We start from the raw sequence: 143,238 nt of genomic DNA, 5'->3' as shown, positions 1-143,238 counted from the left end.
CGACTCCGAACTCACTGTTCCTGGAGCCCTAAGCTCCCCAGTGAGCAACCAAAAACACTGCAATAAACTCCTCTTTTTCCTTTGTTTTTATTCAGTTTGCAGAGTTTGGTTTTGGACACCCCAGGGCAGGGGCAGGGGCAGGGGGCAGGGGCAGGGGCAGGGGCAGGGGCAGGGGCAGGGGCAGGGGCAGGGGCAGTTAAGGGTCCGACTTCCGCTCAGGTCATGATCTCACGGTTAGTGGGTTCGAGCCCTGCGTCAGGCTCTGTGCTGACAGCTCGGAGCCTGGAGCCTGCTTCGGATTCTGTGTCTCTCTCTCTCTCTCTGCCCTTCCCCCACTCATGCACTCTTGCTCTCTCTCTCAAAAACAAATAAACATTTAAAAAATTAAAAAAAAAAGTAAGAGAAATGTTCTGGGGCTAGAAGAGAGAGGGAAGAGGGAAGCAGGCACATCTTTCCCCCAGCCAAGCCCCTCCCCCTCCCATGTACTGAGAGGCCCAACCCCAAGTCCCCGAGAAAACTGGGGGGGCTTCATTTGCAAAAGAAGCAGGGAGGGCCGGAAAGAGAAAGAGGAGGAGAGAAGAAAAGAGGGGCTTCAGAGAAACTAAGTACAATGTATGAGGCAGAAATTGACGTGCATCTTTTTGCTGGTCTTGGCCCGTGGGCGGAGAAAGAACTTTCTGCCTCATTCCCTCCTGCCCCTGGAGACAGCAGGGAAGTCCAATAAGACTGCCCTCTGGGGAGTAAATAACAACAAAATATCCACCAAGGAGCCCAGGGGAAATAGACAAAGTCACATGAAAGAGAAGTTCTCTCCTCCAGCTTGAGGGCTGCAATTAACATACCCAAAGCTGGATTGCCTTTGGATTCCTGCTTTTCTCACCTCAAAGGCCAGCCAAACAGACCTTGAGTTCTTTCCCCAACAGCATGGCTGAAGCTAAAGTTTTTTCATCCCTAAGTTTTGTCCCTCTTATCAAAGTGTGAAAATAGTTCTGGAATGTTCCTTCTGAGTAGCTCAGGTTGACCCAGATCCCCGGAGACTCTTGAGCTTTGCCAGAAGCCACCCGGGTTGAGCACGATATGCTGGCCAAGGAAGACTGTTAGGACGGGAGCGTTTCCTTCTCAGAACAAAACCCCGCCACGACTCTCCGTTCTTTTGAAGACTAAAAATAAATTCGGAATTAATCACAACAGAAAAGGAACAGTCTCTTCGATGACTATAATTAGTTCTCCGTTTATTAATGAAGACTCCAATTATTAGGCTCGTCCGAGTCCCAAATTTTTGCTTACTAATTACATGCCTAGAGCAAGTGCCTTCACCTCTGGAAACTTCTCTGCAGAGCTCTGTCGTCTGCAAAGCAAGAGGCCGTGATACCTGATTCAGGAGGCCGTGGGAAGGAGCGGTCGCAGGGGGCTGCCTGGGGAATGTTTGTGGTCGAGGCCCCAGCTCTACCCATCTGCGCAGGGCTGGGTTCAGACCAGAAGAGATTTCGCTTCTAGAAGGTTTGAGAACGCAGAAGAGTGGTTTGTGAAAACCTCCAGGCCTGGTATCCTAAGGAGGTGAAAGTAATGCTTATTTGCTCTCTAGGCTAATAAAAAAACTCCTGCCAGAACCTTCCAGAACAACCACAGTGGGGAAATAGAATGCTGGTTTTACGTTCCTCTCGACTTCCCAGTAGGATCTCCCAGTCAGGCAAAGGAGGCTTTCCAGAGCCCTTCTGAAGGTCACCTGAAGGTCATGCCTTCTACGCAGACCCATGGGGCATTCTGGAGACAGGGTAGCACGTGTTTCACCAGAACCTTCCAGCAAACTGCCCTTCAAAGCTGTCTCTGCCAGCGAACACCTTGATGACCCCCCCCAGGAAATGAAAGGGCACGTGACGGGGGTCCTCTCTGGTTATTCAAGGTTGATGCCAAGGATATAGGAAAGCTGTGATTTCCTGGAGCCCAAGATCCAGTCCCTTCAGGAACCCAGAATTCAGCGACAACTAGGCAAAAGGAATTTGGAAGACGCAAGGCATGTTCGATGCTAACTGTCAAAGTTGGGCTACCTCAACGATGGGGGGTTCATTCTTCTATTTTCCCCACTTTCTGTAGGCTTGGCATATACACCTGTGCCTACTTGGTATGCCCGACTCTTTTTTTTAATGTTTATTTATTTTTGAGAGAGCGAGAGAGGGAGACAGAGCATGAGAGGGGGAAGGACAGAGAGAGAGGGAAACACAGAATCCGAAACAGGCTCCAGGCTCTGAGCTGTCAGCACAGAGCCCGACACGGGGCTCGAACTTACTGGCCATGAGATCATGACCTGAGCGGAAGTCGGACGCTTAACCGACTGAGCCACCCAGGTGCCCCTTGGTATGCCCGACTCTTTACGAAAGTCCTTCAGAGGGGCAGGGAGAGAGGGAGACACAGAATCCAAAGCAGGCTCCAGGCTCCAGTCCTTCAGAGCCTCAGAAGAACCTACTCACTCGAGGTTTTCAAATAATTCTAACAAACGAGTTTTTTTCGTCTAGTTTTTAAGTTTACAGTATATAGAACAAGGTATCTTGACAGCAAAGCAGGAGGAGGTGCCTGCGGACAGTTTGAAAATGGGAGCACAGAGATCCGGAAGAATCATTAAAAAAGACTCCAGAAAGTAAAATGTATCTTAGCTCCGGGCCCGTTGTCGGTATTAGACTGAAACATACAAAAATTACACCAGATCATTTTTGGTCTCTACAAATACCAGTATTTTGGTTTGTTTTGTTTTTAAATGTTTGTTTGTTTGTTTAGGTACAGGGACGCCTGGGTGGCTCAGTAGGTTAAGCGTCCGACTTCAGCCAGGTCACGATCTCGCGGTCCGTGAGTTCGAGCCCCGCGTCGGGCTCTGGGCCGATGGCTCAGAGCCTGGAGCCTGCTTCCGATTCTGTGTCTCCCTCTCTCTCTGCCCCTCCCCCCACTTGTGCTCTGTCTCTCTCAGTCTCTCAAAATAAGTAAACATTAAAAAAATTTTTTTTTAAATCTCCAGGTGCAGGGGTGTCCGGGTACATGGGTGTCTGGCTGGTTCAGTCAGTGGAGCGTGCGACTCTTGATCTCCAGGTTGTAAGTTCGAGTCCCACGTTGGGTGTAGAGATTAGTTTTTAAAAAATTAGATCTTAAAAGATAATGGGGCTCCTGGGTGGCTCATTCGGTTAAGCATCCAGCTCTTGGTGTCTTTTCTTTTTTTTTTTTTTAATTTTTTTAATGTTTATTTATTTATTTATTTATTTATTTTAATTTTTTTTTTCAACGTTTATTTATTTTTGGGACAGAGAGAGAGCATGAACGGGGGAGGCACAGAGAGAGAGGGAGACACAGAATCGGAAGCAGGCTCCAGGCTCTGAGCCATCAGCCCAGAGCCCGACGCGGGGCTCGAACTCACGGTCCGCGAGATCGTGACCTGGCTGAAGTCGGACGCTTAACCGACTGCGCCACCCAGGCGCCCCAATGTTTATTTATTTTTGAGACAGAGAGAGGCAGAGCATGAACGGGGGAGGGGCAGAGAGAGAGGGAGACACAGAATCGGAAGCAGGCTCCAGGCTCTGAGCCATCAGCCCAGAGCCCGACGCGGGGCTCGAACTCACGGTCCGCGAGATCGTGACCTGGCTGAAGTCGGACGCTTAACCGACTGCGCCACCCAGGCGCCCCAATGTTTATTTATTTTTGAGACAGAGAGAGGCAGAGCATGAACGGGGGAGGGGCAGAGAGAGAGGGAGACACAGAATCGGAAGCAGGCTCCAGGCTCTGACACGTCCGCACGGAGCCCAACGCGGGGGCTCGAACTCACGAACCGCGAGATCATGACCTGAGCCGAAGTCAGACGCTTAATCAACTGAGCCACCCAGTCGCCCCCAACTCTTGGTTTCGACTCAGGTCATGATCTCACAGTCTGTGGGTTCGAGCTGACAGCTCAGAGCCTGCTTGGGATTTTCTCTCCCTCTCTCTCTGCTCCTCTTCCATTTGCACTATCTCTCTCTCTCTCTCTCTCAAAATAAGTAATAATAACAATAGTAATAAATAGAAATAAACATCTCTGGGTATCACCGAGTTTGGGGAACACGGAAACACAGATGCCGTGAAGGATGATGGAATTTGCTGACCTTCTTTTCCAAGGGCAGGAGTCACCTGTGGCCCCAAACCGACCACATCGCCAGGGAGTAGAACGAGCCCAGTAAGGGCAAAGAGCTGCCCACTCGGGTGGCTCTGGTCAGGGCCTGGGTCCAGCTCACCCCATTCCTGAGTGCCGGGCTCACTGGCTTTGCCCACCTGGCTCTCTGCCTCTGGAGATAGGACACCTGCTAACAGCCCCGTCTGTTTCCCGGCACTCTTGCTTTCTGATGCCCACTCCATGAGGGACGCACACTTGGGATCCACTTCCCCTGCCTGGGAGTGCAGCCCAGGACCCACCAGGGAGCGTGTTGCCATGACGATCGTGGCATACTGCTCCCCAGCCCCCTTCTGCCACTGCAAAAGCCCCGTGAAAAATCAGCATTCACGGGGCTTTCTAGGCTGCCTGGACTTCTCCACAGGAGGGGGATGTGAGCGATTTTCCCCCTCTGTGCTTTGGGAAGATGGGGGGGGGTGGGGCGGAGAGAGAAGCTTAGCAGCCTCAAACAAAACCAAAATTTTCCTCATCTACACTAAAGAAATCTACTCCCTTACAGCAAGGATTATCAACTGTAATTGTCATGATGCTCGTCAAGAGGGAAGGAGAGGGAGCCATTTCTTTAAAAATCGTTTAATGTTTAGTTATTTTTGAGAGAGAGAGAGACAGAGTGCGAGCGGGGGAGGGGCAGAGAGAGAGGGGGAGACACAGAATCCGAAGCAGGTTCGGGGCTCCAAGCTGTCGGCACAGAGCCCGAGGCGGGGCTCGAACTCATGAGCTGTGAGATCGTGACCTGAGCCGAAGTCAGACGCTTAACCGACTGAGCCACCCAGGCGCCCCTACAGAACACTTAAAGAAAAAAAAAAGAGAAGAAGAAGAAGAAGAAGAAGAAGAAGAGAAGAAGAAAGGAAGGAAACAATAATGTATTGATTCAGATAAATGAAGGGTGCAGGGTGTGAAGCTTCAGGTAAGGCTGGATCCAGGGTCTCAAACAATATTGTGACCTCTCTCTCTGTCTTAACTCTTTCTTCTGATTTGGTGTAACTCTGGGGGAGCTTTACTCTCATAAAGCTCTCTGGTTACCCTGGCATGCAGAAGCACCAGTCTTACTGACTACCGGGCACAGCCTGGGTGCAGATAATCATTTTTCCAGCATTTGATCTAAAAGTTCAGAGCCTGACTCTCTCTCTGACCCCTCCCTTCAACATTTACTGTGGCCAAGGAGATATGCTGACTTGCTTCACCCATGATGTATGGCTACCCCTAGGAAAGATGGGAGGTGGCTGGCTCAACTCCGTGCAGCAATTCTGAACAAGTTTTACCAAAGGGATACCGGAGCCAGAAAAAGAAAGATGACGCTGGGCAGGTAAAAAACCACAGCAGTCCACCAGCCCCAGGCCAGCATTCCACTGACCGCAGGGACAGCGGTCCTCTTGGGGCCTTGCGGTGCCACCACCAATTAGATCAATGCCGAGGGACAGAGGTAAAGGGGGTCCATGTGACCGCTCACTTAGGTGCGGTCAGAGGCTTGGTTTGCCCCCAGGCGTGGCTGGTGGACCCTCGGATCATAGGCTGGCGATCTAAGCTTAGAGCTTTGGAATGAAAATAAAAAGTGGGATTTCGCTTTCAGATTACTTTTCTCAGTAGCAGAAACAACGTATGTACTAAAAGAGAGAATCTATTCATCCTAGCAGGGATTTTCCATCAGATAGGTTTGACGCGCTGCCCATAGGCGTGATGGCTTGTGACAAAACGATGTTTAAACAGGCGGGGGCGGGGCGGGGGGAGGGGGAAAGAAGCCCAAATCCAGGACTGGCTTCTTCTAGAACTTTCTCGTCAGTACCCGCTGTTTGGCAGAATCTACTCCCAGGCTTACGTGGGACTAGCCTGACTCCCCTTTTCGGAGCTGGACACCTTCCTCTACCCCCCGCCCAGCTGTGTCCATTTTATGAGATCTAACTTTTGAGATGGAGGTCTGAGGCTTTGTCCATCCCCCTGCCTGAGTCATGGGAAACCAGTTAATAATGGGCATCGTCTCCTCCGGGTGGGGGACTTACCAACTCTATCACCTCCCATCTCTCAGCCTCCAAAAATCCCCCTCTGGCACAGCAATGCCTGCTCGACCTCCGCGGTCCTCTGTCCAGAGGCAGAGGCGAGAGAACAAACAGAAAAACACGGAGAGCTGCCATTCTGGTTGGGGCTGTTACCTAAGCTTCTGCTCCTGGATCCCGCACCCTGTGAGCACATGCCATGGTTCCCTCCTTCTTCCCCTGTGAGGGTCCTTATCTAGATGTCAGTAACTCTACCAAGAACGATTTAAGATTCTGCTAAATTCTGCATTTTAAAATCTGGCTCTGTGAAAATTTGCAGGAGGAACAGCTTCTATTTTTAAAGGGGCTGATTCTTTCCTTTTTTTTTTTTTCTGATCGTTTTCGAGTGGAATCTGAACTTAACAAAGCGGTTTTGAAAGCCCAGCTGCACGATGGATGCTTCCCGAGCCGTGTGTGGAACTGGGTCAGTGTTTCACAAAGTGAGGGGCACTCCCACCGGTGGTCCTGGTGGCTCATTTGATAACTGTAGAGCACGCAGGGATGAGCAGTTCACGTGACGTGAAGTTAAACATTTGGGTAGGCACCAGACTTGTGATTTCTTGAATATCGTGGCTGATACAAAGTGGAAGTAAATAGCCATGTTAGCTCAGAACTGATTGATTTTTTTAAGTTTATTTATTTTGAGAGAGAGAGTGTGTGTGTGTGTGTGTGAACAGGGGAGGGGAAAAGACAGAGAGAAAGGGAGAGAGAGAGAATCCCAAGCAGCTCCCAGCTGTCAGTGCAGAGCCCAGTTCAGGGTTCAGTCCCATGAACCACGAGATCGCGACCTGAGCAGAAATCAACAGTCACCAGCTCAACCGACTGAAGCACCCAGACACCCCAGCTCAGAATCAATTTAAAGAAAAGTGTTAGCGGGGCGCCTGGGTGGCTCAGTCTGTGAAGCGTCCCACTTTGGCTCAGGTCATGATCTCGCAGTTCGTGGGTTCGAGCCCCATATCGGGCTCTGTGCTTACAGCTCAGAGCCTGGGGCCTGCTTCGGGTTCTGTGTTTCCCTCTCTCTCTGCCCCTCCCTTGCTCGTGCTCTGCCTCTCTCTGTCTTTCAAAGATAAATATGTGTTAAAACATTTTTAAAAATAGGAAAATGTTAACAAACAATTACGGTATCAATACGCAAACTGGCAAGAGTCACGAAGGGGACTCTGTTAGTTTCCTGTGGCTGCTGGGGGCAATTATGAGCAAGCCTGACTTACAGCAACGCACATTTATCCTCTTAGAGCTGTGGAGGCCAGAAGTCCACGATCAGCTTTACGGGGCTGCAAAGTGTTGGCAAGGCCCTGCTTCCTCCTAGGGCTGTGCGGGACAATCTGTTTCTTGCTTCTTCCCCTCTCTCGTGGCCGTTGATAGTCGTTGGCTGGTGCTCACATCACCCCCATCCGAGCATCGCTGGTCACATGGCTTCTCCTTCCTCTTTTGTGTCCAGTAAAATCTCCCTCTGCCTCCCTTTTAAGAGCATACTTGTGACAGATAGCATTCCGGGCCCACCCAGACAATCCGGGATGGTCCCTTTGTCTCAAAATCCTTAGTTGAATCACATCGGCAATTGTCCTTTTGTTTTGGCCAAACAAGGTAACATATTCACAAGTATTGGGGATGATGAGGATGTGGCCATCTTTGGGGGAAGGGGGGGTATTATTCAGCCTATCACCAGGGGGCACGAGAAGTTTGGGAAGCACAGAGCAGGTTAGGAAGTACGACTCATACTGGCAGAGTTCATACACCTGAGGGCATCCCCGTCCTCTTGTGGAGTGGATTTTGCCCTCTGCTCCCACCATCTCCTCACCAAAGATACCGGAGGAGTGAGATCCAGGGGGAAGGACAGGGGTCTCCGGGCCTGTGGGGAAGACAGACTTGTGGAGTGACCCTGGACCCCATTCGTTCACCGTACCCTGAGACTCTTGGACACGGTTTGATTCTCTGGTGTCTAAATTGGTGATAGACAGCCACCTTAGAAAAAGCGAAATTTAAAATTGCACAGGTTCAAATGAGCGTTGTTTTACTCCGTCCGTCCATACAGATTACTACCTTGGGGCCCCAGCTCAGATTTGCACCGTATTTATTTAAACTGCTTTTGAAACGTTCATCACTGGACGTTAATAAACAAAGTAATTATTCCTGATTTTCTTATGGGTTCCGTTTATTAAAGGGAACCGAGATTTTCTGTGATTTCACAAGGAGGCATGAGATCTGGAAGTAGGCTAAGGCGCTTTGCCTATGAAATTAACGAAGACATTTTCTTATCGCATAATCAGTAAATTGGAAACGGGATTCTCGCGCGTTTCAGGGAAAGGTGCCTGGAACAACTTCTCGCTCAATCTGATTAGTGCATTCACAGCAACCGCTTTCTCCGGGGGAGCCTTTCTGCAAGGAGGGTTTATCAGCTGAACTCATGTAATTCAGCAAGTGGGGGCGGGTGGAGAAGCGGGACATCTCCCCAGCAGCTTTGATCAGGCCTCCTGCTCTCCACCCCCCTGCCCACCGCCCACCCGCACATCTGCACTGGCCTGTGGCTGCTCTCACTCCAGTGGCACCAGCGTGTGATGTCTCCTTTGCCCCAAGCAGACAAGAGCAGACCAGAGGAGCCAGCAAGCTCTCCGGGAGAGGCACGGCGGTCTGCAGCCCCCACAGGAAGAGGAAGCCAGAGGGAGAGGTCGGCTCCTTCTCAGAGCGAAGTCCCCGGAGCCTTGTCAGGGCCCCTAAACGTGTGACCTGACCACCTTTCTTGGACACCCCTCTCCTGGGGGCTCACCAGGGTGAAGCAGAAATGCTGGCTGGGATCCACCACAACAAAACCTCATCACTTCCATGCTTTGGCTCCTGCTTCCTAGGGAGCCGGGTTCAGATCCCAGTGTGGGGTCTTCTCCCTAAATGGGGTCCTTTTATATAAAAAGGCACATTGTTAGAGAAGAGAGGAGGGCTTCAGCCAAACACAGAGAGGACCTTCTCGAGGAAAGAGGATGAAGTCATACAGAGGCTGGGGTCGTAAGTTACAAAGTACTAATCAGAGCCAGTCAGAGACACAAGGGGAGGGACACCTTGCTGGTTTTATTCACAGGACCTTTCCCTAGTGACTAACAATTAAAATCAATATAGAAGGTCTCAAAAAACTAAATCAAGGGGAAAAAAAAGAAGCTTAAAATGAATATGATATACATTGTCTTATGATAAATGGTGATTGATCTTCCTATAAATGATGCATGAGGCATATAGAATTTGCCTCAAAATTTTCATAGGTGTTCCCCAAACTGGCCATCGTGTGTACAATAAGCAACAATTAAATAGATTTATTTTCTGTCTTAGCATATTTGAAAACAAACCAAAAAACAAGGAAGTCTCTCAAATCCAATGAATGGGGTGACGTACCCAGCACTCAGAGATTGTGAAGGTCCCTTCTGGTCCTACAAGGCTGATGCGTTTCTGATTCACTTACGCCCTCCTTGAGGGCAGAGCTGTGGGGAGGGGGGCTGGGGGGGGGACCGAACATGGGCTCTGGCATTAGCCATGACTTTGAATCAAATCCCACTACTCAACAGCTGTGCAGTCTTGGGTTTGTGACGGTGACAGGCAGGAATCCGACCAGAGGAGCCAGAAAGATTTCCGTACAGGAAGGGCTCGAGAGAATTGCCAGGAGAAATCCAGAGAGCCCGGTCACACGGACCCAAGAGCCATGGACCTCTCTGCTTGTCACAGCAGGGCTACCTCTCTTTGGCACCTCCAGCCACAGGTGCCCGTGGCTTTGGCTTCATCAGTGTGTTTCCTGCCCAGGGGTGGAGAAGGACCAGGTGTGATAGGAGGGGAAGAGGCCGTGAGCTCCCCCTAGCGGCCACTGCCAAGCACCAGACGAGGGCCAAGCGGGGCTGTTGAGACCCTCCACCCCCCCTTCATCAGGCCCTTGTCCTCTCTTGAGCCTGCTTTCCAAACCTGGCCACTGCTCCCCACACAAGGCCAGAGACCATAAAGTAGAGATCCGTGGCTCTAACCATCAACACAACGTGAAAGAAAAGGTTCCTGGTTACAGTTAAGTCTAAGCCGTCATCCCCAGGAGTTGATGGGTCTCATTCCCCTTTTCCACGGAGGGGTTAACCACCCCCCAATCTTTGTAGGTAGCTCGTGTTTCTGCAGGGGAGGTCACAGAAGCATACGGGTTCTGCAGGGCAGCAGCTGGAAGGCGCAAGCAAATGCCAGACCCCAGTGTGACTGGGGAGCTGCTACCCTTCACTCAGTCCTGCTGACGAACCAGCCAGGCTCTCTTCCTCTCCAGGGTGTCCTCCGTCCTATTCTCTTTATTCTCTTAGACAACGTCTTCCCTCCTCCTGGCCAGCCCTTTCGCGGCGCAGGGATGGCTCTCTCCAGAGCTTCCTTGACGGAGAGGCCTTTATGGGGTGCCTCTCCCAATGGAAAAGCCACCCGACACGGGACTGGGACTGGGGTGTAAGTTTTCAGGAGGCACATTACTCCCACGGCCTTGCAAGTGTAGTTGAGGCTTAGGGGGTGTGCCTCCTTAAATTCTGCACCCTGAGAGCCCGCCTGGCCGCCTCCGGCACCGGCCCTGACCGCGGACCCATACATGGGACCGCAGGGCAAGGGGGCGTCCACGGCCTGGCACATCATGTCTGCGAATCCCTGCGGGTGTGGCTCTGGGTTGGACTGAGCCCACAGGCCACGCTCATCCACAGCAACACCCCTCACTCCCGAGGTACCTTCCAGAGCTCATCCGCCGCAGGGCTGCGGCCGCTGGGGACCACAGGGAGACCCCCCCCCCCCACGCTGGGCTGTTTCTTAAAGCGACCTCCCTGGCCTCCCCTGCCCCCCACATTTCCATTTCTTTCTGAGAAACGGCCCCCTAACTGCCTCTAGTGGCTTCTACTTCCCAGGTGGAACCCCTCACTGACACACTGTCCCGCCAGGAAGACAGTGAGATCCGCAAGAGCCACGTGAAGGAGCACCAGCTCGGGGGGGGGGGGGGGGGGGGCACCTGGGTGGCTCAGTCGGTTAAGCCTCCGACTCTTGATCTCACGGGCGGTGGGTTCGAGCCCTGCGTTGGGCTCTGTGCTGACGGTGGGGAGTCTGCTTGGGATTCTCCCTCCTCCCTCTCTCTCTCAGAAATAAATAAACTTAAAAAAAAAAAAAAAAGGAGCATCGGCCTGTGCTCGGTCCACCTGCCCCCAGGCCTGCCGCCTGCCCTAAGTGCCCCCACCTGCACAGACTCCTCTCGCCCTCCTCAAGCAGAGTCCCCAGGGAAGCCTCCGCTGGCCCTGCTAGCCCTTCAACGCACACTACCCTCCACCCCGCTAAACAGTCAACTCCTGACTCCACGGTTTGTTTCTGGCCATTGGGTTCCTGCCAGGGCATCTGTCTGGTCATCCAGTAGCCGCTGGCCTCTCTGAGGAGACGGTAGGAGCCACGAGGCAGGCGCTCCGGCATCTGGCGCCCGAAACACAGCCTGGTGCTGGTGGCTCGCAAGGAGCGATTTGCAAAACGAGTGCATAGTAGGTACTGGAAAAATCCTCTGTTGCTTGGGATTGAGTCAAAGGGTCAGCACCACAGAAGACTTACGGCAGCACCAGCCCAGCAGCAGCTCTGGGGGGGGGGGGGAGAGGTTAAACAAGAGGGGCGCCTGGGTGGCTCAGCGGGTTGAGCATCTGCCTTTGGCTCCGGTCATGACCGCACAGTTTGTGGGTTCAAGCCCCACGACAGCTTGGAGCCTGAAGCCTGCTTCGAACTCTGTCTCCCTCGCTCCCTGCCCCTCCCCCATTTGCGCGCGCACTCTCTCTCTCTCTCTCAAAAATAAACACACATTAAAAAACCATTTAAAGGGGCGCCTGGGTGGCGCAGTCGGTTAAGCGTCCGACTTCAGCCAGGTCACGATCTCTCGGTCCGTGAGTTCGAGCCCCGCGTCGGGCTCTGGGCTGATGGCTCAGAGCCTGGAGCCTGTTTCCGATTCTGTGTCTCCCTCTCTCTCTGCCCCTCCCCCGTTCATGCTGTGTCTCTCTCTGTCCCACAAAAAATAAATAAATAAACGTTGAAAAAAAAAATTAAAAAAAAAAAAAAAAACCATTTAAAGACAAAGTTACCCAACCAGCCCCCAGCGGTTCTGTCACAGTTGTTTTTTTTTTTTTTAAGATTTTATTTAAAATAAATAAATAAATAAAATAAAATTAAAAAAATAATAAAGATTTTATTGAAAAAAAACTTTTTTTTCAACGTTTATTTATTTTTGGGACAGAGAGAGACAGAGCATGAATGGGGGAGGGGCAGAGAGAGAGGGAGACACAGAATCGGAAACAGGCTCCAGGCTCTGAGCCATCAGCCCAGAGCCTGACACAGGGCTTGAACTCACGGACCGCGAGATCGTGACCTGGCTGAAGTCGGACGCTTAACCGACTGCGACTGCGCCACCCAGGCGCCCCTAAAGATTTTATTTTTAAGCCATCTCTACACCCAACGGTGGGGCTCGAACTCACAATCCCCGAGATGAAGTGTCCCGTGCTCCACCCACTAGTCTCTGTGTTGATGCAAGTGCCCGAGCCCCAGGCCAGACCTGCCTAGCCAAGACCTTCCTGAACTCCTGGCTCCCAGAAAATATGAGTGATAAGTAAAATGACTACCGTTACTTTAAGCCGACGAAAATCGGGGTGATTTGTTACATAGCAAGAGAGCCCTAGAATAGCTCTCCACCTCAAGGAACTGAAAATAAGTTGGAAAGCCAAGAAATGAGTGAATTTAGCCAAGTTTATTAGAGGCGGGTAAGTTCCCACCTAGGTGAATAAAGTAAATCCCCCCACCCAAGTACTCCATCCTCCTTGTCCTACCTGTGTTCCTCTCCACGCCCCCTCCCCTGGCCCCTAATTTTGATTGGCCCCCCCATCCTTGATTCTACGCCCCCTTCCCCGGCCCCTAATTTTCATTTGGACCCCCAAATCCTTGATTCTATGCCCCCTTCTCCGGCCCCTAATTTTGATTGGCCCCCCCCAATCCTTGATTCTACGCCCCCTCCCCCGGCCCCTAATTTTCATTTGGACCCCCAAATCCTTGATTCTGGGCCCCCTTCTCCGGTCCCTAATTTTCATTTGGACCTCCAAATCCTTAATTCTATGCCCCCTTCTCCGGCCCCTAATTTTGATTGGTGCCCCCAATCCTTGATTCTATGCCCCCTTCCCCCTGCTCCTAATTTTGATTGGCCCCCCCAATCCTTGATTCTGGGCCCCCTTCCCCAGCCCCTAATTTTCATTTGGACCCCCAAATCCTTGATTCTGGGCCCCCTTCTCCGGCCCCTAATTTTGATTGGCCCCCCCAATCCTTGATTCTACGCCCCCTTCTCCAGCCCCTAATTTTCATTTGAACCCCCAAATCCTTGATTCTATGTCCCCTTCCCCTGCTCCTAGTTTTTTTTATATTCAATACAATTTATTGTCAAATTGGTTTCCATACAACACCCAGTGCTCATCTCAACAGGTGCCCTCTCAATGCCCATCACCCACTTTTCCCTCCCTCCCACCCCCCAATCAACCCTCAGTTTGTTCTCAGTATTTAAGAGTCTCTTATGGTTTGCCTCCTTCCCTCTCTGTAAACTCCTGCTCCTAATTTTGAATTGTCCCCCAATCCTTGATTCCACACCCCCTTCCCTCCTCCTCCTAATTTTGATTGCCCCCCCAAATCCTTGAGTCTATGCCCCCTTCCTCTGCCCCTAATTTTGATCAGTTCCTCAATCCTTGATTCCACATCCCTTTCTCTGTCCCTAATTTTGATCGGTCCCCCCAAATCCTTGATTCCACGACCCCTTCCTTCCTGCCCCTAATTTTGATTGGTTCTCCAGATCCTTGATTCCTGTTGTGTGTCTTCAGTTTAGTGCAAGGATGACATTTGCCCAGACTCTCAACCTGCTGGCGCCCTAAATTAGCAACTGGCCCAGTCTCCCCGTCTTCACTTTGGCTATACTGCAGGGAGTGGAGTCAAGGCTGTTTAGACCACAAATCCCTAGTCCCGGCTCCGGGTTCCTGGCAACAGGCATCACATAAATTTTCTACCAAGAGACACATCCGCATAATTAGACCAAAGATATTGCAGACACAGACACAGGCAAAGAGAGCAGGGCTGGGAGAAGGGTACCATTCATCAAAACCTCATCATAAATTCAAGTTGAAGGGCTGAAAAGAAACAAAATATGGACACTTCCCAAACCCAGCAGCTGGACCTCTCGCTGAAATCCCGAAATCATTGCCGCTCAACTCAACATCTGGGAGAGAATGAAAAAATAATAAAGATTTAAAAAGAACAGACGCAGGGCAATTATCAATTGAAGTGCGGATCGGGAATATAAATTCTCTGAGAGCCTAAAGACAGAAATACACATCAGCACATGGGTCTTAGGACTGTGAATTTCACCCAGCTGTCACCACTATTCTTTTTTATTGTGGCTAATACTTCTTTCTCAAATGCACTTTCTAAGCGATGAACATAATTACGTTCAGGTTGACACGACCTGAATTAGGGTTACCGCACTTTTACTGACTCAACAGCGGCGGGGTAGGGACATTTCCAAGAGGATTCTGGTGCTGGAAGAATGCTGTGTCTAGATTTGAGAGACCCGGGTTCAAGTCCCGCCTCCCCCATTTAATTGTGTGAAACTGGCTATTTAATCTTCTAAACTTGTGAAGAAATCTAAAAATAGAAAGCCTGCCTCAGTGAGTTTTTACTGGGATTAAAATAGGTAATGTATCTTCAGAGTTCCTGCCACGGTGTTGCTTTGGGCTTCTTCCCCTGTGAAATAGGGTTTGTTATTTTGTAAGGATTCTCCCCTCCCTCCCTCCCTCCCTCCCTTCCTTCCTTCCTTCTTTCCAGTAAATTAATCTCTGTGTCCAATGTGGGGCTTGAACTCACAACCCTGAGACTGAGAGTCACATGCTCCCCTCAACTGAGGCAGCCAGGCACCCCTGTAAGGATTTTTTAGTTTATGATATTATTTAAGCTACTTTAAACAATTTTTTAAATGTTTTTATATATTTTTGAGAGAGACAGAGTGCCAATGGGGGGGAGGGGCAGAGAGAGAGGGAGACACAGACTCTGAAGCAGGCTCCAGGCTCTGAGCTGTCAGCACAGAGCCCGACACGGGGCTCGAACCCACTAGCCGTGAGATCATGACCTGAGCCGAAGTCGGACGCTTAACTGAATGAACCACGTAGGCCCCCCCTAAGCGACTTTTAAGGCACTTAAGATACTTGTGGTTGTAAGTAACTGAAAGCAGGACTTATAGTAGCTTTAAAGGAAATGAATTGAATTGTTCCAGTCAATGAGAAAGCAGTGATTGGCTACAGGGTAGGATCAACGTGTCGGGGATCACTAACATCCCAGGCGTTGAGTGCCAGTCCCCGCAGCCCATGTGGCTCTTCCCTCATGGTGGCAAGATGGCTGCTTCAGCTCCAAGCGTCTCGTCTTCACACCAGAGCAACCAAAGCATGAAAGCAGAGGAATCTTTTCAAACCTCTCTCTTACCAAGGAGGAAACATTTCTCAGACACCTCCCACAGATTTCCTTTTATATCTCATTGGCCGGATCTGGGCCATGGCTATCTCTTGCCGGGAGGCAGCCTGGGGAAAGGAATATCCAAAAAGCAAACACGAGAAGCTACTTCTAACAGGATGGGAGAACGGAGAGAAGAATGACACTGACCTGCCGCTGTAATGTACGTAGAATGCCCACCGCGACGGGACCCATCAGTCAATGGAAGTAACATTTATTGAGCACTTACTGTATGCCAGTCACCATTCTGAGGGGGTTGTATGCGCCACCTCATCCCGTCCCCTCAGGAACCTTAGGAGGAGGTGTGACTATTAGCCTCGTTTCCCTGATGTGGAACTCGGGGCTCAGAGATGTTAATAAACTCGCCCACGGCTGCGTACCCAGTGCCTGCTGGGGCCACGGGACATTTGATCTGAGTTGGAGGAGACCGAGGCCCCACGTTGGCACACAAGAGGATGCTCGGCTCACCTCTGAGGTCTTGCTGGCCACCCATCCCTTTACATGCCCACGCATCCAGAGAAGGAAGCAGCAAGCTGGGCTTTGGCTGCCACAGGAAGGAAGACCCTTAACACACACCACGGGGAGAGAATCTAGCCTGGTGTGAGGTTCTGGGTGCGGCCACAGAGCCTGAAGGTTCAGGGCCTACCGCGGGATCTGACTCTGCATGACCCCCCCGCCAGGGAACAGAACCACAAGGGGGGAAACCTCTTTCCCAAACCGATCTGGAGAAGAAAAGCAACCCTGGAAACCCCAGGACAGAGCAGAGCCCAGGAGTGTTCAGCAGCACCCTTTAAGCAGGTGCTGGCAGGTTAAGGCACTGTGAAGGTGCGCACGGACAGCCGTGGGTCTAGAAGTTACCTATCGCTCCATAACCATTACTCTGAAACTTAGCGACTTAAGCCTCACATTATATTTCAGTTTTTGTGGGTGAGGAATCCCGGCAAAGCTAAGCTGTGTCATCCTCTGGCTCAGGCGTCCAACAGGCTTCAACCAAGATGTTGGCCAGGGATGAGGCCATCTGAGGCTCCAAACTCGTTCCCTGATCATTGGCAGGAGTCAGTTCCTTATGGGTTTTGGACCAAGGACCTCAGTTCCTTGGTGGCTGCTATAGGGAGGCCCCTCAGGGTTCTTTGCTTCACGGGCCTTTCCACTTGCTTGTAACAGGGGAACTTGCCTCATCAGAGAGGGAGGGAGACAGAGAAAGGGCGGGAGGGAGTGAGGGAGAGGTACCGAGTGAGCAGGACAGAAGTCATAGTCTTCTGTGGCCTAATCTCAGGAGTGATTTCCAATTACCTTGGTTTTTTTTTTAATGTTTCTTTCTTTCTTTATTTTTATTTTTTTATTTAATTTGTTTTTTTTTAATTTACATCCAAATTAGTTAGCATATAATGCAACAGTGATTCCAGGAGTAGATTCCTTAATGCCCCTCCCCCATTTAACCCATTCCCCCCTCCCACAACCCCTCCAGCAACCCTCAGTTTGTTCTCCATATTTATGAGTCTCTGATGTTTCATCCACCTCCCTGTTTTTATATTATTTTTGCTTCCCTTCCTTTATGTTCACCTGTTTTGTATCTTAAATCCTCATAGGAGTGAAGTCATATGATTTTTGTCTTTCTCTGACTGACTAATTTCGCTTAGCATAATACCCTCCGGTTCCATCCACGTAGTTGCAAATGACAAGATTTCATTCTTTTTGATTGCCAACTAATACTCTATTGTGTGTGTGTGTATGTGTGTGTGTATGTGTGTGTGTATATATATGTATATATATATATATATATACATATATATATACATACATATATGTGTGTGTGTGTATATATATATGTATACATACATATATATATACACACACATATACATATACACATGTATATATACATATATATACATATACACATGTATATATATATATATACACACACACACAAATACATATATATATATATACATACACACACACATATATACCACATCTTCTTTATCCATTCATCCATTGATGGACATCTGGGCTCTTTCCATACTTTGGCTATTGTTGATAGTGCTGCTTAAACATGGGGGTGCATATGTCCCTTCAAAACAGCACCCCTGTACCCCGTGGATAAATGCCTAGTAGTGCAGTTGCTGGGTTGTAGGGTAGTTCTATTTTTAGTTTTTTGAGGAACCTCCAGACTGTTTTCCAGAGTGGCTGCACCGGTTTGCATTCCCACCAGCAGAGCAAGAGGGTTCCTTTTTCTCCGCATCCTTGCCAACATCTGTTGTTGCCGGAGTTGTTAACGTGACCATTCTGACAGGTGTGAGGTGGTGCCTCATTGTGGTTTTGATCTGTATTTCCCTGGTGATGAGTGATGTTGAGCATTGTTTTCATGTGTCTGTTAGCCATATGAATGTCTTCTTTGGAAACAATTATTTATTTTTGAAAGAGAGAGAGAGAGAAAACAGGAGCAAAACAGGGGCAAAGAGAGAGGAGGACAAAGGATCCAAACTGGGCTCTGAGCTGTCAGCACAGAGCCCGATGCGGGGCTCGAACTCACCAACCGTGAGATCACGACCTGAGCTGAAGTCGGACACAACGGACTGAGCCACTGTGGTGCCCCAACTTCCTGTTACCTTTGTAGTACTCCATTCCTTAGAGTCCCTGGGTGGGTACCAGGAGGCAGGATCTTTGGGAGTCATTTTGGAAACTGCCTACTGCAGTGGTCAAGCTTGAATCAGCGAACAGTTCACAACGGTCAGGCCATGGGGAGGTCTAGGTAGGGTGGCCCCTTGACCATCAGGCCAGCAGCTGGGGACCTGTCATTAAGGCAACGCCATGGGCCAGGCCCAGGAGGACACTGCAGAATCAGGCAGCTGTGCGACTCAGAATTCCAACAAGGTGTTGCATCGAGTAAAGGAGGATGGTCCAGACCCTGAGAGCCCAGGCTGCAGAGGTGAGTCAGGAGAGTGGGAGAATTTTAAAACTTGGTAATGACTCTTGGAGCCAGGAGGCTTCTTAGGCACTGTCTCCCTGACAAAGATTGATCCTAGACCCTGATGAGCCCGGACCTTGTAGGTGGGACCAGAGACCCTCTTTAGGAAGGAGGGAAGCAGCACAGAGAAGGTTCCGGAACCAGGCAGGTGGGCTTAGCATCCTGGCCCAACCATTTGCTAGTTGTGGGAACCTGGGCGAATAAATTGACCTCAAACCTGAGTTTTCTCTTCTCTAAGATGATACCTAACCCACAGTGAGGCCGAGAAAAATGAGGCGAGATGCTAAAAGGCCCCCCATGCAATGTTCTGCTGAATAGCATTCAGTAAAGGTTTATTATGTTATCAAGATGGTTATATAAAAGTAGCACATTTAGAAAGGAGAATGAGTCCATTCCTTAAAATCGAAACAACACCCATGTATTTATTTATTTTTTTAAGTTTTGTTCATTTAAGTAATCTCTACACCCAACGTGGGGTTTGAACTCACATCCCCGAGATCAAGAGTTTTATATTCTTCCAAATGAGCCAGCCAGGCATCCCAAAACAACACCAATTTAAGGAAGCTGACGTTCTCTGGTTGAGAAGATAAGATCTGACCCAGGTTCACATTTACTAATAAAGGGTGATTGGCTGTTTCAGGTCAGGCATTGAATTAGATGCCTAATGTGTTGTTGTTGTTGTTGTTAAGTTTATTTATTTATTTTGAGTGGGGAGGAGCATAGAGAGAGGAAGAGAGAGTCTCAAGCAGGCTCATCGCTGTCAGTGCACAGAGCCCTATGCAGGGCTCGAACCCACGAACTATGAGATCATGACCTGAGCCGAAACCAAGAGTCAGAAGCTTAACCGACTGAGCCACCCAGGTGCCCCTAGGCATCTGTTCAATAGCGTTGGGGTCTCCCTTGGGAAGGAATATCTCCTCCTGCAATCCTTCTTCACCTAGAACAGATTTAAATTCACACATGGTCTCCAGAAGGCTTCTGAGCCTCCCGGGAGGTTTTCATTAAGGATGAGAGATTTTCTAACACTGGTTTTCAGATACCCCACAGCTCCACCAGAACTCCTTCTGTGGATAAGGATGCGCGAAAGGTCAGTGTCAACTGTGGATTCAATAGTCGAGGTTCTTAGCTGCAGCAAAGTTTAAGCAGAAAGGGATTCACCCCCACAGTATCGTACCATTCGACGTGTCCAACAAGGCTGGAGAACCCAGTGTGGGCATCACACGGCCACGAACCACGCAGCTGGTAACCGCACCACAGGACTTTTCTGTTTTCAATTCTGCAATAACGGTGTCTGGGATCTGCTTCAACATAACATGAGGAGGGGAGAGCCCTGGGCCGGGGGGAGGGGTTGGTGGTATAGATGAAAAGAAACTGGCCTCAAGTTAACAATTGTTGAAGTTGGAGCAGGCGAATGAGAGTTCTTTTTACTAGTCTATTTTTTAAAAACAGATTTTGTTTAAAAGATTTTATTTTTTAAGTAATCTCTATACACCCAACCTGGGGCTCGAACTCACGACCCCGAGCTTAAGAGTCGCCTGCTCTACCCACTGAGCCAGCCAGGCGCCCCTAAAGACAGATTTATTGAGATACGATTTACATACCGTCATATTCATACAATCCGATGAATTTTAGTCTATTTACAGATTTGAGTCACCATCACCACCAGTTAAATTTAGAATTTAAAAAAAAATTTTTTTTAACGTTTATTTATTTTTGAGATAGAGAGAGAGACAGAGCATGAATGGGGGAGGGTCAGAGAGAGGGAGACACAGAATCCGAAACAAGCTCCAGGCTCCGAGCTGTCAGCACAGAGCCCGACGCGGGGCTCGAACTCACGGACCGCGAGATCATGACCTGAGCCGAAGTCGGCCACCCAACCGACTGAGCCACCCAGGCGCCCCAAATTTAGAATGTTTTTATCAACCCCCAAAGAAACCCTGTCCGCATCAGCAGTCACTTACTCCCCATTCGTACTCTGTCTGAGCCCCAGCAACAAGTAATCTCTGCTCTGTCCCCACCAATTTGCCTATTCTGGACACGTCACATAAAGACGCAATTACACCGGGTGTGATCTTTCATGACTGGCTTCTTTCACTTATAGCATAATGTTTTCCAGGTTCCTCCACATTGTGGCTCGTATCGGTGCTTCCTTCTTATTGTGGATGTCATTCCATTGTGTGGATGGATCCTGTTTTGTTTATCCAGTCCTCCGTGGATGGACCCTTGGGTTGTTTTGCCTTTTGGCTTTTTGGTGAATAATGCTGCTATGAACTTGGTATAAGAGTATCTGTTTGAGCCCCTGCTTCCAGCTCTTTTGGGTATATACCTAGCAGTGGAATTGCTGAATCATATGGTAATTCTATGTATAGCTTTTTGAGGACCTGCCAAACTGGTTCCCACAGCAGCTGCACCATTTTTCATTCCCACCGGCAGGGTACAAGGGTTCCAATTTCTCCACACCCTTGCCAACTCTTGTTATTTCTGATTCTAGCCATCCTAGTGGGTGTGAAGTGATATCTTCTTGTGGTTGAGACTTGCATTTCCCTGAGGGCTAATGATGTTGAGCATCTTTTCGTGTGCGTATTGGCCATTTGTCTATTTTCCTTGGGGAAATGTCCACTCAAGTCTTTCTCACATTTAAAAAAATATCTATTTGAGAGAGAGAGAGAGAGAGAAGACCCCAAGCAGGCTGTGCACTGACAGCAGAAAGCCTGACGCGGGGCTCGAACTCACGAACGGTGAGATCACGACCCGAGCCGAAGTCAGACGCTTAACCAGCTGAACCATTAAGGCGCCCCACTTTGCACATTTTTTAAATGGCCCTTTAAAACATACTTTTAATTGAGTTGTGATACTTCTGTATATATTCCGGGTTGCAAGTCCCTTACCAGGCAAATGATTTGCCAATATTCACCCCCATTTTGTGGATTGTCTTTTCACTTTCTGGAGGGTGTTGTTTGAAGGACAAAAGTTTTCAATTCCAATGACATGTAATTTATTTTTCCTCCTATTGCTTATGTTTTTTTGTGTGATATCTAAGAAATCATGGCCTGAGCCAACTTCGTGAAGACTTTCTCGCATGTTTTCTTCTAAGGGTTTTATAGTTTTAGTTTGTATATTCAGGTGTATAATCTATTTTGAGTTAATTTTGGGATGCGATGTGAGGTAAGGGATCTCCATTAAATTTTGCATGTGGATATTAGTCTATGTTTGTATATGTTGAAAGTTTTCCACAATAAAAACTTAAGAAAAGGCAATAACAAAAAAATATATACAGCAGATGGGAACTGCCTGTAGTTGCTAATAACCACTACCAAAGAGTGGCTTCCACAAGATATGTTTGCGTTTCTACTTATTTAGTTTGGAGGCAGGTACAGCTGATGTGGCTTGAACCAACATCTTGCCATCTGTTTGTTTCAACATTCCTATACGTTGCCCCCATCCTCAAGGTTGCCTCATGGTCAGGAAGTAGTTGCTGGAACACCAGCCATCACTTCTCCATTATGAGCAGGAAGAAGAAAAAAATGGGGGTAGGGGTGGGAAAGGAGCCATACGTCTTTAAATAACCTTTCCTGGAACCAATTTAAAAACCTGGGTTTACAGCCCATGGGCTACTTCCATGGCGGGGAGGGGCACATTAACATCCTTGTCAATATAAGGTCTCTGACGGTAAGTCACCTGCACAGGCACGGGTGTCATGTAACCAAAGCCGCAGGCTGTGATGCACAGTGACAGTGGCCCAGTCCATATCCATTCTTTAGCATCTTAGTGGCAAGTAGCATTGTGCAATTATGAGCCCAGTCTTGCCAGAACTTTCAAGTTTTAGAGGCTTCGGTTCTACATTTTGTATGAACCCTCCAGATATTTCAGCGTTGGCAACAACCAAAATAATAATAATAATAATAATAATAATAATAATTAACCTTGCCTGGGCCAAACGCAGTACATCTGTGGCCCATATCCCGTCTCTGTGCTGCTGGTTGACAACCTCTACCTTCAGGTGAACGTGGGGGCCCTCTAGATGCCCAAGGGCACAGGGCTGGTATTACGATTCTGGCGTGGCTCTGAGCCAGCAGGGGGGGTGCGGGGAGTCACGAGGAAGGAGGTTTTGGCTCAACTCTAGGAAGAACTCCATCCGCAGAGCTGTCAAAAACAGAAGGAGCTGGCCGGGGAGGTAGGAAGTTCTCCATTGCTGGAGGTGTTTGCGCAGATCCTGGAGAACTGCTCGCCGATGACTTCAGAGTCTCCCCCCGCCCCCGGAAGTCTCTGAGGCTGTTTGAAAACTGCCACGATGACTACTTCTGCAGCATTGACTTCCTGCAAGGAGATCCCACAGGGGAAGGGAAGGCGGGACGCTGTGTCCCCGCCTTCCAGGGGACAAGGTAGTGGAACCTGGGAAATTCCCTCACCATCCCCGTGGCCTCTATTAAACTTAGCCTGTCTGGATGGCAAAGGTGGACTTTCTAGTTGCTCACAAGCATGATCCGACTCATCTCCAGACTCACCGCTTGAGGTTGCACAACACACATGTGGCTTTTCTTATGGGGGAGGGTGCAGGCTATTTGATGCAATTGAGTTATTTGTTCAGGCCTCAGGGCCGGTGACATGGGGACACGATTTGTGCAGGTGCACAGGGACCTGCCTCTGGTGTAATCACTCTTCTGTCATCTTAGAATTCCTAGTCACTTTTGGGGCACCTGGGTGGCTCAGGCGGCTAAGCGCCCGACTTCGGCTCAGGTCACGATCTGGAGGTTTGTGGGTTCGAGCCCCGCGTTGGGCTCCGGAAAATCAGTGCGGACCTTGCTTGGGGTCCTCTCTCTCTGCCTCTCCTCTACTTGGGCTTTCTCTCTCTCTTTCAAAAATAAATAAGTAAATCTCAAAAAAACACAATTCTTAGTCGCTTTTGGACAAGGGGCCCCACGCTTCCATTTTGTACTGGGCCCTGCAAGTTAAGTAGCCAGTCCTCCATACTTTTACTCAAAATGTCCGGAAAGTGCAAGGCATTGAGTTTGCAGACAGCCTCACACAACATGCTCATAATCTAGCCAGGGAAACGGACGAAGGGGAGAGGTAGGCACAATGGAAATATTTGCTATGTAAAGCCCTAGGTGTTTGCAAGAGGGACCTCTGACTTAGACAGGGAGGTCAGGACGGAGCAGGCCATTCAGGAGTCCAGGTCTGAACTTCAATTGCTTGTGGAAATTCATTTTTCCATTACAGGAGAACTCTAGGCAGGCACATGGCTGTTTACCTAAGGACTACATTTCCCAGAATCCCTGGCAGTTAGCTGTGATCATGTGACTAGTTATCACCAATCGACTGAGTGGAAATGGCAGGGGTCACTTCTGAGTCTGGACTTCAGAGCATCCCTGTGTGCCTTCTTCCTGCAGGTGGAATCGGCCTGGGGAGGGGACCCAGCTTCAATCATGCAGGGGACCGAGAGGGCCTGGAGGCGGGCAGAGCAATGACTGGAAGGAACCTGGGTCTCTGAATGACCACTAGGAACAGAGCTTCCCGCTCATCTGGACAAGCTTATCTCCGAACCACTACTGGAGCAAAAAGAAAGTTATATTCTTTTTTTCCAAATTAAAATATTAAAAAAATTTTTTGACATTTATTCACCTTTGAGAGACAGAGCACAAGTGGAGGAGGGGCAGGGAGAGAGAGAGAGAGAGAGAGAGAGAGAGAGACCGAAGCCAAAGTAGGCTCCAAGCTCTGAGCTGTCAGCACAGAGCCTGATGTGGGGCTTGAACTCAGGAACCATGAGATCATGACCTGAGCTGAAGTTGGCTGCTTGACCAACTGAGCCACCCAGGCGCCCCTAAGATGTGTATATATTTTTTAATTTTAAGTAGGCTCCATGCCCAACGTGCGGCTTGAACTCGCAGCCCTGCAATCAAGAGTTGCGTGCTCTACCAACTGAGCCAGCCAGCCATCTGAGAGACTTAATGCTTTTTAAGCTACTGCATTCTGGGACCTCTTTGTTAGCCTCCTCAAACAAATGCAATGAGTAAATAGGAGGTATCTATGTGGGAAAAGGGAGAGAAGGCAGACTCCAAAACACCCAGTTGAGAGAGAACATAGTCCATTCAGGCAGGGAACTGGGAACGATTCAAGACGCCTGAAACCACAGCTGAGGGTGGGGAGGGGGTCTTTGTCGGCTGGGGATGTTCTACTCAAATACCTTGGACTGCGTGTTTAAACAATAGATACTTATTTCCCACGGGAGGCTGGGAAGTCTAAGATCGAGGTGCCTGCAGATTCAGGGTCTGGTGAGAGCTTCCCCCCCGTCTTGTAGACAGCCACCTTCTCACTGTCCCCGCTTTGGTGTCCCTTCATCTTCTCACAGGGACACGAATCCCATCACGGGGACTCCATTTGACTGACCCCATTTAACCGTATTGATGAGGGAGCATAAGGCAAGCTGACAGGCCGGAAACACCCCCCGGCCCCCAAGTGGGATGTGTGTGCTATAAGGAAAAAGGAAAAGGGAAAAAACACATGGTTAACTGATAGGGATCACAGTCCTGAGGGACATGGGTGGGTCTCCATCAGTTTACAAACATCTTAGTAAATCGCAAGAAAAAGCCAGTCTTATCAATAGCCTCATCTCCAGAAAACTGTAGACTCAGTTTCCTTGGAGCCTCAACATCACCCTCCATAGTGATGTGGGAACAAAGGCAGAAGGAAACGGCAGGTAAAATTAAATGTCCTTATAACCTGCAGCCCATTGACAAATACTTGAGGCCGGCAGAGTAAAACGTTTCTCCAGGAACTCCCTGTGGTCTTAATGCTAACGCTCTACCTTAGCTTGACCATAGCCAGGCCTCCAGGATCCTGAGAGTCGTTAGCATATGAAAATCTCACTGGAAACTTCCCTTGGACTTGACCTCCCCCAATTCCCAAATGTATAACCCTTCTCTCCACAGGGTCTGGGACAGCTCTTCCTGCCCACGGGTCCTGTCTCCATGCTTTAATAAAATCACTTTTTTTGCACCAAAAGATGTCTTCAAGGATTCTTTTTTGGCTGTCGGCTCCAGACCCCACGAACCCCACCATCACCTCAAAAATCCTCATCACTATCACCTTCAAAAACAATCTTCTTGGGGTGCCTGGGTGGTTCAGTTGGGTAAGCATCCAACTTTGGCTCAGGTCATTATCTCAGGGCTCTTGAGTTCAAGCCCCACGTTGGGCTCTGTGCTGACAGCTCGGAGCCTGGAGCCCGCTTCAGATTTTGTGTCTCCCTCTGTCTCTGTCCTTCCCCTGCTCGTTTTCTCTCTCTCTCTCTCTCTCTGTCTCTCTCTCTGTCTCTCTCTCTCAAGAATAAAGAAACATTAAAAAAATCTCATTAGGACTTAGAGCTTCAACATAGTAACATTTTGGTGGCAGAGTAGGGTCGGGACACAAACGTTCATCTTTAATAAATAAGGAAAAGGAAGATAGGACCACATCTTGGACCTCACATGCCAACAACGTCTGTTGTCTTCCTGTGAGCTGTGGGGAGCCACGCGGGTTGTGACATGATCGGATTAGCTTTTCGGTTGGTCAGCTTGAGTTGCAACCTGCAAACTTTTAAATGTATGAAACATTTCAGAAGACTCGTCGATAATACAATAAGCAGTCACATACCCCACCGCCTCGCTTGAAAAATACATTACAGATGAAGTCCCAGGATCTCTTTCCTGATTCCAAATTCAGCTTAGTTTATTTTGTTTGGTCTGTTTGGAGTTTTTTTGAGGGCCCTTGGATAGGGCAAGAAGGAAAACAGGGCATGAATCCTTGAATATATGGCATGTCCTCAGCACCATGCCAGGTACTGTAGGATTACACATATCAGAGAAGCAGACATGGCCGGGTGAAAAACAAACAAACTTGTGCATCCCCAGAATAAGCAGATTCCCTTCTGAGACCAGGTGCAGCACGCTGGCGGGGGCATATGTTTCTGGAGCACAAGTATGGGCCAGGATGGAATATTTGCACAGAATGTGCAGGCAGGACTCCTTCTGATGCACGTGTAGAGGAACGGTGAGGCCAAAGGAACCCTGAACGACGTCTCGGGAAGGTTTGCAGTTCCGAACGGACTCCGAAGGATGGGTGGAGGGGCGGGGATACAGGTGGTATTCTATCTTTTCACTCAGCGGATGGCTGGGACTTTGGAAGACAAAGAAGAGGACATGGGAAGCGAGCAGCTGGTGATGTCAATGGTGTTGAAGAAGATTTCATTTCCTGGGCAAGAGGCGAATACAGGACCACTGGCCATAAAGTTAGAGAAGAATGCGTTTGGCAGGAGATATCCCAATGGCATCAAAGGGCATCGAAAAAAGGTTGTTATGGGATGTGGAGCGGACACTTGTTGCTTTGGTCTGTTCGCATCCACTTACCGTCTTCTTTCAACAGCCTCTTTATCTTGGAAGGGAAACCATCCGTCTTTTTCTCATGGTCTATGTGGCCAAAGAGGTTTCATCCCATCTTTTAGCACCAAAAAAAGTCACCAGAATTTCAATGATTGATTCAGAGGTGGCCCCACGACCCTATCTGGACCAATGAGAGTTGTCACTGGCACTTTGCTCAAATGGCTGGCAGTGACGTGTTCTTTCTTTGTCTATTAGAGAGGTAAGGTGATCAATTATATGTTTGGAGCTGCTGGATGACACCTTGCTTTAAGGAGACTGAGAATGAGGTCAACATAGCAGAAAGCTGAGCCTGATGATGGAGAGAGAGAGAAACACCTTAAAACATTACAGCACCTGGATTTAACCGTGCCTGAAGCTAACCCTATTGCTTGGACTTTTCAACTATACAAGCCAATATTCTCCCTCCCAGCCCTCTGGTTTAGTGTGGTTTCAGTCGACTTACTGCCACGGATACTTGAGGAGAAAATGGAAAACAGTCTTGGTGCAAGAGTCCAGAACAGATAACAGAGACAGTGTCATTATTCCTGAGCAAAAATAGAGACTAGAACTTTATGGTTTTACAGGTGTATCTCCCAATGCAAAGGGTATAGGGAATGGATAAGGCAAGATTTTCATGTTACTGAAAGAAGCGAAACGTAATTTCATAAACATCACTGCCACTTGGAGGGGATTCATGACTAGCAGGGCCAACAGAAGGATACATGTTGTTTAAAAGATGCAAATCTAATGGAAAGGGCAAAGTGTGTAACAGCTCCTGCAAAGAAAGTCTGTCAGGGGCGCCTGGCTGGCTCCATTGGGAGAGCATGTGGCTCTTGATCTCGGGGTCATGAGTTCAACCCCGCCATGTTGGGTGTAGAGTTTACTTAAACAGATAGGGGTGCCTGGGTGGCTCAGCCAGTTAAGCATCCGACTCTTGGTTTCGGCTCAGGTCGTGATCTCACGGTTCGTGAGTTCCAGCTTGGGATTCTCTCTCGCCCTCTCTCTCTGCCCCTCCCCGACTTGTGCTCTCTCTCGAAAAATAAATTAATTAAAAAACTTAAAAATAAATAAATAAATAAATAAATAAATAAATAAAAAGAAGAAGGTCTATCCATCAGTGTGGAAGGCTTTTGGGTCAGGACTAACACAGACACAAGACCCCGCTCCACCTGCCCCACCTCCCTCCCCACCGGGCCCGAGGAAGCTTCTAGACGATGCTTTCCTAACACATGTCCCAAAGGCCACGATACAGGGTCACTTATAAATCCATGTCCCAGATATAAGGGATAGGACTTTCATGCCAGATGCTGGCCAAGTGTTTCATAAATAGGTTCACGTACTCTTCACTGCAATTTTAAGAGGGACATTCCAGAATGATCCTCATTCCATAGATAAGGAGATGGAGATTGAGCAAAGCTAAAAAAATTCCCGAAATGAGGTCAGTGTTCTAGCCAGGATTTGAACTCAGCCATCTGGATCCTAACCACTACATTATGTTGCGTATTTCCTTTCATTTGTGTAAATTCCTCATTTTATTGTGTGCTTAGGCTTCTGTGGCTTGCATATTACCCTTCTTTTCTTTTTCTTTTCTTTTTCTTAGTAGTTTGTTTGTTTGTTTGTTTTAGTAGGCTCCACACCCAACATGAGGCTTGAACTCACAACCCTGAGATGAAGAGTTGCACCCTCCACCACCTGAGCCAGCCAGGCGCCCCTCTTTTTCCCCTTCTACTTGATATCATAATAGAGGCACTTTCCCATTTTGTTTAAAGCTCTTAACTTTTTTAATTAAAAAAAGTACACACATGTCAAATGAGAGAGACTAATCTAAGGGAAGCTATGAACCCATCACAAGGCTTCAACAATTATCAACCAATCTTATTTCCTCTGTCCACGCCTCACTCCATTATCTAAAGCAAATCGCAGACAGCACATTATTTTATCTGTAAATATGGCAGCGTGCAATTTTAGTAATTTGTTTCTTTTTTATCTTCCACCTCCTCCGGAAACCACAGCCCTGTTGGTCGAGTAACGATTACATCCAATGGAAAACTTCAATATTTGGTCACAGAGTGAAGAGCTCTTGGTTTCAGTCCCTGAATCCCTCTTTGAAATGACCTAAGTAATTTCTTAATGTTGTCGGAATCCAGTCTGTGCTCAGATTTTCCCCCTGTAAACATTACTGTGAATGCTCTCCTTAATTTGATTCTGAGGACACATCGGGAAGAATTTGGTGGGTGGTATGGAAGTGTCAGAACTCTTGAGCCAATGTGTCCCTGTCTCTGCGGAATCAGAGATTGCAAACCAACAAAGATGCTCCCCAGATGTCGGAAACCAGATTTCCAAAAGTTCAGTAGAAAGAAATATGTCTGACTCCCTTTCTCACTGTTCTGTCCAATATGGTAGCACTAACCACATCTGGCTGTGTACATTTATATTAGTGAAAATACAGTTTTAGGGGCAGCTGGGTGGCTTAGTCGGTTATGCTAATACGACTCTTGATTTTGGCTTAGGTCATGATCTCACGTTCGTGAAATCAAGCCCCATATTGGATTCTGTGCCAGTGTGGAGCTTGCTTGGGATTCTCTCTCTCTCTCACTCTGTCTCTGTCCCTATCCTTCTCTCTCTCTCTCTCAAATAAATAAATAAAAACTTTAAAAGAGTCTTTTAAAAAATACAATTTTAAAGTCAGTCCCTTGTTTGGCATCAGCACTGAGTAGGGACGTGCGGTGAGCGGTTGCCATATTGGACAGGGCAGACCCAAGACATTCCCACACCATCACAAAAGTTTCCGTTGGACAGTTGGTGTAGAGTCGGAGAAGGAATGGTATTCACAAGGGGCAAGAGACTCTAAACATTTTTTTTTTTAATCTGCATTTATAATTGCGGAAGTTCTTGGAAGAATGCAGCGTGCCCACATAGGGAACTTGACCAACTTAACATTCAAGAGGAAGTCGGATATATGCCTCAGGTCTCACTGCTCATTTAATAGCTTTAATTGAATGGTCTCCATCTAGCCCTGTGCCAACAAAAGGTTTGTTTTATTTTTAAACGTACTTCCTTTTCTCTAAAAAAAAACCCAAAAAACAAAAAACAAAAACCGATTCCTGCTCAGCAGTGGAAAACATGAAGTTAGCCCGGTCTTATAAATATCAGCTATGTCCAGCCACTTCCGGTTTTAAATAGTTTCATTTCAAGAAAACATTCTGTCACATTCAGATATTGGTATTTTCTATTGCAGTCTGGTTCAGACCCCCTGCCCGGGGCTCGGGAAGCAGAAGACAGCCTTGTCCCTTGGTGCCCTTTCCCTTCCTCCTAACAGCCCCTCCTGTCTGCTCCAAGGGTCCCCTTGTGGGAAGTGACAAGGATCTCTCCTCTCTCTGCGAGGCCAGCCTTCTCTGTTTGACCAGTCCCTCCCTCAGTGTCCGGCTCACTTGTCTGGATCAACCTGTGTGGGGAATCCAGGTAGGATTCAGCTGTGATGCCATACTTGGTGTAGGCAATGACCCTGACAGTACGTCTGTCCAAAGTCCCAGGCTGGGTGGACCTTCAAAGACTGGTGGTCAAGCTTGCAGACCCTCAGCCACTCTGACTGTCAGCGGGGAGACTCCCTCCTTGGTCACCAAGGCTGGCTTTCCTGACTCAGTCCACCTTTACCCAAGATGGCAGAACTTCTCCTAAGGGTCTTCTTGTATGAAATGCCAGGCATGAGGCTCCATCCTCTTTCTGCCAAGTGCAGTACCCCACAACTGCATATACACCAGTGGGGTGCCAACTGCCAATAAGTGACTCCAGAAAAAAAGGGGTTACGTGTCCCCATTCCAGACTCTCCTACCTCACAGACATATTTCCTTTGGAGCTCACCAGTTTGAGAAGACAGGTCAAGAGTCCCCATACTTCATGGCATGGGAGCGATGGTTGAAGATATAATTACTTCCTCAAGAACTCTGCTCCCTCTCAAAGACATCCCCCTCATCCTCCTTTGTCTCCCTTCCCGTTATCTTACCTCTTCCTGGTGTTGTTTTTTTTTTAATTTTTTTTTTCAACGTTTATTTATTTTTGGGACAGAGAGAGACAGAGCATGAACGGGCGAGGGACAGAGAGAGAGGGAGACACAGAATCGGAAACAGGCTCCAGGCTCTGAGCCATCAGCCCAGAGCCCGACGCGGGGCTCGAACTCATGGACCGCGAGATCGTGACCTGGCTGAAGTCGGACGCTTAACCGACTGCGCCACCCAGGCGCCCCACCTCTTCCTGGTGTTTTAAAGCTCATGGTCCAGGTTGAAAGGGTATATTGGTTATCTATTGCTGTGGATCCAATTACTCCCAAACTTAGCAGCTTAAAGCAACAAACTATTATTATCTCACATCGTTTCTGAGGGTCTGGAACCAACTGGGTGGTTCTGGCTCAAGGTTTCTCATGTGGTTTCAGTCAGGATGTCAGCTGGACACGCATCATATGAAGGCTTGACTGGGGCTGGAGGAACCACGTCCAAGATGGTGTGCTCACATGCCCATTGGCCAGAGCTTTAATTCCTTGCTGCATGGGCCTCTCCAGAGGATTGCTCATGACACGGCAGCTGACTTCTCCCAGAGCAACTGACCTGAAAGAAAGAGAATAACCAAGATGAAGTTGTCTTTTATAACTTAATCTCAGAAGTGACATACATTATCTTCTGCCGTATCTGTTGGTCTCACAGACCAACCCTCTTACAGTGTGGGAGGAGAGCTATCTCACAGCAAGAACACCAGGAGGCAGGGATATTGGGGGTTGATGGAGGCCGGCCACCATGATGAGGCTCATTGATTGTGAGGGTCTGGCTGGGAGTCAAGCTCTCTTTTAACTTAGCCCTTCAGAATTAAGCAAGTTGTTTTCACCATGGACGAGGTTTTCCAGAAAAGACCCAGTAATGGTTTGGCTGCAATTACCTTCCATACACCTGCTTATTAAATTACATTTTGTGGGGCACCTGGGTGGCTCAGTCGGTTAAGCGACCGACTTCGGCTCAGGTCATGATTTCGCGGTCCGTGAGTTCGAGCCCCGCGTTGGGCTCTGTGCTGACAGCTCAGAGCCTGGAGCCTGTTTCGGATTCTGTGTCTCCCTCTCTCTGACCCTCCCCCATCCATGCTCTGTCTCTTTCTGTCTCAAAAATAAATAAACGTTAAAAAAAAATTTAAATTACATTTTGTTATTATGATACAAGTAACACGTATTAAGTGTTAAAAAAGGAAAAAAGACACAGACAAGTAAAAAAGCAGACAAAAGTCATGTCTTAGTTCACTATTCAAAATCAAACCTTGACATAACGGTTTTATAGAATTTTCTTCTGTATGAATGTTTACTTTTGCAGATTCTTCCTTGTTGGCTCATGCTTCTAACAGCATCTTGTGAATATCTGTATTTGTTGGTGATCCTATTCCTAAGGATTTGCTTCAGGAAATATTCAAGCCCATGAGCAAAACAAAACTTCAACCAATTTAACCCAATATATTCATCTGATAACCTTGATGTTTTATATTTGTTTGCATTTCATATTTAGAAATATTTCTTCATGGTTTCTGATTCCAGAAGTTTCTCATGCTCGTCTGAGTTTACTTAAATTAATTTTAAGTGGCACGATTTTTTTTTAAGTTTCTACTGTCTTTGCACCATAATAATAAAAAAAAAAGGTATAGTTATGGCCATTTGGTGCCCTCCATGACTATGCTTTTCTTTCATCATGTTTTGGTTTCTTTGTTCTTTTCCTCTAAAGTTTGAAAGAATTTTTCAAGTCGGTCCGTACATGTGAATATTCACCTTTAAAAAAATTTTTTTGTTCTTAACCTTTGTTTTGAGAGAGGGAGAGAGAGCGTGCGCTCAGGTGAAAACGTGTGCACATGTGAGTCGGGGAGGGGCAGAGAGAGAATCCCAAGCAGGCTCTGGGCTGTCAGCACAGAGCCCCACGCGGGGCTCGATCCCATGCACCCATCGCGAGATCGTGACCTGAGCTGAAGTCTGACCCTTAACCGACTCAGCCACCCAGGTGCCCCAACAAAGTTTCTTTGTGGCACCAGTTATGAGCTGAGAGGAGTAATCTGCTTGCAGTTTCCTTATGCTCCTCCTTTATCGCCCGTTTGATGTGACTTCGACAAGGCTACACGTTACCCAGCGCTCACAAGTATACCTACCACCTGTCACCGCATGACACGGTTACAGTACCATTGGCTATATTCCTGATGTCGTACTTTTCATCCCTGAGACTTATTTGTTGCACATCTGGAAGCCTGGACCCCTCTCTCCCCCCCACCCATTTTGCCCATGCTTACCTTCTGGCAACCACCAATTTGTTCCCTGTATTTATGGGTGTATTTCTGCTTGTTTGTTTGTCTGATATTTTTTTAAGTTTAATTAGTTAGTTAATAATTTCTTCAAATTTACATCTGAGTTAGTTAGCATATAGTGCAATAATGACTTCAGGAGTAGGTTCCAGTGATTCATCGCCTACGTATAACACCCAGTGCTCATCACAACAAGTGCCCTCCTTAATGCCCCTCCCCCGTTTAGCCCATCCCCCCACCCCATGCCCCACCAGCAACCCTCAGTTTGTTCTCATATTTAATAATCTCCTATGTTTTGTCCCCCTCCCTGTTTTGATGTTATTTTTGCTTCCCTTCCCTTATGTTCATCTGTTTTGTCTCTTAAAGTTCTCATATGAGTGAAGCCATATGATTTTTGTCTTTCTCTGACTGACTAATTTTGCTTAGCATAATACCCTCCAGTTCCATCCACGTTCTTGCAAACAGCAAGATTTCATTCTTTTTGATTGCCGAGTAATACTCCATTCTATATATATATACCACATTCACCCATGGATGGACATTTGGGTTCTTTCCGTACTTTGGCTATTGTTGATAGCACTGCTATAAACATTGGGGCGCATGTGCCCCTTGGAAACAGCACACCTGTATCCCGTGGATAAATTCCTAGTAGTGCAATTGCTGGGTTGTAGGGTAGTTCCATTTTTAATTTTCTGAAGAAGCTCCACACTGTTTTCCAGAGTGGCTGCACAGTTTCCATTCGCATATTTATTTATTTTTGAGAGCGAGAGAATCTCAAGACACGGGGTTCAATCCCACAGACCTCGAGATCATGACCTGAGCCAAGATCAAGAGTCGGGGACTCCACTGACTGAGCCACCCAGGTGCCCCTGTTTGACCTCTTAATTTGCTCTTCAACAAAATATGATCTAATGTTTGTCAACGAGCAGAAGACAAATTGCCTGTATTCTCATGGGGAGCATGGTTCCATGTCCTTCCTCGTCAAGGATCTTCCAAGTAGATCTTTGTCTCCTTCGTTGATGAAAAGAGGCTCTCACTTGGGACTCCCCACCTTTACCAGGTGACATCTTCCTCTTGCTCCTCTCATAGGCTTTGGAGAGAAGTCAGATTCAACTGATTCAGCACCAAATCTGCCTGCATTAATGGCGGGGCAGGAGAGAGCAAAAATGCCAGTGACCTTCTCCCAGAAATGGGGCTGATAATAGCGTCTGTGGATGAACAGCTCACAAAGGTCATGATGTCCTGCAGACGGCAAGCATTTAATAAGCGGTTGCTGCCGCCATTATTATTCTATTGTTGGTATTTTATTACTGTAATGTATCTTTGTGTGTCCGTTTTGTTCATTTTTTTTTTTTATCCTTACCAACCAGAACAGTGCAGGAGCCATTCGAGACACTCCAGAAATATTTATTGCATGAATGAAGTTTTGAGAATTTGGAGAGGCGATCATCGAAATGGGTCACCATGTGCCATGTTGAATCAGACGTTGGTAGTGTTGCTTACAATAGTGAAGAATTTTGAATCAACCTACGTGTCAAATACCAGGGGTCAGTTGAATCAATGATGGCGCTTGACATGCTGGAATCCTATGTCCTTTCTTGCAGAGCACATCGTGCAATACTTTGGATGGGGGAAATGTTTACTTATATTGTTGGAATGAAAAAAAAAGGGAGTTACACAACAGTACGTACAATATGATCTCAAATACATAAGAAGTGTGTATGCATAGAGAAAAACTGAAAATAAGGTTTGGAAAGCGTGGATCCAGGGGCACTTGGGTGGCTCAGTCGGTTAAGCCTCTGACTTCCGCTCTGGTCATGATCTCGCGGTCTGTGAGTTCGAGCCCCGCGTCGGGCTCTGTGCTGACAGCTTAGATCTTGGACCCGCTTCAGATTCTGTGTCTCCCTCTCTCTCTCTCTCTTTGCCCCTCCCCTGCTCACGCTCTGTCTCTCTCCCCAAAATAAATAAACATTAAAAATTTAAAAATAAATGTGAGACTATAAAGGAGTTAAAACGAATGAATTAGATCTATATGTATCAATATAGATACAGTTCAAAGCACAATATCTAGTCCTGGGAAGATACACGCATGCAATGTTACTCATGCAACATTTTCAAATTAAAAACATCCATAATGTACATGGATACATGGATACAATGTTCATGGATACATATAAGCGTACTAAAAACACAAAAGCCACAGCAATAACTACTCCTCCTTTAGGAGGTGGGAAGGGGTTGAGAGCTTTTAACTGCGTTTCCTCAAAACAAAAAAATAAAACCCACAAACAACCAAGATCTCTAAGACAATGTGGCAAACTACTAACATGTCTCATCTGGGTAGTCGGTCCATGGATACAAGCATGATATTAATAATACTTAACCACTGACGTCCCCTAGGTATCGACCAGCCAGAGCAGACACTGATCATAATGTTGGAGCCCCATCCTGAGGTGCCAGCCACCAAATTAGTTGCTGGATCGTGGGTGGGTCCTTGAGAAAGAGCTGATGCCATGTAAACTGCGACCAGGGTTGTTAGGTAGGCTCATAGGTAATTATCTCTCAGGCTGAAGGCGTGCTTCGTAGATTGCCAGGGGACCCGCTTCTTAGCTGCCTTCTCTCTCTCTCTCTTTTAATATTTTTTATTTATTTTGAGAGAGAGAGAAACAGAGCATGAGCAAGGGAGGGACAGAAAGAGAGGGAGACGCAGAATCCGAAGCAGGCTCCAGGCTCTGAGCTGTCAGCACAGAGCCCGACGCGGGGCTCGAACCCACGAACCATGAGATCATGACCTGAGCCGAAGTCGGATGCTTAGCCAACTGAGCCGCCCAGGCACCACGGCCACCTTCTCTTCAACAGTGTCCTCTGTGACTTGGATGAAAACCACGGAGATATTAAGTAAGATTTGCAGGTGATGCAAAACCAGAATGGCTCAGCATTCCCATGCTTGACTGAATCTTAAGACTCTTCAAACTCCTACTTGACTCTCAAGAGGTAAGACTGAATCTCTAACGTAATAATAATCCCAACAGGTGGCAAAGAGACACAAGAGCCAAGTAAACAAAATTAAAGAAGTGTAAATACAGTATTTCATCTAGCTTAAAATCACTTACTCCTTACAGACACCCGGCATGGCAGGCTGTCATGTGAAAATTCCAGGAGTCTTAAAGCCTTTTATAATCTGCTGGTGGGAGTATAAATTGGTTTCTGGAGGGTAATTTGGTGACAGATAATTAAAAGCCTCCCAAGAAAACACATATCTTTTGAACTAGCAATTCAACCTCTAGGGATTTTTAAGAAATCAGGGTGCCCCTGGTGGCTCAGTCAGTTGAGCAACCGACGTTCGATTCTGGCTCAGGTCATGATCTCGGGGTTCGTGGCGGGGTTCGTGGGTTTGAGCCCCGCACCAGACTCCGTGCTAGCAGAGAGGAGCCTGTGTGGGATTCTCTCTCTCCCTCTCCCTCTCTCTCTCTCTCCCTCATGGTAAGGCACTGTGGGTTGGGGGAATGGGGAGATGTTGGCAAAAGGGTGCAAACTTCCAGTTATAGGATTAACAAGTTCTGGAGATGTCATGTACAGCAAGGTTGTAGCAGGATTCTCGCACAGAGAGTTGTGACACTGAGGTTTTTCTTTCCAGGAAGCAACTTTATTTCTTCCGGAACATCTCAGTTGGGTTCACACCGGAAGAACTGAGTCCTGAATGCCACATGACGTAGCTTTCTATATATTTTTTACTTCTTTGTCTCCCATGTATGGTAACATACAAACCTGTAGTCTGACTAAGTGGTCTCATGTTACAAGGTGGTGAGGGACGTTGTCACGTACCCATATAGCCAAGTTGCCTTGAGGGTTTTTTGATTCCTTCCGTAGGGAGGGGACCCTACCACAAGGTGGCTATAGCTAATAATACTCTATTATTTCAAAGTTGCTGAGAGAGTAGATCTTAAATGTTCTCACCGCAAAAAAGAAATGGTAATGGGGCGTCTGGTCTGGCTTAGTCGGTAGAGCATGCAACTTGTGATCTTAGGGTTGTGAGTTCAAATCCCGCGTTGGGAGTAGAGAGTACGTTTATAAATAGTAATTATGTCATGAGCTGGAGGTGTTAGCTAATGCCATAGTGGCAATCATTTCGCAATATATAAATGTGTCAAATGAACACGTGGTACACCTTGAACCTATACAATGTTAAATGTCAATTGTATCCCAATAAAGCTGGGAAAAATTGTCAGAGAAACACTCAGAGACGGTTATTTAAGGATGTCAATCCAAGCATTGTTTGCAATTGTGATACAAAACACAAGTATAAGGAACCTATCAAGAGGGTACTAGTTAAATACGTAGTATACATTGGGGGTAGTGTATGACCAATAGAAAATCCAAGATAATAAACATAGGGAATAATCTGGAAGATTTTACATGAATGTATTTATAGTGATTATCACTAGGTGGTGGGTTGTGAGAGTTTTTAAAGTTTATCTTTTCTTTATTTGTATTTTCTAATTTTCAAAGATTATGTGTTGCCTATGTGATGAAGCAATGAGCTTTAAAAATTAGTTTTAGCTGACAATACACTCAATGTAATCCAACAATGTGATGTTGCTGCTAAAAAGAGTGGTCATTTGGGGGCGCACGTGTGGCTCAGTAGGTTGAGCATCAGACTCTTGATTTCGGCTCAGGTCATGATCTCAGGGTTCGTGAGACTGAGCCCCGAATCTGGCTCTGTAGAACCTGCTGGGGATTCTCTCTCTCTCTCTCTCTGCCCCTCCCCCGCTTGTGCTCGCTCGCTCTCTGCCTCTCTCTTTCTCTCTCAACATAAACAAATAAACTTAAAAGCAAAATAAAAAGAGTGGTCATTTATGTAATTAGGGAGGAGACCGGGAGAAACATTACAACTTTCACGCTCCTGTGTTGGGGGTTGCATTTTTTAGGGTTCACAGGAGTGGTACCAGAAATGTTGACCAAGCTGGAAGTTATGTTCTACATAACTGTTGAGAAATCAGGGCTATTTATCCCAGGAAATAAATGACTAAGGGAAAGTATCTCGTCCTTAAATGATTGAAGGCCCATCGCATGGAGAACGTTGGCTCAAAGTTGCTGCAGGAAACAGAAAAGGGGTAGGAGCAGAGAGCAGTAGCTTGCTAACAGGGAGAAACTTTCTAACAACCACGGATTGTTACTATTGCCATAATGAGTTGAATCAGTCAGGGCTCCTTGGTTGCAAATAATAGAAACAGACTCCAGTTAACATATGCAAGAAAAGATTATTGGGAGATTTGGAGTGTCTCATAGGGAAGAGCCTGGGGAAGCAGGCTTGGAAAAATGAAAGAATATTCTGAGTCATACGCAGGGTGTTTTGCAGAAACCAGGGGCAGTCTTCAGCCAAGAATATTAAGGATGTACTTCTTAAAACTCCCCAGTGTCCTCTTTGGCATCTGATACGGTTTCACAACCCATGAATTAAACAAACCTTTTGTGTGCCCGGATATTTTTGTTACAGTCTACCTCTTCTGCTTACCCCATTACATCTGTCAGCATTTGAAATCCGAAAGGCCATGATCATGTCAATGAGTCCTGCTTCTGACTTCCCCAGATTCTGCTTCTAAGCATCGACAGATGTCCCCTACTGTCATGTCTTGGGGTTTGGTGAACAAGTTCATGTTAGCCCTCAAAACTGCTTTTATTTTAAAAACAGAGGGCTATTCTCCACCCCAATTTTGTTAGCCTGTGGGATGATCACAGTGAGGTGAGTGGTTACGGGATGGAGGGACTCCATGTTTTCTTCACATGAGAGTGGTTTTCCTCCCTCTCATCAGAGCATCACGTAACTAGAACGAAACACGAGTGGAAGGAAAGACGCGGAGAATAAGTGGCCGGAGGGAGAAAGGAACCAATTTGAATTTCCCACTCCACGCCAGGCATCCTACTGGGTGCTTGTGTGGGCAGGTCCCCGGGAGAAGCACATAGAACAACGGAAACAGATTGAAGCAGAAAAACCATAATTTTGAGGTCATGGGGTAGCACGCAGAATTCTCAGAAAGATTAGATAACCAGGCAGAGCAAATAGGCAGTAACAAAATGGGGCTTTGCAGTCAGAAAATAGCAAATAGCATGCCACGGAATTGGTTCAGTGAAAGGAAGAAAAGAAAAGAAGAGAAAAGAAAAGAGCAAAGCAAAGAAAAGAAAAGGGAAGGGAAGAGAAGAGAGAGAAGAAAAGAAAAGAAAACAAAAAAACAAAAGGGAAGGGAAGGGAAGGGAAGGGAAGGGAAGGGAAGGAAAGGAAAGGAAAGGAAAGGAAAGGAAAGAAAAGAAAAGAAAAGAGAAAAAAAAGAAAAGAAAAGAGGTTGCTGTCAGCACCATTAAATTCCAGGGGCCAGAGTTTGCACTGCTGGCCCCCTTGCACATTACTGTCCCCCTTCCTCCCCACCCTATTTCTGTTTCCTAGCCTCAATTCTTCTCTTCACCTTCATTTATTTTTTTATAAAAATGTTTAATGTTTATTTATTTTTGAGAGAGAGAGAGAGAGAGAGCGGGAGAGGGGCAGAGACAGAGGGAGACACAGAACCCGAAGCAGGCTCCAGGCTCTGAGTTGTCAGCACAGAGCCCGATGCGGGGCTTGAATCCATGAACTGTGAGATCATGACCTGAGCCCAAGTCAGACGCTCAACCCACTGAACCTCCCAGACACCCCTTGACGTTTCTTCTAATATGATTATCTCAGCAGCCCCATGAGTGGGTATCTCCACCTTCCAGATGAATGAATGGAGGTTCAGATAATTAGACTGAGGTCAGGCAGTGAATGAGCTAGTGCCCTAGTGTCCTTTCTCGTCTATTCTGCCACGATGTCTCTTACATGCCAGGCAGGAGCCAGGTTGAGCCCTGGACACAACGATTCCACGAGCGAGGCATTGGGAGAGCCATTTCACAGGTAAGGAGATAGAAGCTTACTCAAGGTTCTCCGTTTGTAAGTGATGGGAGACTGGTTGCATGACATCAGAGTCAGCCCTTCAATCAACCGCCTCTCTTTCTTGGGGAAAGTGAGAGGTTGGATGAATCCTCTGTTTCTCGTGCTTTCAGTCTTTGTCAAGCAGGTGTGGGGGGCATGCCAGCTGAGCGCCCCCCCCCCAGTCTTCCGTCTCAGCCGATAGTGCACTAAACCCCTCTGTCACCTAAGATTGGAAGCTTGCAGCGTCCTTGACTGCTGGCTTCTCACTCCCCATATGATGAGTTGGCAAGTTCTTTTTCACACGCAAGACGTGTCTTCTGGTTCTTCTCCTCCCTCATACCCACAGCCGCATCCCTGGTCCAGGTCTGATTACTTTATGCCAGTCATCTTGGGCTGTCTTATCAAGTGGTCTCCCTGCCTTCACACTCGCCCCGGAGCCCATCAAAATGCTGGCAGCCAGGGTCTTTTCAGTGGACATCACGGTCGACTCTCCATGATCATGCAACCCCAGAAGACTGGTCCAAGCCAGCCATGGTGAACGACTGTGTCATCTGCCCAGGCCCTGTGACCCATAGAGACCCGGAGAGGCGCATCTCCTGGGAGGATGCTTTAGGATTGGCTTGTGCCTGGCTGTGTTACTGGCCATTTGGTCGTCTTGCAAGCACCCCAAGAATAAAGTGATAGCCTTGACACAGTGGAGATGGAAAGGGATTGTGGGTCTTTGAGGGATTCGTTACTCTATGCAAATCTACTGATCAATCCCCCTCCTCTGTGGCTTTGTATTACCTTTGGAATCAGGTCCACACTCCTCAACGTGGCTTTTGAAGCCCCTTCCGGGGACATGATCCATGCATCAGCCCCTGGGTCTGACTCTCCCAACCCTTTTCCCTTGGCCTTTAGGTTGTGATTAGATAATCCTGGCTCCTCTTACCCCCCTCCCCCCACCCCAAGTCGTCCAGAACGTCTCTGCTCTCTCTTCTCTAGAATGTTCTTTTTCTTTTTCTCCATCTACTGAATTTCTTTTCATCTTCCAGGATCGGCTCAAATGGTGGCTCCTCTTTGAAGTGTTTCCTAATCCCCAGGCAGAATTAAGGAATCGCTTGAGTGTCTGTGAGCACTTTGTGTCTGTGTTATGGGGCTCTTTCCATCCTCATACACAGTCATAGGCACTTATATTTCTTCTCCTTTGCTAAAAAGTGAGCTCCTTAAATACAGGGACTTTTTCATCCACATTGTAGCTTTGGTACCCTGCACAGGACCCAGTGATTCCGTATGTACTAATGACATTTTTTTACTGAAAAGTTCTCATTCATTCAGATTGTAGACAATCCGGCATGTGGCTATTGATTATTGTTCATTTTTTATTAAAAAATGAAGCAGTATTCTCCATCATACTGTCTTCGGGATTTGGCAGTTTAAGAAGCTAACAGACACCGTCTCAATTAATCCTCACCTGTCGCTATAACACCAGTATTATCCCCACTTAACAGATGGGGAAACTGCACACCCAATCCAAACCTATTTGTTGAGTGCCTACCATTTGCATAACGTTATGTAAGAGGCAGGCTGTGGAAGGAGGTTGCAAAGGGGTCAAAAAACCATAGTCTCTCCATTAAGAGAGTTTGCAACTTTCGTGGGGAGGTAAGAAATAAGTCAGAATGTTTCAGTTGCAACATACAAGAGCAATGCAGTACAACATTGGAGAGATCTTGAAGGCAAAAATTTATAACATAACACAAGAGGGATATAGAACCTTAGTACCATAAAGTTAAGAGGGAAGATTAAAGTGTGGGTTTACAGTAGGAGTCTGTGAACCATCTTCCCAAAAAGAATTGAACGGGGGGCGCCTGGCTGGCTCAGTCAGTAGGGCGTGCAACTCTTGATCGTGGGGTCATGAGTTAGAGCCCCACATCGTGCATAGAGATTATTTAAATAAAAAGAGTTGGACCTTGGGGCGCCTGGGTGGCGCAGTCGGTTAAGCGTCCGACTTCAGCCAGGTCACGATCTCGCGGTCCGTGGGTTCGAGCCCCGCGTCGGGCTCTGGGCTGATGGCTCGGAGCCTGGAGCCTGTTTCCGATTCTGTGTCTCCCTCTCTCTCTGCCCCTCCCCCGTTCATGCTCTGTCTCTCTCTGTCCCAAAAATAAATAAAAAACGTTGAAAAAAAATTATAAAAAAAAAAGAGTTGGACCTGAATTTTAAGGATCAGTGGGCTTTCACAAAATGGAAAAGAGGTAAGGCATTCCCTGTGGAAAAGTGAAGGCTTGCTGGGCAAGGAAGTAAGGCTAGTGAACTGAAATGAGTTCCAAAGAAACTCATGAGCTCCAAAGAAATGAGTTAGTGTTTGTTGGATGGATGGATGGATGGATGGATGGTTAGATGATATAGATAGATAGATAGATAGATAGATAGATAATATAGGTGTGTGGATAGGTAGATAAAGGAATAAAGAATAAGCAGATAAATCTGCAAGTTCAGAGGCTGGGCTCCAATTTTACTGAGAATGTCTCCCAACACAGAAGCATGATGATAAGTTGTATTCTTTTTGCAGAGCAACCTGGCTTTTCTTGTCCAGCTGAACGAAAGGAATCGTGGGTGTCCAAAATCATGTTGAATTAAGACATTCGAATGTGGTCAGAACTACAGGGACATGCCTGGGCTTAGGAGGTAATCAGGGCGGTGTGGCCTTTTAACGTTATGTGTGGGTGTGTTTTCTCACAAACACATGTGCAGAGACACACATAAAACTTTGTTTGGGGTTTTTCTTTTCCTTTTTACTGTGTTATGCCAAGCTTTTGTTTTGACTGAATTGTCACTTTCCAAGGTCTCATGCGTGGGAGCTCAAGACCCTGTCCCGTGTAAATGAGATACTAGACCCATAATAATGATAGTAGCAAGTATTTACATAACTTGGATAAAGGATCCAATTCAGCTGGTTGGGGAAAAGGATATTTTTTTTAATATGAAATTTATTGTCAAATTGGTTTCCATACAACACCCAGTGCTCATCCCAAAATGTGCCCTCCTCAATATCCCTTACCCACCCTCCCCTCCCTCCCCTCCTCATCAACCCTCAGATTGTTCTCAGTTTTTTTTTTTTTTAAATTTTTTTTCAATGTTTTTTATTTATTTTTGGGACAGAGAGAGACAGAGCATGAATGGGGGAGGGGCAGAGAGAGAGGGAGACACAGAATCGGAAACAGGCTCCAGGCTCCGAACCATCAGCCCAGAGCCTGACGTGGGGCTCGAACTCACGGACCGCGAGATCGTGACCTGGCTGATGTCGGACGCTTAACCGACTGCGCCACCCAGGCGCCCCTCAGTTTTTTTTTTAATGTTTTTTTTTTTAACGTTTATTTATTTTGAGACAGAGAGAGACAGAGCATGAACGGGGGAGGGGCAGAGACAGAGGGAGACACAGAACCAGAAGCAGGCTCCAGGCTCTGAGCTGTCAGCACAGAGCCCGACGCGGGGCTCGAACTCACGGACCGCGAGATCGTGACCTGAGCTGAAGTCGGACGCTTAACCGACTGAGCCACCCAGCCGCCCCTGTTCTCAGTTTTTAAGAGTCTTTTATGGTTTGGCACCCTCCCTCTCTAACTTTTTTTTTTTCCTTCCCCTCCCCCATGGTCTTCTGTTAAGTTTCTCAGGATCCACATACGAGTGAAAATATATGGTATCTGTCTTTCCCTGTATGACTTATTTCACTTAGCATCACACTCTCCAGTTCCATCCACGTTGCTACAAAAGGCCATAGGGAAAAGAATATTTTTAAGGATATTATTATTATTATTATTTTAAGTAGGCTCCATGCTCAACCTGGGATTTGAACTCACAACCCTGAGATCAAATGTCACATGCTTTACCGAATGAGCCAGCCAGGCGCCCCTGGGGAAAAGAATACTCTGTTTTGTTTTGTTGTTTTCCCCTAGAAGTCAAACTATGAAGCGCTTTATTATAGTCCATAAACTAAGCAGGTGGAGACGTGTTCCTGAAGAGCGAGGTTGGCCGTCAGGCGGGGCTTAGTGTAACGCTCCATCCTCCACTAGGTGGCGCTGCTTGGCTTACTGGGGTTGATCGTTGTGCTCCTTGTAGGTGCGTAGGCGCATGCGCGGGAGCGGTGAAAATGGGGTCATCCAGCTACCCGGTCTCCGGTATCGCAAGATACCTGTGACCAAGCCCCAGGGAGCACCTCCCTCCTGAGTTTTGCCTCAGGTGCGGCTGTGTTTCCCGACCCCTTACTTCTGAAGGACTGTGGCTTTGACCCGTTCTGCCCCGCCGTGGGAGGGTCTCACCGAGCAACGGCGGGGTGCCGGCCGCACCCGGGAACGTTTGCAGGACTGTGTTGCTGCTGATGCCCAGAGACTGCGGCCGGGTGCCAGCCCGCCCCAGAAAAAGTCCGCGAGATCGTGTAGCAGCAGCATTTCTGGGATTATGGAAAATCACAATATGCGTCTGGCACCAGGCTTCACCCCCAGCGACCTCGTTCCAGCACCGGCGAATGTGGTTGTCCTCCTGGGTCCACTGGGGCCTTGCCTTTGGGGGACCCACACAGCCTCTACCAGCTGTCCTCCCAGCCGGGGAGCCACCTCTCCCCGTGTGGCCTGAAGACCCCCGGACTCCACTCTGCTCCTGGGGATTCGCCCTTCCCACCAGAGCACCACCAGGTACCGAGCTGCGGAGTTTCAGACTCTGACCTCCCCCTGTTTACAGTCTGAATGGAATTTAAACCCTCTCCTTTCTCCTCTCTCCTTTTTAGTTCAGTCCCTGCGGCTGTTTCCACTTTTCCACTTTCTCTCCAGCTGCTTTTGGAGGGGGGTGCTTTTCCCGTCTTATTCCCCTGCCCCCGCCCGTCTCCGTCCTCTCTCCGCATGCAAAACGGCTCCCTGCCCTCGCGACTTCTCTCTCCCCGGTTCACCTCTCCGCGCCGGGTACCTGCTGAGTTCTGTGGTTCAGGTTGTGCAGATTGTTGTGTTAATCCTCAGATCAGTTTTCTAGGTGTGCAGGATGATTTAGTGTTGGTCTGGCTGTATTTCATGGATGCGAGACGCGCAAAAAACTTCCATGCTGTTCCGCCATCTTGGCTCCTCCCTCCGGAAAAGAACATTCTTGATGGGAAAGTGGTTTTGGCTCCTTATTTCTGACAAAATCATGTCCTAGGTTGACGGGCTTGTGTGATCAGCATGAGGTGGGAGTTGCCCTCCCCCCCCTTCTGGCTTTTAATCCCTAACAGCTAATGAAACCATATTATCAGCGGCAAAGTCTTTGATTTCTGTCTAGTCCACAATGTAACCCATCATCTAGGTTTGTGGGACTGACTTTCCTTGGGCCACAGAACTGGGAGCCATGCCTCTGAACACAGAAGCTTTGCCTCCAGCACAGGGCTTTGCAGCCTAAGGTTTTTCCTAAGGTGGGTCTAGCTCTGTCCAACTCCATGTTTGAACTCAGCCTAAAATGTGCCGTTTTTCTCCATTTTCAAAAACTTCCCAGGCTAAAATGGCTTGAGTAACTTTCCGTTTCTGATGTCTTGTGGTTTCTCTGTGAAGGTTTTTCCAGCAAACACTTTGTTGGCCAGAAATTCCTGGCCTTCCTCTTTCTCTCACTGCCTCTCACTATGGAAGCTGGAAATCCCAATGCAGAATTTCCCCGTCTTCCTGGAGTTCGATGTGGTCTGGTTTGGGCCACTCATAAGAAGAGGGTGTCCTCTTAGGCTACCGGGAAAATGTGTCTCCCTTATATAAGGGGCAAGTCGAGAGCTCAATGGTCTTGTCTTTCCCTCCTTGATACATCTTGGGTAGAGAAGCGTAGAGTTAGGACGGCCATCCCGGGATCGTGATGTTGCAAGAATGTGGAAGAAAAGGCAACCCCCTAAGAAGAAAAGAAGAAAAAGATACAGAGAGCTAGAATGTCACAGCTACCAGATGAACAGTGAGACCACTTTCAACAAATGTCTGCATCATTTAAACCTTTGTCATTGAGTTGTCTGATACATGCAGCCAAATACATTCCTAATGTATGGTCTGCCCATGCTTGGCTGAGGCAGTGAGGAACAAGGAGGTGGGAAGTTGGATCCCAGAGACTGACCTTGGAAAGAACCAAGGGTGTGGGAAGTCAGAAGCCTGGTTGATGACTGTCTTCCAACTGGACTTTCCCTAATACCTGTGACTGTACATACCTCTTGACCTGAGCTTGAATGCATAAAATCCCTTTATAGGGAATCCAATATACTGTTGTGGCAAATGCCACATGTTGCCTACATCAGTAGTAAGTTAAAAGTATCCTTTCTTGGGGGGCACCTGGGTGGCTCAGTCAGTTGAGCATCTGATGCTTGGTTTTGGCTCAGGTCATGATCCCTGGATTGTGGGATCGAGCCCCTCGTTGGGCTCTGCACTGAGCATCGAGCCTGATTAAAATTCTCTCTCCCTCTGACCCTCTGTCCTGCTCATGCTCTTGCGTTCTCTCTTTCTAAAAAAATTTTTTTAAGAAATCCTTTCTCCGAATCAAGCTCCACAGAGGGTGTGGATTTCTGGTTGTTTTTCACAGTATTTTATTCTCAAGTTCCTGAACAGTGCCATGCACATAGTAGGTACTTATTAAATATGTGTTGAATGAGCAAATTATTGAGACTTTGCCTTAAAAGGCTGTTGTTGGTTTGAAAGCAGAAGGTTTGGCAAATTAAAAGCAATGAGGTCTGTGATATGATCATATGGTTGGATTATAGATTTCATTTTGCTTCCTCTAAGGTCTTTTTAAATAAGTCTTAAGGTCTGTCATATCAACAGATACCTTAAAATGAGTTGAAAAGGCACCAGGCATGGAGAATGGGCTCGGAAAAAGTGACTCCTCCCTTGTGACTTACCAGCCAAGTTCTACTGGACTTTGGGATTGGTCCAAAAAAGGAAATCCCCGGGGCGCCTGGGTGGCTCAGTTGGTTAAGTGTCCGACTTCAGCTCAGGTCATGATCTCCCGGTTCGTGAGTTTAAGCCTTGCATCGGGCTCTGCACTGACAGTATGGAGCCTGCTTGGGATTCTCTCTCCCTCTCTCTCGCCCTCTGTCCCTCCCCTGCTCACGTGCTCTCTCTCTCAAAATAAATACTAAAAATAAATAAATAAAATAAAATAAAAAGGAAAGCCTAGTTTAGGTATGTTTTGAGGACAGAGTTCTGCATACCTCACTTCTTTCATTTTATTTAATTGTACACTAACTATAATGTACTTAGTCTTTAACAGGCTGGTCCGAAATTACCCTTCCAGCCTTATGCCCACCTCCCTCCTCACACCTCACTCACATGCCCCACCTTGTGTCTGACCTTCTCCAAGTCAACCCTCAAGACCCAGCTTAGCCTTTCCCAATCTGCCCCACATGGGGATAGTTGCTATCATCCCCAGGATCCTACAGCCCCTCATTCTGGCCTCTGTGACACTGTCCAGCTGTCCCACATGCCGGGATTATGTCCTTCCCATCTTTTTATCTCTTGTACACACTGGGTTTGTAGAGCGGATGATGACAGTCATAGCTAATGTTTATCGAACGTTTACTGAGCGTTTATTCACTTCACACCAGATGGTTCTAGGTGCTTAAGGTGTATTGATTCATTTACTCCTCCCAATGCCCTGAGATAGGTATTACCGATAACCCCACTTTATAGATGAGGAAATCAAGGCACAGGGGGCTGAGCGTCTTGCCTGTGGTCATCTGGCTGGTGGTTGGCACAACAGCATTCATATCTTGCTCTCTGAACCACTCCTTTATGCTTTCCCTCATGAATGCATGTATGTTGGGATATGACTTGAATAGTTGTGGGTGAGTTGAGTCGTTCATTTAACAAACTACAGATATTGACCGAGATCCTACTGGGTGCTTGGTGCTGTCCTAGGTACCGGGGATGTAGTATGGAACATGGCGGGAAGGGTACTGTCCTCATGGGGTTGACATTCTGGTTCCAGCGAGGTTAAAGTCAACAAAAATAGTCGCGGGGGGGGGGGGGGGGAGGGAACCCTATGGGCCAGCATTTATAGAAATTGAGCAGGCCTGCTACAACTTTCCAGGTCTGGGGATGAGGAGGGAATGGGTCCCACCGCAGGGTGCAACCATGAAAACACCGCAGATACGGCAGGCTGAAGATGAAAGGGTCATAGCGGGAAACTTCACACAACCTACTGGGCCCAGATCAGTCTGAACCATGAAAGGAAGGACGAAAGAGGGGAGCGCAAAGCAGAAAAGAGCGACAGGGGTCCGAGAGGCACACTTCCATGCTGCACGGAGAGAATAGGATGGTTAAAGAAAAGCCTTAAAACACTGGCAGGGCAGAAAGAGGAGCCAGTGGTAATGAAGGGACCCTCACAAGTGCCCTGGAAATAGGCTGGTGGTGATTGTACAGGCTAGGGCTTTAAAAGGCTTTGTTCTTCTGTCGAAGAAGGAAAGCCATTGTGGTGCACGGGAAATGAAAAGCTTGTGTGTGCGTGTGTGTGTGTGTGTGTGTGTGTGAGAGAGAGAGAGAGAGAGAGAGAGAGATTGGAGGGGACGCTCTCTACCCCAAATACAGAACGACTGTCACTATCAATTCTGTACCTTGTACTCACCCAAGCGGAAGGTTCTAGAACTACCCCCACAGGGACGTCTGTGATAAAGCCAGGCTAGGGAGGTCAGGATGTTGTGTGTCTGACTCACAGCACATGACTTTCTGTGAACACATACAACACTGCCAGATCGGCAGCAAGAGGTTGAGCCCCTGCTTTGGGGTCCCAGAGCCCAGTGAGCAGGGGTCCAGGTAAGACAGTGGAGGCACAGTTGCCCCAAGGAAGCCCCTTGTGACCCCAAAGGCTGTGGGGGTTCTGTTATCTGGTTCAAGCAAAGACTGGAGAGCGACCGAAGGCTGCAGAGAACAGCAGGCTGGGATCTTCTGTCTTTCTTGCCCTCTTCTGCTGTTGGAGGGCAACGTAATGAGGGGCCGCAGAGTGTGGGCTCTAGGGTCCTCCCCACGGTCAAATCCAGGCTCCTTCGCTATCTACAGGGTGGCTTTGGGCAAACCCTAACCTCTGTTTCTGCAAATACAAAATGGGCACAGTAGTATCTCTCTTGGGGTGTTCTAGGGGAACACCCCTAGCTGAAAAGGTATATAGAATATGGTAAGCAGTCATATCATTGCCCCTGGGGTTGTGTGGCTCCAGAAGGTCTCACACTCTTTGGGAGATACCATTTCCCCTTGTTCCTTAGTTTCAAGGGCAACCACATTTTTTCTTTTCTTTTTCTTTTTTTAATGTTTATTTCATTTTAAGAGAGAGAGAGACACAGAGCATGAGCTGGGGAGGGGCAGCGAGAGAGGGAGACACAGAATATGAAGCAGGCTCCAGGCTCTGAGCTGTCATCACAGAGCCCAACGTGGAGCTCGAACCCACGAACTACCAGATCGTGACCTGAACGGAAGTCGGACGCTTAACCGACTGAGCCATCCAGGCGCCCTGCAACCGGATTCTTTCAGGACAAGATGAAGTCTAAGGAGAAACCTTGATGTGAAGTCCCAGACCCCTGAGTCTGTCCTGGGAAGTGGGGAAGTGGGTCTCCAAAGGTGGTGTCACCCTGGGCTAATGACTGTCAGGAGGAGTGCCTACAAACAAATAAGCCCGATCTGTCACCCCTTCTCCAGGAATCCCAGTAGCCCAGGTTGTAGGTTATCATGGGGGGGACACTGTAACCGTCCCTGCCCCCCAACTGCCGCCATAATACGGTGTCTTATGGACTCTGCTCAGCAAGGGCATCGGTCCTCTTTGTCGGATCATTTTCTCCCTTAGCCCCAAGGGGAGGCAGGGGCAGGAGGGCTGATTTGCATAACATTTGGAAACAGAATTTTGGCAGCTTTTGTTAGGGGTTTTATGAAGGACACACATGCTAGAGAGGAAAAAACAAAAGGAAATATTTTGGGAATTCCCAGTTTGCTCTTGACCCCTGGGTGGAAGTTTCTCTTCTGCATCCCCATCGTCTTCACCCCACCTTCTGCCTTCCTCCTGACTCTCCCTAGCTTCGTGGGTGCTTGGGGCTAATATGAACCTGAAAGAAGGTCCAAGAGGGTCCCCTGGCTCCCTCGGGTCCTCCCCGGGAGACAATGTTTGTACAGCAGGTGAGCTCAGAGGGGGTGCTCAGGGTATGTCTGAATCTCTCCACAGTGTGAGCTCTTTGGGGACCTTGTTCTCACAATTGTTCCTTAGCTTCCGTGGGGCTCCCTAAAGACGTTCACTGGGGCCATAATGGGAGCCACCTCCCTGATTTGTTGCAAAGACGGAATGAGTATGTTCACCAAAGAAGGCTCAGGACAGTGCCTGGCACATACAAGCACTCAATGAATATTAGCTATTTTCTGTAGCACGCCGTTTGTTAAAAGTCAACTATTTTTTAAAAGACACATTCTTCCTACCTCGTCTCCCACAGGTTCCTTTTGGTGGAAAAATCTCTCCTCCTCCTTCTCCTCATTTTTCTTAAGAATGCCCTAGTCATTCTGGATCTTATGCATTGCATTTCCTTATAAAATTTAGAGTTAACTTGTTAATTTCTTCCGGGAGATAGATAGATAGATAGAGATGTAAAGAAAGAAAGAGGGAGGGAGAGAGGAAAATGTAGGGCAGGAGGGAGGGATTAAGGAAGAGATTTAAAAAGCTGTAGTAGTTTTTCATTTGGATTGTACTGAATCTATAAATCAATTTGGGAGGAATTGCTACCTTTATTGCTATTGAGTCTTGTAACCAATGAACATGCTATATCTTTATTTTAGGCCTTTTTAATGGCTCACAATGAAAAAAAGTTCTTTCTTTTCTCTGTAGAAGTCTTGTACACGATTTGTTTTATTTGCCCCAGAACTTGATTTTTTAAATATTCGATTACGAACATACAATTACAAAATCAGTTTCTACCCATTTGGTCCCGGTATATACAAGCACAATTCACTTTTGTATTTTAATTAAAACAATTTTTGTCATAAAGAAACTTTGTTTGGGGGGGGGGCCCTGGGTGACTCAGTTGGTTAAGCCTCCACTTCAGCTCAGGTCATGATCTCATGGTTCTTGAGTTCGAGCCCCATTGGAATCCTTGCTTCAGATCCTCTGTCTCCCTCTCTTTCTCTTTAAAAAATAAATAAACATCTAAAAAAAAAAACAAACAAAACCCTTTGTTTTGGATGAATTTCGATTTACAGAAAAGTTGCAAAGATAATACAGTTTCTGTATACGCCTCGCTGAGTTTCCCCCATTGTTAGCATCTTATATAACGGTGACGCAGCTATCAAAGCTAAGAGATCAACACCAATACATGACTAATAAATAAATTCCAGATTTTATTTGGATTTCACCAGTTTTTCCAAGAGCGTCCTATTTTTTGTTTCCAAGATACAATTGTGGCTACTTCATTGGATTTAGTGGGGTTTTTTGTATTTTTGTTTTTTTAAAGTAGGCTGGGTGTAGAGTCCAATGTGGGGCTTGAACTCATGACCCTGAGATTAAGACCTGAGCTGAGATCAAGAGTTGGACGCTTAACCCACTGAGCCACCAGGTGCCCCTCATTTAATGTGTTTTGGTTTTTTGAAAACAGCTACCTGTGAAGCCCTCTTGTTAAATCTAATATTTATATATGGATTTCTCAGAAAATTTTACGTATATAACCAGCAAATAGTGACAATTTTGTTTCTTCTTTCCTAATCCTTATATTTTTTGTTTCCTATTCCTGTTGTATCATATTAGGTAGGACTCTGATTTCTAGAAATAACAGTGGTGGGTATCCATCCATGCTTCTTCAGTCCTGATCGTAAAGAGAAAGCTTTCCACATTTCACCATTAGGGTCTGAGGTTTTCGTAAGCCTTTCTGAAGACTCTTTATCAGATCATGGAAGTTCCCTTTAATTCCTAGTTTAAGAAGTGTTTTTAAAAATGGTGAATGAAGGGGCACCTGGGTGGCTTAGTGGGCTAGGCATCTAACTTCAGCTCAGGTTATGGTCTCCTGAGTTCGAGCCTCGTGTCGGGCTCTGCGCTGACAGCTCGGAGCCTGAAACCTGCTTTGGATTCTCTGTCTTCCTCTCTCTCTACCCTCCCCTGCTCATGCTCTGTCTCTCTCTCAAAATAAATAAACATTTTAAAAAATTTAAAAAAAATAACCCATTAAATTTAACAAAAATAATGCACTTTCATGAAAAATAACTGTACTTTCCCAAATAAAAAAAAATTAATGAGAAGAGTGGCATTGTTTTATAATTTTGCAAATCTCTTTAATTTCTGGCTTATTGAAGATACCTGATTCTCATGTCTGTTTCTAGCATTCAATCTGTTACAATAAGATTTTGGGGGGCGCCTGGGTGGTGCAGTCGGTTAAGCGTCTGACTTCAGCCAGGTCACGATCTCGCGGTCCGTGAGTTCGAGCCCCGCGTCAGGCTCTGGGCTGATGGTTCAGAGCCTGGAGCCTGCTTCCAATTCTGTGTCTCCCTCTCTCTCTGCCCCTCCCCCGTTCATGCTCTGTCTCTCTCTGTCCCAAAAATAAATAAACATTGAAAAAAAATTAAAAAAAAAAAAGATTTTGGGTTCTTTGCTACAGTATGTGATGAAAATTTAGTTGGAAAAGGAGGAACATTTTAATAGCTTTTGGGATAATTATGGATATTCTTTTTTGACTTCTCACTAAAACTTGACCATATTGGTAGTGTCCTTTTCTTTTTTTTTTTTTTTTTTTTAAGTAGGCTTTACACCCTGCATGGAGCCACGTATTGTCATTTGTGGCCTCTTAAGTGATCTTTCTTTTTTTTTTGTTTTTTAATGTTTGCTTATTTTTTTAAAATTTTTTATTTATTTTTGGGACAGAGAGAGACAGAGCATGAACGGGGGAGGGGCAGAGAGAGAGGGAGACACAGAATCGGAAACAGGCTCCAGGCTCCGAGCCATCAGCCCAGAGCCCGACGCGGGGCTCGAACTCACGGACCGCGAGATCGTGACCTGGCTGAAGTCGGATGCTTAACCAACTGCGCCACCCAGGCGCCCCAATGTTTGCTTATTTTTGAGAGAGAAAGTGCAAGCAGGGTAGGGGCACAGAGAAAGTGGGACAGAGGTTCTGAAGCGGCCTCTGCTCCGACAGCAGAGAGCCAATGTGGAACTTGAACTCATGAACTGTGACACCGTGACCTGAGCCGAAGTCAAGATGCTTAACCTACTGAGCCACCCAGGTGCCCCAAGTGATCTATTTTCAAGACTTTGTCTGCTGAACACCCATAGTTTGTAAAATCCAGCCCCATTCACAAAGTAAAAATAGTGTTTGAGGGGCACCTGGGTGGTTCAGTCAATTGAGTGTCTGACTCTTGATTTTGGCTCAGGTCGTGGTCTCATGGTTTGAGTTCGAGCCCTGCGTCCGGCTCTGTGCTGACAGTATGAAGCCTGTTTGGGATTCTCTCTCTCTCTCTCTCTCTCTCTCTCTGCCCTTCTCCCGCTTGCTCTCTCACCCTCTCTAAGAATAAATAAACATTTTTTAGAAGTCTCTAAAACATGGTGTTCGATGAAAAAGCGGCTGGTTCAACTCATAACTCAGTTGCACAAGAGCTTTTCCTCAAGACAACCATCATGTTTCAGCTCACAGTAGAAGTCCTTTTGCTTGCTTTCCGTTTCATCACAGAATATTTTAAAAATGTATTCAAGGGTTGTGGTTTAATAAAAGTCATAATTTGTACTGCTTCACCAAGGACCTGTTGAAGGAAAACAGAATTTCCTGTGTGTGTGTGGTTTTTAAGTAGGCTGCATGCCCAGTAGGGAGCCCAACATGGGATTTGAACTCACCACCCTGAGATCCAGACCTGAGCTGAGATCAAGTGTCAGATGCTCTGCCCCTGGATTCTGTGTTTCCTGAGAGCACCTGGCAGAGAGAATTCAGTGGTGCTGGTAGAGCTGGGCACCGCGGCCTTGATTTGGCCAAGGCACCAAGAGTCTACAACTGCTTTCGGGCCATCAGGACTAATGGCGACACAGCAAAGAGGGGGCATGGCATGTCAGAATCGCAGTGAGAGTAGTTGTGACCTTGCAGACTTCGAGACTTGCAGAGGTAGGTCTGTGGACCACACTTCGAGAACAGATGCACTATGACCTTGACTTAACTGGGCCTAGAAATACTTGACGAGTCGCAAGAAACCTTAAGCCTTCAAGATGACGATGACGAAGATGATGGTGACCTCCACCATTTATTGAGTGCCCAGTGCGTTCTATGTCTTGCTGAATCACGTATCGTGAACTCTCTCTTTCAATCACCGCCCTCTCCTTTTTAAAAAATGCACTGATGCTTTATTGGCGAGTGAGGGGAAAGGGAAGAGAGGCAGAGAGGAAGGAAGAACGCTTACTGGATGGTGCCACTGAGCTGGCCAAGGCCGGTTATGGGGTCGTGAGGGATTTTTCTGGAGAGGCCATCTGGAGTCCGTCCAACGCAGATCAGTGGCCTTCTGTGCAGCTGTGCCGTGATTCAGGGATCTAGGCCACCTGCATCCTGGGAGGCTGCCCTCTCCGCCATCTTGGCTCCAGTTAAAGGACAGACTTTATTATGACTTTCATTTCACAGATGGGAAGACCGTATGGCTAGTGAGTCAGGGAGCTCTGAGCTCTAGCTCTCTGGCTCTCCTGAACCACCTGGGGGGTTTGAAGGTAGCAGGAGTGGTCATAGAACAAGTTGAGTATGGTGATCCAACCACCATAGAGGTCCCAGTGAATTCTATGTTTGTGGGGTGATGGGGTGGGACTCTGGAGCTGGGCTGTTAATCTTGCTGCGAGCAAGGGGATCGCCCTTCATCCCGTCTCTGCCCAGCCATGGGATGCAGACTGCCCTGGGTAAGGGGGCATGGTCCTGGGTGAGGTGGCTTTCTTGGGTTAAGGTCAATTCCCGGTGGTAGCGGGGGAACCGAAGCAGAGAGCTCTCAGCTACCAGCTCTCTCAGTCGTGGTAGTGATGAATGCCTGGGTATGTGAAGGGGGATCTGAGAGGATCCTACTCTAGGGTCTGAGGCTCAAGATAGTTGACTACTTTAGTCTAGAGCCTGACTCCCAGTGAAAGGAGAGCTTCGCCTCTGGGGAATGAACGTAGCCAGGATGATAGGTCTGCGTGAGCTCTTATGAAACCCAGCAGTCTTCATTTTTTTTTTAAACAAAGCTCTTCTAGTGATTCTGAGAAATCTACTGGGCATGGTGAGTCCCCAGCTCATGCTATATGCAATTCACCATGTCAGTTTCACAATACTCAAGATGCATCCTGTTCGCTGATATGGGTCCACTGACCATGAACCTAGATGTCACAGAGAGTATCAGATTTTTTTTTAATATTTATCTATATTTTTGAGAGAGAGGAGAGACAGAGCGTGAGCAGGGGAGTGGCAGAGAGAGACAGAGACAGAATCCAAAGCAGGCTCCAGGCTCTGAGCTGTCAGCACAGAGCCTGATGCGGGGCTTGAACCCACGAACCATGAGATCATGACCTGAGCCGAAGTCGGATTAACCGACTGAGTCCCCCAGGCGCCCTGTCAGATGGTTTTAAAAGCTTCCAAAGCCCTCGATTTCGGTACTTATCCCACAGCAACCCACGGACAAAAACATTTCACAGGTGAGCGCTGGTCTCCGGACCGCAGTGTGAGTAGAATCGCTCCAGATCTGTGCTTCTCAAATTTAATGTGCTCGAAAATCACCTGGAGGTCTTGTCAAGGGGCACATTTGGATTCGCTACGTCTGGGAGGGAAATTGTGCATTTCTAAGCCCCAAGGGATAGTGATGCTGTGGCACCACCTAGAATAGCAAGGCTTTAGACTACAGCCTGTTCTTTGTTGTCACGAACATCTACCTAAGTGTCTGAAGCTGGCAATCGCGTCCCATCCCCAGGCATCTTCTCCAGGCTAACTACGACCAGTTGCCTCAACTATCCTTCAGCCAGTCAGGTTTCCACATGCCAAGCTCTCCCACGCCGCACCCCCCAATTTCGGCTGGTCCCAGAGACGGTATCCACTCCCTGGCCCTCATCCTGCACTGTCTCTTCTCTCTTTGCCCCTTTCCCCTCCTCTCTGCATTTGGAGCTGTTGCCTTCAGGATCTCCTAGGCTGGCTCCAGCCCCGGGGGGGGATTTTCAGATTGCTCATGCTTCTGGGAAACTTTTTAGGCTAGAGGAAGGAAATCACTCCCGGGCTGGACAGAGCAGTATGCATCTGTCCGACCTGGACCAACGCCCTGGTGAGCTTCCTGCCCCCACAGCCCCCCTCCGAGGGCTCCCGCCTACCCCCTCCGGAGTCACCCCAATTCAACACTTTGTTCTCTCTGCGGTCCCTTATCGCATCCTGGGGCCCTTGAGGGGCTGGAGGGTAGTGACAGAGCAGAAGAGGGGTCTTCCTCTGACCAGGCCAAGACGAAGCAGCCGTTGTGACTGAGTTGACAGTTTTGTGACACTCCTCCTACCACCCCGTGGTCTCCTGCTCAATCTCTTGGGACTGCCCAGAGCCAACTGCACTCCCGAAAAGCCAGCCTCCACCAGGGCTTTGTTTCAGAAGAAGGAACGGAATGTGTTTGCTGAGAAGGAACGGAATGGGGCCCGTCTCACGCCTGACCATCTCAGCAAGGATTCATCCGTCAAATTAGCAAAGAGTTTGCCCCGTCCCAGGGGCATTAAACTCACAGGTAGATGACCGTAAGAAATTACAAGCTTCGCAGAGAAATGAAGACTCAGAAATTAGAAACTCCTTTTCATTTACCCTGACCATGGGCCTGTCAGACACATCCATATGTTTTCACAAGGCTAGGATCAGTACAGATATATTGTCTTTTGTTTAATTTCTTTTTTTTTTTAAGCAGAGAGAGAGAACTTTCTTTTTTAATTTTTATTTATTTTTGAGAGAGAGAGACAGACAGGCAGAGCATGAGCAGGGGGAGGGGCAGAGAGAGAGGGAGACACAGAATCCGAAGCAGGTTCCAGGCTCTGAGCGGTCAGCACAGAGCCCGACGCAGGGCTCGAACCCACGAACCGTGAGATCATGACTTGAGCCAAAGTTCATCGTCCAACTGACTGAGCCACCCAGGCGCCCCTTGATTAATTTCTTTTAGCAAATACATTAATATATGCATCTCGATGTAGCCATATGTTGTTTGTGCTTTTGTTTTTTTTTATCATATATATATATATATATATATATAACCCTCCCAAGTAATCCTAGACCAGCACCGGGGTTGCAAGCTCGAACCCCACGACTGACTGGCTGTGTGACCTCAGGCCAGTTCTTAGCCTCTCTGAGCCACAGCTGTAAAATGAAAATAAAGTAAGAGGCTGTAGAAGAGGCGTCTTGTCAGAAACGAGGCGAGGCACGTAAAACTCTTTTAAAAACCGTCTGGCGCATAAAAAGAGCTCAGTTGATGTTAGCGGGTCTATTCTAATGTATTCCCATGAATGCCGGCCGTCCTCTGTTACTGAGCATTTTAGGTTATTTGGAATGGTTTTCTTATAAAAGCGCTGTTATGGGCAGTCATCCTTTCTGGCAACGCGTGCGGACTGCTTCATCCACCCCAGAACACCCTGAGACGGTGAAGAGCTGGAGGGCCCCTGATTTGCGTGGTGGAGAGAAGCCCGCGCTGGCGGGGCCCCCAGAAGACGTGCTGTGCATTCGTGGCGGGCCCGGAGACAGCGCGTGAGGCAGGTGAGAATCAGGAGACTCTCAGCGGAGCAGCTGACATTTCAGATACATTTGGACCGTCTCCCAGAGGAAGGCACTTCGCACACTTGTTCTCTGTTTCACGACCGCGTTCCCGGGGCTCAGAAAGGCTCCTGGCTCGTCCCACAGCCTCTGTCAATTCCCCGCTGAATGCACGACGACGACGGTGGCCCCGCCTGCCTGCCTGTGGTGGGTTCAGATCCTGATCTGGGTCCAGATGTTTTGTCTGGCCCCACCCAGACCTCTCCTTCCTGACTCATGGGACAGGAAGCTCCCGGGGGGCTGCGGGGCAGAGACTCTGAGTCTTTCTCCCGTGTCGGCAGTGAGAGGCCCTACATGGAATTCAGGTCACTGGCGGGGGTGGGGGAAGAAAGGACGTTCTGTGATGAGAAGCTAGACTCTTCCCAGGGGTGTGTGGAGGGGGGAGAGATGTCTGCTGGGTCCGCCTGCCAGCTGGTCCGACAGCCAGTGAGGGAAGATCTGGATATATCCTCTAACTCGGAGGCTGAGGTTAGCAGCAGTGACTCTTTCGTGGAAGGAAATGAGCAGGGACAAGCAAAGCGAGGAAGGGAAGGGAAATGTTCACTGGCGTTCCTACATGGCCCACTTTGTGCCGGGTTCACAGCCGTGGTGCAGACGCGCCCACACAGCGGCCCTGTGGGAAGGTGCCATCAGCCCAATTCCAAAAGTGGGGAGCAGACTCAACAGAGCTCACAGCCACACGCTGGTGAGCCCTCATCCTGGACGGTGGTGTTCTTCTCCAAGCTTCTTCCTCGGCGAGCAGGAACCTCTCCTAATAGGATTAAGGCACACCCCTCCTCGCTCTCTCGGTTCGTGGGGTTCGGGCAGGGCTGACCCCCATGACTCCCACCTGACCAGTCTAAGCTCCCACCGTCCTCCAGCCACCTCCCGACAGGGCCCTGGACCATCAGAGCCAGCCACAGCCAGCCCTGGGTCGTTCTCAAAGAAAGAGAATTTCTTTGCTTTCGGCTGCCAGCTTAAGATTCAAAGATATAGGATCTAAGTGTGGCTGTTTTGGAGTCACAAAGGGGCAGCCTTCTTGGGAATAAAGTTAATTTAGAGGAACGCAGAAATGAGAGATGGAAAGAAAGAGGAAAATAAGAAATCATCTGAAAACCGAGCCCCCACCACATATCGGCGCATCCAGGCAGCTTGAAGATTGACTACCCCCGGAATTTTCATTTAGGTGAGCCGATAAATCTTCGTTTTTGCTGGACACCCGAAGCTGACTTCCCGTCAGAGGGGAATGAATTCTCACGACCAGGGCAGAGCACTGGAATTAGGACTGGGCCGGGAGGGTCCACGTTCCTTCTTGTTCTTGGTGCCTCACTCTGCAGGACGTAAGCCCTTGTCTCTGAAAAGACCTCTCAATTTGCTGCCTTGTATAGGCCGACCTCGTCCCACTAGGTGGGAGGCTGGTGGGGAGGGAGGTCTGGCCCTACAAACCCCGATACCTGCACGTACAGAATTGCAGATTGCTTTTTACCTGGATTTCATTGGTTCCACCTCACGCTGGTGAACGTTTAACAAGCGAACAAACAAAAAAGCTCTGTTCCGTTTCTGTGGTGTAAATATTTCCACCGGGGCCAATGCCAAGCTGCCAACCTGACATCAGTGAATGTGGGCGCAGGAATAAATGTAAGGAGCACCCCATTAAATAGTATTCCTGCCATGGAGTTGTAATAGTTGTGAGTAACCGTAAGATGATAAGAAGTAGGGATACTCAGCCAGTTATGCATCCGACTTCAGCTCAGGTCACGATCTCCCGGTTTGTGAGTTCAAGCCCCGCATTGGGCTCCACGCTGACCGTGTGGAGCCTGCTTGGGATTCTCTCTCTCCCTCTCTCTCTCTGCCCATCCCCCGCTTCCAGTCTCTCTCTCTCTCTCTCTCTCTCTCATTCTCTCTCTCTCTCCCCAAATAAACATTAAATTGCCTTTGCTTTTCATATATTTTATCCCCTTATAAGTTTATATAATTTAATTTTTAAAGTTAAAGATTTTTTAATGTTTATTTACTGTTGAGAGAGACAGAATGTGAGCGGGAGAGGGGCAGAGAGGGAGACACAGAATCCCAAGCAGGCTCCAGGCTCTAGAGCTGTCAGCAGAGCCCCACGCAGGGCTCGAACTCCTGGACAGAGAGATCATAACCTGAGTGGCAGTCAGATCCTCAATCTACTGAGCCACTCACGCACCCCTTGTTCTGGTTTAAATTTTTAAAAAAGGCGGGTGGGTAGAGGGGGGTAGGGGGGAGCTGAGAACCTGGAAGCAATCCTGAAAGCTTGATTTTGGTGAGGGTCTGTACCAGGTTGAAGTGAAACTGAATGTGTAATTAACTATCTGGATAGAATTTATGATCCAAAGGTGTCCGTGGGCAAAGCCAGGTAGCACTCTGTAAAAGGAGATTGCCAAGTGCAGGAAGCCCCTCCAGAGAGTCCTGGGGATGGGGCAGGGAGGACACTGAGGAAGGGGGCCTAAGCATCCCCTCCTGTTGCAATTTTTGGAACACCTGGGACTTTTCACCTTTGTTCCTTGCAGCTTGTGAATTACACCACCACCGCCTCCTGGAACACACCCTTCTACTTTGCACTGAAATAGAGATAATGTTGCATCTGCTAGCTGAATAGCCAGTCCTGCAGTAAACAGTTTAACTGTGTCAGGGCCGATCATCATTCTTTGAAAACAACTCCTTGTAACCTTGTGGTTTTTGCCTTTATGAGCCTGTTGATTCTGCTAGGCTGGCGTGCCTCCTGGATTTCAATCCTAAAACGTCAAATAAATGCTCTGGTTCCTTTGCAGCCTCTTCTTGGTCCGCAACTCTTCCTGGGCGTGGTCTGCTGGTTCTGCTCCGGAGGAGGGTCTGGGAGCCCTGAAATAGGTGTGCGGGGGGCCATAGGTGAAATAGGTCTTGTGTCGGGCAGCAGTCCAGCAGGAAGTAGAGGGCACGTCCACGTTAGCATGATGTGAGGTTTTCCGGAGATGCGCTTTACAGAGGTGCGGTTAGGTACCCAGATACAGTAGGGGTGCAGCTGGACTCCAGGCCCGATAACATCCGGGTTCCGGGACCCTGGGTGTGAATGTGCAGGCATTGAGGGCTTGAGGACCAGTCACCGGAGATGGGGACAGAGGGGTCTGGGGAGAGTGGCACGTCTGCTCAGAAATGGGACCTTTCCCTGCGGATCTGCAGGGAGGGACCCAGGGAACAAACACTCTTGACCTCACTCTCCTCCTTCCTTCTGCGTTTCTATCTCAACGTGGCATTGGCTGGACCCGCTCATAAGCCAGAGGGTAAGGAAGCTGGCCATTTTCAGCCTCTCCAGGAGACCGCAGGGGTCTGAAGGTCAAATGGCACCGGTCTTGACCTTGGGTATCTCGCCGAGTCGTGGACACCCTGATCCTCTGTCTTGGGGCTAGGAAAAGGGCCAAGGAACATGGCTTTTGGAACGACCCTGGGCCACCTTTATCCCAAAGGCATTCAGGATCTGGTCACCTCCCCTGCTAGGGGCAGCAGGGTGTTTCTGAAGGTGCATTGCCCTCCACCCTGGGGCCAATCCTGCTTTTCCAGCCTGGCAAAGCTTCCTGGCATAAGGAGAAGGGGTCTGGGGGGCAGACCCCTGGCAGTGGCCCCAGCCTTTGTTGCCAGAGGCATCGCCAGGAACCGCTGGTTGGTGCATGCCCTGCATCTCGAGATTCTACAGGGGCCTCTTCCATGGACACTCAGACGAGGGAGCCCTTTCCTGGGGGATCCTCAGGGACTGTAAGACCTTCTCGCTAATCTGAATTTTCTCATCTGCAAAACTGGAGGGCCTGGACCAGATGATCCTGGTTCCGAAGGATACCTCCAGCGCTCCGAATGTCTAATGTCTGGGAGTGGAGTCTCAAGGTCATTCCCATGATGGCAAGTGTGTCCTTCTACAGCCAGGAGGTGGCAGCAAAGCCCTGTAGGCTAGGGGGAGGTTCTGCTCTCCAAAGCACGGTTTGGTGGTTGGGCTTCTAGACTGAACAATAGTAATCAATGATAATGGCAACAATGTCATTGTCGTTGCCACTATTGTGAGCAAATAGCAGCAGTGCCTCCTGAGGTTCACTCTGTACTGTGCAGGTGAGGAAACTCCTTGCACAGTATCACATAGGAATTTTCCAACAACCCCATCCTGTCCGTGGGTATAGTGCCAAGACTTCCAGCCCCATGTTGAGGCTCAGGGACATTACCTGACCTGCCCAAGGACTTCTAGAAAGCAGGACACGCCAAGACAGGAACGCACACTTTGGTCCTATGCACTCTCTACGTCACTGCACGGGAGACCCGAGGCAAGGAACTTTCTGCCACCCTCTTGGTTTTTCCAGAGAGTTAGAGGGGTCAGAGGGGCTGAACCAAAGAGTCTGAGTGAGGCTCTCCCTGGAATTTGGTAAGGAGATGCCGGGAAATAAAACTCAACACAGGAGCCTCTTTGTTCTTATTCCAGTCCTTAGAAAAGAACTTTCTTAAAAAAAATTTTTTTTATTCTCATCAGGACATACTTGGTGTCTAGGTATGGAAGATTCTCATTCATTCATGCATCCCTTCATTCAAGGACCAGGATTCTGATGTAGTGTAAGACATTGGAATGCACTGGGAAGGGTATAGGAATGTTCTTTCTTTTAACTCAGAAATCTGGGGGCCCAGAGCTTGGATGTGGGGAGCTAAGTGCAGACGTGTGGGGGTGGCTCATCGTTGGGGGGAGCCTCGAGTAAACTGGGGAATGTTGGAGCCCATGGGGATTCTGTTTTTTTTTTTTTAATTTTTTAATGTTTATTTATTTTTGACAGAGAGAGAGACAGAGCATGAGCGGGGGAGGGGCAGAGAGAGAGAGAGGCACAGAATTGGAAGCAGGCTCCAGGCTCTGAGCTGTCAGCACAGAGCCCGACGCGGGGCTCGAACTCACAGACCGCGAGATCATGAGCTGAGCCGAAGTCAGACGCTCAACCGACTGAACTACCCAGGGGCCCCTATTGGGATGTCAGAAGGGAATGGAATTCTAGAGGAATTTTTTTGATGACCCTCCTCCCCCACGCCTGCATGGTGTAATTAAGTCCTCAAACCAGCGGAAGCCCCTTAGAGACACAGCCCAACCCCAGACTGTTGTCCATCTGGTCCCAAGTCTTACACTCCACCCGTGTCCTGAGGCTTACCCCTCCCCACTGTGATGACGGGTCCCTGGAATGCTAACTGTGTGCCAGGCTCTAGATCAAGGGTGCTTCTTCATTATCTTATTTACTGCTCAAAATAACCCTATAAAGTGCATTGTTACACCCCCATTTTACACGCCAGGTAGCTGAGGCTTAAAGTCATGAAGTGACTTGCCCCAAATCACCAAGCTAGTTAGCGACGGGGCAGGTCTGGGACCCACGCAGGTCAGCACCCTGGGGTGGCTCTTACCACCACATCACGTGCCTACGTGGAGGCAAAACCCACCGTGTGAGACTGTGTGCCGTGCGGTGAGTCTGAAGAACTGTGATCTTATCTTCTCAACACGGGACAAGCCGTAGCCTGTCTGCAACACTTCTAGATACGAGGGCATCAATATTGGCTTGATCTGGCTGGCTTGTTTCGTGGCTTGAATGGAAAGGAAAACAAACATGCACATGTGAACGCTGGAGACGAACAAACTCGTTCTGTGTGTTTGCATTGCTATCATTACTCTTATTGGGAGGGCTGGACTGGGGCTGCTTTCTGGGGGCCTTGAGAATGACCTCAGTTTCCGTGTCTGCAGAATTGAGGAGGTTGGGCCCTTACTTCTTTATATGCACGGCAGACTCTTAAACCACCCCGAGCAAGCAGAATGGATGAACACACAGATAATGAACACACAGAGCCGGAGAGACGAGGAGTCAGGAGATTTTATTCCTCCCAACATTGTGCCTCCCGCCACCGCCCATCTCCTGAGGCGTCCCATGGCAATGGGCGTCCGGAAGGCCTCATTCTTCCATCTTCTGTGGGAAAAAAACAATTAGGGAACGAGTCAAACCAAAGGCAAGGTGGACTGTTGCCTTCATGTGGAACAGCCGGAAAGGCACGGAAAAGATTACGGAGTGGCATGGTTTCCCCCTTGCACGTCATAAAAACAAAGCCGGGAGCCCCTGAAGATGGGCGAGCCCCCCCGAGAAAGTAGGGGCTTCCTGGGAAGTGCCTCTTACCACAAAGAGGGACGGGGATGATTAGGTGTCTGGCCCCCTTGTCCCCCCTCTGCCCCATGAGCCTGGAGCCACCGGGGGCCTGGCCAAGGCGTGGCATCTGCGAGCTCAGGGCCAGCAGCGGGGAAGAGGCTGCAGCCTACGTCCTCCACACTCTCCCTGGGGTGCTCCCCTGGTCCTGGTCTCGGGACGTCTGCTCTCACCTGGCTCCCCACATCTCGGCTCTTGGCCCGGAGCTTGTTGACCTGGGACTCTGCGATGTCGGCCCTCTCCTCCGCCTCCTCCAGCTCGTGCTGGACCCTCCGGCACTTGGACATCTGTGTGTTGGCCTGCTCCTCCTGTGGAAGAGAGAGGGGCTAGAGGCTGAGGAAGCCCTTCACTCTGGCTCTGAGGCTCCGAGTCCCTGCGGGGCCTTGGGGGACACTCCCAGCCCCTGACGGCCGATGCTGTCTGATCACCTCGAGGGTACTGCTGTCCTAGGACCCCCGCCTGTCCCCTCACGTCCCTACTCTGTGCTAACACCCCCACTGGAGCTCTTTGGCGGGGACTCCAGTCCTGAGTCCTCCCGAGGCACCTGGAAGGTCAGAGGCCAGTAGCCCAACCCCCCCCCCCCCCACACACACTCCTTGCCCTGGCCTCCTCCAGCCCTTGTCTGCCTGTGGCCTGGCCACCGTGCATGTCTGTCAAGGGCGATCTGAGGGTTCTTGAAGAAGGTGGCCTCCTGGGAAGTCCTGCTGCGACTGTGCTAATCCAATGGGTACAAAGCCCTCCCCCATTTAATCAGTTCGGATCTGCTTCCTTGCGGTCAGGATGGAACCGCCAGCCCCTTGGGCACGGAGGAAAACAGGACAAGGAGAGAAACCATATATGCTCAGTCATTTGTCGACAGCAGGGTCTCCCCAATTTTGTTCCTCAGGACACCAGTCCGGTGGGCTGCTCTACATATAATAAAAGGTTCTGGGGTACTGGGTGGCTCAGGTCAGGATCTCGCAGTTCGTGGGTTCAAGCCCCGCGTCGGGCTCTGTGCTGACAGCTCAGAGCCTGGAGCCTGCTTCAGATTGTGTGCCCCCCCCCACCTCTGTGCCTCCCCAGCTCATGCTCTGTCTCTCTTTCTCTCAAGAATAAATAAACATTAAAAAAAAAAAAAAGGTTCTGAGTTCCACTAAGGGTGAGCCACACTACGTTCTAGAATATTCTGTCCACTTTGAAGGGTGCATTTCACGTCACCTAAAAAATCTGAGAAATCCTTGAAAGCAGCCAGTTCAACTCTGTTTAACCTAGAGTTTCCAAAACTATTTCTTTTCTGTAAAATAAAAAGTACCCCCCCTTGCCCTCCCCCTGCCCCCCCCAAAGGTTCCTGCTAGTAACTTCCCGTAGGTCTATCTGATCAGGGTGGTGGGTGGCAATTAGAGAGGGCAGGAAGGACAAGGCCCTGGGGACCAGGGATGGGGGCAAGGGGAGATGCCGTGAACCAGGGTAGGGGGGTCTAAGGTGAGGCTGTGGGGTATGCTGAGCTGGCTGGGGTGTCAGGGCAAAGTGAGGCCGGCAGGGTGGGGATAGGGGATAAAATGAGGGGGCTGGCCACGAGACTGAGGCGGGAGGCACCCAGGAGGTGCAGCTGGGGTTTGGGGGACAGGCTTGTTTGACACAAACCAGGGGAGGGAGGAAGGGCAGGTGTCCCTGAGTCGGCAACCTACAAATAAAACCCCAGGCCTCTGGCTCCGTGGCCGTTGCCCAGGGCTGGGGGTGCTGGGGCCCCCCTACTCACAGCCTCCTCGGCCTGCCTCTTGTACGCCTTCACTTTGGCCTGAAGCTTGTCCACCAGGTCCTGGAGCCTAAGGATGTTCTTGCGGTCCTCCTCAGCCTGTGAACACAGCGCCGTGCCAGGGTCCCCCAGACCCTCCTCTGCTCCCGAGGGGGCCGGCGCTCGCGGAGGCTTTGGAGCCCCTTACCTGGTACGTCATTTCCTTGACTTTGCGCTCATATTTGTGAGCCCCCTTCAGAGCTTCGGCCCCCCTCTTCTGCTCGGCGTCCAGCTCACTTTCCAGCTCCCGCACCTGGGTTTGGGGGGGAGAGAGCACAGCATCCGGGTCGGAGCCCCTGTGCTTCTCCCGCACACGCGTGAGCGGGGGGCATTTTCGGGCAAACTCGGGATCCTCTGATGATAGTTTGTAAAAATGTCTTCTCCTCATGCTCAGGAACCACATTTTTAATTTATTTTTAGTTATTTTTTTAAAATGTTTATTTTTGAGAGAGAGAGAGAAACAGAGCATGAGCGGGGGAGGAGCAGAAGAGAGAGGGAGACACAGAATCCGAAGCAGGCTGCAGGCCCTGAGCTGTCAGCACAGAGCCCGAGTGGGGCTCGAACCCACAATCCGTGAGGTCACGACCTGAGCCGAAGTCAGAGGATCAACTGACTGAGGCACCCAGGCACCCTGCTCAGGAACCACACTTTGGTCACAAGGCCACCACGGTCTGTGCAGTGGCTTTGTGCAAACGATAGCAAGATGCCCTCCTTGGGCAGTGACAGCTCTTAGGGGCACACGGCTGGGCTATCAAGCCGGGCTCTGCATAAGACGCCTCTTTCTGTGGGGCCAGCAGCCCGGTGAGGCCTGTGCTCTGGCCCCGACTTGTCCCCGCGGGCGAAGCCGGCAACGACCATCTGGGGTGGCCCTGATTCCTGGTTAATGAGAATGTGCGGGTCATGGTGAGAGCCTGGGCCAGGAACGGTCTGGGTGTGTTGAAGGGCCTGGTACAGCTGATTGATGCTGAGCAGGTCAGGGGCTGCTCCTGAGAATGAGTTCTTACGTGTCTAGGATGGACATTATAATTCCTTCCCCACTTACCTCAAATGTGGGGATCAATTAGACAAACGAGGGGCGCCTGGGTGGCTCAGTTGGTTAAGCGTCCGACTCTTGGTTTCCGCTCGGGTCATGATCTTACCGAGTCCCGCATCGGGCTCTGTTCTAACAGTGTGGAGCCTACTTGGGATTCTGTCTTTCTCGTCTCTCTCTGCCCCTCCCCCACTGTGCTCTCTGAGTCTCTCTCTCTCTCAGTTAAACTTAAAAAAATATCAAAGTATGTGCAAGTATGTTTGATAAAGCGCTACATAGGTGTTGTTCATTTCATAGCTGCCTCTGCCTTTCCTGAAGTCTTGAGAGGATAGGTCAGCCACTGAGAACACAGGTCACTAACTAGCCCCGACTCCATAGTCTAGGGACCGTGGCGGCCAGCCCCCGGGAATCCCAGCGGCCACAGACGGGGGCAGCTCAGGCCTTGTGGACTCACCAGGTCAACCTTGAAATCCACCAGTGGAACGGGGTAACTCTGGGCACTGTCCCAAAACAGATCCCTGGGACTCCTGGCCACCCCGCAAGCTCTGGGAAGCTGCTTTCCATTAGGTTCTACAAAACGCGAGTGCTCCTGGCAGTGCTCTTGTGGCCTCTGCGAGGTTTACAGTTGTGGCCTCTGCGAGGTTTACAGAACTAAAGATAACTGGGTGGCTGATATTGGAGGCCAGTCGAGATGCCTCGTGTGTGAGGGGAGGCTGGCCGAGGAGGGCTCCCTGCCAACCCAGGAATCAAAGAATCATGGAGGATGGCATGGGATCTAATCCCTCCCTCAGTGGAGGGATCCGTGAGAAGGACAGACCTAAATTCACTTAACACTGTATGACTGGGAATAATTAAAAAGAAGCATTTAAAGAATTTTGGAGGACAGTGCTTAGTGCAGAGCCTGATGCGGGGCTTGAACTCACAAACCATGAGGTCATAACCTGAGCAGAAATCAAGAGTCCAATGCTCAACTGACTGAGCCACCTAGGCGCCCCCTGGTGTTGACTTTTGTTACTCACATGTCCACAGCTGCCTCGTTTTTAGCCAAAAGATCCTTTTTACAGCGTGTATGTGCTGGTGACCACCTCCTTGGGAGGCTGGCACGAAGACTGACCTCATTTGAGGCCCTTCCCTGCTGGGAGAGGTCATCTCCTTCCCTTTGCCAGCCCCTCACGCCCTTCCCCACCTACGTTTCCATTTCCTCCCTCTGGGACAACGGGGACTTTCTACAAACTCCCCCCAAACCCCGGCCCTTTTCCAGAACTTCGACTGGTAGTGGAACCCATTTTCAAAACAAAAGAAATAAGAACCTTCACAGGTCTAAAGGGAGAAGCAATGGGTACAGGAAACCAAGGGAGAAATTAGCAAAGAAAGGAAAACAAACACAAAGAAGTTCCCAGATAATGAAAGAGCAGGAATCCCTTGGGCAAGGCGGTGAATTTTCCTGCGGGCATTGGCGGGGGGAGGGGGAGGAGGGGGGGGAGCGCCAGTCTAGGAAGGAGCACAGTGTTGTGGACTGCGTTGGGACTGGGAGAGCTGGAAAGGAACAGGAGCCAGAGGTAAAGAGACACTATAGACTTTAGGTAGGTCGGGCCACTGGCCCCAAATGGGGCTCCCACCAAATATGTGATTTTAAGAATGTGAAGTATATTCCCCCTTATTTCCGTGGGTCCCAGTTCCCATGAAAACAGGACGTGAACACTCGCAAGTGTCATTACCCCGAAGCTACCGAGGCGTAAGCCTTGTAAAGTGGGTGGGGCTGTGTGTTGGGCTGTGGGAAGCAGTGAATGTCTGGACCGCGGCTGTGCCCCAGGTGGCGAAATCCGATATCACTTGGAGAGCCAGAGTCCTCTCCAGCCGCCGCCGCCCTACCCGCCCTACCCGGTTCTCCAGTTTCTGGATCTGCTTCTTCCCGCCCTTCAGGGCCAGCTGCTCAGCCTCGTCCAGACGGTGCTGAAGGTCCTTCACCGTCTGCTCCAGGTTCTTCTTCATCCGCTCCAGGTGGGCGCTGGTGTCCTGCTCCTTCTTCAGCTCCTCGGCCATCATGGCCGCCTGATTAAGCGCATGGAAAGTATCAGTGGGCCACCTGGCATCCCTACCCGGCGCACGGGGAGGATGCCGTCAAGGTCAATGCTGAGCGTGTTGGTCCCGCCTCCCTCATTCAGTCTGCACCACGAGGCACCTCCTCCCCACGTTGTCTCTGCGGAGGCTTCATCTCATTCCCTCTGCTGACGGCAGGTCAGCCGGAGACGAAACCCACTTGCCTGGTCTCGGCTTAGAAGCCCCTTCCCCACCAAGCCAAGCACTTGCTCTGAAAAGAAGGAACGGAGCTCACATCCGTGATGGCCTTCTTGGCCTTCTCCTCCGCGTTTCTGGACTCCTGCATCGAGTTCTCCACCTCCGCCTGGCACTGAGCTATGTCGGCTTCCAGTTTTTTCTTGGTATTTATCAGGCTCGTGTTCTATAAAAAGAATCAGATGCCAGAGGTATAGGTTGTATTTGGACGCTCGAAACAACCGAGAGGGAGAAAGTTGGGTGGGGAAGGAAACACATCACGATCGTGTTTCTTATTTCCCACACGGGGATTTGCTGGATGCTCTTTTATTCTTGACCGAACACAAGGTCCTGAAACAGACGCAAGAACTGCACGTAAAATAATTGGTTAAATGATACAAGTAGATTTTCCCATAAATGAGGAAGAATAGATTATTCAGTAAGAGGTGTTGGAGCAAAGAAAGGATGGGTAGACATTAGTATATAAAATGTGAAATTTGTTTTTTTTTTTTTTTGAGGGGGGTGGAGAGAGAGAGAGAGAGAGAGAGAGAGAGAGAGAGAGAGAGAGAAAATCCTGATGCAGGGCTCAGACTCATGAACCGTGAGATCATGACCTGAGCCAAGATCAAGAGTTGGATGCTTAACCAACTAAGCCATCCAGGTGTCCCTAAAATGTGAAACAATTCTTCAAAAAATTTTTTTAATGTTTTATTTTTGAGAGAGAGAGAGAGAGAATGAATGAGTGGGTGAGGGGCAGAGAGAGAAGGAGACACAGAATCAGAAGCAGGCTCCAGGATCTGAGCTGTCAGCACAGAGCCAAATGTGGGGCTTGAACTCATGACCATGAGATCATGACCTGAGCCAAAGTCAGACGCTTAACTGGCTGAGCCACCCAGACGCCCTGGTATTTTTCTTCTATTCATGTGCTTGTATTGTCTATATTTTGCAACAAATAATTAAAAAAAAAAACTTTCATAAAGGTAGGGGTGCCTGGAGTGCCTGGGTGGCTCCGTCGGGTAAGCATCCGACTGGTGATTTTGGCTCAGGTCATGATCTCACAGTTTGCGTGTTTGAGCCCTGCATCGGGCTCTGTGCTGACAGTGCAGATCCTGCTTGGGATTCTCTCTCTCTCTCTCTCTCTCTCTCTCTCGGTCTCTCAAAAATAAATAAGTAAACTCAAAGAAATTAAAGAAACTTTTACAAATGTAACAACATAATTATTTTGAAAGACAATTCTCATTTTCCAAGGTTGTGGCTTGGATGTCTCCTCCTCCGGTCTCGTCATGTAATAATTCATCCTTGCCTTCTCTGATTTCCCCACAATGTGCATCACCTTGTATCTTCGGCTTAAAGACAGCTCAGAAATCTGGCATCTGGAGCGTACTTATTCCAAGAACGAAAGCTTAAGGCGACTTGCTCTTGACCGCTGGTCTGGGAGGAAGGGAGGGTGCTGCCTTCCACTGTATGGGTGGCCTGCCTGCCCCCCGTGCCCCTCCGGACGGACGCACCTGCGAGTTCAGGAGCTGCACGCGGTCGCTGGCGTCCAGAAGCTCCTGCTCCGACAGCCTGCGGGTCCGCTCGGTCTGCTCCAGGGCCGCCTTCAGCTCCTCCAGCTCCTCCAGCAAGAGGCCATTCCTGCGCTCCACAATGGCCAGCTGCTCCTTGAGGTCCTCGTTGCTCCTCAGGGCGTCATCCAGGTGCAGCTGGGAAGCCTTCGGGGAAAACCTGGCGTGAGGCCGGAGCCCAGGCCGAGAGCCCCCCCCCCCCCCCGGGTCCGCCAGGGCCTGCGCGCTGACCTTGAGCTGGCCCTGCACGGTGTGCAGGTGCTTCTGGGTCTCTGCCACCTGGCGGCTGGAATGGGCCAGCTGGATCTCCATCTCGTTGAGGTCTCCCTCCATCTTCTTCTTCAGCCTCAGGGCATCGTTCCGGCTCCGGATCTCGGCGTCCAGCACGCTTTGCATGGCCTCTGCGGCCCGCTGGCTGTTTCTCTTCAGCTGCTCGATTTCTTCGTCCTTCTCAGTGACCCTGCGGTCAAGCTCGGATTTCACCTGGCTCAGCTCCAGTTGGACGCGCAAGATCTTGCTCTCTTCGTGTTCCAGGGAACCCTGATGAAAGGAGACGGGTGACTGGGTGGGCAGCTGTCTTCTCAAACGGCTGTTTTCCGTTACGAGAAAACGGGTGTTATTCTACCCGTTTTACAGAGAGCCAGAGGTCAAGCAATTTGCCCCCAAATGTCCCTCCCAGTAATGAAACTGGAACTAAAACTTTGGATCTGTTATTAACAATTTTATGTCTTGGGGAGGACGGAGCATCTTTTTGAGTTAGTAAAACCTTTATTGGGTGTGTCTATTCTAAGTGACCGTAAGTCAGGGGCCACTTATTCTCCAGAATGACAGGGTAATTGCTTTCCGGTCGTCCTGCGTTATGCAAATTTCCCTAGACACAGCTCGACTGTCCACCCGCCCTGCGCTGGCCACACTGATTAGGGCATTGGGACACTGAGCCTATATGTTGCCTTTACAGAAGTCCCAGTGGCCAAAGATGGTTGTGTGTGACTGTCAAAACCGAGCAATTCTGAGACAGCTCTCAGGATGTTTGATGATGGATTCTTGCTTCCTGAGAGGAAGACACTGAGGGCATAATGAACACATTTATTTATTTTCAAAAGGGGAGATGTGACGAGCTGAGCTGGAGGGGCCCCGGGAGGAGAAACACAGCACAGCTGCTTCCCCAGGGATGGCTGGATGTTAATTCCCATGAAGCCTTGGCATCTCCTGGCAGGAGACAGCCCCAAAGTCATGGTCTAGTCAGTCCCCCCTCCTTCAGGGTCCCGCCCTCCTGAGCTTCCTCCTGTCTTGCCCCAGACACTTACCTCCACCTCCTCCAGGGCCACCTGGAGGTCTGACTTTTCTTGTTCTACCTGCTTCTTGGTCTTTTCCACTTCCTGCAGATTCTTGCCAGTCTCTGCAATCTGCTCGGTTAAGTCGGAAATCTCTTCTGCAAAGGATGGGCTCGATTTAGATCATTTCATCTGGTTCCAGTTGACAGCCGAGGCATTTTGCCAGGGATTTTGGGGATGGGTGACGCATTCACGTTTATATAGGACAGGACACAGTGGGACCCTTCAGGTGAGGGGTCAGCAGGACACAGGTTTGTTGCCTCACCTGAACTCTGCAGAGAGGAGTGGTAAGAACAACACCCTGTGGCCCTTAACACTTCACAAAGTATGTAACAGGGTCACGGTGAGGGCCAGAAAAGGAAATTTGTGGAGACGATGCATAGAATATAGGATCATCGTCTTTTGGAGCCAAAAGGAGTTTTAGGGGGTGTAGGATCTGGTCTGATTCTGCAGATCAGGGGTCTGAGGTCCTAAGGGATTTAGTGATATGCTGGAGGACACAATGCCACGTAGAGGCGGAATCCATGGGGGAACTTGTTCTCCAAGAAGAGGTGAGCTTAGCAATTCATTTTGCCCTTTGTGCTGCAGAATGAGACCTTGGTGTGATGGCTGTACATGAGCAGGGCTGAGCTCCAAGGTCAGCTGAACAGATGGGAGGGTTTTGAGGGACAGTGGGAAGAAGAAAGAGGGAGGAGGCAAGAAGGGGTACGGGTGCAAACCTGGGGTGCAGAGAGAGCTCCCCTTGCAGATTTTTTTAAAGCTTATTAATTATTTATTTAAAAAAAATTTTTTTTTCAACGTTTTTATTTATTTTTGGGACAGAGAGAGACAGAGCATGAACGGGGGAGGGGCAGAGAGAGAGGGAGACACAGAATCGGAAACAGGCTCCAGGCTCTGAGCCATCAGCCCAGAGCCTGACGCGGGGCTCGAACTCATGGACCGCGAGATCGTGACCTGGCTGAAGTTGGACGCTTAACCGACTGCGCCACCCAGGCGCCCCTAATTATTTATTTAGAGAGAGACAGAGACAGCATGAGATGGGTAGGGAGAGAGAGAGAGAGAGAGAGAGAGAGAGAGAGAAAATCCCAAGCAGGCTCCACGCTGTCAGCACAGAGCCCGACACGGGGCTCGAACCCACGAACTGTGAGATCACGACCTGAGCCGAAACCAAGAGTCAAACACTTAACGGACTGAGCCTCCCAAGCGCCCCGTCACCTTGCAGATTTTTATTCTCCCGCCTCAGTGTCTCCAGCTGGTCCACCACCTCCTCGTAGGCATTCTGCATCTTGAAGATTTCAGTACTAAGTGACCTGGATCCTTTCTGAGCGGCTTCCAACTCAGCCTGACTCTCGTCCAGCTTTTGCTTCCACTCTGCAAGGACCTGGGAGATGACCAAGGGACACGTGAGCAGCAGAAAGGGCCAGGGGACCCGGGAGAGCCCATGAAAACAAGGAAGCTTGTGTCAGCAATGCCAGGGTTTCACCCTCCCGTCCTGGGGCCCCAAGAAACAGGTCTAGATCACGGGCCCCAGACTCTGCTATTCCCACAGGCCGTCTGCTGGGTTCCTATAGGTGTTTGGGTTCTCCAAGGGAACCTGAATCGGCTTGCTCTAAAAATTCACTTTGGAGAGACAGTCACAAAAGCAGAGAGGCGTTGTAAATCCCAACCGCCCACACCGTGATTTGCTGCTCAGAGGGTCTCCCTGATGTGTGGGCATCTCACACATCCCAGCGTGAGAAGCCGGGGCTCTCGGGGGGCAGACCTTATCCAGGTCTCTCTGCTTCCTGTCCAGGATGGCACGGGCTGTGTTGGTGCGTTCCAAGTCCAGCATCAAATCATCCACTTCCCCCTGAAGCCTCTGCTTGGTTTTCTCCAAGGAGGCGCACTTGGCACTCACTGCCTCTGTGTTTTCCTCTGCTTCCTGGAGCCTCTGAGCCAGCTTTTTCCTAAAAGAACCAGAGTTTCCCCCCCACTTGGCAAAGGTGGACTATTTCAGAACTACCTGTTAGACCGGATGAGGAGGAACAGTCTGTTCAGGACTGGAACTTGGTAAGACCAAGACCTGGAAGGTCATGAGTGGACAGGGTCTAGGTATCACCTGAAGAATTGCTAAGTGCTGGGTGGCAGAGCAGGCCAGCGAGAAGCCACCAAAGCAACAAGGTGGAGTGGACAGTCCCAGGGGAGGGACAGGGATGGCCCGTCTGAAAGCTTAAGAAAACTCAAGGGTCTGGAGAGGAAGGAAGAGAGAGTCTCTCAAAGTAGGAAGAATTCTCTGTCTCTTCACTTGTGTCTTGGGGTCACCTCTCCCGCCGTAGCCCGGGACCCCGTACTTGGCCTCCTCCAGCTCCTCTGTGCGCTGGATGGCGTCCGTCTCGTATTTGGTCCTCCACTGGGCCACCTCGCTGTTGGCCTTGGACAGCGCCCTCTGCAGCTCGGCCTTGCCCTCCTGCTCCTCCTCGTACTGTTCCCGCAGCAGGTCACAGTCGTGGCGGGAGGACTGCAGGGCGTGGGCCAGCGCGTTCTTGGCCTGCGACAGTATGATGGTGAGGCTGCAAAGACGTCTATCTGGCCATCTTCCAAGCTAAGGTATTTCCACTTTAAACCAGCATTTCCCAACGTGAACCATTCCCGAGCTGCCTTCACAAAGCTTTGCCACCCCTCCATACATCCCGTCTCATTTAAAATTTTTTTAAAGCTGACTCCCTTCTTATATTTAAATACGTGCATTTCAAAAGTAAACCTTTACACTGCATTAAATCGCAAAGCGTTAGCATTTGCCATAAACAGGAGGGAACCGTTAGAATAAACGCCACGGAGATAAAGCCGAGTTATCCATCACCTTCTAGCTAGGTACTTTCGGCCATGGCTCTGTGGCTGAGGCCTCCTCTCTGTATAACGAAAATAAGCACCTGCTAGAGAGATGGTGTCCAACTTGAGGTCTTTTGCTTATGTAATCAGAAGAATTGAAACAGAACGAGAAAGGAATAATGTTCTCCTTGTTGATGCAATGTTAGGGAAAGCTTTCCCTGAGCTCAGCTGCTACTGTATCCCGGCCTGAGGACAGCCTCGTTCCTGTAGTGGATCTTCTCGCTGCTCGTTCGTACTCTGCTTCTTGCCACAACCCCCACCCCAGCCCACTGAAGACCCTTAGCACATGACAGGAAGATGGCAGACAAAAAGTGCTCGTTCTTTTTTTAAGGGTATGCGGAGCTCGGGAGCATTCTGAAAGATTGCCTTGTAAATCTTGGCCGGTGCATGGCAACCTCAAAAATCACAGAATGCAGCTTTGTGGACTCCTGGACTCCCATTCTAATGCCTGAACACACATCGGCAGCATTTATGAGGCACCTGCTGTGTGCACTGTTCTACGCACTGTACCTACTGTTTACCACGAGGGAAAAATTATTCTTGCCTAGGCATTTATAGATCAGTGCGGGGGAGGGAATGGGCATGATGGACATAAATATCTCGATATCGAAGTCAAGAACATGATGATGATGTGCACATTACGTGTCCCAAATGTGTCCCTAATGCCATGCGGTGTTCTTGGAGGAGGAGAGCTTAAGAGCGGGTGTTGTAGCAGGTGATACATGAGTGATGTGGAAGAAAGAGGAGGGCGTTTCGGGTGGTCAGGATAAATGACTGAGCAGGGGGAAAGGATACACAGAGAGAGGCAGAGAAAGTCAAGCTGGTGCAGTGAATGGGGCCGGGGATGCCCTGGCTGGAGAGGCATGTTTATCAGACCACCTCGTGGGGAGCAGAGGAACCCAGAGGATGGGGCATCCTGGCTCTGAGGAAGGAGATCCAAGGTCAAAGTCCTGTAATCTCAGAGGACAGGTTCCTGTAGGTTCCTATGCAGCAGCGGAGAAGCTTTCTACCTCCTGCGGTCACACTGCCTCCAACCATTTTTTGTGGCTTCTCAGGTTGTGACTGTGCCAGAAAGAGGCATTCTTACCTTGGTTTCTTCTTCCAGTTGCCTCTTAAGCTCCTCCAGCTGCTGCGTGAGGGCCTGCTTGCCTTTGGTTAGCTGTGAAATCAGAGACTCCTTCTCTTCCACTTGATGGCTCAGCTCCCCTACCGAACAGATGCATGAGTGTTGCACACCGTCCTCTCCCGTGGCCTGGCTGCACCCCAGGGCCCTGCCCATCCTTACCATTTTGGGTCTGCAGTCTTGCCTTCTGCATGTTCAGATCATGGATCAGCTGTGTCTGTTGGTCATCCTTGGCCTTGATCTCATTAAACTGGTCTTCCACGGTCCGACACATTCTCTCCATGTTACTCTTTTAAGAAAGAAGTCAACACGAATGGGAAAAATGGGTTTCCGGTGTCCAGGACTGAACTGGGAAGTATGGTGGCTTAGGCTTCTTGTCAGGTAAAATAAAACAAATTTGCTCATGTTTATTTGTGGGAGAGAAAGCGAGACAGAGCGTGAGCAGGGGAGGGGCAGAGAGAGAGGGAGACACAGAATCCAAAGCGGGTTCCAGGCTCTGGGCTGTCAGCACAGAGCCCGACATGGGGCTCGAACTCATGAACCCCGAGATCATGACCTGAGCCGAAATCAACAGTCAGATGCCTAACCGACTGAGCTACCGAGGCGCCCTGAACGTCAGTTTAAAAAATTACAATCCCTTCAGATTTGCTTTATTTTTTTCTGTCTGTGAATACTGCTTCGCCCCAATAAGTTGGAGCAACAGGGTTTTGGTAGCTAAGTATTGATTGGTTTGTAAAAGACACCTTTGAGGAGATGCTACTCAAAGGAACCCCAGAATCTTCTTGCAATGTAAGTAATTCGATTGCCATTGGAATAATATTACCTTCTGATTTGTTTGCAAGCAGTATATTCAGGTGACAGTGTCGAACATTTCACTAGATTATACAAAAGGTTCTGTATGGTAGAGATAGCAGGAAGGGAGTCACTCCTGTAGCCTCTAGTTGGCCTGTATTTTTGTGAAATTTGTTTCAAAACCTTGCATATATTATCGACTTCTTCCTCCCGCCTCATGTAACACAAGATAAATGTACTGAGTGCATATTTTTCCTTAGACTGTGAAGTATAAGATGGCAGCAGAAGAGTCAGGGGTAGGGGCACCTGGGTGGCTCAGTCAGTTGAGTGTCCAACTTCCACTCAGGTCATGATCTCATGGTTCATGAGTTCAAGCCCTGATTCTGGCTCTGTGCTGATAGCTCAGAGCCAGGAGCCTGCTTTGGATTCTGTGTCTCCCTCTGTCTCTCTGCTCCTCCCCTGCTTGTGCTCTCTCTTTCTCTCTCAAAAACAAACAAACATTTTAAAAAAAGAAGAGGCAGAGATATTAGATTCTAAGGAAGTTCTCAAAGTGCTTAGGATATCTTTGAGAAAATGACATATGAACATAAAATAATTTTATCTGGGGTCGTTGAAAAAGCGACAGCAGACTCACAAGGAGAAACAAAATCAAAGGATACAACAACTTAAAAAAAATAAAGCAATATAAAAGACTTCCTCCACTGGATTTTAAATTTTTTTTTTTTAACGTTTATTTATTTTTGAGACAGAGAGAGAGCATGAGCGGGGGAGGGGCAGAGAGAGAGGGAGACACAGAATCGGAAGCAGGCTCCAGGCTCTGGGCCATCATCAGCCCAGAGCCCGACGCGGGGCTCGAACTCACGGACCATGAGATCGTGACCTGAGCTGAAGTCGGACGCTTAACCGACTGAGCCACCCAGGCGCCCCTCCACTGGATTTTAAAATTGAGAACCGAGAGCGGGAAGCATGACAGAGAAAGGGAGGTGACAAGGCGGTGCCGCGTGTGGGTGCTGCCATCCTCACTCCTAACCCAGGCAACCCTGAGACCTGGTCTGTGTGTTACGGGGGAGAGGGACAGAGATGGAGACAGAGAATACATAACTCCTGAGAGGGAGGACAAAGCCAAGAAGGGCAGAAAACCAGGGAGGCAAGCAAGAGAGAAAAAGGAGTGGCAGTCAGGCAATGAGGGAGCAATCAAGACGAAGCCCCGGCTGTGAATCCAGATCCTAAACAAGGACAGCAAGAGGCACCACGAATCTAGAAGCTCATAGTCACTCCGTGAGGAAGGTTTGCCTTGAAGTCACACAGGAGCGGCTTTACCATGAATCTGGTGAGGTTTGAGCTTCACAACCCTCACTTCCAGGGGCCCTAGATCATGCAGGTGGCTATAAAAGGTTCCAGGTGGGGAAGGAAGCTGCATGCAAGCAGAAGAATATATTTCTAGGGAGGCATTTCTGGCAAATGGCCCGAGGAGGTCTCAGAAGACGGGGACCTGATTTGTTTTTCTCACTCTAAATGAGTATTTACTTTTGCGCTTAACTTTGTATTTATAATGTTGGGTACATTTTCTTTTTTGTTTTTAATTTTTTTAAATTTATTTTTGAGCAAGAGACAGAGTGTGAGAGGGGGAGGGGCAGCGAGAGAGGGAGACACAGAATGCGAAGCAGGCTCCAGGTTCTGAGCTGTCAGCACAGAGCCCGACGCGGGGCTCGAACTCACAAACTGCGAGATCATGACCTGAGCTGAAGTCGGACGCTCAAGTGACTGAGCCGCCCGGGTGCCCCTAATTTTGAGTACGTTTTCTTAAAGAGCCCCTCCCCTCCTGAGTTTTACTTCGAGCGGCACAAAACTCGGATCCGCCCCTGTTCTCACGCATAACTTCACATTGGTAATGCCACCCATGATTAACACGGTGGCTAGGGAGGAAGTGGCATGTAGAAAACCATGCCCAGCAAGGCCCTTTGGTACAACCCATCAATCGATTTAGCTGTAGAAAATGCCAGATGGGTTGGAAGGTTCTGAAAGCTTTCTGAGACTCTGGGAAGGATGATGAGACCTTGCATCGCAAGGAGATCATTGGGTCAAGCTTGAATGACTGGAATGGATTTCGGGTGTTAGGAGCAGGAAGAATTGGGGGAGAATCGGTTTAGAAGGGGAAGTGAATTCGTGGGCATCAAATTACATCTGCCCCCTGGGCAGGTGGATGTGACTGCCTCACACTTGCTACGAGCAGGGAGTCAGGTACCTTGGCCTTGGAGACGGTCTCCATGTTACTGGCCAGGTCGTCGATCTCCATCTTCAACTCGCTCTTCTCCTTCTCCAGCTTCTGCTTGACCCTCTGTAGGTTGTCTATCTGCTCCCCCAGCTCGGCCACGCTGTCCGCGTGCTTCTTCCTCAGGGTGGCCGCCGTGGCTTCGTGCTGCAGGGTGGCCTCCTCCAGGTCCCTGCGCATCTTCTGGAACTCGGCCTCCCGCTTCTTGTTCATCTCGATCTGGGCGGAAGTGGCCCCGCCGGCTTCTTCCAGCCGCTCGCTGATCTCCTCCAGTTCGCGGGAGAGGTCGGAGCGCTGCTTCTCTGCTTTGGCCCGGGAGGCCCGCTCTGCCTCGATTTCCTCCTCCAGCTCTTCTGTGCGGGCCTGAGAGAGTCACTGCATCAGGCATATTGGGGAGGGGGGAGTAGCCCTCTTTGGAAGGGTGGTGGGGGACTGAGGGTAGGCATCACAAAGAAAAGGATATGCTAGAACATTAAATTAGTGAGGAACAAACTTGGAAACAGTCTAAATGTCCATCAATATGGGACTTGTCGGGCTATGTGCTACCAGCTCAGAGCCTGGAGCCCGCTTCGGATTCTGTGTCTCCCTCTCTCTCTGTCCCTCCCCTGCTCATGCTCTGTCTCAAAAATAAATAAAACATTAAAAGAAATTAAAAAAAAAATATGGGACTTGTCAAATCCCCATGATGGGGCCGTGTTCCAGGAGTTCGTGAAGGGTTAGACTGGACCCATGTCTATCACAGACAGGTCTGCAGGGGCAAGTTGTGGGGCGCCTGGGTGGCTCAGTTGGTTAAGCATCCGACTTCAGCTCAGGTCATGATCTCACGGTTCGTGGGTTCGAGTCCCGCATAGGGCTCTGTGCTGACGGCTCAGAGCCTGGAGCCTGCTTCGGATTCTGTGTGTGTGTGCCTCTCTCTCTGTCCCTTCCCTGCTCTCACTCTCTCTCTCTTTCTCAAAAATAAACAAAGATTTAAAAAATTAAAAAAAAAAAAAAAGGAGCAAGTTGCAGAACCAAAGCCTCTGTGGTATCATATTTAAACTAAGAGATATAAAATATCCATATATTTAATGAATATATTTACATGCATAAATATATATATATGTAAATGTATATAGTTTAATGTTCTTGTTCCTTTATAGTTTAATGTATATGTGCATATACATATGTATGCATTAATATATCCTATTAGTTTCTTTGGGTCTTTTCTTAAAAAAAGATTTTATTTTTATGTAATCTCTATGCCCAACGTGGGGTTTGAACTCACAATGCCTAGATCAATGTACATAAATCAACAGCAAAAGACCCCGGAGGATACACATCCCACTGAGAGTGGGAGTGAACTTCTTTTTTTTTTTTTTTTTAGCTCATTTATTTATTTTGGGAGAGGCAGAGACAACATGTGGGGGAGGGAAAGGGAGAGGGGGAAAGAGAGAATCCCAAACAGACTCCATGTTGTCAGTGCAGAGCCCAATGCGGGGCTCAAACTCACGAAGCCGTGACATCATGACCTGAGCTGAAATCGAGAGTCAGACGCTCAACTGCCTGAGCCACCCAGGTGCCCCAGGAGTGACTTCTGAGAGGATGTGGAGAGCACCCAGCTCACTGGTGGTGATCAAAACACCCTTACCAATCCCATTTAGGCAACACTGTAATATTCTCAAGGAGATTGCCTATGTGCTACTGAGAAAATTAAGGTGTTAATTTCAGAGACATAAAGGGAAGGACAGGACATTCTGGCTCTGAGGACAGGAGGAAAACCAGCAGCTAAAGAAACAAAGAAACAAAGGGAGAAGGGCAGGAGGGACCCTTGCAAAGGGTTTTCAGGGTGGGGAAGGTTTTGATGTTTCCACCTGTAGTTCTTTGATCTTCTTTTGTAATTGCGAACCGTGTGCTTGTTCGTCCTCAATTTTGGTTTGTAACTGACTGATGTCAAACTCCTTCCTGCAAATATAACACGAAATACAAGCCTTTTAAAGGGGGTCGACTGGCTTTCAGGCGCAAACACAGAGGTCAAACATGAAATACCTACTTTTTCAATTTCTCCTCTACTTGCTGCTTATCATTTTCTAGATCCATGATGGATTCCTGGGACATTTTCAGGTCTCCTTCCAGCTTCCTCTTCATTCTCTCCAGGTCCGCCCGGAGCTTCTTCTCCTGCTCCAAGGAGCCCTCAAGCTGGGGAGACGTGGGTGCAAAGGTTGAGACCCCGGGGAGAACATGAGCTCGCCCCTTGAGCCAGTGTGGCCGCCCACGGCTTCTGAGGACCTAGATTGAACACCGTCACTCCTCCCTCGCTCACATGCATGGTGGTGGGGGGGCGATGAGTGCAAATCTGTGAGTGTGCCCGTGTGTGGGTGCACGAGGGTGTGTGAGGAACAGAAAAACTGATGCCATCCAGACAAGTTCAAGCCACAACCGTGAGTGAAACCTGAAAAACCTCAGACACGGTTCTTGCACCGAGAACAAAAAATGTTAACACGATGGGGAACAATGGTCATTGTCATGGTTACTGAACACTCTCCACCTCCTGAGCTTTCTCCACGGAAACCCTCCGAGGTGGATCCATTTCAACAGGTGGAAATGGAGGCTGAAGAGTTTAAGGGTCTCACTCAACATTCCAGGCTCCTGTGGAGGGGGCTGAGGTCCAGACTCAGGGATTCTGATTCAGAATCAGAAGCTGGACCCCACCCCCCCCCCCCTTGCCCGTGCTTCTGCAAGCAATAGCTCTTAGAACGCAGTGGTAAAATCTCCTTACATCATCCGTTTGCTGTTCCAGCTTGACATTTATTTTGATTAGACCGTTGACTTTATCCTCCTCAACCTGGAGATCATCCAATGTTTGCTGATGGGCCTCCTGCAGAGACTTCTTCTCTTTGGTCAATTTGGAAATGTTTTCCTCTAGTGCTGTCATTTCCTCAGAAAGATTCTTTACCTGGAAGAGTATCAACACAATCGAATCGTGCAAACAATGAAGTCAGGGGCTTCCAGCAGAACCTAGATTGTTCATTTTCTTTACTTTGTCTTTCTCATTCTTTTTTTTTTTGCCACTGCCCCTTTACCTCCCTGGCAGGTGCTTAGTGTGTGGTTGGGTGTATCATCCTGAAACTGGCAGTCTATGAATTCTTAATCTTCCTGACTGGCCTGCACAGAGAGCCTCAAATCCTCCCGTTAGGAACATTCCTTCAGAGAGGGTTAGGGATCTCACAGGGCAGCATATTGATAGATGCAGATAGGGTGCCTCTGAAGGACAACCGATCAATCTGTATTTATCATAATATGTCAATGAGAATTTGGGGGTTAGAATAAGGTAGGAAGCATAAGGAAAGAGATGCAGTGCTATGCAAGAGCATCCAGAATGGGAGTCTTGTGCTGTCAAGAAGCAGAAGGCGGGGAACCAAATGTGAAGTTGCAAGGCATTTATTTATTTATTTATTTATTTATTTATTATCTTATTTTTTTAATGTTTATTTATTTTTGAGACAGAGACCGAGCATGAATGGGGGAGGGGCAGAGAGAGAAGGAGACACAGAATCCGAAGCGGGCTCCGGGCTCTGAGACATCAGCACAGAGCCCGATGCGGGGCTCGAACCCATGAACCGTGAGATCATGACCTGAGCCGATGTCAGATGCTTAACCCGACTGAGCCACCCAGGCGTCCCTGAAGTTGCAAGGCATTTAAATTAAACTTTGTTCCACGTACGACACCCTTCCAGATCAGAGGTTGTTAAGCACCTGACTTGTGGGCTGAATCTGGCCGAAGACATGTTTTCTTTAGTCCATGTAACAGTTTACAACTTTTGAGTTAAGTTACCAGGGTGGAAAAAGGAAAAGCAATTTCACATAAGATCTGGACTCCTGGCTTCTCATGGAAAATCAGAGGCTTTGGCGACAGTGGATTCCCATTCCCACCGGGAGGCAGTTGGCTAGAGCCAAGTCATGGCTGCCATCTTGGACAGGGCAAATGCCCTTCTGTTTGCCACAATCTCCACCCCTCCCGACTGTCCCTTTCCCCTACTCCTGGTTGTCTAACCAACACTGACTCTGGGTCGTCTCACATCAGGTCAACCCTATCCCTTGCTCTATCTCATTGGCAACCATTACGATGTGAATCAGGTGTTGCATTTTTCACTTGTTTCTGTAAAATGTGTATTCTTGTGTGTGCATGTGATTTTTAGTTCACGTGAATGGTATCGTATTGTACCTTTCATTTTCCTATTTTCAGCGTTAGGTCTTTCGTATCCATCTTGGTGCCCTGTGTGTACAAGCCTGGTGTTCCTGCTGGCTTTGTAGAACTCCCTGATGGGCATCTTCTACTCCTCAAATGTCCGCTCCCCAGTGTGGACCCTGATACTGCCTCTGGCTCTCCCCCACCACAAGCGATGCTACTGAATGTGTCCCCTTTTGGGCTGGTGGGAGAATTCCCTGGTCTAGACACTCAAGAGCAGAATCATTGGGTCAAAGGATATGTGGATTCTTAATGTGACCAAGTATTTCCAGATGCTTTCCTGAAAGCTGCATCAGTCTATACTCTGCCAGTAACACACAAGAGTCCCTGTGCCCCCACGTCCCTGCGAGCGCTTGGTGTGATCCAGCTTTCTGCCCCTGTCCCCACCTGCCTGCCTCATCGTCTGCCTGGCCCCTGGAGGCACTTGGGTTTGCTCTTCCTGGGACAGATGTAAGTGATGATGAATAACACGCCATCCTTCTTCTCCAGGATCACTTCCTTTGTGCAGGATGGGTTGGGGCTGGAAGTTTGGGGTGCAGCCAGCCAGGCAGGAGGAGGGTTGAGCAGAGTCTCCAGGCTCCAGAATGAGGCAGAGGAGAGGACTGGGTGGGACCTCACTAACTGTCCGTCCGTTCCTACCCCTGACCTCAGACAATGTCTCCTCCTCACAGAGAGGGAGCTCCAGACACTCTGGGGGACTCCTGGGGTTGCCCACCTTGTTCTCAGTGGCATGTTTCTCCTTTTCCACTTTTGTCAGGGTCAGCTCCAGATCGTCGATGTCTCTCTTGAGGGATGAGCATTTATCTTCCAGGTTTCTCTTCTTGGCCACCAGCTCCGAATTCATCTCTTCTTCCTCTTCCAGCCTCTCGCTCAGCTCCTTGACTTTGGCTTCCAGTTGAATCTTGCTTTTGATGAGTCCCTCACACCGCTCCTCGGCGTCCATCAGATTTTCTGTTTCCTGAAAGAGCCAGGTCATTGTGTTTTGGTCAGACTCTCGGCAAACCTTAAAAGGGAAGGGCTCTGCCCTCCAAAAGCCCACTATCTAGACCTAAGCCAAGGAGTAGGTCACACACACAAACATGCACCTGCACACACACTCGCGTGCACACACACACACACACACACACACTCCCATGTCTATGCAAACACACACGCACACATTCATGTGCACACACGCACACGTGCACACACACTCATTGGCACAGATGCACACACACCACTTATATACCATTCGTATACACCTTTTTAAAAATCTTTATTTATCTTTGAGAGAGAGAGAGAGAGACAGAGCGTGAGCAGGGGAGGGGCAGAGAGAGAGGGAGACACAGAATGTAAAGCAGACTCCAGGCTCTGAGCTGTCGGCAGGGAGCCCGACGCAGGGCTCAAACTCACGGGCCGTGAGATCATGACCTGAGCCGAAGTCAGATGCTTAAACCGACTGAGCCACTCAGGCGCCCTTGTATACACCTTTTTAAAAAAACCACCAGGGACATCCACTTACTAGAAATACACCTAAAATAATTGCAAACAAAGGAGTGCATGAAGTTCATAAAGCTTCTGCAAATTTGTCAGATTTGGGCACTGGCCATTTCATGCTTCCATCTACTAGGGGGTGAAAAACGACTCATCTACTCGATGCTACCACCAGCTAAGTGGCATTTTTGAAACATTACTACCTTTTCACTTTCAATGGAAAAGTCCTGTCGATGCCTAGTTAGCCCTGCCTCCTGGAGCCACAGGGCAGAAAATTCAAAACAGACAGGAATGAAGTGATAACATACAAATGTATCCCAGAAGGCTCTGTAATGAGTCTCTTGGACAGACCAAGATTAGCTAATTATATTCTTAAACTTAATTGGGCTACTTCTTTTTATATAAGAGTTGTAAAAACTGGACACACATCCCAAGGTTATGGATAAGAATAAGTGTGTGTGTTAACTGAACATGTACTATGTGCTAGGCATTTTGCATGCAGGGACTCATCTGATCCCATAACCCTAGGACATGGGTGCTATTACTGTGGCCATTTTACAGATGAGGAAACCGAGGTACAAAGAGGCTAAGAAACTTGCCTGAGGCAGCACAGCCATCAAGTGGAGGGCCAGGGATATAAATCTAGCTCTCTGGTTCCAAAACTAGTCCTCTTGCCCACTCGGCTTGGGAAAATGCTCTTAATAACCACCTGTACTGACTGGAAAGTGAACAACGGAGGAGAAAGTGCTTTGCAAGTGCCAGGCATTTAGGAGTTCATTCAAAAGGGCAAATGATAAGCATCTTAACTTGTGTATTGATACAATTATTGTACCAGGATGTCACATACTAGGTATGGTTTCGTTTCCCAATTTCCTTGATTTTATTTTATTTTTTTATTTTATTTAATTTTTTTTTTTCAACGTTTATTTATTTTTGGGACAGAGAGAGACAGAGCATGAACGGGGGAGGGGCAGAGAGAGAGGGAGACACAGAATCGGAAACAGGCTCCAGGCTCCGAGCCATCAGCCCAGAGCCTGACGCGGGGCTCGAACTCACAGACCGCGAGATCGTGACCTGGCTGAAGTCGGCCGCTTAACCGACTGCGCCACCCAGGCGCCCCGAATTTCCTTGATTTTAAAAATGCTTCGAGGCACCTGGGTGGCTCAGTCCATTAAGCGTTGACTTCGATTCAGGTCATGATCTCACTGTTCGTGAGTTTGAGCCCTGCGTCCTGCTCTGGGCCGACAGCTTGGAGCCTGGAGCCCGCTTCGGATTCTGTGTCTCCCTCTCTCCCTCTGCCCCTCCCCCGCTCAGGCTCTGCCTCTCGCTTTCTCAAAAATAAACATTAGAACAAAAATTTTTTTTAAATAATAAAAATGCTTATCAGGGCGGCTGGGTGGTTCAGTTGGTTGAGCGTCCAACTTTGGCTCAGGTCATGATTTCACCGTTCGTGAGATTTAACCCCACGTTGGGCTCTGTGCTGACAGTGCGGAGCCTGCTTGGGATTCTCTCTCCCTTTCTCTCTGCCCTTCTCCCCCTTGCGTGTGCACACACACACACACACACACACTCTCTCTCTCTCAAAATAAATAAACTTAAAAAATGCATACCTTCAAAGCTTTTTTTTTTGGTAGAATCCTATTATCAAAACCATATATATACAATTACTCTTTCTCCTTTGAATTATTTTAGTGATTTACTTTTATTTTAGTTACATGAGTTTCCGGTGCATTCCGGACAGTTTTTAATTATGATGACAGACACATTCCCTTCTGGAAGACAGAGACAAATGAGGGCGAGCAGAAATTCACTTTGCAGACTTGCCCCCAGCAAGCACCTGTGCTTGGGCTAAACCAAGCCCCTCATCCCTGCCTCCAACTGGCTGCAATACTCTGTAGTGCCACTAGGTGGCACCACTGCCCCTTGAATCGATGCACCTGCTGGGGCCTCCCTTTTGTTCCTCCTTTTCTAGCCTCCTCAGGAAGGTACTTACAGACTGGACCTGTAGCTGGAGGTCATTTTTTTCCTGCAGCAGGGTCACCATCTTCTCCTCCAGCTCCTTCCGGCGAGCCTCGGATCTGGCCAGCTCTTCCTTGGCCCTCTCGAAGTCCTCCTTCATGGTGGCCATCTCCTTCTCGGCCTCCGCGCTCTTGAGGAGGGGCTTGATCTTGAAGAACAGGTTCATCCAGGGCCAGTGCTTGACGTTCATGAAGGCGCGGATGTTGTACTGGATGCAGAAGATGGACTCCCTGTTCGCCCAGTAGGACTGGGGTTACTGAACCACAGCAAGGGCTTGTGTCCACCCCCACCTGCCCCGTGGGCCCAGACCCTTCACCCTTCCCCGCTACGTGGGAAGCAGGGACGGCTGAGCCGTGCAGCTCCTGTGAACCCTGCAGTGCTCTCTGAGGGTTCAGAGGAAACAGCACTCGTTGAGGTTGGGAGCTGAGGGAGGACACGGGCCATGTGCCTTCCATGGCTCCCCAGCCCGATGACCCAGCCTTGCCTCGTTAACTCGTTGCAGGGGAGCCCGCGTTGAGCGCCACTCCCTCCTCGCTCCCACCATGGTGGCCTCCAAGCCCTCCTTTCTCAGGCCATGCAAAGCTTGCTTTGGAAAGCTCTTTCCTCTTGCTGACCCCTTCAGCCAGCCCCAACTCCCAGCCACGTGGAGGGCTTTCCTCACCACCCCCCCCATTGCCCTGAACGTGACTCTGACATTGCACTTGTCACGGGCGTTACAGTCGACCATGCGAGTGTCTGCTTCCGGCCCGTCTCTGAGCTCCTGGAGGGAAGGACTCCTTTCTGCATCCCCAGCACCACGCGGGGTCCCCAGCACAGAATGGCCACTCAGCAGGTGTCGGTTAAGTGAATGAACGAGGACGTTAGTGCCCCAAGACTAAAACCAGGAAGCAGCAGTCAGCTGCTAGGTAGGGAGGGCGGTGTGAGCTGGGACGAGGGTCCACATCACCTCCTCTCCATCATCTTCTTGAACTCCACCCGCATCAGGTACCCCCGGCAGATGGCCTGCGTGTGTGTCATTAGGGTCGCCAGCTTCTCGTCCCTCATCTCCTCCAGGAGTCCAAGAAGTCCGGCTTTGAAAAACACCTGAACCAGGGGAGACATGAGCCTGGCTTTGTTCTCAGCACGTGTGGAACCTGGGCCCTCCCAGGAGCCTGTTTGTGTCCAAACCAGCCCCCGGCCTTCAGCACCCTGGCTTGGGGCTGGCAGCCATCTGGGCTCCACAGTGGACCCTCCCGTGCCCTGTTCCAAAGTACATTCCAGGCCCCACCAACGCACAAGGACCGACTGGGACAGACCTTACATATCGGAGGCGCGGATGAGTCCAGAAGTAACCTCAGAACTCAACTGTGCCCCGATTAGGAGAAATCCACAGACAGTTCTGCCTCCCCATTCTCCTGTCTGTCTGCCCATCTGAGACTAGTCCCACCCCGAGCCCATGCACCCACGGCCCACACCAATGTTCCAAGGAAGCAGGGAACCCTTGGAGGCCAGCAGGCCCGGCTTGGCCCTTTCCAGGAGGGAGAGTTCTGGAGTCAGGCCAGTATTTGAAGCTGGCCTTTGTGCCTCAGTGTCCCTGGGACCTCGAGCAAATGTTTTGCCCTCTGGGAGCCTTTATATCCTTGGCCCGACCTGTAACCCCACGAGGTCAGAACCATCCTTATCACCTTCGGGATACTGGGAGGACTCAGTGCAAGGTGCACGGCGGGGGGGGGGGGGGGTGTCATAGGGCTGGCTCCACATGTGATCACTAGATGGCAGCCATTTTTATCTGTTGTAATCATTCCCTCCAAACTGTCACTGTTCCTGGAATCCTTGCTGTGTTTTCCTCTCTCCTTGACTCTTGTCCCATTTAAGAGTGCCTTTTCTTGGGACACCTGGGTGGCTCAGGTGGTTAAGTGTCCGACCTTGGCTCAGGTCCTGATCTCACGGTTCATGTGTTCGAGTCCCGGGTCGGGCTCTGTGCTGACAGCTCGGAGCCTGGAGCCTGCTTCGGATTCCGTGTCTCCCTCTCTCTCTCTCTGCCCCTCCCCTGCTCGCACTCAGTCTCTCTCCCTGTGTCTCAAAAATATATAAACATTTAAAAAAAAAAAAAGTGCTTTTCTGTGCTCTCTCAGGACACTAGAACTTTCTAGAACAATGGAGTTCTAGCTCCATTGCTGAGGAGGCCCTGGCTTCCAAATTAAGCCACTAGCCACTTAGAAACCAACACAGAGACAGAACTCTCGACACCTAGACCCAGGCTGCCTCTGCTTGGGCTCCTGTGCAAAGGGGTTTCCAGGCTGACCGGACGGGTGAAGAGCCCTTTCCCCCAACCGGCCGACGAGCAGCCTGGGGCTGTGGGTTACATGGGTTGGGAGTGTCCCCGCTTCACACGCTCTCACCTTGGTGTGGCCAAACCTATACTGCTCACGGTCCACGTCGATGGAGCTCAGCAGCTTCTCAGAAGCGTTTTTGCTGTCAATAAACTGCCCTTCGGGGATGGCGTTGGCATTGAGAATCCGGTAGCTGAGGGGGGAGACAGGCTGATGAGATACTTCCCGGCAGCTGGGTGTGGGGGGGGTAGTCTCGGGGGAGAAGGGCCTCTGGCCACACAGAGCTGGGAAGGTGTTCCCTTCATGCACTTTGCTCTCTGTCCAGGCCCGGGCGCCTGAGAGTCCTGCCAGGGCCCGGGCCAGTCATTCTGTGACGACCCGGGTCAGGAAGGCCATGCCCTCCCCCGAGGAAAGACGGACTCCGGAGAGCCGCCGCGGTTTAGGCGACAGGAGTCTGCCAGCAGTTGGCCAAGCACACAGGAAGCACACGCAAAGACCCCTCACCGGCAGTCAAGTCCGGCACTGGAAGCTGGGTCAGGCCTACTCCCTGCTTGGGCCCTCTCATCAGCATGGCGATGATAGGCCGGAGGGCAGTTTCAGTTGAGGGACAACATTTCCTGAATGGATTCAATCCCCGAGAAAGACCCCGGGCTGTTTGCTTTCAAAGGAAATGGTTCTCATTTGACATAAAAGAACCTTGACATCAACTAGGACTTGCAGACCTCTGGGCTTCCTACCTCTGGAGCGTCCCCTCCCTTCCTCTGTTCCCGACAAGGCCTGGACTTGACTTGTGGGCCCAGATGGCAGCTGGGAGGAGAGTGCTGGTCGGGAGCAGTGGGGCTCAAATGGGGATGATTTATTCCCCCTCTACGCCCCCACCCGTGCCCAGGGGACACGTGGGAATGTCTGGAGACGTTTTTGATGGTCCCAGTTTGGGTGGGGTGTGCTTTGCTACCAACATTGTAGGTAGAGACCAGGGATGCCGCTAAAATCCTACAACACACAGAGCAGCCCCAACAGTGGAGGATTATCTAGCCCCGGATGCCAACAGGGCAGAAGTTGAGAAGCCCTGGTCTGGAGGGTTGGGGCTTGGACCTTGTGACCACTTGGGGCTGGCCCTGCACTTGCTTTGAGCTTAGATCATCCTCCAGCTCACGGAGACCCTGGGAGGCTGTGAGCTCACCCAACACCCAGCCGGAGGGGCCCCTTCGGGAAACGCACACAGTGCCCTCAAAAGGAGACAGAGGCAAAGTCACGTGACCTACCGCTGTTTAAAGTCAGCATAGAGGATCCGGCTGGGGAATCCTTTCCTGCAAATCCGGATGCCCTCGAGGACCCCATTACAGCGCAGTTGATGCATGACCAAGTAGTGGTCCATGACGCCTGGGGAGAGAAAGCCCCAGGGTGGGGGGGCGGGGATGTCAGCAGCTTTCCCATTGTCTTTGACGGTCTGGCTGCCGTGAGACGTGCCAGCACACCCAGACTTGAGTGGAAAGAGTCAGTGCCAGCTCTAAGATGGAGGGGTTGGGAATGGCTGGAGCCTACCTACAGCGTCACAGAAGAAATAGTCCCAACCTCCTAGGGACACTCGAGCGCTCCATTACTATGGGATAAAAGACCAAATACTGATCTTTAGCCTTGAGTCTGTAGCTAGGCTCCAAGGGAGAGCAGAATGGGTGTGGGTTCCCCTTGGACTTCCCATTGGAGAACTCGAGATGCCCTTCTCTACTCAAGGACAGGGATGTAGGCTCTGAAGGCTGTGCCTTTAGAGGGACAGAGAAAGAGAGGGCAGTGTGAGCTCTGGGAAAGAAGGGGGACCACCAAAGCTGGGTGGGAGGAGAGGAGCCATAGGAACAAGCCCCCCAGTGGGGGTGCTCTTGGGTCAGGCACCAAACGGGGACTGGGAAAATTCTATACTGGGGCTGCGTGAGGGATTAGGAGCAGTATCATGGCTGTGTAATGGCTTTTCCTTGTGGGTTCCCTAAGTTGCAGGTTTGGGGGAGGGCGAAAGCTGTCTTTAATGAAACTTCTGGAAACTTCTAGAAGGCCCACACGTTTTCCTGGTTGCTGGGTGGAGAGAGGACTATTCATTTATGCAGTTTTCAAGGTTCTGCTAGAGCTGTGCTGGCTGGTACAATAGTTTCTGGCCGCGTGTGGTTGTTTAAATTCAATAAAACGGCAAGTTCATTTTCTCGGTTGTGCTCGCCTCACGTCTCGTACCCAGTGGGCGCCATACTGGACAGCAAGACGTAAACATTTCCGTCATTCCCAAAGGTTCTACTGGACAGTGATTCTCTCGAGGAAGGAGTGGTTAAGACCAAGGAGAACTGTATCACACACTCAGAGGACTTCTCGGGTGAACGAAGCTTAGGGCTCACCTCGTCCAGCTCCCAGTATTTGCCGGATGAGGGTTCTGAGGGGCTCAGATGCTGGCTGTGCCGTTTGCTAGCTGTGTGAACTTGGACTTTCTGTGCCCCCCCTTCCTGGAGACGTGAGGGTCCTGCTGGGTAGTCGCAGAGCTGACTCTCAGGGGCCCCTGCTTTTGCTGCAGGCTCAGAAGAGGGTTGACGTCTCACAGGGGTCTCCCGTGTCCCTCCCAACCCAGGCGGAGACGGTCTCTGGAAAGCCCATAAAACGAATCCTCTTTGCCCTCTGACCCACGTGCAAGACTTCTAAAAAGTCCCCCGAGCTATTGCTTTATCTTTCTCGGGTTACCGTTGCTAAAGAATTTGCTCTTTACCCCTCATCCATCACCTCCGTCACTCCTTCCCTGCCATCTCAGCTCTGTGGGCAATCGTGTGAATCGTGTTTCTTACACCCTGTGTCTTACGAGGCTTTGGCATCTTGGGGCCTTGCAGACCCCGAGGGGCTGCCCTTCCCAGAGCTGGTCAGTTCCAAGGATGACTAACTGCCCCTCTCCCTGTGAGCACCCCCCTCACAGAGAAAATGAAGAGGCCCCACTAGGCGCCTTCCAAAGCGTCACCCAGGCTCCTGTATGTCTAGGGTCTATTCATTATGTAGTATATATATTACATATATGCATACATACAATACATATATTATACATATGTACATACATATAATATGTATTCCATTACATGTCTTATTCTATTAGTCTAATAGTCTATTAACCTATCAGTATGTATGTCTATGGTATTGTCTTAGTCTATTCTCAGAAATGGGAAAGAAAACAGAGAGGTGCCAGAGTGAAGGAGAAGGCAAATGGAGAGGAAGACACGGACATTTCCCCACAATTTACCTTCCAAGAGAAAAAGTAAACCAGTGGACCGCCAGACACCCTGGGGGCCCCTAGAGGCACAGGCTGCAGCCAGCAGGGTGTAACCCCCTGTCACTTGATATTTGCAGGCATGCGCCCTATGGGTAAGTCATGCCATACGTGTTTGATTTGTGCAAACACGCCCATAAAACACCAATAACGGAACTCAATTTCCTTTATGATACAACATCCACACATAAGCCAATAATTTTGTTCGACGCTTAACCAGGGGGACAGCTCCGTTCCAACACTGGGGGAGAAACGGGCTGTGAGCTGGGCACACTGGGAGGGGTGCAGCATGCCCAGACAACACGGGTCCCAAACAGCGCGGCAGCTGATTTTTGCCTTTGACTTAGACTTTCACGGAAGATGAATTCTACCACACATAGTAGACTTGCTTCTTCGGAGAATTAAAATGTCTGGCTTGGGGCGCCTGGGTGGCTCAGGCGGCTAAGCGTCTGACTTTTGGTTTTGGCTCAGGTCGTGGTCTCACGGTTTGTGGGACGGAGCCCCACGTCGGGTTCCACGCTGACAGTGCGGAGCCTGCTTGGGATTCTCTCTCTCCCTCTCTCTCTGCCCCTCCCTACCCATGCTCTCTCAAAATAAATAAGCAAGCACTGAAAATATAAAAGTGAAAAAATAAAATGTCTGGCTTTCAGTAGTAACAATAATAATAAATACAATAATATAATTGTAATGTAACCATTAATATAATAATCAATATAATAATTATTAATAGAATAGTAAAATTATTTCCCCACAATGTTGTTATTGCTCTCATGATTATTATCATACGTAATGTTATCATCATAATTCTTCTCATAATACGAATAACAACTGTTGCTATTATAATTGAGAGCTGACATCTGAGTGTTCGCGATGCACTTGGCCTCAGTTAAAATGCTTGACATCGAATCCTCACTGCAATCCTCTAAGGCAGTTTATTATCTTTCTTAATAAAATTTTTTATGTTTATTTATTTTTGAGAGAGAGACAGAGTGTGAGTGGGGGAGGGGCAGGGAGCGAGGGAGACCCAGAATCTGAAGCAGGATCCAAGCTCCGAGCAATCAGCACAGAGCCCGACGCAGGGCTGGAACCCACGAATCGTGAGATCATGACCTGAGCCGAAGTCAGATCCTTAACTGACTGAGCCACCCAGGTGCCCCAGGTTATTTTTTTTTAAACTGTATTTATTTATTTTGAGAGAGAGCACGTGAGTAAGGGAGGGGTAGAGAGAGAGAGAGGGAGAGAGAGAGAATCCTACTTTCAGTGCACAGCCTGATGATGTGGGGCTCAATCCCACAAACCGTGAGATCATCACCTGAGCCAAAACCAAGAGTTGGACACTTAACCAACTGAGCCACCCAGGCGCCCCTAAGGCAGGTTAAACGAATTACTATTTACAAAGTTTACAAGCACTCATTAAATAAATGAATAGCTAACTAAGTGAAGGCATGCATAAAATGCCACTTTAATCCTCGTTTTATAGCCCAGAAAGCAGAAGTCCTCAGCTGAGGTTCCCATGGGCGGTGACAGGTGAAACTGAGGTTTTCTCCTCCAGCCTTCGGATACCTCCGGTCACTTGTCACGTTGCCAAGGCAGGACACTCTCTCATGTTTGGGACAGATAACTCGGCTGCCTCGGAGCCACAGCTCTGTGTGACCGTGTGTTCTCTCTGTGACAAATGACCCTAAGCCACACCTATACTCTTAAGAATATTTGTGGATCGCGGCGCCTGGGTGGCTCAGTCAGTCAGGCGTCCGACTTCGGCTCAGGTCATGATCTCGCGGTCCGTGGGTTCGAGCCCCACGTCGGGCTCTGTGCTGACAGCTCAGAGCCTGGAGCCTGTTTTGGATTCTGTGTCTCCCTCTTTCTCTGACCCTCCCTGTTCATGCTCTCTGTCTCAAAAATAAATAAATGTTAAAAAAAAATTTAGTAAAAAAAAAAAAGAATATTTGTGGATCTGGGATTGAGTGATGGTTAAAGGTCTATTGTACTGCACAGTTTTCTAGATCTACAGTTCTCAGTTTTCCCATCTGTAAAATGCAGACGGTTGTTAGCAATAGAAAGAGTAGCTGCATACCACATAGACTCAGAAAACAGGTGTTATTGCTGCTGCTTTAATTGTAAAATACCCCAGACGCGGTGACTGTCTTTGGGAGAAAGGGAACCACAGGGCCCTGGGAGAACCTTAACGAAAGTCACGGATCCAATGTGCCTTCATACGTATGTACATACACTACTTTGGATCTGACCTCGGAGGAGGGATTGCCAGATACAATATAGGACGCCAAGTTGAATTTGAATTTCAGATACAGCGAACCAGTTTTTAGTACACGTATATCCCAAATATTGCGTGGGTCATCCTTACACAAAGAAGTTTTTCATTGTTTATGTGAAATTTGAACTTGACAGGGCAGCTGGTATTTTTATTTGCGAAATCTGGCAATCTTGGTTCGTAGACGATGTTGAGGAGTAATTAAGGCTATATAACGCTTTCTTTGGGGAAACACACACACACATGCATGCATGCATGCATGCAGAGTCCTGTTCTGATGGATTCTTACTCACCAGGAGTCTTGGTCTCATTGGGAATCAGGCATCGCACAAAGTGAGGGTGGGTGCTCCTTAAATTTGTCATCAGTTTGTTTAAATTTTCCTGGGACACAAATCAGAACAAGCACGTTTAACTTGGTAAATGCCATTTCGCCGGGCAGAAAAACAACAGAATGTGGAACTTGCCGGAATACAAACCCTGAACACTGCGGACACAGTCTGGAAGGAGGACCCCTTCTTCTTCCCGCCCTTCTTGCTTCCCCCGGAATCTCCTGGATGGACACAGAAGGTGTGTCAGATCCGTCCCTGAGGACGCAGTGGTGGTCTCTCCTCATGCCCCCAGTTATATTGACGTACAATTGACATAACATCGTGTGACTTTCAGATGTAGGACATAATGACTTGATACATGTATATATATATATATTTTAATTTTTTTAATCTTTATTTTTGAGAGAGAGAGAGAGACAGAGACAGAGACAGAGACAGAGACAGAGAGAACAAGCAGGGGAGGGGAAGAGAGAGAGGGAGACACAAAATCCAAAGCAGGCTCCAGGCTCTGAGCTGTCAGCACAGAGCCTGATGTGGGGCTTGAACTCACGAACCGAGAGTTCACGACCTGAGCCAAAGTCAGACGCTCAACTAACTGAGCCACCCAGGTGCCCCTCTTAGCAACTTTTAAATATGTAATACAGGGATGCCTGGGTGGCTCAGTTAGTTGAGCATCCGACTTCAGCTCAGGTCGTGAACTTGCGGTTCGTGAGTTCGAGCCCCACGTCGGGCTCTGTGCTGACAGCTAGGAGCCTGCTTGGGATTCTTTCTCTCCCCCTCTTTCTGCCCCTCCCTTGCCTGTACGCTTTCTCTCGCTCTCTCTCTCTCCCTCTCTCTCTCTCTCTCTGTCCGTCTCTCAAAATAAATAAATAAACATTGAAAAAAAGATCTACCCGTGTAATCACAAATCCAAGGTTTTGTCTTTTTTTATGGCTGAATAGTACACCAGATTTTCTTTATCCATTCATCCACTAATGGCCACTTAGGTGATTTCCACGTCTTGGCTCTTGTAAATAATGTCGCGATGAACACGGGGTGCAGATATGTCTTTAGGACAGTGATTGTTTCCTTCAGATACAGACCCAGAAGTGGGATTTCTGGATCACATGGTAATTTTATTTTTAACTTTTTGAGGACCCTCCGTCCTGTTTTCCATAGTGGCTGCACCAATTTACATTCCCACCACCAGTGCACAAGGGTTCCTTTTTCTTAGTGGTGGCCACACCCTTCAAACCCTGGAATGGAACTTTGGGTTTTCTTTTGACGTAACAGAGCTGCAGGGTTTTTATTTCTTGTTTGTTTTTAAAATGTGTCTCAAACTAGTCGTATTAGGGAAAACTCATCTTTATCACTAAAAGATGGGGTGGGGTGGGATGTGGGTGGCACTTGACCAGGAGTATAGCTTAGACTCTCAGTATCAAAGCTGAGTCTTCTCCTGTAGGAACCAGACAAGTCAACTCAACAGTTGGAAAGATTGAGATATTCCTCTGGATGGACTATAGTTTCTTTCACGAGTCTACCTCCTTCTTGCGTCCCTGTTTATCTTGCGATGAGGAAGTAACTGAAACCAGTACAACTGATGCATCTTAAAAATTTTCTTCAAGTCAGTTTCTCTTCTTGTCTCAAAGGAACAACCTAGCTTTTTGGCTTCTCTAGGAGTTGGTGATATTGGGTCTACTTTTTGTGAATGGCTCCATTTCAGATTTTGCCTCCCACATGCGATCAAGATTTAGTCTAGGGGAAATAAATGTCATGCCTCATTCTCCACCCATCTTCCTTGCCTTCAAGGGCTAGCATGAAATGTGGGTAGCAGGACAGGGTGGGCCAGAAAGCCACTTCCTAAGACCCAGACCTACACAGGGCCTTCTCCGTAGAGCCTTGGTGATATCACTGAGTGCGGCTGGGCAACAGAGTCATAGAGATGCCCTCACTAGATTTGAAGAAAATGATATTCATCATTTGAGTTTAAACTTGTGCTCAGTTTTTACATTCTACTATCCCAGAGTACACAGGATGTTAATATTTAAAAGTGATCTAATTATAGAATGAACGAACGTATTGCCTATATCTTCACGTTATGAACAGTAATTTTTAACAATTTATGCATTTAAGATAGTTCATAATTTTAAAAACCTATTTTGGCAATTATTTTAAAAATAGAAGATGGGTAACTTAAGGAGTGATACTGGCTTGTGCAGCCATATTGGAAAACAGTCTGGAGGTTCCTCGAGAAGTTAAATCTAGAGTTATCATATGACTCAGCAATTCCACTTCTAGGTATGTACCCAAGAGAACTGACAACATATACCCACACAGAAACTTGTATACAAATGTTCATAACAGAAGGGTTCACAGTAGCTAAACGTGGAGACAACCTATGTCCATCAACTGATGAGTGGATAGAGGAAACGTGTACTCTCCATCCACTGGAACATTACTCATCTTAAAAAGAAGTGAGCTGGGGGTGCCTGGGTGGCTCAGTCCCTTAAGTATCCAACTCTTGACTTTGGCTCAGGTTATGATCTCACAGTTTGTGGGTTCAAGCCCTGCAACAGGCTGTGCTGACAGTGCAGAGCCTGCTTGGGATTCTCTCTCCCTCTCTCTCTGCCCCTTCCTTGCTCACTCTCTCTCTCTCTCTCTCTCTCAAAATAAATAAACTTAAAAAAATAAATAGAAGCGATGTACTGATACATGCCATAACACAGACAAATCCTGAAACCATTCTACATGGAAGAAGCCAGTCACCAAAGACCATGTAGGGTATGATTCCATTTACGTGAAATGACCAGAGTAGGCTGATCCATAGAGACAGAAAGTAGATGTGTAGTTGCCAGGACCTGGTGACGCGGTAACCGGGGTGATGAAAGTGTTCTCGAATTAGATGGTATGGATGGTTGCACACCTTTAAATATACTAAAACCACTGAATTTTCCAAAGAGTAGATTGTATAGTGCATGAATTATATCTCAATATTTTAAAACGTTTTTATTTGTTTAAGTAATCTCTACACCCAACGTGGGGCTTGAACTCACGACCCCACGATCAAGAGTCGCACGCTCCTCCAACTGAATCAGCCAGCCACCCCATCTCAATTTTGAGAAGTTATTAAAAGATGTGGTTTTGGCGGGCTCCTGGGTGGCTCAGTTGGTTAAACACCTGACTTCAGCTCAAGTCACGATCTCGTGGTTTGTGAGTTCGAGCCCCACGTTGGGCTCTGTGCTGACAGCTCAGAGCCTGAAGCCTGTTTCAGATTCTGTGTCTCCCTGTCTCTCTGCCCTTGCCCTCTCTCTCTCTCTCTCTCTCTCTCTCTCTCAAAAATAAATAAACATTATAAACAATTTTTAAAAATGTGGTATTGGCTATTTTGTTCCCTGAGAGGCCCTGTTACCTCCATAGAACTCAATCTCTTAAGGAAGAGGAAGAAAATGAGAGACCAAAGACAAAATACATCCAGCTCAGTCTGAAGCTCACAGTTGACTACTTGATTTTCAAGGACACCTTTGGGTTATGAGTAATTACACGGAGCTTTTCACATGGGGGTGGGGAGAATTTCACCTGCTTCTGCGCCAGCATAGTTGGAGAAAAGGAAAGACAGCAGCTTCAGTGAAGACTTCTGGTACAGCCCAACCACGGTCTCGTTCAGCGGGTCCTTGTTCTTGTCCAGCCAGCCGGCAATGTTATAGTCCACGGTGCCGGCGTAGTGCACCAGCGAGAAGTGGGCCTCGGCCTTGCCTTTGGCAGGCTTGGGCTTCTGGAAGTTGTTGGACTTGCCCAGGTGCTGGTCGTACAGCTTGTTCTTGAAGGAGGTGTCCGTGGCCTTGGGGAACATGCACTCCTCCTCCAGGATGGAGAAGATGCCCATAGGCTGAAAGGAGAACAGACCATGTCTCAGCGTTTAATAGTATGTTTCCATGACTCCGTTGACTGCAGGAGCCAAACACAACTTCTTCGGTGCTACTGCTTTCTGGCTAAGAGCCTTGCAAGGTAAGTGCTGTGAGAGCAAGGTGTGATGACAGAACAGAACTAGCTGTGTAGTATGTGCTTAATGAACACTTGTTGAACAAGAGAGCATGGAAAGAGATTGTATGTGTTTATTATAAACGTAGCTCACTTTTAGCGATCGGCTTACCCCCCAGAAAGTAAAGTTACATACCTAGACATAAAATACTATGAGTTTTATATATATATATACACACACACACACAAACATATATATATATACATATATATATATTTATTTATTTTTGAAATTTATTGTCAAATTGGTTTCCATACAACACCCAGTGCTCATCCCAAAAGGTGCCCTCCTCAATACCCATCACCCACCCTCCCCTCCCTCCCACCCCCCATCAGCCCTCAGTTTGTTCTCAGTTTTTAAGAGTCTCTTATGCTTTGGCTCTCTCCCACTCTAACCTCTTTTTTTTTTGTTTTTTTTGTTTTTCCTTCCCCTCCCCCATGGGTTTCTGTTAAGTCTGGACATCTCAGGAGCCACTTCAGAAAGATAAACTCATTCCAATGTGACAGTTCCCAGAATGCTATGGGGATTCCTTTTTTTTAATTTATTTTTTATTAAAAAAAATTTTTTTTAGCATTTATTTATTTCTGAGAGACAGAGAGAGACAGAACACAAGCGGAAGAGTGGCAGAGAGAGAGGGAGACACAGAATCGGAAGCAGGCTCCAGGCTCTGAGCTGTCAGCACAGAACCCCATGCAGGGCTCGAACCCATGAAACATGAGATCATGACCTGAGCTGAAGTCAGATGCTCAACCAACTGAGCCACCCAGGCGCCGCCCCCCCCCCCTTTTTTTTAAAGTTTATTTACCTATTTTGAGAGAGACAGAGACAATGCAAGTTGGGGAGGGGCAGAGAGAGAGGGAAACAGAGAATCCCAAGCAGGCTCTGCACTGTCAGCGCAGAGCCTGATTCGGGGCTCAAACTCATGAACCTGAGCCAAAATCAAGAGTCAGAAGCTCAACCAACTGAGTCACCCAGGAGTACCCCCGTGCCCTTTTTTTAAGTTAATGTCCTCTGCTATTTTTATAATAACATGGTTCTAAGAACTCCTCACATTCTTGGGGAGAACAGAGCCCTTGGATCTTAACCACCCAGGTACCCCTTAAGGTGTCTGAATTACGCGTGCTTTCCAAACACTTACTCTTCAGCTTCAAGGGGACTCGGCTCTCTTAAGGCTGGGAGAGTAGGGTTAGGGTCGCCACTCGATTAGCAGGGAAGAGTGAGAGCAAAGATGTGGTGGTCCCAAGTCCCTGGGGAGCACCTCTGTTTCTCTACCTTCTCGATGAGCTCGATGCAGGCAGCCAGGTCCATCCCAAAGTCGATGAACTCCCACTCGATGCCCTCCTTCTTGTACTCCTCCTGCTCCAGCACGAACATGTGGTGGTTGAAGAACTGTTGCAGCTTCTCGTTGGTGAAGTTGATGCACAGCTGCTCCAGGCTGTTGAACTAGGGCGTTGCAAACACCAAAGAGCTCAAGTGAGTTTGGGAAACCCAGGGGGAATTCGGCAGAGCGGACACGAAGCGGAGGGGCCTTAACAGGGCCGCTTATTCCAACAACTCACATCAAAGATCTCAAAGCCGGCGATGTCCAGGACCCCGATGAAGTACTGTCTGGGCTGCTTGGTGTCCAGCTGCTGGTTGATGCGGGTGACCATCCACAGGAACATCTTCTCGTAGACGGCCTTGGCCAGGGCGCCCACCGCGTTGGTCACCTTGAAGAAAGATCACTCGCTCATCCCTCAAATTAATGTTTATATGGTGGTATTAAGTTGAAGCATGAACCGGATGACATCTTCAGGGTCAAAGCTGTTGGAGATGGGTCCAACCTAATATTAAATATTTCTTTTTTTTTAGGTTTATTTATTTATTTATTTATTTATTTATTTTTGAGAGAGAGAGAGAGAGAGAGCACACAAGAGGGGGTGGGTTAGAGAGAATGAGAGACAGAATCCTAAGCCAGCTCCGTGCCATCAGCGCTTAGCTGATGCTGGGCTCAATTGCACGAACTGTGAGATCATCACCTGAGCCGAGATGAAGAGTCAGCCGCTTAACCGACTGAGCCACCCAGGCGTCCCACCCCCACCCCCCCCATTAAAAATTTCTTGAAATGTTTGCTACCTTAGAATATTCCCCTTTCTGTGAGAACCATTGTACGTACAAAGATAACCTTCTAACAACCACGGTTATGACATGTGACTCTAGACCCTGGCCGCACGTAATTGAACCACAAGGGGACATTTGATCCAAGTTGGGTTGTACAAAGTGTCTCTCCTGCGAATTTGGAATTGGGATCAAAGACACTGGTCTCAGTCTCAGCAGGAGGCTGAACTACAGAGATGTGAAGCTGGGAGCTATGGGGTGAGCAGGAGAGATGGAGAGAGATTTTTTTCCTGGTGAGGACACGGGAGAGGAGAGCAGACAGCCCCTGGAGCCCCCGGGAAGGAGCCGCACAGGGGGTGCAGCCTGGCTCCAGAGGACCTTTCAGTTTCTGGCTCCAGGCCCTTAGGATGCCCGATGGTACTCTTGATTTACATTCCTTGAGCTAGCTACACCTAGGGTCGTAAGAATGAAACCCCCTAATGCTGACGCCAGTTACATATGTATTTCTGATATCTTCAACTGAGAGAGCTCTAAGATGATGGTTACTGTTTATTTACCTTCGAGAGTGAGAGACAAACAGAACACGAGAGGGAGAGGGGCAGAGAGAGAGAGAGAGGGAGACACAGAATCGGAGGCAGGCTCCAGGCTCTGAGCCGTCAGCACAGAGCCCAATGTGGGGCTGGAACCCACGAACCGTGAGCTCATGACCTGAGCTAAATTTGGAGGCTCAACCGAGTGAGCCATGCAGGTGCCCCTAAAACGATGGTTAAAATAGCAACATCACTGAGTCAGCTGAACTCAGATCATCTCCATTACCTGCTGGACATTTTGGCCTTTAGTGACATACTCGTTCCCAACCTTCACCCTCGGACAGCACAGGCCCTTCAGCATTTCTGCAGAGTTCAGACCCATTAAGTATCCAGCTTTGTCAGCCACTGGAGGAAGAGGGGAAATAGTGTCACACAAAAACAGCAGCTGCTCATGTGGCCAGTCAGGCCCCAGGGGCCTCCCAGAAATGGTTCCTACAATCCTTTTGTTTTTGTTTGTTTGTTTTTAAATGTTTGTTTCTTTATTTTGAGAGAGACAGACAGAGAGTGCCAGTGGGGAAGGGGCAGAGAGACAGGGAGAGAGAATCCCAAGCAGACTCTGTGCTCCCGGCTCGTGGGTTCGAGCCCCGCGTCAGGCTCTGTGCTGATGGCTCAGAGTCTGGAGCCTGCTTCGGATTCTGCGTCTCCCTCTCTCTCTGTCCCTCCCTCTCTCACACTCTCTCTTTATCTCAAAAGTAAATAATAAATGTTAAAAAAATTGAAGAAAAGATACAGTTACATAGTAATTTTGGAGTCTGATAATGCAGCAAAATGGTGTCTGAGTAAAGGAGGCACCATTTGGACATATAGCTAAGCACCTTCTTGATTTATGCAAGCTCACAGCTGAGAAAGAAGTACAAAACTTTGCCCCAACCTTCCTGCGTTGGAAGAGGTCAAAAGCAGTCGAGTATTGGCAATTTCACACAGTTCACTGGGAGTTCAGTTGACTTGGGGACGGACCTGGCTGCCTGCACTGAACTAATTGAGAAGGTCAAGAAATGTTGTTCCCCTAGAGACAGCTCCTTCTTGGCTGGGACCATCACCTTATTGCTGGCTCGGGAGACGAGCAAATAAAAATCCAGGACAGTATTTGTTAAGTATTTAATAAGAGGCCAAATGATGCTTTCTTCTTTGCTCCAACTATCCTCTTTTCCTGCTTTGCCCGCTTAGGTGGGTGGTATAATTATTGTTCTAGTCACTTAAACTTGAATGCTTGGGGTTGATCATATCCCTCCTTTACATCCCTGATGTGCCTGTGGTCAGACAGGCATCAAATCCCGCTCACTGCACCTTCAAAATAGCTTGGATCTCCATTGTTTGGAATCGTAGAGTGGCGGAGAGCTTGGGCTCTCGACTCAGCCCGATGCTCCCATTTTGGTGTTGCTTCCTCGTACTCATGGTTTTGTTTTTGTTTATTTATTTATTTATTTCTTTAAAACTGGGGGTAGGGTGATTCTTGGTGGTTTCCCACCGGTTCGGTTGTTGGGAAGTAGGCCTGGTGCGTGGTGAGCCCTCAGCAAACGTTTACTGGGATTGGCATCCTCATCAGAGGACCTCAGGCCTGGATCACTTTCCCCTGTTCGGGCTCTTTCTGCTCCTAAGCACCGAGCACACGGTTGCCACGGCTGGAAGGGGGCCTGGGGCCCCACCGTGATGTTTATGATATGAGGTCCACCCTTTGCCGAGGAGCCTGGTACATTTTCTTTTCAAACCCCCACACTCTTGGCAACCTTGACTGGTCACAGATGAACTCACACGAATCTCCCCTCCTATGTGGAGCGTCCGTGGTTTCTGGTGCCTATCACATCCATTCTAAGCTGTTTAGCCCGTCATTCAAGGCCTTTTCAAACTGAGGCCAAAATAACCACTCTTTAATTCCCATGTCTTACACTCGCACACATCCTCTTCTGCAGCCAATGTGGACCACTCTGCTGTTTGTTTCCATCACATTCCTTCTCCTGCCCCCTTGATCATCATGTTTCCTCTGCCCAGACCGTCTTTCCTTTCAACCGTACCTTTCAGGATCTACCCACCCTTCAAACTCTGCATCAGTGCCCTCCTCCCCCAGGAAGCCCTCCTCGATTACCCCCAATCAGAAGTGCTTCCTGTTCTGAACACAGCCTCTCTCCCGCTGCTTATCTGGCACCGTTGCCAGGGGCAGGATTCCAAGATGGCCTCCAGGATTGGTGCCCCTGGTATATATTCCCTGCATAATCCCCTCCACTTGTGTGGGGGTAGAACCAGTGAATGTGATATGACCTGTCACTCCTGTGAAGAGGTCACTAAGGAAAAGAGATTATCCTGGGCAACCCTAGCCTAATCAGGCGAGGCTTTACGGGCAGTGGTAAAGTCACGTATATTTTCCTGGTCTTTCTTTCAAGGCTGCTGCACCCCTGTATCATCTGGGGTTCAAGACACAGTGCTTCCCATAGTGTGGGGATGTTACAGCAGGTAGGATTATTGATGAACCAGTCTTTTACTTAACAGAGCTTGGAAGACACGGCGGGAGAGAGATGAGGGGAAGAACAGGGGGTATGGGGGGTGGGTCCTGCTGCTGTGAGCCCCTCCCACTGCCCTCTGCTCTGTTTCCAGGAGGGGGACTGGAGATCATCCAGGTGAGAGCCATGGGGCGCACGGAGATGCATACGCTAGTCCATGGTTCGGGGTTCAACTTCAACAGATGTCAGAATTAAAGGCAACGACAGGAGGAGAACTCCTCACCTGGTCTTAGGCTCAGGTGCTCAAGCACAGTATTCTGGACACTAATCATGGCGTGCACAGAGAGAAAGTGAAGTTCATGGAACCACATCCTCTTAGAAATGTCTACCCCCAAATAACAGGTGAGCTGTGATAGTGAGCAGTAGTGGTGTGGACAGTGATTATTCATTCACGAGAATGCCCAGACGTGGTTACCTTCGGTGCCGTCAGGCTCTGCCTGCTCCTCTCGCTGCTTCTGCTTGAACTTCATGTTCCCGTAGTGCATTACGGCGCCCGTCAGCTTGTAGATCCCCACTTTCTCCTCTGAGCTGAAGCCCAGAATGTCAATGGCGTTCTGGGAGTTAGAAAAAGGACAGTTGTCACAGAGACTCTGTTCTCCCTGGTGAAGACCTCACCCTTTCTGTACAGCCCGGGAGACGGCGTTTGCCCAAAGGAGTGGTTGACAGGTGGGATGTGTTAAGATAGGGGTTAAAAGCCATTTCTTTGTGGCGCCTGGATGGCTCTGTCGGTTAAGCGTCTGACTCTTGATTTCAGCTCAGGTCATGATCTCATGGTTTGTGAGTTTGAGCCCAGCCGTCGTGCTCTGTGCTGACAGTGTGGGGCCTGCTTGGGATTCTGTCTCCCTCTCTCTCTGCCCCTCCCCTGCTCATTTTCTCTCTCTCTCTCTCTCTCAAAAAAAAAAAAGTATATATATATATATATATATATATATACATGTCTATATATATTTGATTTAAAATCCATTTCTCTAACATGTTTATGTGGGAGGGGGAGATTATGGAAGAAAATGTGAATCGTCTGTAAGAACTGATTTGAATCCTTTATACATAGATTTGGGGCTGTTTTCTGGAGGAGGCCGTTGGGAACCATTGTGTGATAGCAGGAGAAGGAAGTGTCATGGAGAGTGTCTGAGGAAGTGTCCAACAGCTTGAAAGCCTGGCATGGTAAGCCGGGAATTCTGGTGTTGCTCAGAATTGAGACAATAAGGTGCCCCAGGCAACTAGAGCCTCAAGGGACGGTCATGGAAGAGAATGCCACCACTTTTCAAATAAGGAAGGGGAAAACTTTTGCAGAGCCTACCTGTGCTAGGCACACCCATATATCGCCCCGTTAAGTCGCTATGAGAACCTTCTAGGTGTGCAGATGTTTCCAAAGTTACAGGTGAGACCTGAGGTTCTAAAAGGATAAGTGACCTCCCCCAAGTCACACAGGCAGGATGGGATAAAACTGGGGCCGGAGCAAGTGCTTGGGTCACTTCAGAGCCTACAGCGGTTGCTGATTTGGTCTGACAGCCCTTGGCCCGTCATCTACCACAAAGACTTAAATTAGCGACTCCTTCTCTGGGGTGTATGTGTTGACTATGCAGTAGGCCTTGCAGCCTGAGCCTAAGCAATCCCCACTGGTGGATTTGACATGTATGGACGTGCTGGTGAGCAGGTTGGTCAGTGTCAGCAGGATGGCACTCTTGGGGTCGTGCCCCCTTTTGGAGAGGGAGAGTCCATGCCAGGAGCCGACCTGCAGGATGAGAGGCCGTGGTGGCCTCCTTGACTCCATATCCCACCCCATCAGATGCATATCTGTGTCCTAGGAAGGGGTCATTGTAGGTTAAGAGAGAAAACCTTTCGTTAAACTTTGAAAGGAACCAGGTGAAAGCATTACTGTCTGGGGACCCTCCTGGAGAACGCAGTCCCTGGAAGGGAGAAATCCCTTTCTGCTCGGCCGTAAACCATCACCCAGGAAAAGCTCCAGGAGAGGGATGAACAGTGTCGGCCCCTGACAGCTGGGGACCTATGGTGAGGACCTGAGACATCTTTGGTGACTTTAAGAATTACCTAAGGGGCGCCTGGGTGGCTCAGTCGGTTGAACATCCGACTTCAGTTGGGGTCATGATATCGCGGTTCATGAATTCGAGCCCTGCGTTGGGCTCTGTGCTGATGGCTCAGAGCCTGGAGCCTGCTTCAGAGTCTGTGTCTCCTTCTCTCTCTTCCCCTCCCTCCCCCTCAAAAATAAATAAAAAACACACAAAAAATTTTAAAAATTACCTAAGAGGCCCTTTCTTGGGGGATGGAGACCTTGCCCCGGTCATTAACCCAATCTTTCCATCCTCATCAGTTGGTAACGGCTGGGGAAAATTGGTAAAAATATATACAGCTAGGTTTGAGTTAACTAAAGTTTATTTGCCCAAGAACATTCTCTTCTTGTCTTTTTTGTTTTTAATGTTTATTTATTTTTGAGAGAGAGAGAGAGAGAGAGAGAGAGAGAGAACAGGGGAGGAGCAGAGAGAGAGGGAGACACAGAATCAGGAGCAGGCTCCAGGCTCTGAGCTGTCAGCACAGAGCCCGACACGGGGCTCGAACTCATGAACCGCGAGATCATGACCTGAGCTGAAGTTGGACACTTAACTGACTGAGCCACCCAGGCGCCCCACATTCTCTTATCTTAAAACAATTAGCGTCACCTAGAAATGTCACAAAATGAAAGCCAAGGAGCTGACACTGGACAGTGCCCCCAGCCTGTTGGACAAGACCCCTTTCCACCAGCTCTTATGGGTCCTGTGAGGGCAGAGCCAACAGCAGTGGAGATGAATTGCCCAGAGATGATGTCTGTCCATTAAAAATGCAATTAATTAAAAAAAAAAAAAAAAGGAAGTCCTGGGGTTGGGCAGATCTGGCTTCAAACGCTCTAACATTTACAAACTCTGTCTTTGAGCAAATTGTGTGTTTTTTTTTTCTAAGACTCCGCTTCCATCTTTGTGAATCAGAAGTCATAGTCGTTACCTCTATCACAGGTTTGGGGGGGGCTTAAACAAGATAACATGGACAAAAGCCCTTATCTTAGTTCCTAGCTCATGTAAGTGCTCAATGCACTTCGTTATTATTATTCTAGTTATTAACCTTAGAAATGCTTCCCAAAGCTAACGGCTGGGGGGTGGGGGCTGATGGGTGCCCTAAGGATGTGGGAGCTGAAGGTGAGCCTGAGTGGGCAGGTAGCCTGAGGAGTGGAGCGTCTGCTACAGAGTGGGTTATCTTTCCTGCTTCATACTTGGCTGTGTCTTAAAATTTTTCTTGGGGCGCTTGGGTGGCTCAGTCAGTTAAGCGTCTGACTTAGGCTCGGGTCATGATCTCTCGAGTTCGAGCCCCGCGTCCGGCTCTGTGCTGACAGCTCGGAGCCTGGAGCCTGCCTCCAATTCTGTGTCTCCCTTTCTCTCTCTGCCCCTCCCCCACTCACGCTCTGTCTCTCTCTGTCTCAGAAATAAATAAACATTAAAAAATTTTTTTTTAAATTTTTTCTTAAAGAACCGTGCAGATGGTTTTGTAACCTGAGAAGTTCCAACAAAACCTTTCAAAACCTTATACGTGCGAACATCTAAAGTGCTGGAGAAGGGAACGGGAAGTCCTGTTTGGGAGAACGTTCTGGATCCCCCACGGGATCTGCTGAGGTGGTGCTGGGTGCTTGGGAGGGGTGCAATCTGGATGAATTGTCTTGACATCTCCATCTCTGAGATCTTGGGTCTGATCACCTAACATCTCTGGGGCCCTGTTTCTCATTAGATTGCTAGGATGCCTCTCCGTTCACAAGCTCAGTGATTCCATACAGAAAGAAAGGAGGAAGGAGAAAAGATGCTTACATCAGTCGCCAGTAGCTCTTTACTGTCATCGATGCTGGCCACGGTGACCTCTCCTTGGCTCACGAAGGGGAAGTCAAAGGGATTGGTTGAAATGAGGAGCAAGTCTGTGAAACACGAAGGAGGTCCCGTCAGCGCCTCGCGCACCTTGTACGCGGGGTGTTTTTCCCACGTGACTGATTTGGAAGAGGAGAGCAATAACCCCTAAGACCTTACCGATTAGTTCTGGCTTCTTGTTTGACATGATTTGGTAAAAAATGTGATAGCTTCTCTCACTGGACAGCTGAAATGTCACTCTGGATTTTTCTAAGAGATCTAAGGGAACAGGAAATAATGTGATTTGAGGTCCCTGGGAGATGCCTCTGTGGTCAAATCCCATGGTGCCCAGTGGGGTGCCCTGACTCACAGGTTTCGATGTCTGCAGATGCCAGCTTTCCCGTGGCTCCGAAATGAATCCGAATGAATTTCCCCTGTCCAATGGCAGGTAGACAAACATCACCATTATTTCATGTATATGGTAGTGTGGCTGGCTTTTGTTAGGGACTACCAGCCATGAGTGGGAAATGTAGGGTCACGGAGAAAGTGATACCAGATGCAGAGGACTTGCCTCTTCTCTGTCTGCCTGGCATCCGGTGTCCCCATTCTGGGTCCATCAAGACTCAGATAGTTCTACCCAAAGCATCTGGCCCTGTTCCTCCAGCTCTGGGGACGTCCACAGCCTCCCTCACCAACTTCCTTGAGACCACCTCACGCTAGACTGTCCCCTTGGTTTTTAACCTGCTCTCTGGTACCCGGATTCCCAAACACTTCATGACAACTTTGATGGGTCGCATTGGATTGTCTTGCTGACCTCCTTTGTTCCTTCTGAGATTTCTTCCTTTGGTTTCCCTTACTGCTTACTACAGGCAAACCTAGCTCCCAGGCTCAGGCCAGGCTCTCTGGCTCCCCAAATACACATTCAGAGTCTGAGTTCTCCCCTTTGGAGGGGAGGCGAGAGGTGAAATTTTACGAGTGATTGGTCTCTACCAAACTGTGAGCAAATTTGAGGGCAAAAATGTTGCCTTGCTTATTCACCCATAGTCAGGAATGTGGTCGTTACTCAGTAATATTCTCAATATTTTCTTCTTTTATTTTGAGCTTATTTATTTATTTTGAGAGAGATAGGGAGAGAGAGAATCCCAAGCAGGCTCCACACTCTCAGTGCAGAGCCCAACAGGAGGCTCAATCCCACGAACCATGAGATCGTGACCTGAGCCAATACCAAGGATCAGATGCTTGAATGACTGAGCCACCCAGATGCCCTGGTGTATTTTCTGAATGAAGCTTGAGAAGAATTGGTGTAGGGCCAGTGGAGGTATGAGTGAACTGTAAGTGTTGGTCTTCGGTATTGTTAGCTGCTCAGTGGGAAATGATGGAAGTTTTAGCCTGCAGATGTTTGGTGGGTGGGCGGAAGGTAGACAGAATAACCAGGGTGATCGTGACTTCTGGGTCTGGGCCAAGAGGAGAGGCCTAAGTACTATAGGGGGTGTCTAAAGGCATCGTCTTCCTCCTGGCACCAGTTTAGCTCAATAACTGACTTGATGCCAATGTATGTACCATGTCTCTGCTGTGTAACATGCACCCAGATCCCCTACGAGCAAGAGATTTTAGTTGTGCACAGGGAGGACAGATGTGCAAATGAGCAATGCACAGAGGACCGAGGGAAAGAAAGAAAGAAAGGTCAGGGCTCATTGTCACAGTCCTTGATGGCTACATCTACTCTCTCATCAGTGACCATTTTATCTTTGAGAAATAACGATGAAACACAGCTTGAGATTATCCACCTCCTGAGATGTGTGAAGTCCTGATGTACGTTTGCAACTACAGGCATAAATGAGGGCTTCACCTCGTGGTATCTGCTCACCTCCTGGTACAGTGAGATTAGGTAGAGGACTGGTTGTTTATTTGCCGATGGAGGAAGTCAATGCCTCTTTGGCTGAGCTAAACTTAAGTGAGACATTGAGGGATGGAACATATCCTTCAGTATTTTCAACATCAACTTATTCCCAGGTTTTGGGCTCTCCTGCCTTCACAGGACTTTTCCTTTTCCCAATGCCTCTGACTTGGAGAAATTAAAGCTGCTCACTTAATTCACACTAAGGTTTATGTGGCTAATAAGCCAATGAGATTGCTCAACGGACTTCAACATTTTAAAATGTGCTACCTCAAGGGGCGTCTGGGTGGCTCAGTAGATTAAGCATCTGACTCTTGGTATCAGCTCAGGTCATGATCTCACAGTTCGTGGGATCGAGCCCCTCATCAGGCTCTGTGCTGAGCCTATAGCCTGCTTAAGATTTTCTCTCTCCCTCTGCAACCCCCCCCAAAAAAAGTTTCTGCCTCAAGAGACCAATTTTAGCATAAAAGAATTGCTCTCTACTTGTGGAACCTGAACCACCGTAACTTCAGGATGCTCTGAGATGTCGCTGTCTAGTTAGGAAGGGACAGATAATTCTCCCTCTGCCAAGAATGAGACAACACATTCTTCAGTGTATCAGAATATCCCAGCAGGGCAGATAGATCTGAATCACGTGAGGGTAGAATAGGGCTGGCTATATTCTGGTTTATGTGGCATTTTTTAATATCCAGCATTTGAGGAGAGGGTTTGGTTCTGGGGTGGGGGTGGGGGGTGTGTGGAAAATTGGACTGGGTCTTACAAATCTTGAGGAGTTGTCATTCCTCACAGTCTTGGCGTTTCCAAAGGCCTCCAGCAGGGGATTGGCCTGGATGATTTGATCTTCCAGGGTCCCCTAATAATAAACAAGAAGAGACAAAGGGAGGACTTTGGACTGTCCCCTGAAGGAGCCCCCTGGTGACTCGAATGTGTGTATGCTCTGGGCAGGGTCCAAGGAGAGATGCTGACCAGTCCAGCCCGGTGGCCAGTGCAGATGTGAGAAGGAACCCACAGCCTCACCCCCCACCTCCCGAGGAGGCTTCAAGGTCCCATCCAGGAGACGGTCTGATTAGTATAGCATTGACGTAACTCTGGTCACACCAGATTTCAGGCTTCATCTTGATTTTTCAGGCTGCCTTTCTTCTCTGAGAACACTTCATTATAAAGCATGGATTTTTAGAATACATACACCCGTTACTGCATGCATCGGGACCCAACTAATAGATTTGGATTCAGAAGTATAAATAGAATCGAGCAATTAAAGTGACCCAAGAGATCACTTATAGAAATAGTGGTTCTCAAAAAAATTTTAAGTAGCAAAAAATATGTCATGAGAACTATTGCTCAGAAGTCTGCTTAAAGAAGATGTCGGGCTCTGTGCCGGCAGCTCGGAGCCTGGAGCCCGCTTCGGATTCTGTGTCTCCCTCTCTCTCTGCCCCTCCCCCACTCATGCTCTGTCTCTCTCTGTCTCAGAAATAAACATTAAAAAAATTTTTTTAAGAAGGCAAAACTTTTACCCTCACCCCCCCCACCACGACTGCTTATCCTTCTGTCTCCAGGGCAGTTTTCAAACTCCTGTCCTGCCCAGCTGGTTCTCAAAGTGTGATCCCTGGACCAGTTGCGTGAACAGAGGGAACGTGATGAAAATGCAAAGCGTCAGCGTTGTGAATGTGAGATTGGCATTTCGGTCAGAAATTCTGGGCCAGGGGCTTAGCGATCGGTCGTTCAAAAGCCCTCCTGGTGATTCTTATGTGCGCTCACCTGTTTTTTGAGAGAGCCCCTGGCCTGAAGCATCCCTCCTGGAGGGGAGTGCATAGTGAGTTGCTCAGCTGTCCCTGGCTTTTCCTGATGGAGCTGGCGCCACCACCTCCCGCCCTGCCCCGCAAGCACCCTTAGGACACGACGAGGTGCGCCGCCTACACTTGGTGCTCACCCACTCTTTAAGTTGGACTTAATGCCCGCAAACCTCCCGATGGAGGGAGCTGCTTACCTGCATTTTGCCAGCTTCCTCCTTCTTCTTCTCTCCAGTGACCGCAATTGTTGCAAAGTACTGGATGACACGCTTGGTGTTCACGGTCTTCCCCGCGCCGGATTCTCCGCTGCCGATTTAAAAGTAAGGGAGATAAAAGGGTGGAAGGGGCAGTGCCGGCTTCCGTGTCCTCATGGTGCAAACACAGGTTACTCACGTGATGAGGATGGACTGATTGTCTCGATCTGGAAATGCAGAGGGAAGAAAACGGAATAAAGAAACAGCAAACACACGGAATAAAAAGCAAAAAACAAAAAACAGGGCAACATCGGGTGTGGTCGGGGTCCATGTGGCGCTGACCTGAACTAGCGGTGTGAGGCTGGGGCGTGTCTAATCTTCCTCGCGACCATTGGTGCAGGTTCCCCAAATGTGGGATGTGCACCACGGACAGCGTGGCGAGTGAACAGTGAATCCCACAGTGTGAAAGTTTTTCTTGTTCATGGGTCTTTAACTCCTTGCCAGCCATTTCTCAACAAAGAACAAGTCTCAGACTCAGGGCTTGTGGGAAGGCACGGCTTCTAATTAGAATCTATGGGCACTGATTGGTTGTCATTGAGATTTTCTTTTACCTTTACTCTGTACTCGTGGAAAGTGACCGTGGTTTTCCATTTACAGTCGCTTATGAGTTGAGTGGTGTCCCCCACAAATTCATATGTTGAGATCCTTACCCCCAGGACCTCAGAATGTGACCTTGTTTGGAAACAGGGTCTTTGCAGGTGCTATTGGTGAAGATAAGGTTGCCCTGGAGTGGGTGGGGCCCAAATCCAATATGATTTCGGTCCTTATCAAAAGGAGAGGTTTGGAGATAGATCCACTCAGGGAGAACACCATGTAAAGGCAAATGTATAAGCAGAGTGATGTTTTTACAAGCCAAGGAACCCCACAGATAGCCAGGAAACCCCCAGAAACTGCAAGAGGGGCAGGGGACAGATTCTGCCTCTCCGCCCTTGGAAGGACCCAACCACGCTGATACCCCAGCCTTGGACTTTCCACCTCCAGACTTTGAGACAATAATTTCTGTTGTGTAAGCCACCTGCTTTATGGGATTTTGCCACAGCAGCCCTAGAAACTCATACAAATAGTGGTATTGGGGGCGCTTGGGTGGCTCTATCAGTTAAACATCCGACTCTTGATTTCATCTCAGGTCATGATCTCATGGTTTGTGGGATCAAGCCCCACGTTGGGCTCCACTCTGAGTGTGGAATCTGCGTAAGATTCTCTCTCTCTCTCTGACCCTCCCCAACTCATGTGCATGCCTCTCTCTCTCTCTCTTTCTCTTAAAATAAGTAAATAAGCTTTAAAACCACCTCCCCTCCACAGGGCACCTGGGGGCTCAGTCAGTTAAGCATCTGACTTCGACTCAGGTTATGATCTCACGGTTTGTGGGTTCGAGCCCCACATCGGGCTCTGTGCTGACAGCTCAGAGCCTGGAGCCTGCTTCAGATTCTGGGTCTCCCTCTCTCTCTGTCCCTCCCTTGCTCATGCTCTGCCTTTCTCTCTCTCAAAGATGAATAAACATTAAAAAAATATTAAACCCTCCTCAACCAAAAAAAAAAAAATAGTGCTATCGATCTTCCTTTTCAAATTGATGTAACTTTAGTTGATTTGCAGACAAATACAAAATGTACAGTAATGTCTAGGACTGAGTGTGAGAGAGGAAGGGCTGAGGTCTGGACAACATGAGGTTTAGGAGATGACTTTCAGGGTCGTCAAATCTCAGAGGCTTGCTTCTGCTTCTTGAGTCTGCACCAAATCGAGTCAGGTGAAAGTAGCAGGTCAAAGTGACAGAAAACAGGGTGTCGTCTCAGAGACGACACTATCGTCACATCTCTACATCCTGTGCCCTCCTGGAAATTTAGGGAAGAGACAGAGGAACCCGAGTCTGGGCAGGAAGACAGCGCAGGGACTTTGCTATGTGCATTTCTCCCACTTTGCTTTTTAGCTGCCGCTAATAGGCTCCCTTCTAAGCATGCTCATGTTGGGGGATTCTGTGGAGGTAAGGGCAGGGCATCTCTCTGCGTTCCTGTTCCCCCCCCAGTAAGCATGTGCGCAGCGCAGCATCAGTCGTCAGCACTGGCCTATGAACCATGGCTGCTAATGGAAGATACTGCAAAATCATCATGTAATCATTGGAGTCTCCCAAGGTCACTTTGCTCATCGCCCCATCCAGATGATCGAAGGGCTTGAATAATTAGCTGAGAAGCAGTCCAATTAAAGGCCTTGAATAAGGAACTAAAAACTATTCGCAAAAAATACGGATTGAAGAAATGACTCACCCGTCAGCATGAACTGATAGGCGTTGTCGGAGATGGAGAAGATGTGGGGCGGGGCCTCCTGGCGCTTCTTGCCTCGGTAGGCGGCCACCACCTCGGGGTTGTACACCGGCAGCCACTTGTAGGGGTTGACGGTGACGCAGAAGAGGCCCGAGTAGGTCTGAGAAAACCAGAAAATGCAGCACGTGGATCTTGCTTTACTTGGAGAGGGGGACGGCCTAATAAGGAGATGCCAAAGGGCACTCACATAGATCATCCAGGCTGTGTAACGCTCTTTGAGGTTGTACAGCACGGCGGGCTCGTGCAGATGCGTCATCATGGCCATGTCCTCGATCTTGTCAAACTTGGGAGGGTTCATGGGGAACACCTGGTCACTGTTCAGGGTGAGTGTCTGGGGATTGAGAGGAAAAGCACATGATGAGTAGGAGAGCCAATGCTCTGTACCCCACTCTACCTGGTGCGGAGGAAGCCGTGAGACACTGTGGTGTGATCACCCCATTACCATGAGCAGCTTTATGGATCATCTCCGTTCCCAGAGATGATCTACAAAGAACTATCCTTGATTAACCTAATCCCGGTCACACTGCATAACCGGGTCTGGTCTGGTGCCCCCTGTCAGCACGCCATCCCGTGTGCGGGGAATGAGCCACAGGTACGCACGGCGATAGAGCCCTTTAGCCCTCGGGGTCCAAGCGGGACTCGGGATGGCCAAGGCCAGGGCAGGGCGGGCCGCCTCTGTTCGACCCATTTGCCGTGAGTGCTGATATGAGACAAAGGTCGAGAGGCTGGAAAGAAGTATTCCAGTGTCTTCTGTGCATTTCCACCTCAATACCTCTGCTCACATGGGTTCCTTTGTCTCGAGTACCTTCACCGAAATTATGTTCAGAACCCCTCAAAGTTCAGCTCAGGTGACACCTCCCCTGTGACCTATTTCCTGTCTCCCTATCTTTTCCGGGGTTCCATCATTCTTTGCATTTACAGCATTTGGGCTTGCACCATGGTCCGTGGTCAAACTGTATATTTCTGAGACTATTACTTAATTTCCCTTCTGTGGGTTTCCCCTCAGAAGGCAAAAAGGCAGCGATTTGTTGGTACGGGCCAAATCTCTTGAGGAAAGGGGACTCATTTGCCCCGCTGCTCTGCACTAGAGTAAGATACCCAAGATAGCATAAGGGGAGATGGAAAATTCTGTGGATCCTGAACCTTCAGACATTGGGACTTGTTTCTTTTCAGATCATTCAGGGAAGCAGTGAGATCCTCAGCGTGTGACCGTGTAAGATTCCGAAAATGAGGCACAACTATGGGAGGGGCCCCCAAGAATGACTGAAGAAAATTTATTTCCAGCTCAGTGCAAAGAGGCTGAAATCAGAGGTTAAGTTCAATAAACAAACAACAAATAAAATAAAGATCTGCCTTGTATGCCTGAGTTTGTGAACTGAGACTCATACCTGCCAGTCACATCTTGATTCCTACACAAGATGGTAAATGTTGGGAAGGCAGGTTGTGAGATTTGCTTCTGTCTGCAAAGTGATGGACGCCAGGCGTGGTGGGCGTCCAGTGAATATTGAATTGAATGGTGCCCTGTAATTCTCTACATTAAGCTAGGAATTGCCTCTAGTGTTTTCTCTATAAGTCACTCTGCAGCCTAGGGAATGACATTTGCCTGGCCCACCCAGCAGCAACCAGCATCGATCTTTCCCTTAAATGGTCCAACCTCTGCCACCCTAACCTTCTCCTTTCTCCAAAGCAAACATCACAAAAACTCTCAAAGCCCAAGTCCCAGAAAAACGAAAGAAGCAGTAATGAAGGCGTTTGCAAATGTCACTTCACTACAGAATAGATCAACGTTAGTTGTGTTCTGTCTTCACGTTGCTACGGACTAGCACGTGATTTCCAATATTCCACGCCAAAGGTACATGAGAATGCCCACATTTTCAAGGACATCTGAGATCAACACTTACCCGGTCATCCAGCGTCTTGACCGTGACTTTGTCATTTTCCCTGCTCTGGATCATACCTTTCACGTACATTTCCTTATCATCTACTGCAAAGCAGGCTTTCTTAGAATCAAAGGGGCGGTTTTGTGCCTCGATTCTCTCCTTCTCTGGCTTCCGCAGGTAGGGAGCTGCCTCTCCAAAAATGGCCATCTCGGCATCAGAACTCATGACTGCAGGGGGGCTGGGAAGACCAGGGAGATGGCTGAGTCTGGAGCCTGGTGACTCCTGAATCTGAAGGGTCCCACCCTATTATTTCTACCCATCCAGGGGGTCGGATCAAAAGCTCCTGGGATTAATTTAGGTCAGGATGAATCCAGGACTATGTCTAGGGGCTTAGAGTGGGCAAGGAGCAATGAGCTAAGGGAGAGACTGCCTCCTAAGAAAAATGGTTGAGGGGTGGTTTTCATCCCTGGGTGCTGATTTGGGGGGATAGCTCTTAGTTCAGCTCCACGCTCGGAAGGACGTCTGAACCAACCAGAGTGAGCCCAACAAAGGTGAGCCCAACAAAAGAGGACTTGGGAAGCACTTCCTTAATGACATACCTTGTTTGAGCCCTGTGATCTCAAATCTTAAGATCCTCTTAAGATTCCCAAATCTTAAGGGTGTCTGAAAACAGTGATTGGGATGTGGATGGTTCCTAGTAGAAATTTCAGACAGCCCAATGGAAAGTAATGACTTGAACATAAATACTCTTGCCACACTCGCTTAGAACATTCTAGGCAGCAAGCTGATGGGAAGCATTATGGCCAAATACAGTGGTTCTACATTTTAATGTGCACCAGAGTTTACCTGGAGGGCTTGTTAAAACACAGAGGGCTGGGCCCCAACCCTGGAGTTTTGATTCAGTAGGTCTGGGGGAGGGCCTGAGAATTTGCATTTCTAGCAAGTTCCGAGGTGATGCTGCTGCTGCTGGTCTAGGGACCACATCTGAGAACTGCTGGCCTCAAACCTTCTTATAAATGTGGTCCTTGAACCTGTTATAATTGCACCATCCAGGGATGTGCTGGAAATGCAGAACCCATGCCGGATACAGAATCAGAAGCTGCATTAAAAAATTTTTTTTAATGTTTGTTTGTTTATTTATTTATTTATTTATTTTTCAACGTTTATTTATTTTTGGGACAGAGAGAGACAGAGCATGAACGGGGGAGGGGCAGAGAGAGAGGGAGACACAGAATCGGAAGCAGGCTCCAGGCTCTGAGCCATTAGCCCAGAGCCTGATGCGGCGCTCGAACTCACGGACCGCGAGATTGTGACCTGGCTGAAGTCGGACGCTTAACCGACTGCGCCACCCAGGCGCCCCAATGTTTATTTATTTTTAAGAGAGAGAGAGACAGGGTGTGAGTGGGAGAGGGGCAGAGAGAGAGGGAGACAGAGGATCCGAAGCAGGCTCCAGGCTCCGAGCTGTCAGCACAGAGCCCGATGTGGGGCTCGAACCCACAAATGGTGAGATCATGACCTGAGCCGAAGTCGGAGGCTTGAATTGACTGAGCCGCCCTGGTGCCCCCAGAAGCTGCATTTTAATGAGATCTCCAGGTGATTTCTAGGCATAGCAGACTTGAGAGGTATTGGCCATCGTGCAGTGTCCTCCAAATTTCACTTGTGTGTAACAGTGTCAGGGTGTGACAGGCGGTGTTTAATTAGATTAACACCTGCCTTACAACTCACTGGCTGGTGTGTGTGTGTGAGTATGTGTACACGTGCCTCTGCCTCTCCCTCTCTCCCCTCTCCCTCCCTCCCCAAACCATCCCCCCCTTCATTGATCCTTCTATGTATTTTCCCTGCTTAGAAGCCAGAAAACCTGGCTTTAACGTCCCAGTGCCGCACTTGGTCAAACCACTTAGCTTCACTGGGCCTCTGTTTCCACTTAATTTTTAAAAAATGTTTATTTATTTTTGAGAGAGAGAGAGAGAGGCCACAAACAGGGGAGGGGCAGAGAGAGACACACAGAATTTGAAGCAGGCTCCAGCCTAGCTGTCAGCACAGAGCTCAACGCGGGGCTCGAACTCACAAACTGTGAGATCATGACCTGAGCCGAAGTCGACACTCAACCAACTGAGCCACCCAGGTGCCCCTCTATTTCCACTTAAAATGAGGTCGCAAGTCTAGCTTATTTCTAAGGCCCCTGCAGATGCTGTGACTCTCAGACTCCTTTTCTGCCTCTGCACCTGCTTGTCCCGCCCCTTTGGATTCTGACCGCCCCCCTCCCACCCTGGGGCCCCTCCACTTCTTTTCCCCCAGTTACCCACCTTCCCTTTCCCTCCTGTTTCCCTCCTACTTGTTCTCCTGTAACTGATTATAGAGTGAAGTTACACACGTGTATCCCCATAGCTCTCTTAAGAGAAGTTCATCTCTTTTTCTAATAAGGCCTTTTACGTTTCCTATTAAAAGTAGGAGGATTGAACTGTTTATGGTTCTCTCTTGGAAGTCAGTCTCCCCCAGCTTACCCGTTATGAAATTGCTCTTCATGGGTAACAGTTGTTTTATTATTCCTTCTGGTGCCACTGCGGGGTTTTATTCCTACAGGCAGAGAAGCATTTGCTTCCCTCCGGGCCTTATTCGGCTAGGCTGCATCATAAATCTACTTTGGTCAGTGCCTCCGCTGAACCATGGTGGTTAGATTTTCAGAGGAGAGACTAGACATTAGAAGTTAAAGTGGAGAGCATTTAAAAATATTCATTAATTCGTTTAAAATTACTATTAGGGACACCTAGGGGGCTCAGTCGGCTAAGCATCCAACTCTCGATCTCGGCTCAGGTCACGATTTCACGCTTTGTGGGTTTGAGTCCCATGTTGGGCTCTGTGCTGGCAGTGTGGCACTTACTTAGACTTCTTTCTCCTTTTCTCTCTGCCCCTCCCCTCCCCAAAATAAATAAACTTAAAAAATAAGTAAAATAAAATTACTATCAAATCCATTACCTGTTAGCGTAAATAATACATTTTTATGCAAATGACTATATTTTCCAGAACAAAAATGAATTAGTGTGAAGAGTAGCATTGTTTCTTATTTTTGCAACTTTCTTTAATGTCTGCTGAATAAAAGACAGCTGGATTTTCATGCCTGCTTCTGTACTCAGTCTGTTACTGGAAGTTTTATTTTTGTTGTTAATTTTTTTTCACATTTATTTATTTTTGAAAGACAGAGCAAGACAGAGCATGAGTGGGTTAGGAGCAGAGAGAGAAGGAGACACGGAATCCGAAGCAGGCTCCAGGCTCTGAGCTGTCAGCACAGAGCCCAATGCGGGGCTCGAACCCATGACCGTGAAATCATGACCTGAGCCGAGGTCGGATGCTTAACTGACTGAGCTACCCAGGTGTGCCTTGCTTATTTGTTTTATTTTGGTTAAAGTAAATACAGAAAATCTGGCCTTCTACAGTTACGTAGTTTGGAAAAGGAGAGAGTATTTTCATTGTCTTTTCAAATAATTGTGAATATTCTTCTTAGATATTGTACCAAAACATGACAAGTGGTAGTTCCTTAAAGGCTAATTGCAATGTGGAATAAAACCTGAAACTGTATCCAGGAATATTTTGTACAATGTGGGGCTCAAACCCATGAACTGCGAGACCATGACCTGAGCTAAGTTGGATGCTTAGCTGACTGAGCCACCCAGGCGCCCCCTGTATTTGAACTTTGAATGGATCTTTTCCCACCTGTGAACATCATACGTGAGTCCCTTGGAAAATACTGGTTCCCTGAGTTATACGAAACTTCCAAATGTTAACATGTTTCGATACAGGATATGAAACAATCACAATTATCAATGTCTGCACTGACTTCATTAGAAAATTCTTCAAGTATTAGGAAGTTGTCAAGTTAGTGGTAGCAGATGCAAGTATTCAAAAATTCTAACTTTTGCTTGAAAGCTCAAATATAGGACCACCTGGGTGGCTCAGTCGGTTAAGCGTCTGACTTCGGCTCAGGTCACGATCTTACAGTTTGTAGGTTCGAGCTTCGCATCGGGCTCTGTGCTGATGTCTCGGAGCCTGGAGCCTGCTTCGGATTCTGTGTCTCCCTCTCTCTCTGCCCCTCCCCCACTCATGCTCTGTCTCTCTCTCTCTCTCAAAAAATAAATAAGCATTAAAAAAAAAGAAAGCTCAACTGTATCATTAGTTCAAAAGTTCTTACGAATCTCTGAAGATCTGCAGGTTACACTTGAGAGTTGTTGGCACAATGAGGGAATCTTGTCAGGTTACAGGTGTATGACCTTACATGATTCAGCATGGGTTAGCATTCAGCATGATACCCAGTGTTGGAAAATGATCTACGTCAATCACTGGCAACAGAATCTCTGTGGCTGAGGCTGGGGAACCTGAATTCTTCCCAAGGGCCTCAAACCCAGCGATGTTTGGGAACTACTAGCTTGGGTCATTATTTTGCTTTCCTGAAACCACTCTTTCCAAAACCATGGCATGGTCCCATCGGTCCTGCACAAAATGACCTTAGGCAAATATTTCTTAATTGTAATAATCATGTGTTCGTTAAATCTATTATTGTATCAAAACCTAACTGTCATCAATTGCGAGGTAAATTATTTCATGTTTCAGAAAAAAAAAAAACCGCACCTCACTACAGTCCTCATTTCACTGATTGTAAGATGCTTCTCATGTTCAGAGATAATATTTTGTGAAAAATGTGAAGAAAATTAAAATGGGTCAAACGGGGTGATTGATATGTGCCTCCCATTTAGAGAGTGTGCTGTTCCCGTTGATGCTGGTGATGTGATATAAGGCAGTGTTTTTCTCACACGTTGGCGTGCGGATGAATCCACCTGGGCGTGTTGCTGAAATGCGTGTGTTGATGCAGCAGGTCTGGGGTGGGATCGAAATTCTGAAGAGCTAACAAATGTCTCAGCTGGTGGTCCACACTTTCATAGCAAGCATCCAGGGTAGGGTGACTAAAAAAACGAATCGAAGAAGGGGCGCCTGGGTGGCTCAGTGGGTTAAGCATCTGACTTCGGCTCAGGTCATGATCTCAGGGTTCACGAATTCGAATCCTGCGGTGGGGTCTCTGGTGTTAGCGCAGAGCCTGCTTCGGATCCTGTCTCTCTGTCCCTCCCCCGTGCTCTCTCTCTCAAAGATAAATAAACATTAAAAAAAAATCGAAGAAAAAAAGGGAATCCATGTAAATAAAATCATTAAGGGACTTAACAGTATTGGTGTTAAATGGATATATCACAGAATGTGTGACGGTGGGTAAGAATAGAGCCTGAAGATGGGGACAACCACAATAGCCCACGGACAAACTATTTTTAGGCATCTCAGGGAAACAAGACTTTCCTGTGGGTTTCAAGTCACGATCAGTTTTAAAGTGCAGATTCTTTCCTTTTAGCCACTACTCTAACCGTGACTCGGAACCCAGGATCTCCTAATTTTACTACCAGGATGAGGCACGAGTCGTGTCAGCAACATTCTGGGAAAGGGGTTAGTTATCCCTCCTCCTTGAACACCGTCAGGGACAGCTCTCTTTGTTTTGGACAGTTTTCACGGGCTCAAGATTCTTCGTGCTGGAGACTAAAATCTGGCTTGTTGTAACTGCTGGACGACCCACCCGCATCCCGGCTCTTGGTAACAACAGGGGGAGAGCGAGCCTTCTGCCCACAAGACAACTCTGAACCCATGTGGCGGCTTCTCTGGTTCTTCTTAGCTTTCTCTTCTCCATGCTGAACGGCCTCCGTCCCACCTTCACCTGCTTCCTCCGTGATGTGCTTCTGACTCTCCTCTACTGTCATGGCGAACCCACTGCTGTTAATCTCTCAAAGTATGACATCCAAACCACATGTCGTCCTCCATCACCTTGTGCCCTCCCCTCTCTTGACCCAGGTGCAACGCCCGAGGTGGCGACTGCCTTTTGGCAGCCCTGTCCCCCTGCTGACTCACCGCTCACTGTCAAGCAAAACCCCCTCAATCCTCTGCGTGCGTGCGGTTGCTAAGTCAGATCTTCTCGTCATAGTTATGCAACTGTGCTCTGCGACCCAAGGATAAAACCATTCATTCTTGGCTGATCAGCTTTGCCTTGTTAGGTCTGATCCAACTCTCTAGGCATGACTCATGGTGCTCCTGGACGCTGCCCTCCCCAAGTCCCTTAATTAGCATCTTCTCTGTTTCAAAAACTGGATCTGGGCTTATACGCCTGTGCAGCCCTGTCTCTTCATCCCCCAACTCTGTTCCTGTCCTTGGGGGTCTTCTGAGACAGCCACCCCGGTCCACTTAATCTCCATTGCCACCTTCTGAGTGCCCCACCCCCCTTTATCTGTTCACCGTCAGGGCACCTGATGTCGCTCTTGAATTTCTTTCATCCCCCTTCAGGCTGGGAGTTCCTCAGCCACCATATCTTGTCGGCAATGGTGGGGTCATGACTCAATTACACTTTGGTGTCCTTGGTCCTAAGTCATCTGGAATTGTCTCTAGTAAATGCAAATCTTGCAGGGAGGTGGGAAGGAAAGGGCTTTTTATTAGTATAGGTTTGAATTGATCTCTGTTCTCTCGGAGGAAAGGCATAGTTGGGTGGATTCAATGATGTAGACTGCTCAAGGAACAGCAAGGTTAGCCTGTGTGTGAAGACTGAATCATGACAGTATGAACGTTGAACGTTACCTTCTGGGCCAACTAACTATATTGACATGGAGCTTGTGTGTCAAAATTCTGCACTGTATTTTATGCCTATTAGGGTAATGAGCAAATTTGGGGAACTATTCTTCATTTGGTAAAACCTGCATATTTTGAAATCTGCCTTTAGGAATACTTAAGTAATTGGTTTCAGTTTCCTCAATTTCAGCTCCTTATGAGCGCAGTCGGAATGAAAATAGGTAAAACAAAGTTTGCTAATTTCAAATCTGGTTGAAATTGACTCTTACCTTCTTGGTTTCCAAAGTGATGGTCGGTGTCCTTCAGGAGCAATGTGTCTTCTTGGGGGTCATTTCAGAAACCAAAACCAAACACAAACAAAGAAAAAGTGAACTCTAAATAAATAAATAAATAAATAAATAAATAAATAAATATATATAATATATATGTTTATATAACAGTTTAAATAAATATAGAAACTGTGTTTGCTGCAAGTTCTGCTTTTAAAAAGGTACACAGCAGATGTGGGATGGAATTAAATTTGGCACTCCCCCCCTTTGGTTAAATGATTATTCTTTAAATAATTGGTTAATTACAACATACGGTTTATATCTTTTTAAAAAGTATCTTCTGTGTGTGCAAAGTACCATGTCAGTTCTTTAGGATGAGGTACAAAGAAGAATAAAGATGGTCTCTGCCCTACGTGAATGCAAAATTTAGTAAGAGTTAAAGAGAAACGATCAAATAAATCGTCAACCAAGGAAAAGTAACATAAATTCTGAAAGAGCCTGATGAAATGCTATGGGGCCTTAGGGAGATGATGCTTCTGGCTGAGAGTAGGGGGCTGTGAGCGGTCAGGAAAAAAAAAAAGAAAGGAGGGAGAGGAAATGATCCAAATTTAACCTGGATGCTTAAAGCCAGTAGTTAATTCATTTGGAAATAAGAGAAAGGTGTGAATTGTAGGCAAAGCCTCTTTCAGGCGTGTAGGAAAAACACTCCCTTGAATAGTCTACATTCTTCTAGAGAGGATGAAGGTTAGGGAGGCCAGCTGAAAATTCGTCTAGGACTAAAGCATCTCCAGTCTAGGAGTTATAACCTACGTGATGATCTCTAGGAGCCGTGAGAGTCTGAACATTTTTGACATCAATTTAATTTAAGCAAACTTCCCATTTATTCCACAGTACTTCTATGGAACCAGGGGACCTGTCATGAAATACCATTTGGGCAGGAAGAGACCTTTCAACACTTGGCTTCTTATTTTTGTTGCCCTTTCCATCTCTTTCTCTTTTGAGTCTCTGATCATCTCCAGCTATATCCCCTGAAATTCTTACCAAAATTTTCAGGAAAAAAATTCAGTGATTACATATTATATTCTGAGTCCTTAGTTTAAAACAAGTAAGACGTGGAGGCAGAATCTGTTTTCTAACACTGGTTCCATCAAGAAGCTCTTGTAATTTCTTTGAACTTTGGTTTCCTTCTGCTAAACGAGACAGATGGACCAGAATAATCTCCAGGATTTCTCTTAGCCCTGTGAATGCATGACAGGAGGTACTCAGGTGGAGACGATGGCCTGGAATCAGAGTCTCCCAAGCCTGGGGCCCCTCTGACGGATGCAGTGTCAGACGTGACCCAGCCCACCGTCCACAAGGCACGCTGTGCAAGACCAGTCTTGGACACCAGCTAATCATGCCCACGGGGCATCCTAGGATGGATAGAATGCTTGGGAGAGCTTCTTCCTGCAATCATCTCCCAGAAATCCTGACATGGGAAACAATTTTTAAATAACCATAAAAATTTCAAATAATAGTTCACGGCAATCACAGAAGAGATATCACAAATTAACATGTTTATTTGCTAACCGTGTGGTGTAACACATACCTAAACAATTAGGAGAGGCGGAATGATGCATCATATTCAGTTTTATTCTGCAGGTTACACATCTTTTGGTCTCCTAATTGCTTACAGTCTTGTCTTTTTTCTCCTTGTAAGAGCTTTTTGAAAGGCAATTATCTACCTTCCCGTATTGTCACCTGTCTTACCCTTAACACCAGACCTTACGCTTCGTAGGTCTTCAATAATGACTACCGTGTGGCCGTACCTCCTTGACCTGTAACCTGATGAGGTTTAATCACAGCTACACGGAGCAAACAAGTGGGCACTTGTGAGCACTTACCTTGAGATGCTGCGGCGAAGCAGTTTCGAGAGTGTGGCCCCCCAGCTCTCTTTATACTCCCAAATCTGCCAGCCCAGCACTCCAACTTGGCTATATTTGGGGGATCACCATTTACTTGTGAGATGTAAATGCGTCGTAGCCCTGATCTCTCACTCTTGTTAAATTACTTGGATAAATGACCAGCGGAGGCTGCATAATGCCAAGTCAGCTGCGTAGGGATTTTGACGTTGGACACAGATCTTTGAGACTTAGAGAGTCCTAGGGGCTGAGTGCACTGGGGCAGGGTGTGCTAAGAAGGTCAGTGAAGGGCAGAACCACAGGATGAATTGTCAAGCAATGGGCGATCAATAGCACGGACGGTAAGTCCATCTCAGCTAGCTAGCATTGATATGGAATGGTGCGTGCCTCTTCTCAGAAGTTTCTGGAAAATTTAAGATCAACCATTTAACACATCCAGTGTTATTTATTTATTTATTTATTTATTTATTTATTTATTTATTGTTAAAAAAAATCCAGTGATGAAGGAAAGCTTTCTAAAACTTCGTATTATCTTGTGTTATTTAATCCGTACCTGGAAGAGGATCTAACTTTTTCTTGCTCACCCAGGCATCTGGGAGGATGATGGAAAGCAGTCATCAGAGTAATTAGTTTTTCATAGTGGGTTTTTCCCTGTGCTAATTGTTCCTAGATTGTGAAGAATTTTTGTGTTTGCTTTTTAGTTTTTTTTTTTTAATTTTTTAAATATGTTTTTACTTATTTTTGAAGGAGTGAGAGACAGAGCATGAGCAGGGGAGGAGCAGAGAGAAAGGGAGACACAGAATCTGAAGCAGGCTCCAGGCTCTAAGCTGTCTGCACAGAGCCCGATGTGGGGCTCGAACTCACGAACTGTGAGATCATGACCTGAGCCCAGGTTGGATGCTTAACTGACTGAGCCACCCAGGCACCCCTTGCTTTTTAGTTTTTACACCTTCAACTTCATGGCCAGCCTCTCAGGTGTGATTTCCTTAAAAAAATTTTTTTTTTAATGTTTATTTCTGAGAGAGACAGAGACAGAGACAGAGAGAGTACAAACGGGAGAGGGGCAGAGAAAGAGGGAGACACAGAATCCGAATCCAAAGCAGGCTCCAGGCTCTGAGCTGTCAGCACAGAGCCTGATGTGGGGCTCGGACTCATGAACCACAAGTTCATGACCTGAGCCGAAGTCGGGCGCTCAACCGACTGAGCCACCCAGGCATCCCAGGTGTGATTTCTTTTTGTGGTTAGTATGCTTGCCTCTACCTGCCTGAGTTTGTTTTTTCTAATCTGGTATAGACCAGGAAGCAGATTACAAAGTTCGAATCGTGCTGAAGTTCAGAGTCAGTAAGTTCCACATGAAATTCTGGAGTTCTGATGACAATACATGGTCTTTGTGACAGCTCTTATGGTTGCTTGGGCTTCCTTCCTTCCTTCCTTCCTTCCTTCCTTCCTTCCTTCCTTCCTTCCTTCCTTCCTTCCCTCCCTTCCTTCCTTCCTTCCTTCCTTCCTTCCTAGAACATAAGTGCTATTTGAATGTGTAGAAAATTAGAGCCATTGATGGCAACACAGAATGACTTGTTTAAGTCATATATGATCAATGGTGACTCAAGAGTCTCATTCAGTCCTCCAGTGGGTAGTCTGGTACAGGTGGGGCATTGCCACAGGAAAGTTGACGTGTGCATAGAGGAGGAACAGGAACAGGAACAAGATAACACTGTGAGTAGAGGAGGAACAGACAGGAATAAGACTTCCATGTGGTGTTTTCCAAAGTAGATTTGGCAGAATACTGCTTCTGAGGGAAGCTGCAAAATAAATGGCCCAGTGGCGAACTGGAAGAATGGCAAACACTGTTGCCAGCCATCAGAGATTCACTGAAGATATTAGCACATTAAGGGATCAGAGCCATCTTTTTCAGTAAACAGGAGTAACTTTCATACCTGTGGATCTGATGGTGCAATCCCATCCTAGTCCCTGTTCCAGAAAACAAGAAGGGAACCAGAAGGCTGTAATCCACATGGAGGTTGTCTCTGTTCCTTAGCAGCATTTGGCCCAGGAGAAAGCCACAGAGAGCCATCAGCCATAAACACAGCTGCTTTTATTCAAGGGACAGCCTTCTGCGTGTAGCAGATGTTGAGTAGACGTTCCAGCGAATAAATGAATCCAGGGGATTCATGGGGAATCTGTGGAGTGGTAGGAAAGACAATGGAATCAGGCTCAGTTTCACTTAATAGTCGTAGTTTACCCTTATTAAGAACTCACCGCATGCCAGGCTTTGTCCATATAGGTTCACTGAAGCTTTGTGATAGTTCCTTCTGTGAGGGGAGCACTAATATCATTCTAGTGACCTTTTTACAGGCAAGGAAATCGGGCCGCTGACAGTGGAAGTGAACTGCCCCCGGCCATGTGAAGAGTAAGTGGTGGGAACAAGATTCAAACCTTCTCTGACTCGAGAACCTGTGCCTGTAAGCTTTTGCTTCCACAAGAATGTCAGTTTTGGGTGCCTGTTCGGCACGAGGTTCTGTGCTTGCAGTGGGGAATGGGGATGCAAAACGGGGTCATTGCCTCAAAAGAGCTGATAAAAGACGTGGGGACAGGGCCCCTGGACGGGAAAGGAGAAGCCACTTTTCCAAGGTTCAGCTAAGCGTCTGAATGAGTGGGATGGGCCACGGATTAGATGTATGCACAAGGCATTTGAACCCCCTAAAGCATGTTGTATATGCAAAATCTCATCAGAATTGTTACTGGTGATAGTGATACTGCTTTGGAGGAGAGAGAGATCTGGAAGGAAGTCGGCGGCGGCCGGGGAGGGGGGTTGCTGCAGAGATAATAATGAACTTTTTGTAGTAGTTTCTAGTTCATCTTGCAGTTTCATATATTATGTTTGATTTTCTCTACCAGCCTGAGGGGTTTATGTTGTTCATATTCATATTATTATTATTTGTTTAATTTTTTAAACATTTATTTATTTCTGAGAGACAGAGAGACATAGCATGAGTGGGGGAGGGGCAGAGAGAGAGGGAGACACAGAATCTGAAGCAGGCTCCAGGCTCTGAGCTGTCAGCACAGAGCCCGACGTGGGGCTTGAACCCGCAAACCATGAAATCATGACCTGAGTTGAAGTCGGACACTTAACCGACTGAGCCACGAGCTTCCAAGGCCCAGTGAAGGAGTTGGGACATTGTTCTGAGATCACTGGGGGATCTTTTGATGTTCTGAGCAGCACAGTGAACATATATATGTAAAGATACTTGATGATGCTTCTAGAACTGATGGTAGGATATAATGGAGAGGGGAGAACCCAGGGGACCCTAGAACCATTTAGCAACTATTTAAAAAACCTTGCTGCAAAACTCGCTGAGATGATTACACAGACCCAGAGCCTGCGGGCAGGCAGTTAGAGAGTTAGCATTATCCCCTGGATGGCCCTACAAACTCAGATCTGTGTGAAAACTCTCCACAGCCCTGGAAGGCTGGCCTTCACAATGGTCGTGCCCTACTGTCTCTGAGTCCATCCTGCAGATCCAAGAAGAAGAAGATTAATGTGGATCAAGCTTTTTTCCGCCTCACTGTACCATTTAGGTATAGCGAGAAAAGAAAATGTTTAAACCTTGGAGATGAAAAGACCTCTATGGGCCATAGGCTTATTGTTTTGAGTCCTAACCCCGCATTGTATCAGTACATTAAAATCTACTTGTGTTGAATACAAAAATAATCATGGTGTGAAATAAGGAGGGCCTTGATTAAGTGAGATAGAATGAGATTTAAAGGGAGAGAGAGGGGCGCCTGGGAGGCTCACTTGATTGAGCGTCTGACCTCGGCTCCGGTCATGATCTCACGGTTTGTGAGTTTGAGCCACGCATCGGGCTCCGTGCTGACAGCTCAGAGCCTGGAGCCTGCTTCAGATTCTGTGTCTCTGTCTCTTTCTGCCCCTTCCCTGCTCATGCTCTGTCTCTGTCTCTCTCTCTCTGAAAAGTAAATAAACATTAAAAATAAATAAATAAATAAATAAATAAATAAATAAATAAATAGAAAGAGAAAACCCAAGGGATACCCTGAAGGTAGCATCCATGGGACTTAGATGGCTTCCAGGTTTGACCGCCTTTCATCTAGCCCTCATTTCAGCCTGGGAATCTAGGGGCATGACCCCAGCCCCAAGGAAGTATAGGAGAGAAAGATGAGTTTAGATTTTCAACATATTGAATTTGAGATGACAGGACGGAGGGACGAGTGTTCAAAGTTTAAAGAAGTCAAGACTGAAGACCGTAGGTCTATGGGGAAGGGGACTTTTTGGGGGGAGGGGAGCTGTCACCTGTATGGGGCAACACTTGAACTCATTAAGGAGGTTAAGCTCTCTCAGAAGAAGGCTGCATGTTTAGGAGGTGAGAGGAGGGAACGCAGAGTGGGGAGGAAAGGTCATTCTGCGGGTGGGCAAATACCTGAGTGAGGTTTCGTTGGAGCCAAAGGGAACCAATGGGTTTGCATTTTACTTCTGCCAGTTAGTGACTGTGGCAAGTCACATCACCCCTTTTACCAACTGTGCTGTTTTCCCTTCAGCTGCAAAAGCATATGGATAATTCTGTTTCTGCCCAAGCAATGTGGACGGTGTGGGGGATCAAACAAAATACCGTCATTTCCATCTCGATCTGGGTGTCTCTGCACGCAGCCTGTTTCTAGCTCATGCCAAACACTATGTTTCCATCTGCGTCATCCTTGATATAGACCACAGCAAATAATCCGTCAGCACCAAAAACCCAAGAGAGCAACATGGACTTTATTAAAGATTTTGTGGGGGGGGAGACGTGGAAGAGGGTTATATTACACTCCCTAGAGTTAAGTATTCAAAGTGTGCATCAGAAATGTCAGGTCTACAAACTCCATTTTCCTTCACAAGGATGCTGGTGGTTTATTTCCTTTCCTCCCCGGAGTGTCTCCCCCAACTCTTACTGGTACTCAGCTCTGTTATGGGAGCCCTTCAGCTCTGCCATTCCTATTCAGCTGATTAGTCAACAAAATAAAAGTCCTCAAGTAAAGAAGACTACTTTTGGCTTTAGTAAGTGGGGTGATCGCCTATTTTTACACTCATATGCCCTTTTGGGGGTCTCATCTTTATCCCACTGCTACTGCCTGCCATAGTCCATAGCTCACACAACCACACCTTCATCCGATCTCTCCCAGACCTGAGAGGAGATCTGTGAACAAGGGCTTTCTCCATTCTTGTGACAAAATCGTTTTGTGAACTCGAAAGCAAAGGGAACTTTATTATAAGAGTCGGAACAAGTCAAGGGCGGTGATATTTTCAAGAGAGAGGGTCTAATGGAGACCACTATAGAGAAGCCAGAGAAAAAGAAGACTGAAAAGGGCATTGCATTGGTCAGGGAGGTGATCTTGACATTAATGTCAGCAGGATGGTGGGGGTGGAAGCTTTGATGGCTAAGGATTAAGGAGTGAGCAGGTGTCAAGGAGGAGGGAAACGTTTTCCTGATTTTCCTAGGAGCAAATCTCTCCACCAATCAGTATGCAAGATGCATTCAGAGGAAGCATAGATTTGGATGGTGCAAGAAAGAGAGAGGCAGTAGCAGGGCCAAATAGAGAGGACTAGGAAATAAGTGTGACCAAGGTCATTCCTCAGAGGGCTACTTGAGAAGAAAGGGCAATTAATTGTGCTGGTAGCGGGATCATACCTTACCCCTCACGGCCATGTAAGAGCTTATGTAACAGTTGAAATTTCAGCAAGCAGCAGGAAGTTCCCTAGCCAGGGACAGAAATTTCTGGGTGAAAGTCATAGGACAGGTACATTACTGAGTGACACTAATTCATATTTGCATTGCCTAATTAAAGATTTGGGTGAGAATATTAGATCCCAGAACCAGAGTTGGGGGGGGGGGCGCTGGAATATTATCTAATCTGATTCTGACCGTACAGAATCAGAAATTGAGGTTCCAGACAAATTACCTAATTAATGCTACAGGTGGAAACAGACTCCCTTCCTGTTCTACTTTCAAACCCAAGAGACCTAATTCAGAACTTGTTCAAATGCAACACATACCCTTCTTCACTGCTGGCATTCATACATAGGAATTTTGCAAAGCACATGATAGGAGATTATCAAAAGAATCATTTAAATAGATTCTCCTTAAATCTCAATGAGGATATAGATCGATCAGCTTTACACGTGGGAAAACTGAGGCCTGGCAAGGTTGAGCGGCTAGTCACACAGCTAGTAAGTGGCAGAGGGGCACTAGAACAAACATCTTTGACTCCAAGTCTGGTTTGTGTTTTTGCTCAAGGCAGCTGCTTTTGGCTTTGCAAGATCCTGTAAGACACTAATGCTCTCAGAATTATACACGCTTCTCAGAATTACACACAAACCAGGCAACCCTCTCTGAAACAACATGGAGAGATTGTGCGGATGGTCTGGGAACACTGTGTTCAAAGAAGAAATCCTACTGGCCAGGTCTGCTCTGTAAACTGCAGACTTCCCTGCTTGGCCTCATAATCCGGACTGATACCCTGCCAGCAGTAGGGTCTCCTGTCATTTGCGTGTCATTTTTGTCTGTTAGTTGTGGTTTGGTTACTTTGGTTGCTTAAAGCCCCATTAGAACTAGGAACAGTATGACCGATTACTTTTAATTACTACTATTGGGGGGCACCTGGGTGGCTCAGTCAGTTGAGTGTCCGACTTTGGCTCAGATCATGATCTCATGGTTCGTGAGTTTGAGCCCCACATCAGGCTCTGTGCTGATAACTCAGATCCTGGAGCCTGCTTCGGATTCTGTGTCTCTGTCTCTCTCTGCCCCCCACTCCCTGCTTGTGCTCTGTCTCTGTCTCTCTCTGTCAAAAGTAAATACACATTAAAAAATTTTTTTTTTAATTACTACTGTTGGGATCTTAAATGATGTATTCTAAAATACGTGTATTCTTTGCCAGACATAGCCAAAATGTATATTTATGTTGTTAAGATCTGCATGCAATGTAGTAATTAAGAATGGACCTTGAGAGTCACAATGCTGAGGTTCAGATCCTGATTTCATAATTTAAACTGAATTTGGGACAAGTTATTTAACTTTTCTGAGCTTGTTTCTTTATCTGTAAAATGGGGATAATAACAAAACCTAACTCATGGGGTTCTTATGATGATTACGTTAATGAATGCACGGCAGGGTATTATTTGGAAGTGATTCCATAGTTTGGGAAAGGGAAGAGTAGGCAGGGCCATGTCAGCAGGACAGCCTGAGATTTAGAAACCAGGAGCTTTCTCTAGAGTTTTCTCTGTCAGTGCCAGGGGGCTCTGGAAGCCAGGACAATGCCCTCTTTGTTGTTATTTCCTGTCTCTTATGTTGCTGTTTGGTGAAGCTCACCAGATGACCACACCCTGACCATTGTCCATCCAGTCCTCCCACCCTACCCGATGCATTTAGCCAATTTCCTGTTCAGATGGTGAAGAACACTCTTAAGTCAACAGCACCCCTCCTCCCCCAAACACACACTCATACACACAACAATAAGAAAAAACATGCAAGATGGAGCCTGGATACTGGAAAGCAGCATGACCAACTACCCTAGTTTGTGTGGGATTGAATAAGTTCCTGAGACTTTCAGTTTTAAGGTCAGTATAGTCCTGGGTAAATCCAGATAAGTTCATCACCCTACCTGAAAGGTTGTTGGGGGGTATGATGGCAAAGCCCTCGAACCTGGCTGAGATGGGGCTACCTAGAACCAGCTTGCGATCTCCCACCATGCCAGGATGGTGACAGAATTCATACCTGGAATTGCTAATTTTGAGGCTGTCATGCACAGAACCAGCAACATAGTGAGCATACACTCATTCAATCGTTTATTCAACAAACATTCATTGAGCACCTACTATGCGCTGGATTTTAAGTGCTGGAGAACAAAATAGGCAAAGTCTCAGGATGCCTGCGTGGCTCAGTCGGTTAAGTGTCCAACTTCAGCTCAGGTCATGATCTCACAGTTTGTGAGTTCCAGACCCGCATCAGTCTCTGTGCTGACAGCTCAAAGCCTAGAGCCTGCTGGGATTGTGTCTCCCTCTTTCTCTGTCCCTCTCCAGCTCGTACTCTCTCTCTGTGTCTCTCAAAAATAAATAAACATTAAAAAAATTTTTTTTAAATAGGCAAAGTCTCTGCCTTCCTGGAAATTCTTTTCCAGTGTGTATGCATTGTTGTCTAGGGACAGACAATAAACAAACACCTGATGTCAATTAGCGATAAATGCTCCGAAGGAAAGGCAAAGCAGGATCAGGAAATAGCGGTTGTGTGGTGTCTAAACTGATAAATCAGGGAAAGTTTCTCTGAAGAGGTGATCTTTGAGTAGACACGAAGTGAAGGAGCAGCCATTAGAAGGCCCTGGGAGGTGAGTGTGCCTGCACAGGAAGGGAAAAAAGGCCAGTAGGGCAGGGGCAAAGGGAGCCAGGGAAATAGTAGCAGGGAATGAAGTGGCACAGGTGGCCAGGGGCCAAATGGTTTGGAGCCTTGAAAACTAAGGTAAGGACTTCGGGTTTTAAATGTCAGCTGTCATTATAATGGCAGCTTTGTTCTTTTTTATTGCATGCTGAGTGTGCGCCCTAGCAGCAGCTCTGCTTCATTCAGTCCAACGGAAAGAATTTGGCTCCTGAAGATACTGTTCCGGCCATTGAGGATAAAAAGCTGGTTCTCCGTTTATACTCCAGTTGGGGTTTGGAGAGGGAGAAGTGGGTCACAGCTCTGAAAATGCGGGAAAATTCACCTGCCCTGCGTGGGCTTCGGGGGACGCGCCGTGAAACTCCTGGAAATAAACAGTTTGAATTTCCCAGAGAGGGGAGGGGGTCACTTCCGGTGCGCCCCAGGGCATCATGGGAGGAGTCGGGTGGAGGGAAGAAAAGGCCGGAAGTGGCCCGCCGCCATTGTTCGGACCGAGCTGAGGCGAGGGCGCGGCGTTGCCGGTGAGTACGCGTGCGTGTGGGGTTTGTGAGGGAAGAGCGCCTCGCGCGTCCTCAGGACCTATTCGCCCTGGCGATGACAGAGAATAGCCGCAGGAGGCCGGGTGGTGGCGCGGGGATGAAACTGGGCTTGGGGCGCGAACTTGAAGGCGGGGCCGTCAGAACCTTCTGGAAAATTCTTGACTCCCCCACATTGCACAGGGCGCGGGGTTCAGTCGAATATACCTGTCATGCACGTCATGCCCTCTCCGGTTTGCGTTGCGCGCTGTGGGATTCAGCGGCATTGTTTTCCAGAATCCCGAGGAGGAGGACCGTGTTGCCCAAAAGGCACCACCTTTCCCGCCCACGCTCGTCACGCGGGCGTGTCAAGCTGTGAGCCCTTGTCCTTTGAACCTCTGACTCTAGTGGCTCCATTTCCCCGGAGCGAGCCGTGAACCCCGGTTTCTGGGTGAACCCGTGAAGGTCAGGCCGCCGTGGGCCGAGAAGAGCCCTGCGTTGGGCGCTGTCCCCAAGGGGACTGTTTTTCTCCTTGGACACCGCGCGGGCTCTGTTTTCCCTTGTGGGCTCCGGAAGCGGCCTCTTGGTGGCCCTCGGGGGCAGGAGGGAGGAATCAGGCTGGTAAATCCCATCCCTTAAGCAGAGGTTCTTTCCATCTGCCCACAGCCGAGTCCTCGGCTTCCCACTTAGGAAAAAATGTGACCGATGAGGTCCGCCGTGAAGGTGGCCGGGGACACTGGTATGTGTGACATGTGCCCGGACCTCTGCCACGGCCAGGAGGCCGAGTTTACCGTTTGCTCCCTGACAGCTGCGGTGTCAGCCCCGGAATGTTAATCCGGCCCGAAAGCTTGTGCGACAGGGAGCAGCTCTGAGCAGCTGTGCTAACGGTCTCATCCGTCTCATGACGCCGTCCTCTTCACCTTGCTGTTGTCCGTTGTAGCCTCCTCTTGGCTGAGAAGTGGGTAGGAAATCTCCTTAAGGAGCAGGTGTTATTTACTCACTTATTTAAAAAAATGCGAGCCTTTAAAAAAAAAAAAAATTCCAAAAGTAGTGTTTGCATTCTAGAAAGACTGACAAATATAATCAAACATGGAAGGGGAATTTTAAATCACTCCTAAAATTTTGGGGGCGCCTGGGTGGCTCAGTCGGTTAAGCGTCTGACTTCGGCTCAGGTCACGATCTCACGGTGGGTGGGTTCGAGCCCCCGCGTGGGGCTCTGTGCTGACAGCTCAGAGCCTGGAGGCTGCTTCGGATTCCGTGTCTCCCTCTCTGTCTCTCTCTCTCTCTGCCCCTTCCCCACTCACGCTCTATCTCTGTCTTTCTCTCAAAAATGAATTCGCACCCAAAAAAAATTAAAATTTTGGCATAGGGCTGGTTTATCTAAAATTTGGCCTAAATCCTTTTACACTTTCCCCCCATGTTTGTAAACATCTGCACATTTTTTTTTTTTTTTAAAGTAGGTTTCTGCCCAGTGCAGGGGTCCAATGTGGAGCTTGAACTCACCACCCTGAGGTCAAGACCTGAGCTGAGATCGTGAGTCTGAGGCTTATCCACCCAGGCACGCCCACATACACAATATTTTTAAGCACATGCACAACTGGGATATGATCCTGAAAGCATGATTCTGTCTCCTGCCTTTAAAGAGATGATGAAAAACTTCTCATGGTGCTAACTCTTCTTCCACATCATGATTTTTTAAAAAAGTTTATTTATTTATTTTGAGAGAGGGAGAGCACCCGTGAGCAGGGGACGGGCAGAGAGAGAATCCCAAGCAGGCTCCTTGCTATCAGTGCAGAGCCAGATGCAGGGCTTGGACTCAGGAACATGAGATCATGACCTGAGCAGAAATCAAGAGTTGAACACTTATTTGACTGAGCCACCCAGGCGCCCCCACCCCCCCATCATGATTACTTAGCATTCCATCCTGTGAAGGTACCATAACTTACCCAGTTTTCTATTGACAATTTAGGTGCTCTAATTTTTTGTGCCTTGAAATATCCTAGTAAGCGTATGTACACATAAATGTTTTTATGCATATCTTTAATTATGAAATTTAGAAAATAGACTTTGTGGTCAAAGGCTATAGATGTTTTAAGGTTTGCAATAGTGGAGTCCCTGGTATTGCAGTCTCCATAGCAATGATATTTTGTAGGAAAACAAAAAGTATTCATTAATGATTGTGCTGATCATCAAATGTTGTAAATATGCAATAATTAAGGCAACAACCTGATTGCAAAATAAGATGACAGATCTTGCCAAAATTGCAGAATTTAATGAAATTGATGGAAGTAGTATTAGAAATCTGCTTGAATTTTGGAAAGTATGGATGCAGCAGCAGTGAACTAGTTAACAAGTGAAGAACTGAAAATAGTGAAGCTGGTCCAGTGTTTCACGAGAACTGAGTTCAGAATCAAAGGATTAGGAAGGCCCTTAAAAATAATGAAGCCATTACACATTTTTTGCAAAAAATGAGACATTCTTTATGATTTCATTGCAAAACTTTAACCTAATGGATGCCATACATAGTGTGTAAGACTGGGAACTTTCCCTTTTCTCCCAACTCCTTTGTTGATTCCTTCTTTATTCTAAGAATTAGCAGAGAGTTGCAATTACAAGCTAAATCTTGTGAAATATAATAGAAAATAAACTTATTTCAGTAATTTTTGTTTTATTTTATTTTATTTTTTTAATTTTTATTTGTTTTTGAGAGAGAAAGAGAGAGGGAGGGAGTGCACACAAGTAGGGGGAAGGTCAGAGAGGGAGACACAGAATCCAAAGCAGGCTCCAGGCTCTGAGGTGTCAGCACAAAACTGGATGCGGGGCTCAAACTCACAAACCCTGAGCTCATGACCTCAGCTGAAGTCAGACACTTAACCAACTGAGCCACCCAGGTGCCCCAAGTTTGGTTTTATTTTTAAGGCAAAATCCCAATCAGATTCTTTCCCCAGAATTTACTATGCAGTTTTGGACTTCATTTTAATTTAGATTCACTTTAAAAGGGTTGTTTTCCCAGATGACATGTTTGTCTATATAGAAAATTGCAAGGAATTTATAAAAAACTTCCAGACTACTATGTGAGTTCAGTAGGGTTTCATACAAAAATCAGTTGTATTTCTATATGCTATGTGCTAGTAACGAACATATGGATATCAAAATTAAAAATATAATACCATTTAAAATTGCTTAAAAGCAAAAAGAAAGGAGGGCCTCCTTAGTGGCTCAGTTAGTTAAGCATCTGACTTCACTCAGGTCACGATCTCACAGTTTCATGGGTTTGAACCCTGTGTTGGGCTCTGTGCCGACCGCTCAGAGCCTAGAGTCTGCTTTGGATTTTGTGTCTCCCCCTCTCTCTCTGCCCCTCCCCTGTTCTCTCTCTCTCTCTCTCTCTCTCTCTCTCTCTCTCTCTCAAAAATAAATAAAGATTAAAAAAATTTTTTAAAAAGAAGAGAAAAATTAAGAAAAAATAAAGGAAAAGAAAAATTTAGGTGTGAATCTAACAAAACATGTATAGAACTCTATATGCCAAAAACTACAAAACCACTGATGAAAGAAATCATGGATCTAGATAAATGGAGAGATATACTAACTTCATGAATTGGAAGAATCAACAGAGTATGTTAATTCTCCCCAAAGTGATAAACAGATTTAATACATTTGCTATCAAAAATTCTAACTGTGGCTTTAAAGTTTGACATACAGGGGCGCCTGGGTGGCTCAGTCGGTTGAGCGGCCGACTTTGGCTCAGGTCATGATCTCGCGTTCCGTGAGTTCAAGCCCCGCGTTGGGCTCTGTGCTGACAGCTCAGAGCCCGGAGCCCGTTTCAGATTCTGTGTCTCCCTCTCTCTCTGCCCATCCCCCATTTATGCTCTGTCTCTCTCTGTCTCAAAAATAAATAAACGTTAAAAAAAAAAATAAAGTTTGACATACAGTATTCTAATTATCTTACCAAAGCACTGTAATTGTAGTATGTCCCTCAATGAAAAATTATAAACAGCTTTATGGAGGTATAATGACATATTACATACAGCACAGATTTAGAGTGTATTGACATGTGCCTATGCTCTGATGCCATCATCTGAGTCAAGGCAATGAACATGTCTGTCATCCTGAAAAGTTTCCTTCTGCTCCTTTGTAATTCCCCCTGGTGACCACTGGTCAGCTTTCAATAACTACAGATTAATTTTTATTTTCTAGAATTTTATATAAATGGAATAATAGAGTTTGTAATTTTTTGGGGGGGTTGTCTTCTTTACTAAGCATAATTAGTTGAAGAATCATCCACTTTTTCGTATGTTAACAGTTTATTTCTTTTCATTGCTGAGTAACGTTCCATTGTATGGATTTACTCCAGTTCATTTCTCCATTCACTTGTTCATGGACTTTTGGGTTGTTTCCATTTTGGGGTTATTACAAATAAATATATTATGGATATTTCTTTTGGGTAAATAACTAGGTGTGGAATGAGTAGAACAAATGGATTATTTCTAAACTTTTGAAGAAGCTGCCAAACTATTTTTTTTTAATTTTTATTTTTTGTTTTTTAAGAGGGAGAGAGTGCAAGTAGGGGAGAGGGGCAGAGTGGAAGAGAGAGGGGGAGAGAGAGAGAGGGAGAGAGAGAGAATCCTAAGGAGGGTCCACTCTCAGTGTGGAGCCCAACTCAGGGCTTGATTCTGTGACGTGGGTATCATGACGTGAGCCAAAATCAAGAGTCGATGTTCAACTGACTGAGCCACCCAGGCACCGTTGCCAAACTATTTTTTTTAAATTAAATTTAGGTTAGTTAACATGTAGCAGTCTTGGTTTTAGGAGTAGAATTTAGTGATTTATCACTTACATATAGCACCCAGTGCTCATCCTAACAAGTGCCCTCCTTAATGCCCATCCCCCAATTAGCCACCCACCCCTCATCCACCTCCCTCCATCAACCCTCAGTTTTTTTCTGTGACATTAAAGGTCTCTGTGGTTTGTTTCCCTCTCTTCTCTCTGCCTCCCCCTCCCCATATGTTTATCTGTTTTGTTTATTAAATTCCACATATGGGTGAAATCATATGGGTAGGGGAGGACAGAGAAGGGTGGGGAGACACAGGATCCGAAGAGGGCTCCTCATTGACAGCAGAGAGCCTGACACAGGGCTCAAACTCATGAACCATATACCACATCTTCTTTATCCGTTCATCAGTTGATGGACATTTGGGCTCTCTTCTTAGGGCCAAACTATTTTCTTTTTTTTTTTTTTTTTTAATTTTTTTTTTTCAACGTTTATTTATTTATTTTTGGGACAGAGAGAGACAGAGCATGAACGGGGGAGGGGCAGAGAGAGAGGGAGACACAGAATCGGAAACAGGCTCCAGGCTCCGAGCCATCAGCCCAGAGCCTGACGCGGGGCTCGAACTCACAGACCGTGAGATCGTGACCTGGCTGAAGTCGGACGCTTAACCGACTGCGCCACCCAGGCGCCCCCCAAACTATTTTCTGAAGTGATTATGTCATTTAACATTATCACTAATGGATGTGAAAGGTCCAGTTCTTGGCTAACACTTGAACATTTAGCCATTGTAATAGGTGTGTAGTGGTATCTCATTATGTTTTCATTGTTATTTACCCAATGACTCAGTGTGTTTAAATTTTTTTTCATGTACCTTTTTGTCATCTGTATATCATCTTTGATGAAATAAATTTATTTATTTGTTAATTGACGTATAGTTGGTATATAGTATTATATTAGCTTCAGGTGTACAACATACTGTTCCAACATTTATATATGGTACTAAATGCTCATGATGGTAAGTATAGTCACTATCTGTAACCATACAAAGTTATTACAATGTTATTGACTTTATTCCCTGTGCCATACTTTACATCCTTGGTGTTTAACTTAATAACTGCAAGTTTGTACCCCTTAATCCCCTTCAGCTGTTTCACCCATCTCCCCTCTCCTGCCTTCCCCTTTGCAGCCACAGTTTGTTTTCTGTATTTAGGAGACTGTTTCTGTTTTGTTTGTTCATTTATTTTGTTTTTTTGGATTCCACAAATAAATGAAATCATTTGGTATTTGTCTTCCTCTGTCTCACTAATTTAACTTAGCATAATGACCTTGTAGGTCTATCCATGTTGTAGATGGAGAGATTTCATTCTTTTTTGTGCCTGAGTAATGGTCCATTGTATACAATATATATATCCACACACGTATATATACATATATACATATTTGTGTGTGTGTGTATCACATCTTTTTTATTCATCTACGAGAGGACACTTAGGTTGCTTCCATGTTTTGGCTATTGTAAATAATGGTGTACTGAACATAGGGGATGCATATGTCTTATAACTTTAGTGCTTCCATTTTTTTTTTTTTTTCGGTAAAAACTCAGAAGTGGAATTGCTGGATCATATGGTATAGTTCTATTTAAAAAATTTTGAGGAACCTCCATATTGTTTCCATGGTGGCTGCACCAATTTACATTCCCACTACCAGTGCACGAGGGTTCCCTTTTTTCCACATCCTCTCCAGCCCTTGTTTCTTGCCTGTCATTCTGACAGGTAAATATTAATAAAATGTTTATTAAATCTTTTGCCTCTTTAGAAATTGGGTGATCTGTTTTCTTTTTATTGAATTTTTAGACTTCTTTAAACTTCTGGATACAAGTCATTTATCAGGGATATAATTTGCAAATACTTTCCAGTCTGTGGCTTATCTTTTTTTTCTCTTTATTTATGATTTTATTTTTATTTTGTTATTTTATTTTATTTTATTTTATTTTATTTTATTTTATTTTATTTTATTTTATTTTATTTTATTTTATTTTATTTTATTTTATTTTATTTTATTTTATTTTATTTTATTTTATTTTATTTTATTTTATTTTATTTTATTTTATTTTATTTTATTTTATTTTATTTTATTTTATTTTATTTTATTTTATTTTATTTTATTTTATTTTATTTTATTTTATTTTATTTTATTTTATTTTATTTTATTTTATTTTATTTTATTTTATTTTATTTTATTTTATTTTATTTTATTTTATTTTATTTTATTTTATTTTATTTTATTTTATTTTATTTTATTTTATTTTATTTTATTTTATTTTATTTTATTTTATTTTATTTTATTTTATTTTATTTTATTTTATTTTATTTTATTTTATTTTATTTTATTTTATTTTATTTTATTTTATTTTATTTTATTTTATTTTATTTTATTTTATTTTATTTTATTTTATTTTATTTTATTTTATTTTATTTTATTTTATTTTATTTTATTTTATTTTATTTTATTTTATTTTATTTTATTTTATTTTATTTTATTTTATTTTATTTTATTTTATTTTATTTTATTTTATTTTATTTTATTTTATTTTATTTTATTTTATTTTATTTTATTTTATTTTATTTTATTTTATTTTATTTTATTTTATTTTATTTTATTTTATTTTATTTTATTTTATTTTATTTTATTTTATTTTATTTTATTTTATTTTATTTTATTTTATTTTATTTTATTTTATTTTATTTTATTTTATTTTATTTTATTTTATTTTATTTTATTTTATTTTATTTTATTTTATTTTATTTTATTTTATTTTATTTTATTTTATTTTATTTTATTTTATTTTATTTTATTTTATTTTATTTTATTTTATTTTATTTTATTTTATTTTATTTTATTTTATTTTATTTTATTTTATTTTATTTTATTTTATTTTATTTTATTTTATTTTATTTTATTTTATTTTATTTTATTTTATTTTATTTTATTTTATTTTATTTTATTTTATTTTATTTTATTTTATTTTATTTTATTTTATTTTATTTTATTTTATTTTATTTTATTTTATTTTATTTTATTTTATTTTATTTTATTTTATTTTATTTTATTTTATTTTATTTTATTTTATTTTATTTTATTTTATTTTATTTTATTTTATTTTATTTTATTTTATTTTATTTTATTTTATTTTATTTTATTTTATTTTATTTTATTTTATTTTATTTTATTTTATTTTATTTTATTTTATTTTATTTTATTTTATTTTATTTTATTTTATTTTATTTTATTTTATTTTATTTTATTTTATTTTATTTTATTTTATTTTATTTTATTTTATTTTATTTTATTTTATTTTATTTTATTTTATTTTATTTTATTTTATTTTATTTTATTTTATTTTATTTTATTTTATTTTATTTTATTTTATTTTATTTTATTTTATTTTATTTTATTTTATTTTATTTTATTTTATTTTATTTTATTTTATTTTATTTTATTTTATTTTATTTTATTTTATTTTATTTTATTTTATTTTATTTTATTTTATTTTATTTTATTTTATTTTATTTTATTTTATTTTATTTTATTTTATTTTATTTTATTTTATTTTATTTTATTTTATTTTATTTTATTTTATTTTATTTTATTTTATTTTATTTTATTTTATTTTATTTTATTTTATTTTATTTTATTTTATTTTATTTTATTTTATTTTATTTTATTTTATTTTATTTTATTTTATTTTATTTTATTTTATTTTATTTTATTTTATTTTATTTTATTTTATTTTATTTTATTTTATTTTATTTTATTTTATTTTATTTTATTTTATTTTATTTTATTTTATTTTATTTTATTTTATTTTATTTTATTTTATTTTATTTTATTTTATTTTATTTTATTTTATTTTATTTTATTTTATTTTATTTTATTTTATTTTATTTTATTTTATTTTATTTTATTTTATTTTATTTTATTTTATTTTATTTTATTTTATTTTATTTTATTTTATTTTATTTTATTTTATTTTATTTTATTTTATTTTATTTTATTTTATTTTATTTTATTTTATTTTATTTTATTTTATTTTATTTTATTTTATTTTATTTTATTTTATTTTATTTTATTTTATTTTATTTTATTTTATTTTATTTTATTTTATTTTATTTTATTTTATTTTATTTTATTTTATTTTATTTTATTTTATTTTATTTTATTTTATTTTATTTTATTTTATTTTATTTTATTTTATTTTATTTTATTTTATTTTATTTTATTTTATTTTATTTTA

At 47.2% G+C, this 143,238-nt stretch overlaps 1 protein-coding gene and 1 non-coding gene across 2 annotated transcripts; both read right to left on the bottom strand.

Moving 5' to 3' along the window:
• Positions 1-26,855: 26,855 nt before the first annotated feature.
• On the bottom strand, positions 26,856-116,670 carry LOC124519698 (myosin-13). Its single transcript, XM_047090126.1, has 41 exons — positions 116,454-116,670; positions 114,740-114,883; positions 114,496-114,652; positions 112,377-112,404; positions 112,181-112,289; positions 110,954-111,046; positions 108,667-108,730; positions 108,477-108,575; positions 108,264-108,367; positions 104,831-104,969; positions 102,147-102,265; positions 100,793-100,942; positions 100,506-100,676; positions 98,771-99,080; positions 95,363-95,436; positions 95,180-95,267; positions 90,597-90,714; positions 89,401-89,524; positions 87,966-88,102; positions 86,994-87,249; positions 84,243-84,485; positions 82,058-82,234; positions 81,332-81,477; positions 81,153-81,243; positions 79,276-79,665; positions 76,401-76,527; positions 76,203-76,321; positions 74,578-74,774; positions 74,010-74,193; positions 73,463-73,628; positions 72,221-72,345; positions 71,145-71,453; positions 70,857-71,060; positions 69,410-69,535; positions 68,956-69,126; positions 66,193-66,297; positions 66,009-66,104; positions 64,384-64,578; positions 30,546-30,648; positions 27,103-27,162; positions 26,856-26,947 (listed from the first exon to the last, which is right to left on the bottom strand). The coding sequence occupies exons 1-41, from the start codon at positions 116,655-116,657 to the stop codon at positions 26,856-26,858; spliced, it is 6,114 nt and encodes a 2,037-aa protein (XP_046946082.1). The 5' UTR covers positions 116,658-116,670.
• On the bottom strand, positions 29,101-29,231 carry LOC124519736 (small nucleolar RNA SNORA25). Its single transcript, XR_006964179.1, has one exon. It is a non-coding gene; the product is annotated as a small nucleolar RNA SNORA25 (small nucleolar RNA).
• Positions 116,671-143,238: the final 26,568 nt, after the last annotated feature.

Source organism: Lynx rufus, unplaced genomic scaffold, assembly GCF_022079265.1.
Source record: "Lynx rufus isolate CCGP_SWC_20201006 ecotype Redwood Valley unplaced genomic scaffold, mLynRuf1.p SCAF_28, whole genome shotgun sequence".
Lineage (NCBI taxonomy): Eukaryota > Metazoa > Chordata > Mammalia > Carnivora > Felidae > Lynx > Lynx rufus.
Note: the sequence above shows the minus strand (reverse complement) of the source record. Positions and strands in the feature narration are given on the sequence as shown.

Excerpts from the sequence above, each read along its gene's own strand:
- LOC124519698 (XM_047090126.1), bottom strand. The coding sequence starts at position 116,657 with ATGAGTTCTGATGCCGAGATGGCCATTTTTGGAGAGGCAGCTCCCTAC. Across the intron at positions 114,653-114,739 it reads ACACAGCCTGGATGATCTAT|ACCTACTCGGGCCTCTTCTG; the intron begins GTGAGTGCCCTT and ends TGGTTTTCTCAG. Across the intron at positions 69,536-70,856 it reads TGCAGCTCCTGAACTCGCAG|AACACGAGCCTGATAAATAC; the intron begins GTGCGTCCGTCC and ends TTCTTTTTATAG.